The sequence below is a fragment of the Jatropha curcas genome, chromosome 7 (assembly GCF_041381405.1).
Source record: "Jatropha curcas cultivar XTBG-Jc1 chromosome 7, XTBG_Jcur_1.0, whole genome shotgun sequence".
Taxonomy (NCBI): domain Eukaryota; kingdom Viridiplantae; phylum Streptophyta; class Magnoliopsida; order Malpighiales; family Euphorbiaceae; genus Jatropha; species Jatropha curcas.
Window position 1 is genome coordinate 25,718,534 of NC_143157.1, and position 137,902 is coordinate 25,856,435.

At 34.3% G+C, this 137,902-nt stretch overlaps 16 protein-coding genes, 1 long non-coding RNA gene and 2 other non-coding genes across 38 annotated transcripts in view; 9 read left to right on the top strand and 10 right to left on the bottom strand.

Moving 5' to 3' along the window:
- The window catches only part of LOC149495067 (uncharacterized), a 2,199-nt gene extending 538 nt beyond the window's left edge, over positions 1–1,661 (bottom strand). Inside the window, exons 1-3 of one of the 2 annotated variants that reach the window (XR_016321624.1) lie at positions 1,406–1,661; positions 1,053–1,190; positions 279–361 (exon numbers count right to left, since the gene is read on the bottom strand). This is a non-coding gene — a long non-coding RNA (uncharacterized LOC149495067). Of the gene's footprint in view, positions 1–171; positions 362–1,052; positions 1,191–1,405 lie in introns of those variants that run through there. The other variant, XR_016321623.1, reaches the window with a different exon arrangement.
- Positions 1,662–6,467: 4,806 nt separating this feature from the next.
- LOC105633147 (uncharacterized) lies at positions 6,468–13,753 on the bottom strand. Of its 5 annotated transcripts, none has more exons than XR_016321695.1 (8): positions 12,770–13,753; positions 11,809–12,249; positions 11,079–11,595; positions 9,145–10,484; positions 8,447–9,018; positions 7,899–7,972; positions 7,531–7,682; positions 6,468–6,910 (listed from the first exon to the last, which is right to left on the bottom strand). XR_016321695.1 is itself a non-coding variant. In XM_012215706.4 (5 exons), the coding sequence occupies exons 1-5, from the start codon at positions 13,323–13,325 to the stop codon at positions 8,963–8,965; spliced, it is 2,910 nt and encodes a 969-aa protein (XP_012071096.1). In that variant the 5' UTR covers positions 13,326–13,753; the 3' UTR covers positions 7,420–8,962. The 5 variants fall into 5 exon arrangements, 1 of the variants encoding a protein (XP_012071096.1); XR_016321694.1 differs by having other exon boundaries at positions 6,468–7,058; XR_016321696.1 differs by having other exon boundaries at positions 6,744–7,682; positions 11,079–11,433.
- A 1,104-nt stretch (positions 13,754–14,857) lies between these two features.
- LOC105633306 (ARM repeat superfamily protein) lies at positions 14,858–35,046 on the top strand. The gene is made up of 31 exons (XM_089724349.1): positions 14,858–15,081; positions 15,509–15,631; positions 16,154–16,311; positions 17,309–17,353; positions 18,165–18,243; positions 18,345–18,418; positions 18,544–18,650; positions 19,315–19,497; positions 20,104–20,298; positions 20,446–20,659; positions 20,798–20,872; positions 20,960–21,309; positions 21,698–21,884; positions 22,018–22,270; positions 22,354–22,693; positions 23,378–23,558; positions 23,696–23,836; positions 23,935–24,196; positions 24,438–24,899; positions 25,256–25,719; positions 26,859–26,995; positions 27,078–27,259; positions 27,367–27,759; positions 28,604–28,729; positions 28,938–29,003; positions 29,093–30,945; positions 31,030–31,309; positions 31,814–32,047; positions 32,814–33,338; positions 33,493–33,625; positions 34,243–35,046. Exons 1-31 carry the CDS (start codon positions 15,013–15,015, stop codon positions 34,497–34,499), a joined length of 8,148 nt encoding a protein of 2,715 aa, XP_089580475.1. The 5' UTR covers positions 14,858–15,012; the 3' UTR covers positions 34,500–35,046.
- Positions 35,047–35,734: 688 nt separating this feature from the next.
- LOC105633148 (putative magnesium transporter NIPA2) lies at positions 35,735–40,862 on the top strand. 3 transcript variants are annotated; one of them, XM_037636716.2, is made up of 10 exons: positions 35,735–36,163; positions 36,345–36,539; positions 36,743–36,799; positions 37,321–37,411; positions 37,551–37,711; positions 38,593–38,720; positions 38,796–38,933; positions 39,448–39,540; positions 40,272–40,338; positions 40,603–40,862. In XM_037636716.2, the coding sequence occupies exons 2-10, from the start codon at positions 36,413–36,415 to the stop codon at positions 40,650–40,652; spliced, it is 912 nt and encodes a 303-aa protein (XP_037492644.1). In that variant the 5' UTR covers positions 35,735–36,163; positions 36,345–36,412; the 3' UTR covers positions 40,653–40,862. The 3 variants fall into 3 exon arrangements, with proteins under 3 accessions (XP_037492644.1, XP_089580476.1, XP_012071097.1); XM_089724350.1 differs by having other exon boundaries at positions 35,736–36,163; positions 40,610–40,862; XM_012215707.4 differs by having other exon boundaries at positions 35,740–36,163; positions 40,272–40,862.
- A 1,465-nt stretch (positions 40,863–42,327) lies between these two features.
- LOC105633149 (uncharacterized) lies at positions 42,328–47,506 on the top strand. Of its 6 annotated transcripts, none has more exons than XM_037636681.2 (3): positions 42,328–44,129; positions 45,135–45,391; positions 47,226–47,506. In XM_037636681.2, exon 1 carries the CDS (start codon positions 42,695–42,697, stop codon positions 44,039–44,041), a length of 1,347 nt encoding a protein of 448 aa, XP_037492609.1. In that variant the 5' UTR covers positions 42,328–42,694; the 3' UTR covers positions 44,042–44,129; positions 45,135–45,391; positions 47,226–47,506. The 6 variants fall into 6 exon arrangements, with proteins under 6 accessions (XP_037492609.1, XP_037492607.1, XP_037492608.1 ...); XM_037636679.2 differs by lacking the exon at positions 47,226–47,506 and adding an exon at positions 45,469–45,757; XM_037636680.2 differs by lacking the exon at positions 47,226–47,506 and adding an exon at positions 45,528–45,757.
- Positions 46,367–47,437, bottom strand: LOC105633307 (F-box/kelch-repeat protein At3g06240). The gene has a single exon (XM_012215877.4). It carries the CDS (start codon positions 47,435–47,437, stop codon positions 46,367–46,369), a length of 1,071 nt encoding a protein of 356 aa, XP_012071267.1.
- Positions 47,507–48,333: 827 nt separating the features above from the next.
- On the top strand, positions 48,334–48,417 carry TRNAL-CAA (transfer RNA leucine (anticodon CAA)). Its single transcript has one exon. It is a non-coding gene; the product is annotated as a tRNA-Leu (tRNA).
- An 815-nt stretch (positions 48,418–49,232) lies between these two features.
- On the bottom strand, positions 49,233–53,792 carry LOC105633150 (reverse transcriptase-like protein). Its single transcript, XM_012215710.4, has 12 exons — positions 53,633–53,792; positions 53,424–53,535; positions 53,219–53,282; positions 52,689–52,790; positions 52,520–52,584; positions 51,903–51,983; positions 51,492–51,571; positions 51,192–51,408; positions 50,833–50,888; positions 50,578–50,703; positions 50,204–50,387; positions 49,233–49,561 (listed from the first exon to the last, which is right to left on the bottom strand). The coding sequence occupies exons 1-12, from the start codon at positions 53,680–53,682 to the stop codon at positions 49,436–49,438; spliced, it is 1,263 nt and encodes a 420-aa protein (XP_012071100.1). The 5' UTR covers positions 53,683–53,792; the 3' UTR covers positions 49,233–49,435.
- Positions 53,793–54,370: 578 nt separating this feature from the next.
- LOC105633151 (uncharacterized) lies at positions 54,371–58,372 on the bottom strand. The gene is made up of 5 exons (XM_012215712.4): positions 58,020–58,372; positions 57,203–57,486; positions 57,051–57,105; positions 55,583–55,671; positions 54,371–54,847 (listed from the first exon to the last, which is right to left on the bottom strand). The coding sequence occupies exons 2-5, from the start codon at positions 57,461–57,463 to the stop codon at positions 54,602–54,604; spliced, it is 651 nt and encodes a 216-aa protein (XP_012071102.1). The 5' UTR covers positions 57,464–57,486; positions 58,020–58,372; the 3' UTR covers positions 54,371–54,601.
- Positions 58,373–61,031: 2,659 nt separating this feature from the next.
- Positions 61,032–73,011, top strand: BGAL9 (beta galactosidase 9). 3 transcript variants are annotated; one of them, XM_012215713.4, is made up of 19 exons: positions 61,032–61,348; positions 62,103–62,198; positions 62,312–62,424; positions 62,641–62,707; positions 63,363–63,455; positions 63,878–64,021; positions 64,264–64,352; positions 64,611–64,716; positions 65,360–65,447; positions 65,616–65,737; positions 67,304–67,507; positions 68,184–68,419; positions 68,737–68,852; positions 69,230–69,327; positions 70,166–70,276; positions 70,852–70,962; positions 71,332–71,540; positions 71,704–72,055; positions 72,712–73,011. In XM_012215713.4, the coding sequence occupies exons 1-19, from the start codon at positions 61,148–61,150 to the stop codon at positions 72,850–72,852; spliced, it is 2,697 nt and encodes an 898-aa protein (XP_012071103.1). In that variant the 5' UTR covers positions 61,032–61,147; the 3' UTR covers positions 72,853–73,011. The 3 variants fall into 3 exon arrangements, with proteins under 3 accessions (XP_012071103.1, XP_012071104.1, XP_020534473.1); XM_012215714.4 differs by having other exon boundaries at positions 61,033–61,348; positions 68,187–68,419; XM_020678814.2 differs by lacking the exons at positions 61,032–61,348; positions 62,103–62,198 and having other exon boundaries at positions 63,350–63,455.
- A 1,311-nt stretch (positions 73,012–74,322) lies between these two features.
- On the bottom strand, positions 74,323–76,768 carry LOC105633153 (RPM1-interacting protein 4). 2 transcript variants are annotated; one of them, XM_012215715.4, is made up of 4 exons: positions 76,567–76,768; positions 75,325–75,882; positions 74,746–74,937; positions 74,323–74,557 (listed from the first exon to the last, which is right to left on the bottom strand). In XM_012215715.4, the coding sequence occupies exons 1-4, from the start codon at positions 76,570–76,572 to the stop codon at positions 74,531–74,533; spliced, it is 783 nt and encodes a 260-aa protein (XP_012071105.1). In that variant the 5' UTR covers positions 76,573–76,768; the 3' UTR covers positions 74,323–74,530. The 2 variants fall into 2 exon arrangements, with proteins under 2 accessions (XP_012071105.1, XP_012071106.1); XM_012215716.4 differs by having other exon boundaries at positions 74,323–74,554; positions 76,567–76,765.
- Positions 76,769–77,158: 390 nt separating this feature from the next.
- LOC105633155 (S-adenosyl-L-methionine-dependent methyltransferases superfamily protein) lies at positions 77,159–84,598 on the bottom strand. Its single transcript, XM_012215717.4, has 16 exons — positions 84,073–84,598; positions 83,837–83,938; positions 83,683–83,749; positions 83,363–83,544; positions 82,492–82,749; positions 81,596–81,679; positions 81,447–81,494; positions 81,263–81,327; positions 81,030–81,078; positions 80,467–80,722; positions 79,834–79,955; positions 79,643–79,723; positions 79,473–79,547; positions 78,313–78,518; positions 78,063–78,213; positions 77,159–77,736 (listed from the first exon to the last, which is right to left on the bottom strand). Exons 1-16 carry the CDS (start codon positions 84,484–84,486, stop codon positions 77,539–77,541), a joined length of 2,358 nt encoding a protein of 785 aa, XP_012071107.1. The 5' UTR covers positions 84,487–84,598; the 3' UTR covers positions 77,159–77,538.
- An 8,621-nt stretch (positions 84,599–93,219) lies between these two features.
- Positions 93,220–99,820, top strand: SPS3F (sucrose phosphate synthase 3F). The gene is made up of 12 exons (XM_012215718.4): positions 93,220–93,756; positions 94,465–94,697; positions 95,261–95,324; positions 95,417–96,109; positions 96,312–96,449; positions 96,535–96,666; positions 96,751–96,927; positions 97,016–97,069; positions 97,168–97,230; positions 97,517–98,470; positions 98,558–98,685; positions 99,273–99,820. Exons 1-12 carry the CDS (start codon positions 93,475–93,477, stop codon positions 99,550–99,552), a joined length of 3,198 nt encoding a protein of 1,065 aa, XP_012071108.1. The 5' UTR covers positions 93,220–93,474; the 3' UTR covers positions 99,553–99,820.
- A 2,060-nt stretch (positions 99,821–101,880) lies between these two features.
- On the top strand, positions 101,881–107,898 carry LOC105633157 (methionine-tRNA ligase, putative / methionyl-tRNA synthetase, putative / MetRS). The gene is made up of 17 exons (XM_012215720.4): positions 101,881–102,144; positions 102,288–102,432; positions 102,670–102,823; positions 102,944–103,099; positions 103,456–103,686; positions 103,911–104,054; positions 104,310–104,400; positions 104,559–104,665; positions 104,766–104,880; positions 105,346–105,464; positions 105,546–105,611; positions 105,730–105,858; positions 105,959–106,099; positions 106,295–106,406; positions 106,581–106,810; positions 106,913–107,014; positions 107,442–107,898. Exons 1-17 carry the CDS (start codon positions 102,003–102,005, stop codon positions 107,670–107,672), a joined length of 2,415 nt encoding a protein of 804 aa, XP_012071110.2. The 5' UTR covers positions 101,881–102,002; the 3' UTR covers positions 107,673–107,898.
- A 1,432-nt stretch (positions 107,899–109,330) lies between these two features.
- On the top strand, positions 109,331–113,362 carry LOC105633158 (alkaline ceramidase). 3 transcript variants are annotated; one of them, XM_012215722.4, is made up of 3 exons: positions 109,331–109,536; positions 111,293–111,628; positions 112,502–113,362. In XM_012215722.4, the coding sequence occupies exons 2-3, from the start codon at positions 111,378–111,380 to the stop codon at positions 113,013–113,015; spliced, it is 765 nt and encodes a 254-aa protein (XP_012071112.1). In that variant the 5' UTR covers positions 109,331–109,536; positions 111,293–111,377; the 3' UTR covers positions 113,016–113,362. The 3 variants fall into 3 exon arrangements, with proteins under 3 accessions (XP_012071112.1, XP_012071113.1, XP_012071111.1); XM_012215723.4 differs by having other exon boundaries at positions 111,300–111,628; XM_012215721.4 differs by having other exon boundaries at positions 109,332–109,536; positions 111,308–111,628.
- Positions 113,363–113,988: 626 nt separating this feature from the next.
- On the bottom strand, positions 113,989–130,404 carry NOV (Histidine kinase-, DNA gyrase B-, and HSP90-like ATPase family protein). Of its 2 annotated transcripts, XR_002284267.3 has the most exons (14): positions 129,517–130,404; positions 128,312–128,649; positions 127,231–127,936; positions 126,911–127,030; positions 125,059–125,224; positions 122,257–124,007; positions 121,370–121,582; positions 118,314–120,530; positions 117,660–117,772; positions 116,949–117,351; positions 116,555–116,869; positions 115,915–116,172; positions 114,393–115,609; positions 113,989–114,306 (listed from the first exon to the last, which is right to left on the bottom strand). XR_002284267.3 is itself a non-coding variant. In XM_020678958.3 (13 exons), the coding sequence occupies exons 1-13, from the start codon at positions 130,363–130,365 to the stop codon at positions 114,527–114,529; spliced, it is 8,532 nt and encodes a 2,843-aa protein (XP_020534617.3). In that variant the 5' UTR covers positions 130,366–130,404; the 3' UTR covers positions 113,989–114,526. The 2 variants fall into 2 exon arrangements, 1 of the variants encoding a protein (XP_020534617.3); XM_020678958.3 differs by having other exon boundaries at positions 113,989–115,609.
- A 966-nt stretch (positions 130,405–131,370) lies between these two features.
- TRNAY-GUA (transfer RNA tyrosine (anticodon GUA)) lies at positions 131,371–131,463 on the bottom strand. The gene is made up of 2 exons: positions 131,427–131,463; positions 131,371–131,406 (listed from the first exon to the last, which is right to left on the bottom strand). It is a non-coding gene; the product is annotated as a tRNA-Tyr (tRNA).
- A 518-nt stretch (positions 131,464–131,981) lies between these two features.
- Positions 131,982–134,624, bottom strand: LOC105633308 (uncharacterized protein At4g04980). The gene is made up of 8 exons (XM_020678809.3): positions 134,446–134,624; positions 134,276–134,368; positions 134,062–134,188; positions 133,221–133,971; positions 132,953–133,118; positions 132,711–132,875; positions 132,473–132,625; positions 131,982–132,373 (listed from the first exon to the last, which is right to left on the bottom strand). The coding sequence occupies exons 2-8, from the start codon at positions 134,354–134,356 to the stop codon at positions 132,173–132,175; spliced, it is 1,644 nt and encodes a 547-aa protein (XP_020534468.1). The 5' UTR covers positions 134,357–134,368; positions 134,446–134,624; the 3' UTR covers positions 131,982–132,172.
- A 1,152-nt stretch (positions 134,625–135,776) lies between these two features.
- LOC105633160 (O-fucosyltransferase family protein) overlaps positions 135,777–137,902 on the top strand; it is a 6,538-nt gene continuing 4,412 nt past the window's right edge. The window contains exons 1-5 of one of the 2 annotated variants that reach the window (XM_020678823.3): positions 135,777–136,021; positions 136,123–136,282; positions 136,780–136,858; positions 136,949–137,019; positions 137,336–137,424. In XM_020678823.3, the coding sequence (XP_020534482.1) occupies positions 135,963–136,021; positions 136,123–136,282; positions 136,780–136,858; positions 136,949–137,019; positions 137,336–137,424 (458 nt within the window). In that variant the 5' untranslated portion in view covers positions 135,777–135,962. The remainder of the gene's footprint in view (positions 136,022–136,122; positions 136,283–136,779; positions 136,859–136,948; positions 137,020–137,335; positions 137,425–137,902) is intronic. The other variant, XM_012215726.4, reaches the window with a different exon arrangement.

Here is a 137,902-nt window from a genome sequence, read left to right on the forward strand (position 1 = left end):
GCGCCGATCTCCCATTTTCCCGGCCGACGGTCAAATTCCATATCATATCATATTCAGGATCCATATCACAGACCGTCCTCACAAACCCATGGTGGTCCACGTCATCCCAATTCCACACAAACAAGGCACAGTATTTCATAGCACAAGTAATCAAACAATTTTTAATATCAACGAATAGTGCATCATAATATGGCAATTCAACAAAATAATGCATGATAACATTTAGCCGTGAATGCATGAATGCAGGCGGATGATGCTAGTTATCTAACACTACTCACAGTTCTTTATTGTCCTTTAAAAGGACTGCCTTTTTAGCCACATGCTTCCAGCTTTTGTCCTCGCATTTTTGTATTTTATAAGCCTTTAAAATAAACAAGAAAATTCTAAATAAGAATTTTAATTCAAAACTTATATTTTCACATTCGTTTATTTATTTTGGCTACCGGTCATTTAATTCACTTGTATATATGCATATATATATCTAGGTTCCCTCATTTATATAAATAACTATTCTAATTTATAACCTTCAGATAAAATCTCTAATTATTCGGTGAGAAATATTATATAATGATAATTCTAATATTGTATAATATTTCTTAATACCTCAAATTTTCGTCGTCACTACTTCTTAAGAATAACTAATTTAATTCTTTATTAAGTGTTTTATTAAAAATTCGACAGCATTTCCTCTATAAACTGGACTATCCAAATTTTTTTTCAAATTTTCACAAATCCACACACACAGCCCATCCATCGGGCAAATTCATATCCACTAATCCCGTCCGCCATATCCATCATTTATTCGGTCACTTAATTCACATAATCCATTATAATTAGTTGTTCTATAACTATTTATTGTTAATAAAATTCCTAAATTTATTATTAGCTAGGAATATATTTTTTTTTTTTTGTACCAACCCTTATAGTTATAATTAATATTCATAAAATCTATTTAATAATATTTAATTTAATTTACTTAAATACTTAATTAAGTTCATTAATTAATTAATTCAGAATTATTCAAAAATTGCGGATTAAGCTTTAGAGTGTACCGATTTAAAATCAAAATTCATTTCCGTGTTCCGCACGAAGAGGAGAGCATTCTGTCCCTTGAAGTCTCGCCGGAGTCTCGCCGGCCGGTCGCCGGACCGCCGCCGCCGCCACCGTGCACGGTGGCCGGAAAATTTAACCTTCACCAAAATTGACAAACAATACATCATTTTATTCGTTTCGATGAGAGGATCACTAATATGTGTTCAAATCAAGGTGGGTCTGAACCAGTTGGCCGGAAATTGGGCGGAAAGGTTCGGTGATACCCATTTTGGGTTTTCCGATTCCGGCTATTACAGTCGACGAGGAGGCCATCAAATGAAAGAGGAAGAAGAGAGGAGTCATTGGTACTCACCTTGTGTCCAAGGCTTGCCTGAAACGGCGTGAATTGTCGGAAAAAGGTGTCCAAAACTTCAAGCTCTTCCCCTTCAAAATAGACACAATTTCAGTTCAAATCTAAGCTATAATCTTCTTCCTCACGTTGAGTAGATATTTTTAGAGTATTCATTTGCTGAATTTGGTGGCCGGAGGAAGGAGATCGAAGGAGAGGAAGGAGGAGGAGGAGGAGGAGGCCACGCTACTGGAGAAGGAGAAGGAAGAAAAGAAAAGAAAAGAAAAAGAAAGAAAAAGAAAGAAAAGTGGGCCGATCCGGTTCGATTCGAATCGGTTCGGTCTGATTCAGTGATTTGGTCTCATTTCGTTTGGTTTTTTCGAGTTTTCCAATCGATTTTCGGATCCTTCGTGTGGTTCTCGACAAATTAAATTGATTTTTAGGTCCGGTTTTATTTATTTTGATTATTTTAGTTAGGTTCTATAACATTCCTTCAATTTACTTAATGTTAATATTAATAATCATATATATATATATATATATATATACTTTTTTTTTTTTTTTTTTTTTTTTTGATAAATTTCGATAATGTGTTTTGGGCTTGAGCCCAACTTCGTAAACTTGGGCTTGAATTGAGGCTATTTTATACTTGCAGTCCACATGATTAAAATTTCTGATTTTTGATTTAATAAAAATTCAAAAGTTTCGAAAATAAGAATTCGGGGTATTACATTATGGAACAAAGATATTAATGAATATCATTATGGAATATGGATATACATTAAATAGGGATATATTAAGAAATTAGATAATAAATGATGAATTAAAAAAGAAAATAGAATTGTATTTTGGTGGAGAGACGAAAAGGGAAAGTAAACAAATATTAGATTTTATTTTATTTTACAATTGCGTCTGAATGAACAAATATTAGATTTTTATAACAATTTAATTAACACAATCAATACTTTTAATTAAGATCGCATTCTCATGCCTTAATGTCTAAGTTTTAAGGACAAATTTTGCTTACATATCTGTCTATGGATCTATTCATGTACCCAACTAATTATAATAGAGATTTTTGAAATTATTTCTGCTTTACATTTTTTTTTTTTTTGAATGCATAGTTATAAAAATCATTATTTTTTAAAAAATATATATTTTTCATTAATTTGATCCATAAATAAGCCAGTAGATGGTATTTAAATAAGTCCGTCTAAAGTTTCTAATCCAATGCTATCACTAATCTTCCATAACTATTTAATTAATTATTTTTTTTTCTCTTTTTCTAAAAAGAAGTGTCACTACTTGACAAACTCTTGTTTTTAGAGAAATTCCAACATAATATAAAATAAAATTTGTTGTTCTTAGTTAAGGGATACTTAGAAAACTCTCCGCTAGCTATTTTAAATACTATGGAGAGATAACAAATGAATAAATAACCACAAACCATAGCATTATAAGACCTTTATATATATTATCCACTTGGGCAGGTTGATGAAAGCAATCAAATTTACCAAATCAATAGTTTATACCAAGTGATTACGTGACTAATAAGATTTAAACAATGTGGCTATTAAGCTATGCAAAAAGACACACCACTTGGTTAATTAAGTTAAATTGTTGTAATTTTCTCAAATATATAAATAATAAACTCGAGTCTCTCCACCAAATGGACTTATTGCCCTTTCTAATTTAAATCTAATATTTTTTTTTTTTCTCTCAAATCTTATATCGTCTCTTATTTGCTATAGCATTAACACAATGTGGTCGGGAGATAAAGCTACCCAAAAATTTGTCTAGTAAACACGTTGTTGTGAATTACATGTTGACATGTCTTATTCATTGACATCAAAGTTAAACCCACCGACATGGCCGGCCTTTAAAGGAAGCAATGCATGTTACGAAATATCTAATGTCAACCATCTAGAAATTAGAATAGTACTCGAAATTTTAATTGTACTATAAAAAATTACGCGCTCATTCTATTTTAAGTGATTAAAAATAAATGAACAAATAAAATATCAATAATTTTTTATAAAACATCAAGAATATCTATAGAAATTATGTAGGTAAATACTGAAGAATTATATAAATAAATACGATTATCTTTAGTAAATCGATAAAACTATACGCAAATTTAATGCGTTTTTTATCGATAAAATTTAAATTATAGGCAAAATCTATCGGTAATAATTTATGAATAATCCATTGGTAATCAATCAATAATCTGTCATTAAAATTATATAATCTTTTAATTTAGAATTGAATTTTATCTATAATCTATCGGTAACTACCAATAAAATTTGTCTATCAATGAAATCTGTTGTTAAATGTTGATTTTCTTATAATCTGTTGCTAATATTCGTAGTAGATCACAACATTAATTTTATTAAAAATAGAAAATAAAAGTAAATAGGGAAAACATAAGCCTACGAGTGCCCATTACGGCATTACTTACCATTAAAAGCACACTTAACAAATTAAAAATTAGAGTTTCTTTAAGGGCTTACCATTACCAGTACAAATTCAAAGGCAATTTCTGCATTTCAACTACTTTAAAGTACCCCCAAAAAAAAAAAAAACGCTTAATTGTGACTGAATATTCAAGTGCTTGCCAAATAATATAAATTGCAGAAATTAAATAATTAGATACCACTTTGCGACCGATCTGGGACCAAATTTGGTATCCAAATACGTTCTGCAAGTCCTGTCTACCTAACCATTAATTAATCACCTTTCTTTCAAAGATTTTTGTCTTATTAATTCTTTTCAACGTAAATTAGTTGGCCTTCGTTAAAACCATAATCATGCAATATATTCCATCTGTTCTAAAATATAAGTCATTTAAGATTTTTACACGGGATTAAAAAACCAATCATTTCTCCTAAATTATAATAAATCAAGGATCAAATTACTCTTTATTTCAAAATAAAAAAAAATTATGAAGATAATTATTATATCAAATATAAATAAAGATAACAAAAAAACATCATTTGTTACTGTTTCAAATACTTAAAACGATTTGTATTATGAGACAAAAAAAAATCATCATAAACTACTTATATTTTGGTTGCATAATATTTCTACTAGTGTTTCGAGTTGAAAAAAACGGATTATAATAAAACGTTATTTCCTTTAATATTAATAAAATACTAATAAAACATATGAAAACTACTAAGATAACTAACTAATTTTTCTGAATAAGACATAAATAAAAGAATCATTTTGTGATTGATTATCAAAAATTATTTTAACTATGATAAAGTTTTATCCATTTATGCATTATATTTTTAATTACATAGTAATATATTAAAAAGGCATTTATGGGTCAGCAATACCAACTTTAAAACAAGATTAGTTTCGTACTAGAAAAATGTCAAGATAATCATTGAAACATTGAAACTAGCCATGAAGTATCCAATGTCAACCTTTTATTAAAGTAGCATACTAGCCATTCATCTAGAAATAAGAATAGTATTCAAAGTATTAAATAAAAGAAATTCAAAAAAAAAAAAATTCAAAACAATAAAAAATAAAATGAATAAATAAAGGCCTATTAGGTATCTCCACGTGTGTGAACAAAGACGAAGAATATGGTAACCCTAAAAAGTCATCTTACACTCTCACTCAAACGGCACTACTGTACTGCCACGGCGGTATTATATTTCTTCAATGGGCTTACCAATTACCAACTCAAATCCAATTTTTTATATTTCAATTACTTTATTTGACATGACATCAAATGACTGCTATATGCCTAACCATTTTGCTTTTCTTTTATATTTTTTTCAATATTTTGTCTTTTTATTTTATTTTTTCAACCACATTAATAAGTGTTTACACCTAGAAAAACAAAAGCATACAATTAAAATTTATAATAATATTTTACATAAGAGTTTAAAGAAAAATAATAAAAAAACTATATATTGTTGGTGATCTTAATTAAACTATAATACAATATGATTAAGTACAAAATATACGATTTAATAAAAAAAATTTTTATTTGGCTTCCTTAGGAGGTCACCTATTTCCCACAAGTATATCATGTTGGAAACTTCTTCGTCACTTGCAATTTGTGTTATGATAATTTTAATCATATTGAACGTTGAATTATGATAATTAGTTTGGACTTATTAAATAAAGAGATGATAATTTAATTTAATTATCTTTGCACGTCGCTCCTGATTTAGACAAGTAACTTCACCTTGACGTAATTGCTGATAAATCTTTGTTTTTTTTTCTTATTCTCTAATTTTACTTCAAATGGTGAATAATTTATGATTTATACTATTAAATTTACTTCTACAAGAAGTAGAAGCAAAACTAATTTTTTCTTTATTTTATATAAAATGAAATGTAATTTTTTCATAATTGCAAGTTTGCACTCCATTTTAATAATACTTTCCACCCAAAAGTTACGACTAACACAAGAATTTCTAATTAAATCTATGATTCGTTGTAATTAAAATTCCTTGTCTTCAAATTGATTTTTTTTTTTTTAATGTCCCTTTAATTAAAAATATTTTCTTTATATATTTGTGTTCTGGTCTACTATTAATGCCGTCTTCACATTGTCCATCAAATTCTCAGGTTATTTGCAACTCACAATTTATACTAACTAATATTTGAACTATCCATTTTCCTGAATACAATTGATTTACTCATTAAATATATTATCCAATAATTAAAAAGTGTAAATCTATATTTAATAAGTATAATTTTACCAATTAAAATGTTCACTAAATATAATTTTACAAAGTGAAGAATTTAATCGATCAAAAAATAGATTTGAAAAGAATAGATTTATATATATATATATATATATATATATATATATATATATATAGAGACAGAGAGAGGGAGAAGTATGCAATAAGATTTAAGGAAAAACAAAAAGGCGGCAAGCAATCTATACAATACACGTTTTAGATGAAAATCAAAAAATATTATTTACCAGGTGATTTACTTGAACGGTTTTACCACTTCAACCATAATATAATAATATTAAAATATATCATCATTCTCACTTGCTTCTTACCGCTGATTCATATTCTTAATTTATATTTAGGAGCCTATTATCACATCATTGCACCAAAAGAAAGTTAAACGTGTCAAGTAGAAAAATATAACACTAGTTTTCATCGAGCACATTTAACTTTGCCCGCTTGCCACCCTAAGATTATACAATTCAGACTGGCCAGCCTAAATCCTTTTAATTTTAATTTATCTACAAAGGGTTACAATCAAGTCCCCAACTCTATTCCAAGCACTAAAAAAACACACTAGGCAGAGCCTGTGTGCGAAGATCGTTAAATAGCACAGCAAGATTACGTTTTCTTAAAGCAGCTGGCTGAGCAAAGAGTAGAGAATTCTGTATTTTTCTTTTTTTTTTTTAAAAAAATAAAATAAAATGAAAATGCTTGCTCCATGCGCATCCACAATACAGAACAAAGTTCCATCATATCCATGCCCATCCTAACAAGAAACAGGGAGGAGAGAAGGGAAAGAGAAAAAAGAAAAAGAAAAATACTATATTTCCACACGTGGAAATTTAAAAAAAAAAAAAAAAAAAGTTAGAAATAAGTAAATCAGATATGTCCACAAAAGTTCAGGAGAAATTATTAGGTGCTCCTCCAGGCCGGGGCATCTAATTATTTTCTTAAGTTCAAAGCTCTGACTGGTGTTGTTTACATGCATTCAAAAACCAACAAACAAGCAAGAATGAGTAAAAACAAGTCGGAGACCGGCAGAAATATAAAATATAGTATTTGTATTTCAATCAGTGTGTTCCTAAAAGTGCAATGCAGACAGCTATAGCTGACTGGCCTGAATTTTTGCGTTAAAAACAGGGAATCATTTCCCAAACGTGGACTATGAGTCTTTGACAACCAAGCTGAAAAGAGTCGTAAAAGAAAACCCATGGCAATTATATTCAACTAAAAAGCAAAATGCAATCCAGCAAGCATAAGAATACCCAGTTACTTTGGATAAGAGACAATTGTCCAAGAAGAGAAGTTTTACCAATAGCTAACAATAAATTACCATAGGAAGTATTCATCATATTCAAAATATGTATGTCCAGAAAATAAAATATAACTAAACAATTTATCACAAAACAGAATGAACCCAACAGTTTAATCAGAGGTTACCTGTCAAAAACCAACTTTGCATTTCACCGTAATATTTAAAGTTAGCCAATCTGCTCATACTCAACATTTTGCACTTGTAAAGCTATTCATTCATCTCTGCGACATCTGGTTTCACTTGACCTCAAAAGTAGCTTCAATAACCAAGAAAATACCTTGGGGAGGAAAGAAAGGGAAAAAAAAATAAAGGGGGAAAAAGAAGAAAAAAAAAGAGAGATATGGAAAAGAGTAAGGCACAAGGCTTTATGACATAATGGCAGAAGTTACATTACTGCCAAACATATCCAACCCAATTAATTAATCAAGTCTCAAAAAGTTCCAAGATGGACCGAAAGCTAGATACATGAGCCCCCATAATACTGACTGCATACCTTTATTTGCATCAGTAAATTTCAATTGTGCAACACGGATCCTCAGAAGCTCCAGTAATAACACCATGTATGACCTGCATGTATTTGGGAGATGACAGGCCCACCACACCATCAAAGGAAAATAAAGCTGAGCCTATGATCAACCTACTACATACATTGTATGTTTTCACCTTAAAGAGTGATAAAATGAAATAAAGACTGTAAATATCGACAGTTCGACCTAAATCATACAGGGTTCAGTCAGAAAAAAAAGGGAAGGGGTGAAGAAGTTCTGTGCCCAGACTTCACTTTATCAGACACTGATGATGTGCTTATGATCTCAACCAAAAGACATTCCATGGCAACCTAACTGGCACATAACTAATAAATCAATATTTTCAAACTTATTAGCGACTTCATTAAAGATTCTAGCTTAAACAAATAAATAATGCAAATCTAGAAAAGGGAAAAAAGAAAAGGAAAAAGAAAGGCAACTCAAATGATCCTTCAAACAAACAAATTTATCAAAAAGTCTACAATGCAGCAATAGAGGTAATAGTCCAACATACATCTAGCAGAAATAGAAGCTTGCTACTAAGATTGAAAGGTTGATGAAGACAACAGCAGAACAGCTCCTGAAATATTTAATCCAGGGTCGGAACAATGCTTCAAACCCTAGTTCCAGTGTGTTACAAGAGGACCTGCAAAGATAAACAAACACAAAGTGCGCATATTTATAAGGAGCCGACTACAAGCAGGAAAATATGAGCACCAAAGAAACACTAATATGTCTTCTAAGAAAACACCCTTCATGTTGCAAAGGCCCATTCCTCAAAATTCTAAGTTCATGCATCTCGACAAACTCATAAAATATGTGCTTATCCGTTTATTCCAATAAATTAACTTCCAATAAGTTGTCCAATTCAGCATTCCTTTCAGTTCGTCTTTTCAACACTGAAACTCGAGCCCGCATCAGCTATAATGCAGCTATTTCCCTGTACTCCATTCTGGAACTAAGAGAAAGTATCATCCTCAAGCATCAACCACTCCTCTAGCTATATATTCTAGGTCCTTGCTTGACCAAATCAATCAATTTTATCCAACTGAGTTGGAATCTTATATTCATTGTGTCCAGTGAGTCCTGCGAACCACACAATGAATATTACTAAGTTAATAAATAATCAGCAACAAATGCTAAAAATTCCAATGCCAAAGTTAATAGATGTTACCAGACAAAGTCATGGGAACTTAAGTTATGGTAACAAACCTTCTTTCTTACTATCAAAATTTGACATGCGTCTGCTGCTCCTCTTGTCTTCATTATCATCCATTACCACATTTTCTTTCAGTTCCTTTAAATCACAGTCATCAAATTTTGAAGGAAACATCCTACTGTCCTGCATGTTAGTTGCATCTGTCACAATAGAATCTTGTTCCCCAATCTGATTTTCAGTTTCCTGATGTGAACTTCCATCTGTGTTTATATCCTTCATATCACTGAAGTGATACTTGCGATCTAAAGATCTTGACCTAGAACGCCTTTTCTGTTTTGATTTATTTTCCTCTGAACCTCTTGGAGATCTGCCAGGCTTGTCTTCAACAGACATTGACCGTCTTCTGTTACGATGTTTTGATTTTTCATCCCTATTTTCATCCATCCTATGACTAGAGCGGCGCTTGCCTTCTGGAGATTTTGACCTCGAGTGCCTTCTATGCTTTGATTTATTTTCACTCCCACCTCTTGGGGATGACCTGCTTCCTCTGTGACGCCTACCCTCTGCGGACATTGATCTAGACCGCTTCCTGTCTCGGTGCTTAGACTTCCTATCTCTGTTTTCATCTCCTTTTTCCCTGGAGTGGCGCCTGCCTTCAATAGATCTTGACCTGGACCTCTTTCTATCACGACGTTTCACTCTTTCCTCCCTGGTTTCGTTCACCTTCTCATTTGAGCAATGCTGTGCTTCAACAGACTTTGACCTTGATCGCCTCCTGTGTTTTCGTTCATTGTCATCTGAACTTCTTGGAGACGACTTGATTCCATTGTTCTTCTCTTCCACAGATAATGACCTAGATCTCCTTTCAGGTTGCCTTGATTTTTCATCTCGGGTTTCTTTTACTCGGTCAATGGAATCATCCACAGATTTGGACCTAGAGCGTTTTCTGTATTTTAGTTTATTATCACTGTCATTTCTTGGGGATGACCTGCTTCCTATATGATGCCTTGGTGATCTTGAACTGCCATGGGATGATTTTCTCGTTCTGGAAGGCGAACTTTCACGACGCCGTTTTGGTGAGCCTGAATCAGCTCTATAGGACTTTTTTGTTCGAGGGCTCACACTCCTACTCCTATTTCTCCGTGAAACGGAAGAATGGCGATCGTATGATCTATCCCACCTTCTAGTTCTGTCAATTTCATCCCTAATATCTCTATACATCCGCCTTTCATTATCATACCTGAAGCGATGACGAGATCTTAAAGGTGACCTGGATCTACGATCTCTATGGTGGCGAGGAGGGGGTGAGTAAGTAGGAGACCTCTGCCTTCGTCGATAATTAACCGGTGATTTTGACTTAGATCTGGATCTTGCCCGAGATGGGGATGGTGACCTTCATAGGGTAGAAAATTCATTAGTGGCAGGGAAAAGTACTTTTCCTTTCGAACATTCAATGTCAAGCAACCATCACGGAAGAGTCAAATATCCCAAATGGCAATATATTAACAATACGACAAACGAACATTCATATGATATGTGTTTTCTCAAGTAAAAATTTTACCACAATTATAGTCCTAAAACATAAAACACGAAAAAAGCATATTTGCTTCAGGTGCCCAACACATGCAGCAAACATTGGGCGCCTGCAGCAAACATCCAATTCTGTAGAAAATATATCAATCATAGCCCAGAGAAGAATTCATGCTCAAAATCTGTTAGATTCTATTTGCCAGTTAATTAAAGTGCATCTACCCCCAAATTAACAATGCACTTATTAACATAGAAACCACAATGTCTGTGATAGCAGCTTACAAATTGGAGTAATATGTGATCCAAAACATGACCGTGAAGTGAAAAGCTCACAGCTGTTGTCTACAATATTTCAACACTTCTGAGGGAAAAGCATGGCAAATAATGGAAAAGTCATAGCAAATTATGCAAATTACGCTAGCAACCTATTTGGAAAGGAATAGACATGTTAACATACCTAGACTCTTTTTTTGTTTCCTTCTCTTCTTCGACAAATCCATCAGCTTTTAACTTTTTACTGATTTCTGCAGCTCTGGCTGCAGCTAATTCTGTTGCAGACTTCATGGTTGCAGCTCGGTTAGCTGCCTGCTGTGCAGTCATAGTTTGCTGCATAAGCAATGCTTGTTGAAATTGCATCTGTTGCATGGCAACAGCTTGCTGCATCATCATTGGCAGAGAAGATGAAGCCAGTGAAGAATTCAAAGCTGATTTTTGAGGAAGCGATTTAGCCATCTCAACATTCAAGGGGCGATGTCCAACATCCATATTGTTCAATGCTAAAGCAGCAGTTGCTTCTTCAGGTTTTGAGTATTCTATGTAGGCAAAATGCTTCGAATCAGTAATGGTGCATTCAACAACTTTGCCAAAGTAGCTAAATAGTTGTTTCAGATGGTCCACTGACAGAAGTGGGCTGAGATTGCTAACTTGAAGTGTCCTCTTCAGTGCATCTTCCTTCCCAGCTTTGTCAGGTGAACCTAGCCAAAACAAAAAAGCTCAGGGGTAAGAAGTTCAAAACACTAAATGCGTGCAATATAAATTTTAAAAAGAAATATATGACAGCAAAACAAAACACATGCACGAAACTACAGAGACAAGGAAAGAAGCAATAGCATCAGGAAAGGGATTGAAAAGGGCTCCATATAGACTATTGAGTATATGCATAACTAAACGAAATCAGAAAAAGATACCAGATGAATCTTTGGCAGTTTTGGCTTGTGCTTGCACCTGAGCAGCATGGGCTTGCAAGGCTTGGGCAGCAACAATAGCTTGAGCAGCAGCCATTGCAGCTGCTGAAGGTGCCATAGGCACCTGACTAAGAGTTCCCATTGTGGTTGTTGCAGCTAATGCAGTCATTAGCAAATTGTGTGGCGGATGGTTCAGCTTGCAATCAGTTTTTGCACACCGACCATTAAGATACTCACGGCAAACTTCACCAAGAGATGCTCCAATTCCAGGCAAAATAGCACCACCGGAAGCACCAGGAACAACACCTTGAATCATTCCTAGTAATCCAGGGAATGCACCAGAAACAGAGCCTGAATAATTTGGCATGTTTGGCATGGTCTGGTTGACTAAGTTTGGAAATGTAGATGTTGGAGCCATACCCAACAGTCCTCCAGTTGAAGTGCCTGGACAACAACACTTCAATATTTAATGTTCCACCAAAGAAAATAATATTTAAGCCTATATGAAAGGATAACAAGTCTGCAACAATAAGGACAGAATGAGTGGGAAGCGAGCAATAATAAGGACAGAATGAGCCGGAAGCAAGCAACAATCTAGTTGTTTTCTTACATTCACATACCACAGATGAAAATGTTCACAGCATTTTTTTTTTTTTTTACTTTTTCAATTTCAAAAAATAACACCACACTCTACTTTGTGCATCAAACTAGACAAATAAAAACAATATGATTTCTGATATGATCCAGAAATGATGTCATTCTCAAAGTAGTGAACAGCATAAAAATTTTAAAATCACACAATAAAAAAGAACATCCAGAGTTGGTCACAATCAATCAAATATATCCATGTAAAAAATGGCTTTCACCTAACATGTCCCAACAACAAAACAACATTGCACAGAATGTGGCAAGTATAAACAATGTATCTGAAATTAAGGGGCCAATAAATTATAGTAACGAGTACCTGCACTGAAGAACACGGGGAAGGGACTACCCATGATAGGTTTACCATTACAATCAATATTTACCATGTAATTCCCTCTTTTGGGCACAACATAAGTGACTGTATAAGTCCCATCTCCCATATCCTTCACAATCCCTTCTTGCTCACTTCCCCCAACACCCACCCCAGGCGACACCTTCACCTTAATCTGCGCGCCGCCATGTGGGACCTTCCTCCCATCACCGTCCTTTGTCACCACCATGAACGTAGAAGGAGCACAAGCAGTCCCACCAGCAATTCCCGCTCCTACAGCAGTGCACTTGGCGGGGTCCACGGGTCCTATAGGCTTATTAGCCAAGTCCTCCTCTGCTTCTTCTCCATCTGAATCGGAATCTGAAGGTCTATCAGGCTTGTTAGGCACGGCTTTAAATGTAGCCTCGAATGCGGCTTTTGCAGCGGCGGCTTTCTCGGCCTCGCTCTTTAGCTTAGCCTCCTCAGCTTGCTTCATCCATATCGGCTTGGCAACGGCGTTGTTGTTGCTGTTATTGATGTTATTGATATTGCTGCGATCGGCCATTGTTATATTAAAACCCTAATTAGCAAACCCTAAAAAACTTTAAAGCTTAAAACCTCATTCAGCTAGTACTTGTTAAAACCCCTGTTTAAAAACAGATCGACGACAGCTGTATTAATTGGGTAAAGAAGGAATGCTGTAATAGAATAATCGAAACCCTAGCTAGCGAGGAACCAGGATTTTACTGTTTGGTTACCAAGAAAAAAGAACAAGGGGTTTGTAGGAACGGAACAAAGGAAAGAAGTTGGATTTCAAATTTTGTTACTCTCTCCCAGCAACCAAACGAAGCTCTGAAGCGTGACAGGAGGTGGGTGACTGCTACTCGTGGCTCGTGAGGTCTCGCGACACACGGGCGCGAAGCAAGAAGCGGCCTATTTTATGGCGGCGAGGAATTTGGTTGGACACCTTCGGTTGCAGATTAATTTTATACCAGTTTACGTATACTAACGAGGTTTATATATTTTGCGGATTTCATATTTCAATTGGAATTTAGGAATTTGATTTGATTTAGATAATTAATAAAAATAAATTATTAATGACTAGTCTCAAAAGAAAAAATTATTATAGAAAATTTAGACCAAACTAAATATAAAAGATACTTAAAATTAATAAAACTTATAAATGTGGTTTGGTTTTATTATAAATTAATTCCACCGTTCAAAATACGATATTCATTTTTTAAATAATTTTGTATAAAATTTATTTGTATAGTGAAATTCTTATTTTTAATATATTTTAATTACAAATAAATAATTCAACTGAGTTTCACATAATTATATTTTCAATAAATTTAATTAATTGATTTAATCTGGTTTTATATAGATTTGAAAACCATTGATATTATATGCAACAAAAAAAAATTTAAGACCGAGAGAGTATAAAATACAAGAATATAACGTCATCAGTTTTAATTCAAAGTATTAAAAAAATAATAATACATTTTATTTTTTTCCACAATGTTTTTCAATAATTAATAAAATTAAGATAAGGTAGCATTATGTTTTTTTGTTTCTTCTAATTCTTTAGTTCAATTTCATTGTAATTTAGATGTTGATACTTCTCATAATTTGTGGAGATAAATGATAACTATTGGGTTAAACTCAATTGAAGCATGTGGTGTTTAGGTATAAAATTTTTATTTGTTAATAATGATAAACGGGAGAACATTATTTAAATATATATTAAAAAAAAAATCAATGTCTCTCTAAACATTCTTGTGTATTTGTTCCTTTTTTCAACCCTTAAATAAAACCTTCAATTTCTTAAAAATTCTCCTCCAATTATTAATTGATGACCAATGACAATAAAAAATACTTATAACAATTTAATTCCTTAAAGCGTTCTAACCATTTCCTCAAAAAAAGAAAAAGAAAACTGGTCTAACCTCTGGCCAGGCCCAGGTCACCCCAAACCGAGCCCAATGTCATCAACTAAAGAGTAAAGAGCAAAGGCCCTCCGAAAGCCCAAATTGTGAGCCGAACCACCCGACCCATCTGGAGCGTCCTCTTTGGTCTTCATGGCGGTCCTGCTTCGCTATACTCCAGACTATAGAAACGGAGACAGGGTTTAAGCCTTTAAGGCAGACAGGGTTTTAGCGATTTTAAATTTTCCTCTCTGCAGCAGCAAAATTCCATCTCCATATCCTTCGTATGTTTATTAGTAACAACAATAACACAGAATAAGATTTCCCATGGCGACGCCGTCGCATGCCCAGGCTGTCAAGTCACTCAACAAATCGGCCGGTCGCCGCCGCTTCATTGTACGTTCTCTCTATTTCTCTCTTAAACTTTATTGAGAATTTTGTAAGCAGTTTAGATACAACAAGTGTGTACAGATGCAAACAGAGAAAGAGGAATAAGAATGACCAAAGTCCTGCAATTTGATTGATATTGATATTTTAAGTGGCCGCATAACTTAATTTCTGCCTATAGGATTTATTGCTAGCTAGTTGAACTCTATTTAACATCGCAGCAGAAGGACATAACTATTGATGTATCCAAAATTTGGTCCATATTTAAACATTATTACATGGTTTTTCAGAAGAAATTTACCAACAACTTCCTCGTTTTTTCTTTTGGCCCGTGCTTTTCTTGTTTATTATTTTTTTTTTGTTAACTGTTTGCACTATTTGTTCCTTTATTTAGTATTTGTCTGTGTTCATACTTGAATTGGTTTATTTTGTCCAGTTCAAGACCTTCTCTCAGAGAATAGAAGGAATTGAAATTGATGTCTACCGAAGCCTTGATAAATTCAAAGCTGAGCCATCTGAGGGTTCTTCTTTTTTCCGGGATTTCCTTGTGGAATGGAGGGTATGTCTTTTTCGATAATGTGTGTATTTTACTTGAATTATAGGAATCTTTTGATTGATGGAAACTGAAATTCAGGTAGTTGACACGCTATCTAATTCTACAATGATTGGTTATTGAGAGAATGGAGTTATTTTCATTCAGATTATTCTTTTGCCCTTCTTAGTCCAGTCTTGCTCTTGTAGGAAATGGTTTTCTTTCCATCAAGGTTATGTTGCAAGTTGTATTTGACAATTGGTTTACATGTTTGATTATCACCTTTTTGGAAAGTTTTTCTCACAAAAGAAACAGATGTAATGAGATTGGACAAATTAGAATGGTTGTGTTTGATGCTTTTTTTTTCTTAAACTTGTCCATATTGACATAGAATAGATTTGAAGGTGAAGTAGTGTCGTGTCCCTTTGGTGAGCCAAGACTTGAAAAATTCTGGATTGAAATTTTAAATTTCTGTTCCATTCCATGGATTTAAATATTTCTATTTTGTTTCACTATGTTTATGATGTTTATGGTATGTCCAAAATACAGGAATTGAATACTGCAGAGGACTTCATCTCGTTTTATGAGACGATGATGCCCTTGGTACAAACATTACCTTTTGTGCTACTGCACAAAGAATCAATTCTTTCAGAACTTCTTTCTAGATTACAAATGAAAGCACGATTGTCGCTTGAGCCTATTCTCAGGTACATGCTCTTTGTTCTGCTGCATTCTTATGCTTATCTTATTTGAGATAATCCTTAATAATGCCTTTGTTATCCCCCTTTTCTACTCTTTGTTTGAATAATTTGGATTCTTCAAATTTTATGATATATGATGGCATCATTTGCTTTAGAAGACAATTTCATGCCATTCAACTTTCACTAAAGTATGGATATAGATAGTGGCTATTTATTTTTGAATTATGATGACATTAATCTGGCTTGGGGATTCATGGGTTTTCAAATTATTCCCTGATGGAGATAGGAAATAATGAACACCAACATCATTGAGATAAAAGAAGAGCACAAAACTGCACTTGCTGCAAGATTGAAGTGTATTAGGTCGAAATTGGAGAACTCAAATCATAAGATACTTCCTTTTTTCTGATTGACAACTATTTGTCTTGTGGGCATTTTTTGTTGTCATATGCTCTTAAACGCTTGACCTGTTTTCCTATTTAGACCAAATGAATGCATGTACTTGCGTATTTCTTTTTACCTGAGGTATGCTAGTCATTTTGCCTTGTCTTTGCAGCAAATAAAAATGGTCCCTCCTCTATTTACTCCCTATGATATCAAGCAGGAGATTAGCTTGATTTATAATAGTGCAGAGAAAGAGAAGGACCAATTATGGATTTGGCATAAATAATATTTCTGGGCTTCCCCAAAAGTTATATTTATCTCACCATTCCATGCTGCTAGGAAAATAGATCTTTGAATTGTTTAAGAGAAACATTGTTAAATTCTTGAACATTATCATTGAACTGGTAATGTTGTGATAAGCATACATGTTTTCATATTTTTTTGAGATTGGATGGAAATGTTTCTTATTTTCTTGGGATATCTGTCTGCTTTTTTTTTTTTTTTAATTGACATCTTCTTCTGCGTCGGTGTGTCTCTTATCTGTCAATAAAATCTGTCTTTTTTACCAAAAACTACTAGTGTCAATATGCTTCTCATGCAGTTTGTTTAATTTCTACAGGTTAATTGCAGTTCTATCTAGAGATCTACTAGAGGACTTCATCTCGTGAGTTTATTATTCCTTTGGGTCATGGTCATTGATTTTTCTTTCTTTCTTTTTTCTGTAACATTTGTTTTCGATATTTTCCACGGTAAATAGATTTCCCAGTTTTTGAATACTTGTAAAACGACCTTTTATATATATATATATATATTTTTTTTTTCTGAATTAAGAAAGAAAGGGGAAAACCTAGAATGAGTTGGGGAAGTAGCTAAAGAGGATTTATTGGCTACAGATGTTTTTGTAGATATAGCCCTAAACCAGGTGCAATAGAGGAAAGGAATCCATATAGTTTACCTCAATTAGTTTTCTAGTAGGATTTATTAGTCTAATTTTTATTTCTTATGAGTTAATGCGTAGAGTAAACAGAAGTGTCTTTGGTAAATTTTCTATAAAACATGTGGAGATGCTCCTTGCATGTGAATTGTCTTCAGTTCTCAAGTGTCTGCTTGTTCAACTTTTGGATCCTTTATCTTTTCTTGAACTCTCTTTGTCTCTTCCCCCATTATCCCCTTCTCTATGCATTTGATAGTCTCAAAAGTAGAAGCTTTGTGATCCTATTCCTCGTATTTTATTTTCCTTTTTTGGGTTCTTGATCGGTCAAAAGAGGGGTTTAAAGTTTGAAAGTGTTTTCTTGATCCAATGTATTAACTTGTTATGTTTTCCATCTGCAAGGAGACTATAATGCAATTACCAGGTCTTGAAAGTTCATTGAGAATTTCCTAATATTGTTCTATGTGAACCTTTCTGTGTCGGTGTACTAATTTCTTATTTTCTGTTTCTGACATGGTTGATGTATAATTTTGGGACTTGCCAGCTTTTTGCCCAGGATTGCTGATTCACTTGTCTCTCTCCTTGAAAGTGGTGCTGACAGGGAGCCAGAGATCATCGAGCAGGTCTAAACATGGTTCCAATGAAGTTTAATCTGTGCATACCATTTTTTATAGTTCATTATGGCTTACTATTTTTATAAACTTTAATCTTGGATTATCTGCAGATTTTTACATCATGGTCTTATATTCTGATGTACTTGCAAAAATATCTCGTGAAGGATGTTGTACACGTGCTCAAGTAAGTAAACATTGTTATTTTAACTTATTGTATGTTTTATTGGATAATTTGCGTACATATATTTGTACACTTTTAATTGATGGAATTGCCTTTTCCCACTTAATGTATTTATTTATTTTTTTCAGGTTGACAATAAAATTAAGATATTATCCAAAGGGCTATGTCCAAGAATTTATGGCAGAGGCAACTTCATTTTTGCTGAGAAATGCTCCCAAGGAGCAGCTTAGAAAAGGTATTGTCATGCTGTCATTCTTGAAATTCATTGCCTGTATCTGTTTACATTGGTTTTTCTTGGCAGTTTGTGGAGCCAAATATTGCTTAATAATACATAAAAATTGTAATTTTTGCTGGTTTTAGTTATGCTGTTGCTGTTGAGCTATCTTTATAATTGTTGCGGTCTTTCTTTGGTTTCTTCTTGGGGGACAAAAGGCCTTTTTGAACTAGTAACTACTGTAACTGGGAAGTGCATATGTTTTAAGTTATTGATGCAACTACTTTAGAAACTTTATCAAGTTAAATTATTTTTTGCGTACTGTAGTCCACTAAATATAGGAGTATAGTTCTTTCTGGAAAAGTTTTTATTGTATTGTTATGGAATAGATATGTTAGTTTTTTTCAGGGGAGGCCAAGCGTTTTTCTCATTTTTTTTTCTGCATGTGATGTGACCTACTTTGTATTCATAAAAGATATGCTTATAAATGTACTACTTGAGCAAGAAAATATAGTTTATTCCTTTGTTTTTGGGTGAATGGAAGAAATATTTTGGTATTATAGTTTTTCTTTGTTAATAGTGTTGCATTTGTTGAACTCAAATTTTTGCTTGTTTTTTCTTGAGGAGTTTGGTATGAAATTTGAATTTATGCGCAAGTTAATGATGTGTGCGCTTTTAATTGCAGGCATTAGAAAGATCATGTTTGAGGTTGTGAAGAAACCATTACTTACACGAAAATCTGGAGTTAGTGCTTTACTTTATCATATTATGAGAGGGACCTCTTCAAGGTTTCATTCAAGAGCAGATCGGGTACTGCAGCTATTGACCGAAAATTCTATATTCACTATTAGTGAGAAGTTTGACCAAGGCAAGCTCTTTCTCTAGGACACTGCCTCACACTAACTATTTGCAGTTTAATATCATTTACATGCTTCCTTTCTGCTTAATGTTTACCCAATCGTTCACTACTTTCATTCTCTATTATATAACTTTCATAATTTTTTATTTCATTTTTGACAGTGTACTGGAGAAAATGTTTTCTGAATAATATTTGAGTCATTAATCATAATGGTTTAAGGAAATGTTGATTCACTTATTACCTTATTCATTTTTGGAGAAAACGTGATCAGGTGATTAGGTTTTAAAATATCTTTTCTTCTGCTGAGTCCTGCATACAGAAATAACACGATGACCTACAAAGTAGCACATAGGAATAGTGGGGAGAGCAGTTTTAGGTTGATATTCCTTTAAAATTTTTTGAATGTTTTCTTATGTCTTTTATGAGTGTCCTATGTTTAACCCTGAGAACCTGCAGTGCATAGTTGGGCTTTTGATAAATCTGTTATGGCTGGTAGTTTGCTTTGATTGATTACTCAATTCTATTTCTGGATGGATTATGCTTATCATGGAGTGGAATATTCTTTTGTGTAATTGTGTTTCTCTCTCTCTCTCTCTCTCTCTCTCTCTCTTTTAGATGTGGATTCTGTTATTGAAGTTCTAACTGCTACCTTCCGAAGATTATGCGAGGATCTGGAACCAAAGGAGTTGAATTTGATATGGAATTGCTTAGATCAGAGATTAGGTGACTATGAAAATGACCAGCATCTAAGTTGTCTTTTATCACTGCTTATTTCAGTTGTTGAGATAAATAATGGGATGAAGATTTCAGGTGAGCAACGGTAGTCTTCTTATAGTTTTATTTTCTAAGTTCTTCAGTGTGTTTGAACTTACATCTATATACCTCTCTACAAGGGTGAGGAAAAATGTATACTATCTATATCCTTTTTCATTTCCAACTTATACTGATATTGTGCAGATTACCAACAAATGATTGAACGAGTAAAGTCAATTGTTCAGAAGTTTATTGTTCCTTCTAGCATTGTGGTGGAAGAAGGCAATTCTAAAGTTGTTGATAAGGTTCTGCAATTAATGCTGTGCATTCTTGATGGGCTCAAGAGCTTAAATGATATGTCTACTATCTCTGCCTGTTCATTGCAATGGACTCCTGTGTTTCAATTGAGGAACTCAAGGTGTTGCCTCCAGTGGCATATTTTTCTTTTTCTTTTTCCTTTTTTTTTGTTTTTTTTTTTTTTTTTTTTGTTTGTTTTTGTTACCATTTCCTGTGTTTCTATCTCCTTTTTCTGACATACATGTGGTTTGGGTTTTAGTTGTTTGACTTTTATTAAGGAACTGCTGGAGAAGGATCCCTGTGTAATATATGCATTCAGAGTTAATATTTTGAGGTAATCATCATGGTTTAATTGATTTAGGGGTTTTCATGAAATGTTGTAGTTTGGGCACACAAGTTAACACTTCTATTGGATTTTCAGTGCGTTGAATGATTTAATAGAAACTTCACAAGAGGATGTTCTATGCATGCTTTTGTCCTTCTGTGAGAGACTGCAAAAGGACAGTTTAAGTTCCGGCATTTTAGATGGTACATCCGAAGAAAGTCTTTCAAAGATATGTGGTTTTCTAAAGGGGGCTATCTCCTCCTGGACTGGGGTGATCAATAACATTACTCTTGGCAATCCATCATCTACTACAATTGATAAGGACAAGTTGGCTCTGCTCTGGGGAGTCATCTGCTGTTATCCTCATATGATGGGTATCCGAGCAAAGCCATTGTTACTAATGGATTTGTTAGGTACACTTGATTGCCTCTTGATGATTGACGATGGTGAGACAATATCTCCTTTAATTCTGGGATGTAGTTTGAATTTGGACGTAATTTTACCTGTTTACCTCTGGTTGCATGTCTTCATGAATGACTTGTGATATGCAATGGCTTTAATGTTGTACTTAGATTTGATTGAGGTGGTTTTATTTTAAAGCCCTTAGAGAAGTTTCAGATTTTCTGTATATGTTGATGTTCTAGTTGTCAATTATGGTCACATTTTCATTTGTAAAGTTTAGTCTGAGAGAGGGAAGTTTGTATAATTATAACAAATTAAGCGTGCTGATGTATTGTCCTAAAGATTTGTTGAAGTGGTTTTGTATTAATAGCTTGCACGATTCTGTATATTGCTTTTATGTGAATTGTAAATAATTATTTGCTGTTCTTTCAGAAACTATTGCTGGTGTTCACAAATGTACTTGGCAAAGCCTGGTTGGAGCTGCTTTAAGTTCCTGTTGCAAAACTGGCAAAATTTCTGGTTTTGAAGAAACTAGCAAAATTTTGTGTCTTGCAAAAAAATGCAAATCGTCATTGCATGTATTAACTGCTGTTGCTGATTATCTGGACTATGTGCATGGGTAAGTTGATAATTTGCTGGTGTTTATGTATTAAGCCTGTTTTTTCTTTTTTTTAGTGCTAACTACATGTTGATCGTATGTTTTGATTGGAAACTTTGTGCTTGCTGTAACTCTGCTACCACTAATCTGATAGGCCTAAATTGGAGTCTGACAATTGCCATATAACATATCATCCTGAGTTTGAAATAAAGAAGGCTGTTGATGCATTAGACATGTTTGCTGATAATTTGTGCAACTCAGACAAGGGAATTCGTGTTGCAACCCTAAGAATTCTGTGCCACTATGAATATCAGGAATGTGAAATATCAGTGAAGGATCAGCAACCTGAGAAGAGAATGAAAACAGAAGTTCCTCAGACTAATTCTGCAGACAGTCATGGTATTAATGTATGTATATCTATGCTGTCATGATTCCTTCCATTTGACACTTATTCTAATTAAGTAATGATGGATTTCCCTTTGAATGCCAGGTTCTTCAGCTCCTCCTCTTGATTGAAGCAACTCCTCTTTCAATTTCTAGTAGCAGGAAAGTTATCCTATTAATCTCTAAAATACAGATGGCTCTCTCTGCTGGAAGGATATCTGAAACTTATATACCCATCATTTTGAGTGGAATGATTGGCATCTTCCATAACCGTTTTAGTTATCTATGGAATCCGGCATCTGAGTGCCTTGCAGTTCTGATTGGGGAACATGTTACTCTTGTATGGGACAAATTTATTTGCTACTTTGAGAAATGCCTATCTGCATTTCAGTCATCGCATGATAAACTGGATGGACAAAGTACTGATTTTCCTTACAACTCTAATGGTAAGTGATAGAATTTCCATGCTGTTCTGATTGGGGACAATGTTACTCTTGCATGCTTTTTTTGTCTCCTTCATTGTCACATGACATTACAGTGCATTTGGATAGATGAATGTTTGAAATGATGGACTTGGATTTGTATTTCAAGTGAAAAGTTATAAAAATTAACGCTGTGTTCAATTCGAATCCACCTTCATTTCAAATAAGCATATAGGTTATTTGCAATGTTACTTTATGATGATTTGACATCATGTTAATTTCTATAATTTTTCACATGAAACGAGCATATACCTAAATGAAAATTAGGCTGTTTAACTGGTCAGTTCTATTTGTTATGTTCTAGATCGAGTCTCCATTCTGTTGCTGAAGATAAATAAGATTAGAACGTCTTGTTCTTGTATACCTCATTTTTGTGCAGCCAGCTTGGTCGTTTTCATTTTATTGCAAATTTTCTTGTCGCTTGAAATAAGCTTCCACCCAAACGAACCCTTACATATTATGTTCTCTAGATTGAGCGTCCATCTTCTTTGTGAATGTAAAAAAGATTAGAATATATAGGTTCTTGTGTACCTCATATGTGTGAAGCCTGCTTGTTCTGTTTTCAATTTATTTTAATTTTTCCTTTTTTGATTGAGATGGAAAGGAAGGTTGTCTGGACGTTAACTTCACTCTGATTTTGGTGTTCAGACTTGGTTGAGCGTTTTATTTCTTTTGCTGTTCCTGCATCTGATAGCACTCCACAGGCAACTATTCTATCCTCATTGCTGCAGTCTTTACAAAAAATTCCATCTGTTGCTGAATCTCGTTCTCGACAAATTGTACCACTGTTCTTGAAGTTTTTGGGTTACAACAATAATGATCTTCAAAGGTAGCTCTGCCTTGTTCTCCTGCTGATAGGCTCTCTCTCCTTCCTGTCTCTTTTTCTTTCAGCGGTTTGGACAATTTCTTGTGAAAGCTTTACCACATAGTGTGCAGTCAATTTATGTTTTTAAGTTGGGATTGCAGTGTTGGATCATTCAATACAGATGCTTGCAAAGGCAAGGAGTGGAGGGGTGTCCTCAAGGAATGGTTAAACTTGTTTAAACTTATGCGGAATCCTAAGGCCTTTTATCGGGGTCAGTTTTTAAAAGACGTTCTGCTAATCAGGTTAGGAAATGCATTACTATATACGTCGATGTTTTATGGTGTTATGTTTCAGATCTTCTAAAACTACTTGGTGATTTAACTCCAACTGTTTTTACTAGACTTATGGATGAAGCTGATGCTGAAATACAGATGAGGGTTCTTGACTGCCTCTTAACATGGAAAGATGACGTTTTGCTCCCATATGAGCAGCATCTTAGAAACTTAATAATCTCAAAAAATTTGAGAGAGGAATTAACGACGTGGAGTTTGAGCAGAGAATCTTATCTCATTGAAGAAGGTCATAGAGCTAATCTTGTGCCTTTAATAATTCTTGTTCTAATGCCGAAAGTGAGAAAACCAAAGACGCTTGCCTCTCGAAAGGTATGCCCGATACGTACATTTCTTTTATATGTCTTCCTATCTTATTGACTACCGTACTCTCTCATCTCTCTATAACAGAGATGGTATTACAAAAATTTAGAGAACTGTTGATAGAAAATGGCAAAAGGTTTCCTTTGAGCCAAAACCATAATAAGAAAAAGAATTTTGTTTTATATATATATATATATATATATATTTTCTGTCATCTTATGTGTTAATGTCATAATACTTCTTTTGTTAGCATACAAGCGCGCACCATCGAAAGGCAGTTCTTCGATTCATAGCTCAACTTGATGTGAATGAGATACCTCTTTTCTTTGCACTGTTAATAAAGCCTTTACATATTATATCAAAGGAAGCTGATGGTATCACTAGTATGTTTTGGACCTTACCTGGAAGTTCTACCAATATAATTCAACCATTGAAACTCTTGAAGTACTTCACCTTGGAAAATATAATGGAACTCCCTTGGAAGAAGAGATTTGGTTTTCTGCATGTCATTGAAGATATTCTTGGAGTTTTTGATGAATCACATATCAGACCTTTCCTGGATCTGTTAATGGGATGTGTTGTTCGAGTGTTGGGATTTTGTACTTCAAGTCTTAATGTTGCAAAGGGATCTGGATCTTCTGTAACTGAAAGTGATTGTAATGCTATCTTTGAATTGCATGAAGAAGACACTGCTGCAGTTAATCATGCACTGGTAATGTTTAAATATGCTGAATATACTGAATCTTGCTAGCGTCAAAATCATTTTTGTTATTGCTGGTTCACATCAGCAGTTTCTTCATTTAGCCTTGTAACGTAAATTAACTAAATAGTTATTGTGTGTTTATAATGAATGCTGACTGGGGAGGACAAATTTTTCTTTAATCATTCTGTTCTCTCTATCCCTATTTGAAAATGTGTCTTGATGAGATTTTTGTCACTGCGGTTTTACCTGCAGTCTGGTTGCTCATTGAGAAGCAAATTCTCTGTCATTCATGAGGTGACAATGGTCATTCTTGGCATTAAGTTGGATTTACAAAATATTTCTAATGAAAATTATTGCCTTTTCAGACTGGCACATCTCTGAAGCAGTTCAAGGATCTTAGGTCTTTGTGTCTGAAAATTGTTTCTGTTGTTCTCAATAAGTATGATGATCATGACTTTGGTAGCGAGTTCTGGGACATGCTCTTCACATCAGTAAAACCTTTAATTGACAGTTTTAAGCAGGAGGGTTCTAGCAGTGAGAAGCCAAGTTCACTTTTCTCATGCTTTTTGGCTATGAGTAGCAGTTTCCACCTCCTACCGCTCTTGTCTAGGGAAAAGAATCTTGTTCCTGATATTTTCTCAATTCTAACTGTCCCTACTGCTTCTGAGGCTATCAAATCTTGTGTTCTTAAGTTCACTGAGAACCTGCTGAATCTTGATGAAGAATTGGATGACGAAGACACTGTGGCCAAGAAACTTCTACTTCCAAACGTTGACAAACTTATCACCAGCTTGCACTTTCTTTTCCAAGGTGATGGTGCAAGCAAAAGGTATTAATGGTTCACTTCAATACTATTAATTTGTATTTTTCATTGTGCCTGAAATAACATATGCTAAGGTAACAGATCCATCTGTCTGGTTTAGTCTAGTGCCTGACATAACATATACTTCTGCTATTTCACCTGTGTACCTGGTTTAATGTTCTTCTATCGTTGAGAAAGAGCAATGACAATTTACTAGGTGGGTAGCTTATTTCCTTAAAAAATAATGCAGTGAACATTCTCCATGAATATGACATGGGCTTGTGTACTCGATTGATTGTGAATATTACCCTTGTTTTACTGGTGCTTGCCCTTCCTTTTTGTGTTTGTTTAATGTTCCTAGTGAGGTTTACGAGGAGGTTGTAGAATGTGATTGACTTTCTCCAGTTGGGACTTTGGGAGCGACTATTTGTGAGAGGAATCAGTCAGTCAGTTGAGATATAGTTCTGAGCCTGTGTTCTGAGAGAAGTTCAGTTCTAGCTACTTTATGTCAGAAGGCAATGCTTTTAGGGAAATGGTTAGGTTGGTTTCTGTTTGATGTGCCTAGCTAGCCCTGGCCTAACCCTAACCCTAATTTGTTTGCATACTAAATAAGATACTGAAAAGAGAGAAAATTGAAATATAAAATACAAGAAATAGAAAAAACAAAGAGGCTGATTTTCTGGTCATACAACTAGGAAATAGACTAGTAGTGAACAGGTATATTACTTGAGAACTCTGATTCTGAACTGATGTTGCACTACCCTATATAAGTTATAACATCCTATGAGAATTAGGCGGTAACCACAATACAACAAAAAGAAAAAAACAACTTTTTGCAGGTGGTGAGGAGGCTAGTACTAACATCCCTGGAGGTTTGTGTATTTGGTATTAGAAGAGACAAATTTCATTCCTGTTTCTCACTCTTCTGCATACTAACACAAACCGCTTGTGCTAGCTGCTTCTGGCGACTAGATCTTGCTTCTTTTTTTTTCCTTTTCTTTTTTGAATATGACATTCTTGTTTTGGTGGGCTTTAAATAGTAACACAACTGGTCCATGCCTCAGTTGAATATTTCATTGTAGTTGCTAACAATATGGTCTTATATTATGAGTTTTACATGTTAGTTTAAAAAATTGTTAAACTCTCTTTTACCTCTGTTGTACTAGGAAGTTGGCCAAAAATCCTGGAGAGACGCATATTAGAATTTTCAAATTGTTGTCAAAGTATATACAAGATAAGGTACAATCAAGGAAATTTTTGGATGTCTTGCTTCCATTGCTAGCAACTAGACAAAAAGAATCTGGTGAGAATATTTCCCAAAATTTGGTATGTATGCTGTTTAACTTCTATCTCAGTATGTGATTAAGTTTTATTTGTCTCTGCAGGTGTCTGTGGTGAATGCTTGCAAATCATTCGAGATATTATACCAGTATTAGGAAATGAGCGTACAAAAAATGTTCTTAATGCTATCTCTCCACTTCTTATTTCTGTTGAATTGGATGTGCGGTTGAATATCTGTGATCTTCTTGATGCTCTTGCAAAAACTGATCCTTCTGTGCTCTTTGTGGTAAGGCTTGCTATTTTCTGAATTTCCTAACTGATATTGATTTTGAATCGAGTCATTATTGAAATTTTGTCACTTGACAATGCTTATTAATGTTGACTTATATCCAGGCAAAACTCATCCATGAATTGAACGCAACATCAGCTATAGAAATGGGTGGCCTTGATTATGACAGCATCCTCAGTGCTTACGAAAAGATAGATGTGGGTTTATTCTATACTATCGAAGAAGATCATGCATTAGCTGTCTTGTCGCATTGTGTGTATGATATGTCATCAGAAGAATTAATTTTAAGGCAAAGTGCGTATAGGTCGTTGCTTTCTTTTGTCGAATTTTGCGCTTTAATTCTTGGTGGAGAGGATAAGAGCCATGATGGTACCTATGAAGTGATTGCAACAAATAGCAAATATTCTTGGACAAAAACTAGTGTTCTACGCATAATAAACAAGTTTCTTTTGAAGCACATTGGGAACACAATGAAGGATAGAAGTTCGGTTAGGAAGGTACTAACGTAACCCCTCATGTATTATATAGTTTTCATTATATTCTTTTGGCATTATATCAGTCAAATAGTTTATGTAGATTGAGCTATACTAAAGCTTGGAGATTCTGGTGTAATACCATTGATAACCTTGTTTGAAGTAAATATTTTACTTCACCCTCAAAAAAGTGTCTAGTTTTCTAATGCTTATTTTTTACTGTGGTAACTGCATTGACTACCACTTACAGCTTTTGCCAAATTTTTTATTGTTGACTAGTTTTATGTCTAAAGTGAGGTGTACGGAGACCATAGAAAATTGCCACCGCCACTTATGTAGACCCCCATATGCCCTTGTTTGTAAGTGTGGTACTTTGGTAATGGAGGTTGCTAAACAGGGGAGAAGTTTGACCTAGAACCACATGGAGGGAAGTTGTCACAAAGGATCTTCAGTATTTGAATATTACTGAGAATAAAGTTATGAACAGAGCATAATGGGAACAAGCTCATGCTAATGAGTTTAAGGCTTAGTTGTTGTTGTTGTCTGTCTTATGTTTTGTTTATTTACTAATATAGCAAATGATTTACATTTCTTTTCTTTTCTTTTCCAATTTTTTCTATTCACAGAAGGTATTTCAAAATTTTCCAATTCTATACTGTGCTTTAATTGCTTAATTGACACAGTAGATATGGAAACAAAGGATTCGTGTAGTCAACCCCAACTAATGTGAGATTAAGGATTAGTTGTTGTTTGGAATGAAAACATTAGAAGATGGATAAGACATTAGATTTGGACAATGTTTTGCGCAGAGGGAGTAAGTACTCCCTAGCATTGGCATGATTTTTGTAATTGATTTACATGGTTTCAGGAATGGATCGAGTTACTACGAAATATGGTGTGGAAACTTCCTGCGGTGGAAAATCTAAATTCCTTCAAAGTGCTGTGCTCTGAGGATGCTGAGCAAGATTTTTTCAACAATATTATTCATTTGCAGGTCCAATTTTGTGCTTAATTTCAAGTTTTCTTATAAGAAAATTTTTTTACCATTGTTTAAGCTTTCATGTCCTGTACAAACTGGTTGGCTAATGAAATTATTTCCATTTCCTATCGCTCGCAAAAGAGCTTGGGCAGTATTCTTGACAACATGCATTTTCTGTTTCTTCTTATTTGAGAGACCCTTACTGTTTCTTTTGTTATTGCAGAAGCATAGGAGGGCTAGGGCACTTTTACGCTTTAGTAACATTATCAGTAAAATTAACTTCTCGGAGGTCATTATTCTTTCCTTTTATTATGTGAAAGTTTTTCTCTTTTAACTGTCATTCTGCTTGAAACTCAATGTAGTACTATTAATTTTCAGGACATTATGAATAGAGTGTTTGTTCCACTCTTTTTCAATATGTTGTTAGATGTACAAGGTGGAAAGGGAGAACACATTAGAACTGCATGCATTGAAGCTCTTGCTTCAATTGCTGCTCAGTTGGAATGGAAGTCATATTATGCATTATTGAACAGATGTTTCCAGGAGATGAAGGTGAACCAGGACAAGCAGAAGTTTTTATTGCGGCTGATTTGCTCTATATTGGACCAGTTCCATTTTTCTCAAAAATTTTCCAATCAAGTAAAGAAAGACTCTTTAGACAGCGTTGCTGATAGCATTGAGACAGTTCCTTTAGCTACTTTGCACAAATGTGGCAGTAATTCTTCTGCTACATTGGTTAAATGCAGTAGTTCTGTTATAGCCAGTGATGTACAGGCATGCCTTCAAAAAACTGTGCTCCCTAAGATGCAAAAATTACTGGATAATGATGCTGTTAAGGCCAATGTTAACGTCAATGTGGCTATACTGAAAGTGTTGAAGTTGCTTCCTGCAGACATGATGGACTCGCAACTTCCAAGTATCATTCATCGCATTGCAAACCATTTAAAGAACCGCATGGAAAGCATCCGTGATGAAGCTCGGCTTGCTTTGGCTGCTTGTTTAAAGGAGCTCGGTCTGGAATATTTGCAGTTTGTTGTTGGGGTTTTGCGAGCTACCTTGAAGCGGGGATTTGAGCTCCATGTGTTGGGATATAGTCTCAATTTTATTTTGTCGAAGCTTCTTTCATATCACATTAATGGGAAGTTGGATTATTGTGTGGAAGATCTCCTTTCTGTGGTAGAGAATGATATTCTTGGGGATGTTGCTGAGGAAAAAGAAGTTGAAAAGATTGCTTCTAAAATGAAAGAAACTAGGAAGGTGAAGTCCTTTGAAACCTTGAAAATAATTGCTCAAAACATAACATTCAAAAGTCACGGCTTGAAACTTCTATCTCCAGTTAAAGCTCATATGCAGAAACATCTGACTCCTAAACTGAAAACCAAATTGGAAAGCATGTTGAATCACATAGCGGCTGGTATTGAGTGTAATCCATCTGTTGATCAAACTGATCTATTTATTTTTATATATGGATTTATCGAGGATGGGATCAATGAGGAGAATGGTCGGGTTACAAATGCTTCTAGTTTTGACTTGATGCCTCGCTCTAGACATGGTGTGAATGATAAAGCAGTTTCTGCTGGTGGAGTTATTGGAACTAAATCAGGATGCTCGCATCTCATTGCAGTGTTTGCTCTGGAGTTATTATATAACCGAATGAAGAGTGTAAAATTGGATAAAAGTGATGAAGAACTTCTGTCAATGTTGGATCCCTTTGTTAAACTGCTTGGCAACTGCTTAAGTTCTAGGTACGAAGATATTTTATCTGCATCCCTTAGATGTCTTACGCCATTGGTAAGGCTTCCCCTGCCTTCCCTTGCATCTCAGGCTGATAAAATAAAGGTGACGCTGTTGGGTATCGCCCAAAGTTCTGTAAATGCCAACAATTCTCTGATGCAATCATGTCTAAAAATGTTAACTGTACTCATGCGGAGTACAAAAATTACCCTTTCGTCTGATCAACTGCATCTGCTAATTCAGTTTCCACTGTTTGTTGATCTGGAGAGGAATCCCTCTTTCACTGCCCTCTCAGTTTTAAAAGCAGTAGTTAATCGGAAGCTGGTTGTTCCTGAGATATATGATCTTATGATTCGCATTGCAGAACTGATGGTTACAAGTCAAGTGGATCCAATTCGTAAGAAATGCAGTCAGATTTTATTGCAATTCTTGCTAGATTATCATCTTTCAGGAACATATTTGCAACAACATTTAGATTTTCTGCTCAGGAATTTGAGGTATGTCCATCAGTTGAACACATTTTTGTTTATTATATGTGTCTACATATATGTATATGGCGTACTGACTTGCTATTCTTGCAGTTATGAGTATTCAACTGGAAGAGAAGCTGTACTCGAAATGATCCACGCTATAATTATCAAATTTCCTAGGAACTTTCTGGAGAAACAAGCACAAACAATATTTATCCATTTGGTGCAATCTTTGGTCAATGACAGTGATACTAAAGTCCGTTCAATGACTGGTACAGTTTTAAAGCTTCTGATTGGCCGTGTAAGTCCTCATACACTAGATTCCATGCTCGACTTTAGTCTATCCTGGTATGTGGATGAAAAGCGGCGACTCCAGAGTATTGGTGCACAGGTAAAATTTCTGATACATGTAATAAATGGTAAATTGTGGTAAGATTAGATCTGGTTTCAAGAACTCTACCAACAGCATATTTGTATGCATAAAAATAAGGGTACGATTTTCAGATGCGAGTTTATAGGGACACATATCTGTTGTTTTCATGCTACATTCTCCAAGTGTTTCGTCTGCAAGAAGGCTATTGATATATAACAGCCAGTCAATAGCCTTCTATGGTGTGAGGGGTTCTGGGAAGATGGCAAGATGCATCTGATATAATGGTGTGCGTCGTAGTATACCGGCTTGCATGATGCATTCTTGAGTATAATGGGATAAGGAGATGTTGTTGCATGGGCTTAATCAGATCATTTTTTAATGTCTCGTGTTGCACTGTTACTGTCCAAAATTTGCAATTTATAATCTATATGGGCTTGAACTGATGGAAACATTTCCCTTTAAGTTCAGATTTTTTCTCTTGCTACATCCATTTTCAAATGGCCTCCTATTTTGTATGTGCAGGTCATGGGATTACTGGTAGAGGTCTTGAATAAAAGCTTTCAAAAGCATATTAGCAGTATATTGCCTGTGAGTAAAACTATTTTGCAGGCTGCTGCCGATGTAGTTGCTGATGGTCCATTCCTAGATCTTTCTGATGATTCTGTTCCCCTCTGGAAAGAGGCATATTATTCATTAGTTTTGTTGGAGAAGATTCTACATCATTTTCCAGATCTCAGCTTTGAAAATCGTTTCGAGGTATGGGTAACCGCAGATACTACAGTGAAATATACTGTGCTTCAAATGTCGTAATTAATTATATATTAAGTTGCATATTCATTTTATGGATAAACGGTATTGTTGTTTGGGGCAAAAATTTAGAAAAATAGGCTCAAGAATAAAGGTGTCAATGAGATTTATTGAGGCCTATAAAGGGTCATTATAGATTGTCAATTGGAGCTTTGAGGATAGTGTCTGTTGAAATTAATTTAACACTCATCATTAACTTAAGGTTGAATATCCTGATTTCACATTCAGTACATTGCTTTGGCAGAAGTGCATAATTTTATGTTTATACGCCTATATCTAGTTTTCCATTGTTCTTGGCATTGTAGTCCATTACATGCCAGCAACTTCTATTTTCTTAGGTAAATTATCTTTCCGGGGTCAATTAGAAAAAGTAATTCGGGGATTCACCTGTTACCAATTGGTAAATGTATGATTATAGAGGACTAGTTTTATTCTCAAAATCATTTGTCCATGAAGGTTGCATTCTTGAATTGTAATTTGATTCACATTTATTTATGGCATTATTGTTGATATCATCTGTCCACATTACAATAAAATCTTCTACAACGCCATGTTGCTGTCAATTGGTTTGAATTGTGAATTTATTCTTTACGGATTTTCTGCTCTTTTGTGGTCCGTGGCTTTACATTTACCTCGACCCTTCCAGTTCCACGCCACTTCAATTATATGCTAACTTCTTTCCGTCTCTCTCCCTTCTTTCTCTTTTGTTTCACAGGATATATGGGAAGCTGTATGCAAATTGCTCTTACATCCACACCTATGGTTACGCAACATATCTAGTCGCCTTGTGGCTTTTTACTTTGCTGCTGCAACTGAGGCCAGAAGAGACAGTCATGAAAAATCATTTGGAACTTTTTTCCTTATGAAGCCACATAGGCTTTTTATGATAGCTGTTTCTCTCTGCTGCCAACTGAAAACACAAGCCATTGATGATACTACAGATAACCTGATTACACAGAATATTGTCTTTACAATTTGTGCTATCCATTCTTTGATGGGAAAAGCGGAATGTGCAGATCCATTTGTGTTCTGGTCTACACTTGAACAGCAGGAACAGCGCCTATTTCTTGAAGCCTTTCGGTTACTGGATTCAAGGAAAGCAAAGGACATCTTCTTAAATGTTATCTCTGGTGTTCGTGGTGGAGATGATGGAGAGCAGTCTGAAAATCTCCAATATTTGCTCATCTCTAATTTAATTAAAAAAATGGGTAAAATTGCTCTTCAAATGGAAGCTATTCAGGTTAGTTGGAGATGGTGTTGCATCTGAATTAATAAGCTTGGTGAAGATATCTGTGAATTTTCTTTTGGTTTTCCTTCTATAACTTGAAATTAGAGGATTTTTTTTCCCCTGCTCAAGTAATTATTATTGTCTAATGTTGAATGGTTGCATGCAGATGAAAATCGTCTTCAATAGCTTTGGAAAGATTTCTTTGCAAATCCACCAGGATGAGTTGCAACATTACGCATTTGACATATTGCTGCCTTTGTATAAAGTTTGTGAAGGATTTGCTGGGAAGGTCATCCCTGGTCAGTTTATTCTTCCTCTCTTTAGTCCCCTATGTAATTCCATCTCTAAGTATGGGGATGACTAATTCCGCTTTTGATTTGTTTCCATGCTTTTCGGCTAATTCTTTATTGGCTTCAATTCATTTGACACATAGAAAAAAGGAAGTATTGTGTCCGAGAAATCATTTTGAGATCTGGAGTTGGTATATTTCCTCGTGTCCTTTCTCTTTTCGATACATGACTCCTCTTTTTTATAGTACTACCATACATCATGTTTTTGTCCAGAAATGCTCATATAAACATTAGGCTCTTTAGCCGAGTTTAGTAGCATTTAAGCAATTGGGGATTTCCCACATCAAGAACCAATAGATTGCATTCTCAAAAATGTTTAGGTTCTCATTCATATTTATACTGTCATCATTATTGCTGTTGTAATAATTATTACTTTGAAAACATGGAAGTTGAAGTCTGAAAGATAGTTTATAACTTAGTCACTCTTTTTTTCAGGGTGGCTGGTTCTGTTTTCGTTATTCATTTGATGGTTACGTTGTATTATATATCTCCTAGTATATATCAAATGAATTTTGCTTTTCACATACAATTCGCTGCTGACATGAACTTGTTGCCATGTCTTTCAGATGATGTGAAGCAACTAGCACAAGACGTACGCGAAAATATGCGGAATGCTTTAGGCATCCAAAATTTTGTACAGCTTTATAGTGAGATAAGGAAAGGTATTAAGGTAAAGAGGGACAAGCGGAAACAAGAAGAAAAGGTCATGGCTGTCGTCAACCCAATGCGAAATGCTAAGAGGAAGCTACGGATGGCAGAAAAGCATCGTGCCCACAAGAAAAGGAAGATAATGACGATGAAAATGGCCAGATGGATGCATTGAAAACTGAAGAATGTTTATTCACATGTCAATTGATCTGCTGGACCACAAAGAACAGAACCCAGCTTCTTCTGCTTTGGCTATATCACTATACCCATTGGCCGGGGGACTTCATTTTTGAGAAGTCCTTCCCATTTTACGAGTTCCCGTTGCTAGTGATCATCTAGAAGAAGCGTTTTGAAGTTTGTTGCTCATGAGGTTGGTGGTGGAAACGGAAGACTGTGGAAGCATAAAATTTGGACCGCGTCCTTTGGAAATTGGCTAGCTCCAAAGCCCTTTCTGACCCCTTTCTTTCGAGAATTTGTACAATAGGCTTTAGTTTGAAGAATATGTTAGGCTTGTATCCCTTATCAAGTTCAAATCTAATCAATTTTGCCCCTTCCTCGCCCCTCTCAAAACTATTTGTGGGGTATCAGGCGTAAAAATTTGGACAGAAGCTGATTTGTTGCATTACAAGCCTCCAAAAAGGGGGCATTATTTACGTGTACGAAACAGAGCCAGATGAAATTAGTGATCAAATTACGAAATGAGCCCAGGTCTTTTTAGTCCAGGAATTGGGTATTTGTCATTTTATTGTTGTCAGTATATTATTTAAAAATTTCTTCTTTTTATCCATTAAAATTAAATATATTCATAATTTTATACTGATATATATATATATTTAATAATATTGGAGAAAAAAAGTATTCTTTCTCTTTTCGGAAAGAAAAAGAATTAATAATTTATGATCATAGTATATTGTTATTATTTGTTTTTATAGAAACAGAAAATATCTATAGTTTAGTCTGAGAATCGAGGCACGTATTATTATGAATCGCCATCTCTACGACAAGTCATTAGGGTGGTCAAAAAGAGCAAATCTCGGCGTGGGTCCCACAATCTGAACTCTTTCAGTTTGCCGCCACTCGTGAAGCTGCCAATCAAGGTAAGGTTCACCGTCAAATCAGATTAGAAAGAGACGGCTTATATCAGGAAATAAATTTCTTTGAAAAATTAATAAATATAAAAATTGTATCAAAATTGTTAATGTGATCTTTTTAATAAATGAGTGTGCCTTGAAAATAATAAATTTAAGGATGAGGAGACCGACCATATAAAACATGTTAATTCATAAATCTCTCGCACGCTCATAATTAATTAGCAAGTAATTTATGTAAGAAAGATATTATTTATATATATATATATTCTGAGGGGTGAAAATTATTCAGTTTAAATGAATTACTAAACCAAATTCATGACTCTTTTAGTTAAATTCAATTAAAATTTTTTCTAACAAATTTGGATTGGTCTCTTCGTTCCAAAATTGTTGGGTGTTTTGAACTATTTTCTCTATTAGTTTCTCTTGCACTTTCTGTAACAGACTGACCGTTGCTGCTTCTTCAACCTTTTCTTCTCTTTCTATGCCTCTTCACAATCCTTCCATAATATAACATATAACGCTTGCATTACTTAATTGTTGTTTCTTTCCTTCTCTGGAGAGAAATTAAGCCCTCCTCCAAACCCAAAATAAACCAAAAAAAAAAAAAAAGATAAAGTGTACGTAAAAGTTTCTCTTTACACGTCTCGGATCATTCTCAGATAACAAAATCACCATCAGGCCATCCATTTCTTGGCATTATGGAGGTGGGTCTTTAACCCCATTCCCATCTGCAGTGTGCCAAGAGAAGGTGGGTTTCTCTCCATTGCTAAAATATGGTCTTAAATGAAATTTTAATTATTATTATTATTATTATTATTATTATTATTATTATTATTTTATGTTTGTTTTATAGGCTTTATCATGTTAATGAGTTTATGGTTTTGATTTTTTTTTTTTAAATTTTAATTGTATTTTATGGGTTGTTGTAGGAGTTGGGATTGGAGATCTTGGCCCTGCAAATTTGGAAATTGTGCTCCAGTTCTTATTTTTTTCATCGATGGGGGTATCAAAAGACAACTTTCATGGACTTGTTTTGGCCATTTCATCGAGCATTTTTATTGGTTCTAGCTTTATCATAAAAAAGAAAGGTCTCAAAAAGGCTGGTGCTCATGGAACCAGAGCAGGTTCAATTCCTTTGTATTACTGCCAATTTTTGTTTTCTTTACACAGTAACACATATCTAATACTGTACAGGTACATAATTTTGTTAAACTTTTTGAGCTTTGTGCATGGATTTTAATAGTAGTATCGAAATTTTTGTAGAGTTCTTGCAGTGTTTCTTGGTTAAGTTTATTTTGTTTTCAAGTAATTGGTTATATGTGATCAGGTATGGGCGGGCATTCATACTTACGTGAACCCTGGTGGTGGGCTGGGATGATATCTAGTAAGTTCAACATTATGTTTTCCTTTTAATTTGCCTTTGAGTTTGACTTTGTTAGCTGAGAGACAACTCCAGCACCGCTGAGTCAAAGCTTATTGGTAATTTTCTTTAATTTTTAATTTGTGTATAACCCAATGAAAACATCTCATGCACATTTGCATATATGCAGACAATATGTGGATGAAATTATTCTTTCATGAACACTGAAATTCAGTATGGTTGGTATGGGTGACTGGAAAAAGATCATGAGCATTGCCTAGCTATTTTTCTCTCAAGTCTAAATGTAACATACCCACCTCCAAAGAACACTTGCGACCTTAGTAATATGTTTTTTTAAGAATTTAAAATTTCCAAATTTGTGGCAAGAAGCTTCTAAGTGGTGCATGCTAAATTGATCAATTTGATTAAGGATTCTAACCTATTGCTATTATCTACTGATCTGTATAGACCAGCTTTTTTCCTCAATTTACTTATAGCATTGTAATAATTCTTTAATTATGTCACATTTATATGTGTTTTTGTAGTGATTGCTGGGGAAGCAGCTAATTTTGCTGCTTATGCATTTGCACCTGCGATTCTAGTCACACCCTTGGGAGCTTTGAGTATTATTTTCAGGTGAGATGCATCTTTATACGGCAGCAGCACATCAATGGGTGTTCTTACCTTTTCCTCTTTCATTTCATGTCCATCCAGGGGTAAGGTGCAAGTCTATGGATGAATGCTATGTATTTCTGATTAAATCATTATTCTGCAGTGCTGTGCTAGCCCATTTTATTCTGAAGGAGAAACTGCATACTGTTGGTGTGCTTGGATGTGTTCTTTGTGTAGTGGGATCTACAACCATTGTTTTGCATGCTCCACAAGAGAGAGCCATTGAATCTGTTAAGCAAGTATGGTACCTTGCTACAGAGCCAGGTATTTGCGAAGTTATACTGCAGTTGCTTACTTTTAATACTTTCAGACTTATGCTCAGTTTTTTTCACATATTATAAGAACAAAAAGAAAACCCTGCATGACTTATTGCCATACTCCATGCTCATGGTTTCTGGGTACGTAGTTGTGTAATGGGGAGCATGAAACTCTTCCAAGTGTACTTTCTATTCGAATTTTTGCCTCTTAATGAAGAATTAATAGATTCTATGTTTGCTATTCTGTATTCTAGAAAATTATACAGGAAATCCATTTGACATTATACTATAGACAGAAATGGACCAATGATCTTCAATTCAGACAGAAACCTAATCAATGATCTTCCTTGATAATTGAAAAAAAGAGAGGTGTAACATTGTTTATTTTGTTACTGCTGAAGCTCTTCTTTGTGTGGTGAAAAATGTTGAACATAGTCAGCTTTATTTGAATGGATGGAGATTATTATGCAGATAAAGGTGGATGACATTTAAACAAATACTCTCTCATTGTTGGCACGTGCATAGAGAAGCCAAAGCCATCAGTTAGATTAGATGCAAATTATAAGTTTTGCCAGTTAGAGACCCTGCTGTGATCTTATTGGGAGATGTCGAATGAAGTCTCTGAAACTTAAATGTCATTCTAGAGAAAGGCATTAGTGGTATAGTGTGTATTTCAATCCATTCCACAAGGAGCATGGTTTGGAAACTTCTGTCCTGTTTTTTTCCTTTTTCTCGTTGATAACATAATTACTTCTATATTTGATAAGTTGACTGGATTTGTTATTTCATAAGTTTCATGCAATATAAACAAGGATTTTGACATAACAAAATTTATGAATCCTATAAGTCATATCAAACTAAGATGATTTTTTTTTTTTTTTTAAACAGGTTTCCTTGTCTATACTGTCATAGTACTGATTGCAGTTGCTGTACTCATTTTTCGCTATGTACCACTCTACGGACAAACCCATATGATAGTTTATGTTGGAATTTGCTCTCTTACTGGCTCCCTTACGGTCTGTTATATTTCTTTGAAGGTTGTTAAGATTATGAAATTTCTGTGATGTTACTAACGTTTTGAATTTATGCAGGTCATGAGCGTGAAAGCAGTGGGAATTGCTTTAAAGCTGACTTTTTCTGGATCAAATCAATTTATCTACTTTCAGACATGGCTTTTCACTATTATAGTGGTGGTTTTTTGTCTTTTGCAGGTGAACTATTTGAACAAGGTAATTTAGAGACTCCTTATTTTAATATAAGATTGAAATGAACTATGAAGGTGCCGAATGATATATGCTGCAAGTGTCTGGCTGCTAGAACCTTATACTGGCAATTGTACATGTTTGCACACATAAATATTCTCTCTTATAATTCTGTTTTTTGACATTTTATATATCTTGTTCACCTGATAACATTTTGTCCAGCATCTTTTTCTGCTGAAACAATCATATGACTTCCGCTTGTCAGAAAGTAAAGATTGTTCTTAAACAATCCTTTTGTGCTAACTTGCATTCGATTTTTGGAAGCATGTCTTTTTGTTTCATTTGATGGTTATTAAACTCTTCTGTTCATTTTCTACCTGTTTGGACATAGTTTATACTCCCACGCAAATAACTGCTGAAATTATCCAATTGCTTTAGTGGACACCTTTTAGTCAAATTTTCACCATTTAACTTGGTTAAGCAAACATATTCCACCTCTGTCAGGCAAATGCTTAACCTACATCTGAATGTATCTTTACAGGCACTGGACAACTTCAAGACAGCTGTCGTTTCTCCAGTTTATTATGTCATGTTCACAACATTCACCATAATTGCCAGCATGATCATGTTTAAGGTAATATTTTATTTGTCTTCCAGATATTACATGTGGGGCTCTGAGATTTTAGAACTTGCATGCATATCTCTTTATGATGCGCATAAGTAAGATTCACTACAACATTTAGAATGGATTAAAAATTTGGGGTTTCAGGGAATATTGCTTTCAAATTTAGTATTATGAGCACAAAGGATGAGAATTACAAAGCCTTTGGGATGCAAAATCTAGACCTAGGGAAGTAGACAAAATAGTAATGGCATGGCAGTAATGTAGTTCCACAGTGTTTTCCCTATATACAGTCTTCTTGAATTTTGAGGTATTGGTTTAGAAGGATAGCAAATAGCCTATACATGTTTAAGACAGAGGTTTACTGTCATGTCGATTCGTGCCTCAATGACCCAAAAACATGTTGCACCTGCTTTGAAGAGTGAAAAGGATCCTCTTATGAGGATGAAGCAGGCTTGACACTTTTTAAAACCGTACAGCTCCCTTATACAAAATGTCTTTGATTATATTACACTATATTCTATCACAGCTCACCATACATAGCCTTGCTGTCTTTGGCTCAAAAGTGATTTATTCTGTCGTGACACTATACTCGGAAAGCACTATGTTGCTTTCTTGCTTATAATTGACTACAATATACTGCTTGGTTATGATAATACTACACAGGAGTCAATGAAATTTCACTGGATTTCGAGGGTTATCTAATAATCAGATGTTTTTACCCTTTTTTGTGTCTGGTGCAGGAGTGGGACTCACAAGACGCATCACAGATTGCAACAGAGTTGTGTGGTTTTGTCACAATCTTATCAGGTACATTTCTCCTTCATAGAACTAAGGATATGGGAGATAGTCCAAGTCCATCAGAAGAACCCAATGCTTTAACGAACACAAATACCTCAACTGTGGAATCTCCAGTTTTTACAAACACGAATTCCCATGTGATCTTCAATTCTCGGTAGCAACATCTATCAAAAGCTTTTAAGCAATGGGATGGACAATTTTCAGTTTTATGGTCTATGGTCTCAAGAGATTCTACTTTCAAAAATGTGAAGATCCTTTTTCCTTTTATGCAAGGATACAGAGGAAACATTTTAGTAGCTGCTAGATATGTGCTTGACAATTAGAAAACTGGAGGCATATGAAGGTAGACAAATATTTCATGACATGAAAGATATGGAGACATGCTGATGATGATATGCGTAGGGATTCTGATTCTACTTAGTGACAGCTTTTCCTTTTTGCTATTTCTTTTGGTAGTATGTGAATATGTTGGGGAAAGATGATTAGAGGTTTTTAAAATTAGTACAGATTAGTTGATATTTGAATCTGAAGAATGCACCTCTCACTCACTGTTTTTATTTTGCAATTTTCAGTGCAAAAAATAGCATAAAATTTTAGGTTTAGGGAATGGGAATCCTACTTGGAAATAATGTCCATTAGTCATGAAAGCTAATAATGATAAAATAAAAATGCTTCATGCATGGCTTGGGATATGAAAAATTTACTATGAAATAATGAAAACTCATTCCTTTACTACATATAGATTTTCTCACCTTCAATTAGTATTTGCTCTTAAAACTATGATTTTAAACATATAAGTACATAATTATCTTAATCTTAGTCCTTACATGATGGAAAATTTTCCTCCCATCAGGATATAATTCAATGTATAATCTAATTTATGTTCATCAGCAGCTCACTGAGCCTCTCTAAAAACCATCCCCAATAACATTCATCCTGACAGTTTTCTATTTTCTTCATTCTCTCTCCATTTTTACTCTGTAATAGAAATTCAGAAAATTTAAGATTTGCACTTCAATTCAAAGTTATTTTATTCCATTGTTTCTTCTGTAAGCAAATTTTGATAATCTAAAGACATGCATACTTAAAGCATTGTCACTTCGTGTCGAGGCTCGTACCCGATAAAAGTGAAACCACTAGAGGGTGAGACAAAATGGCAATGGTTTTCTCTTTAATCAGAAGTCTAAAATTTGAATCTAAGAAGTACCTTTAAAACTTGATAAGAAGCCTTCTACCCACTTCGTAGGCTTTATTGACGTAAGGTCTTCAGATACTGTATGGTTTCTACCGAAAATAATTTATTATTATTAATCTATTTGGAATACCGAATGATTTCCACTAAAAAAATATTATTATTAATATAAGGTAATTTTCCAACAGAAATTGATTACCATGTCTATTAACATAAGATTATACAATCATTCAAAACAAAAGAGCTTATTTAATTTCTCCTAGATAAGGACAGTAACAAAGTTAAGTCTGGAATCTTCCATGGACTTTAAAAGACTGGGGAGAGAGGTTATGAAGAATATTAATTTATTATAGTGTCTTTTTCTAAATTAATATTGCTATTGTATATGTATATGTATAAATTTTTAAACTTACAATCAAAGCTAAATTTATAGGAGGATGGAAACCATGACTCTCCATTAAAAAGAAATAACAAAACCATATTTCCTTTAAAAAAGAAAAGTAGGACAAGCTATTCAGGAAAATACTCTATTAATTCCTTTAAAAAACCTATCAAAACGACAGGTCGATATTTTTATGGCATTGGGCTTGTTTTGATATTGGGTTGGGTAGATTGTCATGTTTGGCCTTGCCGTGGGCTTTCTAATCAAATTTGGGGAACGACATGACTGATAAGTCATTCATTCACTTGAGACAATGAAATTACCGAACGACAAAAGTGACTGGCCAACGACAGCCCGCTGAGAAAAAAAACATTTCATTGTCCAATTATCACACAGTTTAATTTTTAATCGAAAGTGGGAAAAAAAAAAAAAAGCTACTGTTTGAGTGTAGGGAAGAGAGAAAATTCACTTTCATTTCAAAAGTAGTAAAACCAGATCACTTTCCCATAGATTCCCTGACTTTCTATCTAAATTTTCTCGAGAAAATCCCTCCACCATTATGCTTTGAGGAAACATCTCAGTCCCACGCAATAATTCTAAGTCACTTCAGGGTGAGTAATTTCTCTCTATTTTTGCTCATTTCGTTGGTTTCCTCATCTGTGTAGGTCTTGATTGAGCTTTTTGTTCTATGTAACAAAAATTAGTACTTTATGATGTTAGAGTTTCAAATGTTGAAGAATTAAGTGTTAGGGCTAGTGTTTGTGACATTGGTATCGATATTTTGTTGTGTGATGATGCCTCCAAGAAGAAAGAAATGGACAGAAGCAGAAGAAAAAACCCTAATCGAAAAATACGGAGAAATGGTCTCTAATGGGACCCTTGTAAAAATGAAAACTAGAGAAAAGAAATATAAACCAATTGCTTTGTATGTGAATTATGTGCATCATGTTCGGGATCCTATCGCCTATCCCTGGCAGTGGACATGGAAAGATGTGTCTACTAAAGTACAAAACATGAGACACCAATACTTGCTTGTTAAGCAAAAGATCAAGAAGCCGGAGCTCTCTGCTGTAGAAAATTCAGGTGGTGGTGGAGAATGTGGTAATGGGGATGAGTTTGACTGGGTAGAAGGGCTTACGCATTGGTCAAATTTTTTGCTATACAAGGAGGTCTTTGGTGATGTGCCTATTGCATATAGTGCTAATGGTAGTAATGGAAGTGATTTAACAGGAGTCTTGAATGAGGAGAGGGAAAATGGTGGGGGTTTGTTGGGGGCTGGTAGAGGAATGGAGCTTGTGGAGTTTGGACAAATGGGTAATTCAGCAGATGGGGATTTTGCTGGAATTGATGGTGGTGAGAATGGAATGCTGGGTTTAGGCTTTGATTATGAAGGAGAAGAGGCAGAAGAAAATTATAATAGTAATGATCGAGTACGAGAGGAAGGGGAGGATGGCTTCATGTATGAAGAAGTGGAAGCAAATGTGTCTAATTTGAAGAAGAAGAAGAGGAAGGTGTTGAAAGGATTGGAGAAGAGGGTATTTGGGTTCCTCTCAAACCAAATGGGACAGTTAAGAGACATGGAGGCTCGGTTTGAGCAACATGAAGCAGGGAGAGAGCGAGAGAGGCAGAGCAGGGAGAATATTCGAATTGAAAGGGAGCAGGAATGGGAAAGGAAGCTGGAAGAGAGGGAAAAAGAGAGGGAAGAAAGGGAAAAAGGTAGAGAAAAATTGAGGTGGCAAAGATATCAAGAATGGAGAGCCATGGAAAAGGAGAGTGAAGAGAGGGAAAGAAGGAGAAGAGAGGATGAGTTGATTCAAGAGAAAGAATGGGAGGAGAGGATGAACAGGAGGAGGTCAGAATGGAAGAAGAGGATTGATGGAATGTTAAATCAACACCGAGCAGAAATGGGGCAGATTCAGACCCGAATTCTTCATGAGCAACAAAACCTTACAAGCCAATTGCTTGGAATTGTTTCACAGTGGACTGGTCATCCAACTGGACTCTCTGATCATACCGGTGCTAGCAACCATTATCTTTCACAAATGATGCAGAATTTGCACCATGTGAATGGTATGGTGCATGAGGATACCAGGGTTGATGGAGATACTCAAGATGATCAATTTATTGTTGATGGATGATGCCTTATCTCAACCCCATAATCTTCTCGGCAAGCTTAAATAACAAGGAAATATAGTTCCTTGTTTCTGTTGGTGACAAGGTGTAAAGGTCAGAGCACTATTAATTGCATTTTATCATGTATTCTTGATTACATATGCTTGTATATCTATCTGTTCAGTGCGAATTTTAGTCAATAAGGAAGATATTTATTGGTTTAAATTTTTCTTGTAACTATATTTGTTAAATATAAATCAACTCTTTCTGGATCTAACTGTATCTCTTTCCTCTTTCTCTATTCCTCTTGTATTATTTACTTTGTTATTTATGTAGTGAAGGACCATAACAGACAAGTGAGTATGAAACTTTAAAGAGATGGAAAGTAGAGTTCAAACATGTGTATTGAGAAGTCAATATGGATAGTAGACTACTGGATATGTGTTTAATAAGTTTGTTCATGCCTGGAAAATGAATTCCTATCTTGAAAAAAAGAAGTCATTTTCTTTGACAATGGTTTAATTTTCAGTTGACCGTTTTAAACTTTTCTTTTGATCCATTTTCCTAAAGTACCTAGATAGCTGGATGCATTATCTGAGAAAACATTTTCCTGTGAGACAAACTGAACCTTAATACCCGAGTAATTGAGGGGATTTGTAATACGCAAGAGTACCAAGAGAACTAAAATTCTGTGTTACAATGGTAATACCATCTGCTTCATATGTATGTCAATAGAGAAGCCAATAGGACAATTGCTAGTCAATGTTTCTCAATGACATCCCAAGGGTATTTTAGTGAGATGGATTGATAATATAACTTTATCTGAAATTTGCGGATAAAAAAATCTTATTTGTGATATTAAAATTTTAATTCTCTATTTTTTGTCCATTCAAAAAGTTTTACCCCTATTATACTGTATAATAATGCAAAGCGTACCGTTCTTTGATATATTATTATTGACTGCAAGTGGAGAGACTCAAATTTACATCCATTCATAAGTGAGAGATGTTCAATTATGTGGAGACCTATGAGCCTCTTATCATTCTACTGCAACATGATGACTGACATAAACAAACTTTTCAGCCATTCTAACTCTCTCTTTGTTTGGGTCAATCTCAGTATGATTCCCTCTCCTTCGCCCTGACCCTGAGCTTAGACAAACTTGAAGATTCTTCTTCATGTTTTTGTTAGGAATCTCTTGAGAAATTCGGGCTCACCCATGCCCTCACCTCCCAACAGGCAAACTAGAAATCTTCTTTTCAGTTTCATATGCATGCAAGTGATTCCATGAGAAAATGCAAAGGTGCGACATTTCAGATGAAGAATAGAAGATTATGTGGAACGGCGTCGAAAATTTGCATGGAGACTTTAATCAGGTACCTTCTATTACTGTTGCCATTGAGTTTGATTTATGATAACATAACGTGCCTTTATCATTTTTCTTTTCCTATAGAATTTTCCTGTTTGGCTTAGCTTTTTGTTGTTTCTGCTTGCGAATATAATGGAATAAAGACCAAATGGTTGGGGCAATAAGTTGTAGCAGAACTTGAGAAGGAAGAAACAATTTCAGGTATAGCATAACTTGGGATGTCGGAAACAATGTTCTTCTAACCTGTTTCCAGATAAAAGCTGTCCCTCATGGGTTTTCTTTCAACATTAATTTCATACTTTTCCTGTTTGCAATAGCAGCATTGCTTTTCTGGATTAATAAAAACAGTTTTGATGTGAGCTTTATTTGGAAATATGTTGTAGACATCAGTAAAATGCAAAACTGTTGTCAGCTGCAATAAACTAATATTTCTACATTTGCTTGGATAGGTTTAAGCCAAAAAATATTGAAAACTTGTGATCAGATCTGGAACAGTCAGGAAAACATGTATTATAACCTACAAAATTACCAAATTAGGATGTTCTGGATGCATTGCAAGGAGCTTTCTCTCTTAGTTGCATTTGGGATTCTTGAATTGTTTGCATTTCACCTTGCTGTCAGACATGTCATGTCTCAATTTCTAAAGATTTTTTTTTTTTTTCTTGAAGAGTTCAATAGTGAAAAACCTATCACTCTGGATAAATTAATAAGCTTTGCAGAAATAATAAATTCGAAAATAAGACCTTTGAATCATTATTTTTAGAATTCTCTTTAGAATTGTGAGTTTCTGCGTGTAATAAAAAATAAAAAAGCTTCTATTATTTCAAAATCATGTTATTCCTGCTGGTTTTATATGTACAGTACAAGCAAAACAAAAGCATTACAGTACAAGCAAAACAAAAGCATTACAAAGCTTCTTGTAAGAGGTTCATCTAACACAACCAACAAAGATACAAATTACAAAACGTTCTTGTGTAATCTCTTAATTGTAGGGTGAAACTAAACTTTCAATATATAATTCTGATTTAGAATCCATATAATTTTGCACTTTAAAATGCTTAAATTTCCTGTCTTTTGGATTGTACAAGTATATTTCCCAGCCATCAGAATCCATAACAACTTCTTCATTCTTTGCCAAGCATAAAGGTATATTGGAGTAGCCACCAAACCCGTAATGAGGAAAACTAAACAGTCTAGTCCAAGATGCTTCTGTAGCATTCACATTCAACATCAAAGCCTCAAAACAAATTTCTGTATGTTCAACAAATATACATAAACAATTTCCTGAAATTCCCAAACTTAAATCGTGTGAATTGACATCATATGGTAATGTCATGACCTCCTTGAACTTCTCCTCAACTATATCAAAAGCAACAACAAAAAAAACTTCGTTGTTGCCACTTTCTTTTATTTCTAGCCAATATAGAGCTCCATTCCAATAAAGTCCTGATCTTCCACAAAATTGAGGAGCTAAATCAGTGTCTTCAATTCTTCTCCAAATTCCAGTTTTTAATGTATAAAGTTCAAAAATAGTTTCTTTAGAATCATTAGAAGTAAAATGGCTAGCAAATAACACTACATAATCATCAGTAGAGAAATTATACCCTAGACCGTGGAGATACATACCATAGCGAGCACCATCAGGTTTTGGCAATTCCTTATATTTTCCGGTAGTCGGATTCCATAAGAACATGCTTCCATATGCATCAAGTAAACAAACCAGGCCATTACAAGATCCTAAAATTCCAACATAAAAATCATTAGGAGGACCTTTCACTATCGCAGGATAGCGAAGTTCTATTACTGCATTACTGATATCACCATTACATGGTTCTTCGAAGTCTACAGATTGAGGCGGCCAAGTTGAGAGGAGGACTCTGTAGCAGTTAACATTGTTATTGTTCTCCATTGCTCTTTTCAGTTGGAGCTTGGCGAATTCAGGATCAGAGATTATAAATTGCCATGTTTTGCATACGCATTTGAATCGTATCAGAGGCTTGACAGGTAACCTTGAGAGTATTTCTACAATGAGTTCCTGAGGTAACTTGGGCATGACTGATCTTTCAGCTTGATTTGTTTCTTAGTTTCTGTTAATGCTCTTCAAGGAAATTTAAATGATTAATCGTCGTCTTCATCTTCATCTTTTGTATTAATACTTAGTCAAACGTCAATCTTTCTCATTCAAAGTGAACCAGTCAATCATTTGAGACAATATCCAATTGATCCCTGAATTTGAACTTTATTCTGATTTGCCCCCTAACATAAAATCTGATTGACCTGTACACACGTTTCCTTTGAAACTTATCTTTACATCAATTAGTAGGTCATCGCTTTGCAAATTTTCAACCATCAAACTACGATTAAATTACGTTCTGTTTTATATAAAATGTGAAATGGACATATCTACAATTGTCTTTGTATATACTGCAACAATAATTAAATCTTAATGCTATATTAATTGGAGTTCATTATATGAATCATTTTCGTTCTATTGATTATTAGATATTAAAGCATTTTGTAGGAAAAAAGAAAGTATAAATTGCATTTATACCCACCTCATTTTCTTATCTTTGGACCAAGATTTTTATATTATTTTTATTTTTAATAATCTAAACGGCACTCACAGTGTTATATGAAATTATATATATTTACTAATCCAGTGCACTATTTATTCTAGTGGCTTGCAAACAAGAACAATTAAATTTTTTACTTTCTTGCAGCCAAACAATCGTGATGGTTCAAATGACAAAATGGTTCCTTCAATCAAACATACCTAAGATGTAAATAAAAATAGAGTGCAAATATAAAGATTACATTGGCACTTCTACAAGTATTTTCCTCGTAAGTATAGTACTTTAAGAAATATGAATAAGCGTTTAAGGAGTTGGCAAATAAACAAAAATATATAAAACAAGTGATATAAAATTGTAACAAACTATTTTTCAACAGGTCAGGATGGCCGAGTGGTCTAAGGCGCCAGACTCAAGTTCTGGTCCTCGAAAGAGGGCGTGGGTTCAAATCCCACTTCTGACAATTTATTTTCATATTTTTTCTCCATATCTTTAAATGGTTATTAGTTGGATTTCAATTGTGAATATTCATTTATGATTACTTCTTTTATGATGAAAATCCATTACAAAGTACTAATGATGTTTTAACTAAGTAATTAGATTCAAACTTGAAAATTAACACCCTAAAATTAACTTTGCATATCAATGAATCATAGCTTATAAAGTAATGGCATTTTCTTATTTTTAATTAATACCTTTCTAGTAATTATACAAAAGAAAGCTTATTTTGTTGCAAGATTTATGTTATAATGTTGCCTTAAAACGTATTTTTCTTAAGACTTTGTAATTACACTTATTAGTGAGGTAATAATAATTTAAAAAATAGGCCAAAAAATCATACTTATTTGTGTATACCCATTATAATACCCACTGATAATATTTTATAAATCTATAGTTACAATATCCTAATGTTTATTTTGGAGTTTTAATTTTACTATCTAATATATAAATGGGCTTTCAGCAGCACAAGGTGCAAGACAATTGCTACTTTAACCTGCAATGAAGTACATTAACCGAGCTGCCTTTTTGCTGTAACCTCACATGCTTACATATGTTTTTAGTAGATTAACGATCAGTTAAATTAACTTATCAAGCTAAAAACAATCGTCACAAGAACCATTACATTGAAAATTAATAAACAAAAAAAAAAAGAGGACAATTCTAGTGCACAAAGCATCCCACATATAGTCTTTGGGGAGGATTCATATATGCAATCTCCCCCTACTTTTAGAGAGAGGCTGTTTCCGTGGCTCGAATCTATGACTTACAGATCACAAGTTGAGTAACTACTATTTGAAAATTGATTGACAACCATAAGAAAATTGTGCTGCAAAAAATATCATTCCGGCACATCATCGATGAGACAAGACGACTATTATTTGGAAGAAAGAATGTATTCAAAAATATATACAATATAGACCAAATGCTGAAAAATCTGGGAATTTATAGTACCCTGTGATAATCTAAAGTTAGAGCAGTAGTCACACTTTTGGAGCACTGTCTGAATGCAGTTGTAGGCGCATTTGTTCCATAAGTAGCTTTTCAATTGCATCCACAAAGCTCAACAAGTTAAGCCGCATGTGTATGTCCAAGGAATTAACCACTTCCTAACCAGAAGAGAAAAACCAAACGGAAAATGAAAATCAAATACATGGATAGCGGATTATCAGTTGTACCTTGCTTGGAGCATTTTGCCAGAAGCTCAATTGAACCTACAATTCTTTGGGAATAAAACAACAGGCATGCATACATCATCCTTAACCATTTTTCTCTTACTGTGAAATCAATTTATTTTATTTGCCAATCTATGGTCGAAGAAAATCATCCATCAGGGGACATAAGGTAGTTCTCAAGATAGTATGTATGTATGTACGTGGAGGGTACTAGAGTTTTAGAGCATTAACAAAATTTGCCTTTATGATTAAAACTTGAAAAACTCGCTATGTTACTTGGAAATTGGTATTATTCAAAAAATTGTGAATTGTATAATTTATATATATATATATATATATATATATATTATAAAATATATTTTTTGAAGGCAATATGCAGGCTTTTATCAAAGTCAATCTTGCATTTTTTTTAATTGTGCTTGTGCCATCTTGAGTTCTTAAATTAGAAAAATAAAAGAAGAATTGTTATCATATATGAATGGAACTTATTTGGCAACTAGGAAATTCTACTGGAGGTACCATGATGCTTCAACTTGTGAGAATATTACAATTTATCCAAAAGCAAAAATTACGCACCTCAACCTTGCAAAGAAAGCTTAATGAAATCTCTTTTGAATGGTTATCTGAGCTTTTGAGGGACATCAGCTTTAGCGGAGATTTTGATAAGGGCCAACCTTGACATAACATTATAAATGCATCAACTCCGCCAACCAAATGAGCTACAACAATCTCATCTCTATCCAAGTACTCGAATGAGTGCCTGCATTAGGAGCTAAGTTATTCTAAAATCCACAAAAGCTTTAAGAAAATAGAGAGCTACTCCAAAGGATCATGATGTTATTCACTAAGATTATCATATATCTGCATCAATCTATTCATATCACCATAGGTTTGTGTCAATTTCAGAACCATAACACTAGAAAACTTTACCTTGAATATAGTAGCCTTACCTTGATTTATTTGCATTCTTCACCACTAATCGTCTCAAGGTGCACTGAATGATTCTATCTTGCACTTTTCTTACAAACCATTCCAATGAGGACCTGGTTTCCACAAACGACGAATGTGAAAATTGCCTACAACACAGCAAAACAGTATTTTCCAATGAAACTAAAGCAATGGATTTGGGGAAGCATTAATGCTGATACACCATATCGTTAAGGCAAGATGGATAATTATCCCGCTCACATAATTATGAAACAAACCTGAAAGATTTTGCAGCATCAATGATATCACCTATGAATACATCATTTGGAAACATCTGAATAAAACTGACGAGAGTCAGAAAAATATCCCAGGATCCATCAAATAGCAATAAATAGGAAGGACAATATCAGATGGCACGCATACAGAAGGAGAATTACAAAACTCCTCCATCTGCAATCTAACATTATGTAATGTTTTCAATTACAAACTGCGTTTAACCATATAATACTGTAGGAAACCATTGAGGTCAGCCATCCTATTTTTTTTATTTTCCTTTCTCCTTCCTTTTGCTTTCATCAGTAGCAAAATGAATGAGGAGAATACTGAATATCATTTTAGGAGAAGTAAGTATCCACACCTCAACATTCTTGAGCTCCATAGTACCATTAACTACTTCAATCAGCAAGTCATGATTTACTTCAGATGGCTCAGCAGTGACTTCAATCTTCTGTTGGCACAATAACTCTTCTAATTTTGGAAGATAGGTCCGCAATGACAATCTAATACTGGTTCCATCAAAGTCTATGACTTTTAGTCCTGACATAGTATCTTCAATTTGTTCTATAGTATCAAGCCTGATAACAATGATAAACAAACATGTAAAAGAGTCGTGCAAAATATATTAGCTATAAAAATAAGTACAGAATCAGTTGGTTGCCTTTTGAAAGTAGAATCAAAATCTTGTAAATTCTTCAAAATTACTTTGCTTTCCTCAATCTGATTATGAAGTTCCAAAATCTGCAAGGTTGGTGAACATACCCATAAACTTGTATTTGAACAGCAACAAAGTGAAACAATTTCAGAAATTGACCAAACAATCAGTAAGTAAGTAAGCAGAATTGCCATTAGCTCTACAAACTCAAGGTCGATAAGGATTGCAATACATTTGGATATGTACACCAAACATGTACACATATATGTAAGTACATCTGTATATTATCACACATCACAACATCAAGGTGGTAACATTACATAAATGTTATGAGTCTGCCCACACAATTTTAAATTCTAACATTACACTGGGTGCAAATAATAATGACAGTAAATTGAAGGGTCATTATAATAATACCTCAAACTCATATTCTCCAAGTTTATTTGTTGAATTTGATATATCTTCTCCGCAAGCATGCTCTTTTTCTTTCTCCATATCCTTACAAAAGATACAGAAAATGGGATGTGAGGGACTAAAGAAGTTCTTATATATTGAGGAAAATTTATACAAAACACAGATTGCAATGAACAGAAGGTCAGATTCTAATGCATTTCTGATTCTTGGTTCTAAATGTTGGATTCAAATTAAAAGCTCAAAGTAACAAACTTCAAGCACATAACTAACACCTCAACATGTTCTTCTATAAAGCATGTGGAAGTGATGGTATAATAAATCATGGACGGAATCAATACTTGAAGTGCTCCTAGGGAAACAAGCTGAGCTTCATGCAATAGTTTATATTGTCGTCCAGTTATTATATCTGAAGAAATAAGAGTGACACAGAATTTGAGGGGAATCAAAAAGGTTAGTGGAAGTTCTTGTCAAAAGTTGCTTTCTCTATTCAATTGGAATATTGATAAAGTTTCACTAATCTAGTATTAAGAGTTACAATCATAATTATGTCAACAAAATGATGTTACTGCTAAAGAATCTTTCTTGAAAACACTAGCATTTCCATTGATTAGCTAACCAACCTGTAATGCTGCAAAATCTAACGAACACTTCAATAATTCAATATCATTCTCCAATTGAACAGAATCTGGAAACATAAAATGACCTTAGTTCAGCAAAAACATGCATACCTCCATAAATGTGTCTGCTTGCTAAATGTTAAAAGTCAGAATAACGATTATAAATTTTGACCTTCCATATGGTTTCTTGTTAGAACCTCAATTTCACTGGATATCTTAGCACTCTCAGCCTCTGCTGTGTTGAGTTCCTCTTTCAAATGCTCTACAAATGCATCTGCATCAACACATGCCCTAATCTAAAATCAGAACAGGAAATAGATTCTCACATTCTAACATAAAATTTCAGGTTCGCAAATATAAATATTCTAAACTCACAATTATTAAATCTCCAAAAAGAGAAAATAAATTTCAAAACAGGCTGCAAGAACTCCATTTTGCCATTAAAAATCCTCTTAAAGACATGCGAAAGCTACTAAATCAATAAGAATAAACTAAACACAACCTATGATAATATAGATTTAGTGCTGCCTGTAATACCCAAAATTTATATAAATTGAAAGAACTCTTACAAAATTTATAAGCATCACTTACCTTTGAATTTTGAACAGGCATCCAAATTTTTTAAAAATGAGAAATATTAAAAGGGTTAAACTGCAATGAAGGAAAACAAAGGAGGAAATAAAAAGAGAAATACAAACTTACCCAGATCTTCAATTCCTAAGAAACTGAAGTCAGAGCACTCAGACACAATTTGTTGCACTTTACTCTGCATAAAAAATAAAAATAAAAATTCTGCCAGTTATAGTTAAAAAAGATATGCAAGTAAACAGCGAACTGTGGTGCAAAAGAAAATTAAAAATTAAAAAAGAAAAGAGCAGGAAACAATGGAAAGGATTCAAAAGCTGACCTCGAGCTGAAGAGCACAGTCTTTTAATAGTTGGTTAGAATCTGAAGAGGAAATTTCACAGACGATATCTTCATTGCAATTACTGTGAATTTCTTCGAGCTCTCTGATCCCACTGAAATTAAAGCGCGCAAACAAAAAATAAAAACTTAAAAAAGTAAATTGTATTGAAACAGAAATGGAAATATTTGTATATAGAAGGGGAAAGAAACCTGCGAAGAGAATCAAGATCAATTGATTCTGATGAAGAAATGGTTTCCATATCTCTCTCTCTTTCTCGGAATCTGATCTCCCGCTCAAGCTACACGATGCAGGGACGCAGGAGCGCAGTGTATTTGCTTTGTATGGAAAACGTTTGAAACAAAATTTAAAAATCGGGATGAAATTGAAATTGAAAATGGACGTGGGCTCAATGGGCTTGGCGGTTTGGGTTTAGGTATTTGGTCCAAAATTGCCACTGAAAAATGGTAAAAAATAAAGGATCCTGTGGCACTGTTATTGTTATTGTTTTTGGCTTTTAAATTTTGTTTTTTCAAATGTAAAGAAAGATGATTTATTATTAAACTCTATAGAAATTTGTTATTTTGGTGCCTTAAAATAGTGAAATTGGTTTTCACGGAAAGAAAAAATAAAAATTACTTCTTCAAGTACTTTTTTTAATTTTTATTTTTTATAAAATTTGATTTTAAACTGACACGCAACCATAGAAAGTAAAAAGTTTTTTATCCTCCTAGCAAAATGAATTTCCTGAGAATCAGCAAATTGAACTTTCAGACAATCAAACTTATGTTGATTTTTATATTATAAGAAAAACCATATGCTTTAAATAAGACTCCCATTTGAGCTATAATCCGTGTTGAATAAAAGTATAAAATGAAAATTCAAATTCAACATGATCTCAAATACAAGTTAACCAATTATTAGAACCAACATATTCAACTACAAAGGAGTAAACCAATTGATTGCATTATATACAAAATAATAATAATAATAATAATAAACAAATCAAAATTGAGTACATCATCTTAAATCAGCCAGTCAATAAGGTTAGTTATTCTTTCCCCCACCCCCCAAAATCAAAAGTTGTTCTCATTGTCCCTCCCTAGACAGTCATCAACCCAATTGAAGATTTTTATCAGTCAGCCTGGCTAATTTGTCGCCTAGTTTCACCAATCATAAATTCATTCAATTGTGGTAGGAAGGTAAACCCTAAAGATGGATCGCTTTCCGACCTTCTGCCTGCAGGTTGGGCATTTGCTGCGTAATGATTTTAGCGATCTGAGGAGGCATTCCTTGCAGAATATGTGACCACACTTTGTTGATGTTGGTTCAATTAAAGGGCCTATGCATATAGGGCAACTGAAGATAGATTCTTCAGGCACCGGAACAGACTGGGACGATTCTTGAACCGTGGACACATTCTTTGCCTGCAAATGAAACTTCACAGAAGTTAAAAACATTGAAATGAAACAAAAGCTTATTAGGAGTTGCGGAAACAAGTAACTACTATAACCATAGCAAATGACCCAATAAGAAGAGGAACTTTACAAAGAGGTTCCTAGCTTGAAATATGGAAGCAGAACTACATAATTGCACAAAAGCTTTATACTGTACCAAAAAATAATAATGATAAACAGAGTACTAATGGTGCCTATGGAAAAAGTGGGAAAAAAAAAATACAGCTAAAGGCTCCAATAATAGTTGCATGATTTAACATATTTGTACAGTTTTTGAAATCTTGAGAGTAATCCCACAAAATATCTAAATATTGTACCTGGTTTACATCATTCTTTTCAACAGATTTATACAAATAGGTGACTGATGACAGGTCCAACCACTTAAGTCAAAACATTAATAGCACATGACATGGGAGCTAAAGGAAATTTTGAAAAAGAAATTAACAGCAGTTAAAAGAAATACAAGCAGCAAAACAGTAAAGAGAAGAAGTATCACCAACTACTACAAAAAACTGAAGATAACCAACCAGTGATAACCAAAAATATATCAGAAAACTCGACAACTTATGTGCAGAACGAAAATTTAAAAGCTTCCTAACAGAGAAGAGATGTCAGGACATAACCAGAAATAAAAGGAAAAAAGAAAACGAAGATCAAGCAAGAACACACCATCATCATCATCTTAAAAAAGTTTGCTAAAAATACCTTCTTCCTGTTACTTGTTCCTGGTTTCAAGCAAGGCTGGCTGTCATCTGGAATTCTTCTTTTGCAATTATTGCATAAAGTGGTGGCATCTGTCAATTCCCAATGGAAGCACAGGCATAAGTTACTGCTAAACTACTAGGAAACTAAATATACTAGCCCTCCACCAATTCCAAATCAAAGAAAAGGATAGATAGGATGATGTTTTGTTGCAAAAGGACAACCAGAGAATAACAGGAATGTGAATTGTTTGAAAGGATAAGGAAATAATGTGACTCCAAGGAACACACAAAATATTGCTTCAATTATTACGTTAACGGCAACTATTTTTTATATTTAATCCATGTTTATAAATCACAGCATATTTAATATTAAAATGAATAACAAAAGTATAACCCAAAACAAAACCTAAAAAGATTATGATACAGATGTTAATAAGGATCAGAAGTGAAGAAAAGGTAACAAAGTACCATTGAAACAAAATTTTAATGGCTAGAAGCAGGTTTGCTGCCATTCATGTTCCCTCATATAGCAATTGGCCCTTTTTGCCCTGAATAATGAAGCATGCAGAGGTAATACTATCACTCTGTCCAGAACCAGTTTAACAATGAAATAAATCAATACAATTTACCCCATGCTCACAAACCAAACCACAATGGCAATTGACTGGGTTGGTCATTAAAAAAAAAATATAAATGAAAGTCTCTATGTTACTCTTGATTAAACAATTATAAAGGATTAAAAAAAAAAAAAAGGATTTTAAAGCAGCTTGAATTCAGGGATGAAGCTGCTCATTGGAAGAGGGGGGCAATCCCCCCTCCTCTTAGGAGGAAAAAGAAAATTTTGATTATATTTTCACAGTTCAAACCCTAGTTTCTCCACTTTTGCCAAAGTACACCAACCACTTTGTCCCCATTCACTTATGTGTTATAGAGTCCCCCCCCCCCCCCCCCCTTTTCTATTTACATTCTAGCTTCGTCACTGCTTCAAGTACAGCACAAAGAAATGGTAAATTACACCTGGTGGCATGAGTTGGTTGTTTAAAACTAATTTTACACAAATTCCAGGTTTAAATTTTTTTTTTTTCACACGAATTATTTTTTCCTCCAAACAAATGAATCGGATAACATAAATTCCAATTTCAGTTCTTTAGGACTTTTACCAGGATATGCTTCCATTCAGTACACAAGGGGCAAAACTTTAACATGAAATCACAAGTAAGATTATTTTGAGCAGTTAAGCCATTGCATCTTTGTGAATGGCAGTGGTGGTACCGATGGTTGAAGCTTGAAAGCTTCTGCACATACTATTTGCAGCAAGACCATTGATCAGAGCATAGCATAACCTGTTGTTGCTTTACTTAAAACTCATAAGATCAACTTTCAGGGGTTGTTTCATATAGGTAAAATTCAAATCCACATATGATCAGACAAACATGCAAACATAATAAGAGAACAAGAAGGCCCATTACCAGCGCATCCCCTGAGAATTCCATGAGGACTGTTTCTTTCAGAATTTTGCCTGGCCTACCAACAGATAAAACAATAGAAGAGAATAAGTTGAAAAAAAAAAAAAAAAACTAGGCTGATACAAGAATATACAATAATTAACACAATAACATACTTCAGCAAATGCCCTTGGGGAGATTATAGTAACTTCATCATCCAGGACCTCAACAACATTTGTAGTTTGATGTCCATGAGCTTGAGCTTGAGCTTGAACTTGAACTTGTTGAGAATGAGTATAACTGGATAAACCAAGAGATAAATCAAGAGCACTCATTTGAGGAGGGAGTGGATAGTTAAGATCTATGTCTAGATTCAACCCTCTGCTTTGAGCGTTTGTCAAGTTCCCTTCCAAACAGTTGAGTGCCCACGAATCCATGTTAGCATCAAACGCTAACAAACCTATATACCCAGAAAAAAGAACATGTTATTGTGTTACTTTTGAATAAAACCAACATGTCAGTCAAAATCAATAAATCAAGGTTCAAGACGGAAGCTTTCTGTGAATTGGGATTGAGCCTATACAAATCAAATAATATAATCAACAGAAACATAAATTCATTAACAAATAGTACAATTTCACTCCTGAGACCAAATAATTATTACTTATTTATATCTATTTCATCCTTTCTCATCCAAACAAATACATACCAAGGAATCAAAAGAGTTTTATCTCCTTGAAATTGGATCGAAATCTAGGAGAGATAATATGGGGAATAAATTTACTAGGGATTTCTGAGGAAGAAATTCAAATTTCAAAGACTGTAGTTTTATAAACAAAACCGACATCATAAATTAACCAATCCATGATCTTTCAAAAGCCATCAAACAGAAACATATGCCACTCGCTAGGTAAAAACACACCCGAAAATTATTAAAACAAATATATAAAAGATGGATCCCCAATTTGATCAAGAATCGCCAACAGAACGCACCTGTGCAGAGAATCAAGACGGTGTTTTGCAGCGTGAGAAAAGAAACAGATCGGTGGCCGCGATATATAGAAGAACGACGAAGGAAAGGTTAGTGAAAAAGGCAAGAATAAGATTTTATTGTTGTTAATGGAATTGACGAGGCAGTTCTGGGTTTCCATTTTTATTCAATGAATTTTTTAATTGTCCTTTTATTTTGGAAACCAAATCACTTTTAAAATCAGCCACTGGCCCCTACTTTTTAGTTTCGGTTTTAATGTCTTCTTCCATTCTTTTCTTCGTTCATGATTGTGCCGCCAATTTTGATTGCCTTTGCTAAGGCTTGCCGTTTCCTTATAAACTTCTCTGCAGTCTGCTTTGTCTCTTTCAGGCTTTGACCCCTCTTTGTCTTCCGACCAACGACACGGTGTCGTTTGATATCTAAGTTTAACGACTTTGGGGAAGTCAGCGTTCATATTGAGGGAGAAGAATATTGAAATGAATTTATGTCAGATATATTTAATCTAAAAATATTTATTTATAGATAATTTTGGATTTCCTTTATGTTCGTAAAATTAAAGATTCAAATAATTTTCATTTACATAAAACATGAAAACTTACAACTTGTTTGATTGGATGTAAAATATGGAGCATAACGAGTGAAAATTTTTTAGATTTTGCAAAATACCTTATTTTGGGAAAGTAAATTTGTGAGTGGATGTAAAATATTCTTATTTTACTCCATTCAATTTATAGTCTGTTTGGTAAGATTAATTATTTTGATAATTATTAGCTGTTTTAACAACAGTTAGCTGTTTGAGTGTTTTTTCATAAAACGATAAAAGTTAAACCCCATATGAATTAACTTTTCACAAAATATTAATTTAATCTCTAAAAGCTAATATAAACATTATATTGCTAAACATTTTTTTAAATAATATTTAGCATTTTAACATAAACTATTTAAAAAATCGTTACCGTAATACACCATTGCTCTCCGAAATGAGAGGGAAAATAAGATAGCGAGAGTGCAGACAAAGTAAAATAAATTTATTTTACTCTCTCCCTCTTATTTCCCATCAATCTAAACAAAGAGTATAAACTGAAGAGGTAAAGTGAATAATATGTCGTGCTCTCTTGTTTTACATTCTCCCTTGTTTTACACCCTTCCTTTATCCAAACAAAACATTAGGATCAGATTTGTTATTAATGACCGTACCCACGAACCAAATCAATTAAAATATTTTTTTTATACTTTATTTTCTTTCTTGGTATATGGTCAAAATACACTTTTTTTAATAAAAAATTATTTTTTTATTGATTTGGTTTGCAATTGAACTCATACATCAAATTTACGTAAGTCAATCTCAAGACTTATATATATCTATAAATTAATTCCGTAATTTTATTCCATTTTAAAATTTTGTTATTATTAATATCCCATTTTACAAAATTGAGAATAATTGCAGCATAAGATAAAACATGTTTTCAGAACATTTTTTTTCTAAATCAATATTCAACTACTTTAATTATATTCAATTAAGTATAATTTAAATTTTTATTTCTTCTTTTTTATAAATATAAGAGGAAAATAAAACTTTCTATACCATCTAAGATAAATTATCCACTATAAATCATGAAATAATGGATGGTGTGATTTTAGCCTTGTTTGGCAAAATTAGTTGTTTAAAATAGCTTTTTTAGTAAGTATTTAAATAAAATTAGCTATTAATAGTTGTTAATTGTTCCAATATGTGAAAATTAACTCTTTTTTTAGTAAGTATTTGACAAAATTAGTTGTTAATATTAAATAAAGAGTAACTTTCCGTAATTTGTCAAATTATAAAAATCAGTAAACATTATAAATAATAGAAGTAGCGACACACTACTAATTTCATTTTAAAATATAATTAAATCGTTTAAAATTTTTGCATTGAGATTAAGAAATGAATTAATTTCCTAAATTATAATAAAACAAAGAATAATTTGTAAATTAGTCGTTTCATTTCAAAACATACGTCATTTTAAAGTAACTATTTTATTATAAAATATAAGTTGTTTGAATATTTTAAGGTGTAATAAATAATTATTTAAAATTTACCATTATTTATATTTAATATAATATAATGATGTAAAATATGAGTAATAATGTGAGATAAAGGATAATTTGTTTGAATTATCTTTAGTTTTTTATAATTTAGGATATTAATTACTTCAATTAATTATGTTGCTCCTTGATTTAGAGTAAATTTCTTTTGTTTTTGTTAAGAAATCAGCGAATCAGATTACTCGTTGCTCATACCATTGCTAGAATGACTATTTCTGTGCCTAATTTCCAAATGGGGTATATACTCCTAATATAATAACGTTTTATTCTCCGATTCTAATAATATGAGCTATTCTGTTTTGCTTTAAAAAAAAAAAAATTACAATGAATTTTGCATATTTATGGTAATAAAAAATGGATAAAATTTACATCGTTTTAATGCACAGTGTTTGACAACTCATTATTCTCCTTTTTTTTTAATATATATTTTTGAATCTTTATCTTTTAAAAATGTGAAAATAAATTTTTATTTTGTTATAATAAAATTATAAAAAATTAAAGTATTGTCTTAATTTAAGCTTAAATAACTTAATTATAATGCCTGTTAGGCTGTTATATCAATAACAAGCCCAGTAATTGTGAGAACACTAACAAGCATTACAATTATTATTACAAAAAGTTTTGAAAAACAAGGAATTTACATAAATAAGCTCAGTAAGAATAATGTCAATCGTTATGATTAATTTATTATTAATTATTTCAAATAAACAAAATTACGACTCATGGTAATTTTAATTATTCAATTGCTTGATCCCCTAAATTTATTACTCCAAAACGAAATTGCAAAAATATATAGAATTAATTTAAAAACTTGTAATTATGCCCTTCGGTTTTGGCGGGTAATGATAAAATAAAACCCGGTTTTCGGACCCGTATAAAAAAAATCTCTTCAACCCGATAGACAACCTGTCATTATCCAAAAAACCATCGTTTTGATCGGCAGTTGGTTGCTTCTGCGTCTCGCCTTACTTTATTATGACTCATTCGGTCTTTGCCGATTATTTGCTATTTTTCAGTCTCTGCTTTTCTTCTGGTAAACACAAAAATGGTAGCAAGAGGAAGAGGAGAAGCTGTGCTTCAATGTCTGTCTTTACCTCTAATAATTATTCATATTCAGTTGTTCTTAGTATCCGCCAACTTCTTCAAACCGTTCAACGTTAGCTATGATCATCGCTCACTGATCATCGATGGTCATCGTCGGATGCTCATTTCTGGCGGAATTCACTATCCTCGCGCCACTCCCGAGGTGCTTAATTTCGTATTCTACTTTTTTTTTTGTCACTGCTTGGTCGCTGATAATGATGTTTAGTAGGAGAAAACTGAATTTCGTTTTTTTAAATTAAGTATTAGATAATTTATTTTTTATTCTTACGGTTGTGCTTGTTGCTCATAGTCTATCGAAGATCAGAAGAATTGTAGAAATTGTTGCTGTTTGTTGAAGTTTTAGGACTTCAAAAAAAGGAGAAAGCATTTCTATGTTTTTTTTTTTTTCACTCTGGCTGAATTTCGATTCTGCAAGTAATGCTTCTTTAGTTTTCTGTTACTGGCCCTGATTTTTCATTCTTATATTTGGTTTATGGTTATTCTGTGATAGGATGTGTGCTTGTTTCACTTTTGGAGCCTAATTACTGGAATGAGGGTGTGTGATAACTGTAGAAAAGTTATGTAAATACTGAACCAATTTTGTTTTATAGTGATATGCCTGCTGACCTAATTATTTGGATGAAGAGATCATTTAAGTTAGTCTGGGGAATGCAGTAGTCATCTATGGTTAGACCTTACAAGGTCAAGGTGGATGGTGATTTAGCCAACCTTCATTACGAATCTGATGCGTTTGTTTATTTTTGTAGTTTCTGTGTGCGGTATATCTTTTGCTAACAGCGTCTCTTTCTGGCAATATGCGTTAGTCTATTTGTTCATCTGTAGCGGCAATTTTATTTTTCATGATTGGTTTTCAGATGACAAGGTTTTCACGTCTTACATATTTCATGTAATTTCAGATGTGGCCTGATCTGATTGCAAAGAGCAAGGAAGGTGGTGTAGATGTGATTCAGACTTATGTGTTTTGGAATGGACATGAGCCAGCTAGAGGACAGGTGCAATTAATTTTAGTTCAGCTAGTTTTTGATCGTGGCCTATCATGGTGGCTTTTCTAATTTCACTTGTTATTGTTTCACTAAAACACTGTACATTACTTTATTGCTTTCAGTATATCTTTGAAGGAAGATATGATATTGTCAAGTTTGTGAAGCTTGTGGGAGCTAGTGGACTCTATCTCCATCTTCGTATAGGTCCTTATGTTTGTGCAGAATGGAATTTTGGGTCTCATCTTCTCTTTCCTTTATATTTTGGAAGTTTTTATTTTTATTAAAAATCCATCTAGAGAATGATTTTTAGTCTTTTTTCTTCCTTGTAATTAATCATTCACTGTTTCTGGCATTTGCTTGATGCTTTGCATTAGGACATATTTGCTAATCTTGTATTAAAAACCCAAATTTCTTTCATAATTTTTCTTATTTTGGTTGACAATGATTGCAGGGGCTTCCCAGTGTGGTTGCGTGATATCCCTGGCATAGTTTTTCGAACAGATAATGCTCCTTTTAAGGTATCATCGGCCTATGAGTTGATTACAGTTGCATATTTGGGTAATGCATATTTAACAATCTGTTTGAATTTGACTGCCACTTTAAAGTTGATTGTACCACCTTATGCTAGAATGTAGAATTGAAAAAAAAAAAAGAAAAATAAAATTCAAATCATTCTATTGAGGCTAGGAAACCTTCCATCTTATCTTTGATTTTCTCTCTCCATCTTTCCCTGTGTGTCAACACTGTGCCTTTTAGCTTTGACCTTATTTTATACATCTATTAGCTTGGAAGATAATGATCATGCCTTGGACTCTTTGCAATAAGTAATCTAATTTCCCTCCTTCCTTCTCTCCCTCCCCTCTACCATACTCCTTTGTGGCATCTAGTGTCCTGGTCAAGCAATCATTCCTATCATTTGTCTTCATCTTTTTTTTTTTTTATTTCTTGTACCTTCTATTTTGCCCTCTGGAAATTGATCTCTTGTTTTCCTTTGTACTATTACAATATTTTCTGCAAAGCTTCATTGTCATTGTCAGGATCTATTATAACTACCTGATGCTGACAAGTAAATTTGTGGAATTTGAGAAGAAAAAGATGGCGAGTCTGTTGAAATTGATTCAAAAGTCTCATAAAGAGTATTGTTACTTTTTTTATGATAGTCAATGTCTGCAGGAGGAGATGCAACGGTTTGTTAAGAAGATTGTAGATCTAATGCGAGACGAAAAGCTATTATCTTGGCAAGGTGGTCCAGTTATCATGATGCAGGTTGTAAGACAATTTTAATTTCCAATTTGTGCATAACAGCTATTTATTATTTTCTGTAAGGCTGAGTTATTTGTGAGATCGATGGCTTATTTTTGGTTTCAATATGCAAGGAGATCGAATTAGAATCTCATTCTGTTTGATTTGATTCTGACACTTCTTGTGTCTTATGGAGATGGTGATACATCATATGAGAAAGGGGAATCACTCAAAATTTGGACATTTTATTTGGCAATCTTCTTCTCATTTCTTTGGGAATCGCCTGACATGATTTGGAGATGAGATTTTGAGCCATTATTTTCAGCCACTTGTGATTTTTTTGTAGTAAAACGAACCCAAGCTACTGTCCAACCAGTTCATATAGTCACTAGAATGAAAATTTTCCATTGGAAAATAGGATGTAACTATAAATAAATTTTTGACAGATTGAAAATGAATATGGAAACATTGAACACTCAATTGGGCCTGGGGGAAAAGAATATGTTAAGTGGGCTGCCAAGATGGCTCTAGGGCTTGGTGCAGGGGTTCCATGGGTAATGTGCAGGCAGACTGATGCTCCTGAAAACATTGTAAGGTCTTCACCTTCTATACATGATGTCTTTTAAGTTTCGTAAACTATGTTATTTTGCATTCAAAATTTTGCTCAGCCTTCTATATTGACAATATTGAAAATATGACAGGAATTTACAATTATATTTTGCCAAACAAATTTCTGATTTATTTGTTTTAGTAATGGTAGTGTCAATTGCAATGTAATTAGTTCTGAATTGATGAATCATTATTCCTTTGATATTTTGGTTAATTTTTGCAGATAGATGCATGCAATGAATACTATTGTGATGGTTATAAGCCAAATTCCCCAAAGAAACCAATAATTTGGACAGAGGATTGGGATGGATGGTATGACAATTCCTTGTGATCTACATATTCAATTGAGCAAATTCTATGGTTTTTTCTTCCCTTGTCAGGGTTCCACATTGTGGGTGTATTTTGCCCAAGACATTTAGGATATAGTGCCTTCATTTCCTGACTCTTTAAGGCATGCTAATTTAAGCATGTTTTTAATGCTTCATTTCTAAACTTGCGTTTATCTGTCTTAATGATGCTGCTGCAAGTATTTGAGCAGGATTTTCCTCATTTTAAGTTGGCTTTTTGAAGGTATGCGAGTTGGGGTGGAAACTTGCCTCATAGGCCAGTTGAAGACCTAGCCTTTGCAGTTGCACGATTTTTTGAACGGGGAGGGAGTTTCCAGAATTACTATATGGTATAATAGAGAAGTGAATGCTATTTTAATTTATCAAAACATACACGGGAAAGTATTATTCTTGCAAAAAGTTATGAGGATGTACCATCTTGTGTGCTTTGTTGGGTCTGTCAGTTACATGGTTTAAAATTCCAGTTCACTTCACTTGTTAGTAATGGACCACTTAATTTAGGGCCAAATGATATCCCTTCGTGGTACATGTGGGAAAATATTAGACTTGCAGTTTTTTTGGTTATGAGTTGCATATTCAGTATTTCCCTTCAATTTCTTTGTTACAATTGCTAAGTTTCATTTTGCAGCAAAACAAATTTGGTGTTACTCCTTGTAACAGGAGGCAGACAAACTTTTATTATTTCCATGGATTTAATCAAGGAAGCTAATGAACTATCTGAAATGGAGTGGCTCTTTACAACCATAGCCCCATAATGGTTGCATTTATAAGGCCTCTCTATGATCTAGGATTCACTTCTTAACAATTATTGTTAAGTAAGATGCAAAATTAAATGAGCAACAAATAATTTCATAGTTTCTTCAATAATAAATCTCTTTATCCTTTGCGGAAATATATCATTTTCATTCAGTAAAGACCATTGATGTCTACAAGCAATATTTTGACAAGCATACTGCATGTTGCAACTTGCAGTATTTTGGTGGAACAAACTTTGGTCGAACTGCTGGTGGCCCATTTTATATAACTAGTTATGACTATGATGCTCCAATTGATGAATATGGTAGGTGTAAATTGGATTTAGAAAAAACAATTTTCCTTATCTTGAAACAACTTTCAATTCAGGCATAAGTTGCTTATATATGTTTGCCAAATTTAAGCATCAGATAGAAGCCCAAATTGAAGATTCTGCTCCTCATTCTATACTCTCTCTGTGTCTCTTCCCATTTAGGACTGTTGAGTCAGCCAAAATGGGGGCATTTGAAGGAACTGCATGCTGCTATAAAGCTTTGTGAACCAGCTCTAGTTGCTGCAGATTCACCTCAGTACATAAAATTGGGACCTAAGCAAGAGGTTTGTTCTGTGTTTTCTTAGCTTTTCTGACATGAGTGCTTTTAAGTTTAATGTTTCCCTGAGCTTCATGTATCAAAAGAGATGTTAATTTCTTTGCTTCCTGGACCGCTTCATTTTGCAATCTATGTTTTGTGAGGCTGTTATTTCCAATATAAACTGACTAAAAATATTTTGATCAGGATTTGGCCTTGTACTTCTCAACTGCCTTAATATGAAAGCATTATTTTCTTCGTAAAAATTATTATATTCTTTACCATTATAGCAGAATAGACCTTGCTGAAATGCTTCCTCTTCCTGATTCAAAGAAAATGGAGAGATTCCTCATTTTCATTTTCAAAAAGTTATTCCTTTTTCCTGTTCTTCACATTACTGTAGTTTTTGATTGGCTATCTCATTTTCTTAGAAGTGTTTAGCTGAATGTAAGAGAAAAAAAATTTTCTACAGCACTGTTAGGATAAAAAGTTGGTTGGGGAAATAAAGGGAGGAGGAATAAAATGAGAAAACAAATGTGATAGTGTTGTTTGGAAGGTGGTGGAAGTTTGTGTGAGAAAAATATTGAAATTATTATGATATACACCCTTCCCTCTCTTATTGAAGTATGAAAATAGATGACAACTATCACTATGTTTGGAAGAACAATTAAATAAGCCTTTTTATTCATCTTTACCCTCAAATTTGAAGAGAAACATTGTCTTTGGGCCCAGGAGATTATTCTACTGTTCATTGCCTACCCCCCCCAAGTTTTCTACACCATTCCCAAATGGTAGAATCACAATCTCCAATACACCTTTCATCACCCTGGTTTTCTTTCATTTCTGCCTCTAAATCACATTGATCTTGTTTGCATTGAGATAAAATATGGGATTCTACTTTGTGGTAAATTGAATGTTTCCTAGTGGAAGTTATTTGTGCTGTCAATTTATCTGTGTGATATCGCTTATGTAAATCGCTAAAGTTTTGAAGCTAAGTCAGAGAGAGCAGCATGGCTGGGATAATCACCTTCACTTTTACTAAATGTACTCTAATGTGAAAATGCCTTATGTAAGCAATAATTGAAATTGTCAAGGGATATACATCATTAGTAAACACTTTCTGTAAGTGGATTTTATTTATTTATTTTTTTAAAAGTAGATTCCAGGGTTTTCCTATATCTTGGAAAGGTCTATTCAAGTCACCTTTATTGTAACAAAGTTTAAAGGGTAGCAGTTGATTGTCAAAAATGAGGACATAATTATAACCATCTAATAAGTGGGAAATGAGTTAATATATTGACTCTCCAGAAATGACCAACTTGAAATATTTGGAAACTAATAATACTACTGTATCTGATATCTTTCTCCATTTAACAAAATTGCACTGACTAGTTGGAGCACGAAGTTCTAGACAAATACACTGCTAGGCAAATATTACCAGAATCATCTTTTGTTCTGGTTGGATGGATCTTTGTCCCTTTTCTGCAAGTGAATTGTTGTCTATTGTGCTTCGTACTTTTTATTCTCCTTATGCTCTTTTCTGGCTTATATTGAAGCTTTTTTTTTTTTTTTTTTCTTGTGTCACTACTTTCAGGCACATTTGTACCATACAAATGCTCACACTGAAGACCTGAACTTAACTCAGCATGGAAGTCAAAGCATTTGCTCTGCATTTCTTGCGAATATTGATGAGCATAGAACAGTCACAGTGAGATTCTTTGGTCAATCATATACTTTACCACCGTGGTCAGTGAGCATATTGCCAGATTGCAGGAATGTCATCTTCAACACTGCCAAGGTAAGGTCTTTTCCAACATTCATAAAATTGGGCACTTATCTGACACTAGGAATAATTTTCCCCCCTTTATTTTCTTTTGATACTTGAGGCCTGAAAATTTTAATATAAGGTCCGTTATGAAGTTATACACCTTTATTTGTCATGAGGTAGTTTAGATCTGTCTTCAACTAAACTGTTGTATTAAGTAAAGGTGCAGAATATCTGGATATCATATCTGGGATAATTCTGAAGAATGTATCTCTCTCTTAACTGATCTGGTCTGCATGGTTGATGGGATGAAATGCCATACTGTTCTAGATGTTCTTCACAATTTTCTTGGAAAGTGTAGCAAAGTGAAGACAGTTTTGAATTCTTTCTCAAGGTGGTTGTTTAGCTATCTAGGGTGTTTCAGATTTTTATTATATGCTACTAGGAATGCAGTCATCTACACATGATGAGACATAAATTCATTTCCATTTGCCAAAGTCTTTCTCTATCTGTTGCTCTTCCTATTTGTGGATTATAGTAATGATAAAAGACGATCCATTTCTAAATATTCAAATGATGAAGATTGTATGGACAAGCTACAACTTCTTAGTTTTCAGTCTATGATGAGATTTAGCTGTTTTTTCTTTTTGTTCCTGGAGTTTAGCTTGTATCCCTTATTGTTACTATTCCATATCTTTCCCCATAAAAGCAGGTAGCAGCACAAACTTCTATCAAATCTGTAGAGCTTGCTTTGCCTTATTTTCCAGATATTTCTACATCCAAGCAAATCTTGGCTAAGAAGGAACAGTCCCTTACGACAACATCCTGGATGACTATAAAAGAGCCAATCAGCATTTGGAGTGAGAACAATTTTACAGTGCAAGGCATATTGGAGCATTTGAACGTGACAAAGGACCATTCTGACTACCTATGGTATTTCACCAGGTACTTGTCTAGTCTTGGATATGGCTGCAAACTACAAAAGCATTCAACTCTGTAAGAAATTTCTTTATAATGGATATCCACTTAAGCTTTTTTTTTCTTTAAAAATTTTGATAGAATGCTATAGGCCCAGTATATTCCAACTCTCAAAAACTTTTACGTTGGCTAGGATTATCCTCAATGCTAAAAAGGCAGGGTTTATTTCTGTCACGAACTTTATGTTGAACCACATCATTGGAAAAAAGTTAGATAATTACTATGTTTGCTGATTTAGTTTCTATATGCACTGACGCCTAATTAAATTCACTTTTGAAATGTAGAATATATGTTTCTGATGATGACATTGCACTTTGGGAGGAAAATAAAGTTCTTCCTTCAGTTACAATAGATAGCATGCGTGATGTGTTACGTGTATTCATTAATGGCCAGCTTACAGGTAATTTATCAAATTCTTCTTCTTCATTGGTTTGGGATGGGGGCTAATGGTCATGAAACTCTACAGTGCACCTATGAAATTGCTTTCATTTGTACAAACATGATTTGATATACCTGGAACACATCCTAGATGTTCTAATTGTCTGGGCCACAATATTTCTGCTACTTAAGAGATCCTCTTAGCCCTTAGAAAATACTTATGCAGCTCTTATGAAAGTTGTGCTGGCCCATTTTTTTTTTCTCCCCTAAAGCAAAATATCTTTCTACTTTTAAATACTAGGTACTTCTAACTAATACTTGCTGCCTTGTTTTAAAAATCTCACTATCCTATATATTGTCTTTGATGTCTATGCTGCTGCTATTCTGTTCAAAATAAAGGCAGTGTGGTCGGTCATTGGGTCAAGGTGGTGCAACCAGTTCAATTTCAGAAAGGATATAATGATCTAGTGTTGGTGTCCCAGACAGTGGGTTTGCAGGTAAAGTTTGGTATTCTTGTCAAAATTTGAATATATTCTGATGTTAGTACTTGTTTCCCAGCTGCTATGTAGCTGACTGTCAAGTTGTCTTATTGGCATGTCCCATTGGCTTAGATTGGCAAAATTACGTAGGACAATAATAAAATATATTTCACATGGAAAGAGGATTCTGGAAAGGGAGTGATGGGCCTCAAAAAAGAAGATAAATTATATGTTTGTCTCCTCCTCTCTCTCTTTCTCATTGCAGGCGGCTCTTGATATGATATAGGAAATGGAGCTAACTTCTGTTGGAATGGTGTTTGTGCGACAATAGGATTATCTGTGGCTGTTAGCAACCTTCTATAAATTGCATTACTATGCTTCCCTGCTACCACAGCCAAACCCAAAAAATTGGGAAATCTTCTTAATTTGCCATATATTCACATTTTTGCTATTCTAACCATTTTTGTTTCTTTGTTATATCTATCTGCTAGCCATATATAAAATTTCTATATGCTAACCAATCTGTAAATTTCTTTTAACCTTGGTTGCCAAGTAAAAGCTAAGGAGAGCTGGAGTACGTATTTCTGGTTGCAACTGGCAGTTCTAAGGTTGCAGATTCATGAATATGATGAACCCTTGTAGTCCTGATTCTGCATGATTTGGCCAGATTCTTCCCTTTCATTACTGGTCAAATGTGTCCTAGGCAGTGATGTTAGATCTTGTGTCAGTAATTGGTTATTGGCAGGCTAATTCATTATATTTTGTGGCATTTTATTTAATTCTAGTTATCCATTTTTATGTATTATCATGTACCTGAATGAATCTTAACTACTGATTATTTATGCCAATGATGCAGAATTATGGTGCCTTCTTAGAGCGGGATGGAGCAGGCTTTATAGGACAAATTAAGCTTACTGGATTCAAGGATGGAGATATAGACCTCTCAAAATTATTGTGGACCTACCAGGTATGTAATCAACAGTTTAAGCTGGTTTCCTTGGTTTCATTTTTTGGCGCCTAAAGTCATGGAGTGAGCAGTCTCTCTTTCTCATGTTTGGTGAAGTGTCAGTTGTTGAACTTGCAACTAGTTCTTGAACAACATTTTCCAAGACCAAATTCGTTGAATTCTCATGTCTGCACATGTTCAGCGTCTCTTATAAAAGAAATCTACGTATGAAGGCATCTAAATTTAGAACAAAGCAAAGAAAGCAATCTATGATCTAACCGCTGGATCTTGGATCCTGGATGCATCTGATCTACTGAATTAGGACATGTTATATTGTGGGAAACTATATACTATAGATTTCTATCTATTTCTATTGTTAATCTTTAAGTTTTGAGTCTAATGGTGTTCACCTATACAATGGTATAGAAGGGGCGGGGTGATCTAACATATTAGAACTCCATAAAACACGGCTGCTACTTTGAGTTCTATTTCTTCTCTATGATTTAGTACCAAGATTTGATCATGTTATTGTGAGAGTGCTATTTACTCTTTTCTCTTTCTACAATTAAAGAATTGGGTGGATTCTTTTTTTTCAGGTGGGACTTCAGGGTGAGTTCCTCCAAATCTATACAGCTGAAGATAATGAAAAGGCAAAATGGACTGAATTGACTCTTAATGATATTCCATCGACATTTGCCTGGTACAAGGTAAATCTCATTTTTCCTGGATTTAAAACTGCATGAGCCCATTGTGCAGAATTTTGATGTGGTTTTTTATGCAGTGATTTGACTTATAAAATCTCACTTATGCCAATCACTAGTTTTATCTTTTTATTATCATAATCTTATCAAATCTTCTACTTTGTCTTTACTGTCTCAAATTTTCTCTTGTGCTTCTTGTTATTTTGAATAACAAGAACGTTCTCCTGGCCGCCTAGTTAGGTTCCTTGGCCTCAAGTAGATCCTGGCATTTATTTTTTAAATTTTTTATTGTGATCATCAGTTTTTGAAAATTCCCATAACCTCTTTCATGTTTCATTCATTCCTGAAATGACCTTATTTTCCTAATTCATGCAGACGTACTTTGATGCACCAGCTGGATCTGACCCAGTTGCTCTTGATTTAGGAAGCATGGGAAAGGGCCAGGCTTGGGTAAATGGCCATCACATAGGAAGATACTGGACTCTGGTTGCTCCACAAGAGGGATGCTCAATAAATTGCAATTATCAGGGAGCCTACAGTTCTGGAAAGTGTAGAACAAATTGTGGGAAGCCTACTCAAACCTGGTATACTTCCATTAAAATGCTCATGTCTGCATGTGCACACATCTCTATCTTATGGCTTATTGCTGCTTCTTTTACATGGATTAGGAGTCTACTTGATCCATAACGTAACAATCATTGTGAAAATCAGAGGCCTAATGCCACTAGTTGCCATGTCAATGTCCAGGTACCACATCCCACGGTCATGGTTACGGGCATCAAATAATTTACTTGTCATCTTCGAGGAGACAGGAGGGAATCCATTTGAGACTTCAGTAAAGTTGCGTTCAGCCAGTGTGATCTGTGCTCAAGTGTCAGAAACCCACTATCCACCTATCAAGAATAGATTCCATCATCCAGGTTTTGTTAATGGAGCTATTTCAATTGAAGATATGACACCAGAAATGCAGTTACAGTGTCAAGAAGGGTATGTAATTTCCTCAATAGAATTTGCTAGCTATGGAACTCCCCGAGGCGGCTGCCAGAAGTTTTCTAGAGGCAATTGCCATTCACCCAATTCATTGTCTGTGGTGTCCAAGGTATGTGTAATAACAAAACTTCTGCTAGGTCCCCTTCCAACCCCCCAAACAAACCAAAACCCAAAAAGAAAAAAAAAAAAAAATACCAACAGGTTACAGGTTCTGAGGATGAACGTTAATATTTGAAGTTGAAGGAATATCGCAGCCACTGAAATAGTGATGCATGAATTGGAACCTTTCATATAATGATTGTGCATAGATGCTATTGACATATAGAAAATCATGTGAAGCAGTTGGAAATAGACTACATAATGGGGCCTTCAGATGAACAGAAAAACTTTCTATCACCTATATGGTGCTATTTTGAAATTCAGTGGCAGACTATGGTTCAGTTTGTTTCTGACACATCTTAATGTTTTTAGTTTCGAGGTATGCAGTGGATCTTTTAAGTTTTAGGTTAGGAGGCCTAGCTTGTCACTCAAAGTATGGCATCTCTAGCTAGCTTATCACAAGTTCTCGGAGACACAACAAACATTGTGAGTTGTGTTTCCCAGTGCTCTTGCAAAGGAAGGATTCTACACTGATAATACTATAGATTGAGAGGCAATTCTTGCTGAGGCTTTATGTTGCCTCTCTGTTCTGAATTGAAGAAAGTGTGTGTACAAGGGTGGTTTTGCTAAGCAGATCATGACTTGTATCTTTATTCTATTCTGCAGGCTTGTCTAGGAAGAAACAAATGCAGTGTTTCAATATCAAATGCTGTATTTGACAGTGATCCCTGCCGTGGCATTGTGAAGACCTTGGCTGTCGAGGCAAGATGTGTCTTATCATCCAATGTCGGTCTCTCTCAATTTTGACGTCAGAAGCGTCTGTTGCAATTGATATCCAAATTGTGTAGGTGTTGTCTCAGTATCTTATAGTTGTTGGATGTAACACCTATATCCATATAATATGTATTTATGTATTATCATACTATATATATATATACACAGACAATGTGGACATGTTTAAAATAAGTCTCTCTTGTGCATGTAGATATATATTATATACATCTCATATTTACCAGGACTACTACATCAGATATTATGGTGAAAACACCAATTGAAGTTGGGTTTTACTTGTTTCACATTTGAAACATAAACCAGAATTAGATTCATGAGGTTAGAATGAGAGAATTTTTGAATGTACGAGAATTTTTTTTTTTTTTTTTTTTTTTTTTTTTTTTTTTTTTTTTTTTTTTTTTTTAAGTTCAAAGAGGGATAAAAGGCCAAATCACACAACAACAACCTGAGGCATGAAAGTCCTAACTGTATCAGCCATAACCCAAATAGTATGAAGGATCTCATGGTAACAAATCTGCCATACTATTTGCTTCTCTATGCACCTTATGAATTGCCACCAACCAAGCTCTTTGAAGCAATTCCCTGGTTGATGCATAAATTGACTTGAAATTTTTCTTGATTAATTACACGAAAAAGTTGCTCTTAGGACTGATAAAGTGTTTTTTTTTTCCCATGAAGTAATTAAAACGCACTTAAACTTAAACCAACATATGAAGATATGCTTATTCTGGTGTCAGAAGATTTTGTGAAAAAATATTAAAAAAGAACCCAAAAGGTGAATTAATTGTCATTTTTGAAATTTATTGCGGCTGATTTTATTTTTTTATTGTTTACGAATACCTCTTTAGCCTGTTTATAAACGGAAAATATCATTAGAGCCAAGTTTAGTTGGTAATCCTTTTAACCTCCACGTCAGATCGTTTACGATAACCTCTTTTTAACGTTAGAAAGAGTTTACGTTGCCTTTCCTGTTTTAACTCGTTCGCACGTCGCACGACACGAGCGATCGTTCGACGACCGGATGAAAAGTACCAACTGCGTCATTTTGTTTATCCTTTTAAGCTCCACGTCAGGTCGTTTATAATAAGCTTTTTTTAAGGTTAGAAGAGTCAAAACCGTTAAACCTGTGTCCATGTCTAGTTTTATCTTCTTTTTTACATTCCTTAATCTAAATGCTAGTAGTTTCTTTCTGCAATTTCTCTTTGGCTGCACAGTCTATGGCTTCTGCAATTGCACTAGCTAAAGATTTCTTGAACTGGAATGAAATTGGAAGTATAAAAAATTACTTGTAACAATTTAGATAGTAGGTTCTAACTTCGAAGGATCATCTTTTCTTTGTTAGATCATAGAAAATCAAACATGTCACAAGCTTCCACTCGCAGGTTTAGTCTAGCAGTATTTGTATATCAGACAGCGTAAGATCTTTTAACCAAAAAGAAAAGTTAATGAGAAATTCTTCTTAGACTGATGTTTTAGGCCTGTTAATAATTGTGAACTCTCTTATTTCATTGACGCTATGGAACAAAAAATAGTGCATGGTACATTATAGATATAAGAGAAAGGGAAAACAGTGAAACTGAAAGCGGATGATGATGATTATTCCCTCAACCACATCACCAGAAAACTGAAAACTGAAAGCCAAACTATATGTATTGTATTGTGTACTCCTATTCGAACATATCACCGGAAAAAATCACCATGGAAAGCAGCAGCAGCTCTGCTAGAATGAAAGATGCACAGTTAAGAAGATAAGCAATCAATCACAATAATAGTTAGCAGATAACAGGTTTTGTGAATTTACAACAGAAGCCTTTTAATCTTGATTTCAAGTTCTGTGTGTTTGTGTCAGTCCGACAATTGCAGTAACTCTATGCAAACTGTAACTCTTTGTTGGAATAACTAACATACCTTGGATTTTTCTTTGCCATACTTCTTCTGTCCATTAGAATGAGAACGTTCAGTTGGTAGGACTGGCACCTTGGCTGCCCCACCCTGTCTCTCTTGGCGCACTCTGTTGAAAATATGAGTGTACCCATCAGCTGATGCAGGGTTAGTCTCATCCCAATCCCCGAATTTCGGAACAGCAGCACTGCCATCCGGCTGCAACATCAGAATGGCATCATCGTCTTAGATACTGCATTGGTTTAGTAGAGACAAATGCACCTTGCAAAGGAAAAAAAATATTGGAAAAAGTACTCGGAAGTTGTTTCCTGATTCATCACATAGTAGAGCTTTCTGTAAAGTTCTCTGCACTTAGAATGGCAAATACTAACTAATAACAACCATGTAAAAGAGTGGCAACAAAGAGGCTACCTAAAGGTCTTGACCTTTTCTTTTCTTTTACTCTTAAGCAATCAATTATTAGCTAAATTATTTCACCTTTTGCAGTCCTCTTGGACGACTTTTTACTGATATGGGAAAATGCAGAAACTGATAAGCTGCTAATGGGAAGCTAAAAATGTGATAACAAGATAGAACTAAAATTACAGTATCATCAGCTTGAGTGGCTGATCTCAATCGGGACGTTCCAGGAGTCATGGGAGCTTGGCCGTGGGTGCCATCGGATGAACCATTTCTTTCCCATGACAGTGAAGACAGTCCATTACCTTTCCCTCCAACCTTTGTCCGGTTGGGTGAATGTTCAATGCTGAGGTCAGAGACTGCACTCCTCTGCATACCCCTTTTATGGTGATTAAGTGAGTCTACAGCCACTCTCCGAGCACCAGTATCACGGCGACCACCTCTTTTATGATCATGCTTTTGCTTTAATGGTTTTGGACTATCTCTGTGGCCAGCATCATTGGCATTGAAACTATGGTGCAATGAAGAATCAGTTGACCTCAAATCAGTCCCTTCTTGCCCCATTTGGAAGGAAGAGGCTTGAATTGGAGGCTTCTTGGTATTGAAACTATCAGAGTTTTCTTGAGACTCAATTCGATTCATTTTTCCTTGGCTCCTACCCTTCCTTGCCTTCTCAAAATAGACTGTGTACGGCACATTCTCTTCATTTTCCCAGTTGCCAAACTTGGGCACAGTTGTGCTTTGCTGTAAGGAAAAAGGACCAGATGACAAGTTGATTAAGACATATAAAATGAGCAGCTCAAGCTCTACCTTTTGCAACTTTCACTATTAAAACTTTATTAAAGAAAGAAGCATGAAATTCTCCAACAGCTTTTTTTATTCATATCTTTTCACCTTTAACAACTTAATTCTTCCATTTTTTTTCACACACTCATCCTCAAAATACAAATTTCCTACACAGGCCATTGTATCAAGAATAATGTTTGTCAAGACAAAACCATCTCATTACAGAAATCTGGAAAACCAGATCCAGCTTACTTTATCAAAAGAATATGCTATTACTTTTTTATTTACAGAAGGTGTGTGTACTGTGTACAATCTGCACCTTTAATGAAACTATTCCAAGAAATCAAATTTTCCTGAACCAACCATTAGTATTTTGTCTTTGATTCTGAAAATTATTATACTCAACATCTATGAATTATCATAATACTTGTGAAACCATATACCCAGTACAGATCAAACTCAAGAAACAACTCAAGAGAACCCAGATATTACAATTTGCTAAAAAAGAAAAGGAAAAAACAAACATAAAAGGGTTTCAATTTATCTTACAATTCAATGAGTATATAAAAAAAAACCATGATATAATTCTGTACTGCTTAAAAAAGAAAGATCAAGAAAAAAAAAAGGAAACAAAAAACTCACTGCCATTTATCTTCAAAGCAGATATGAGCTTGTTCTGGACAAATGCATAACGAAAAGAGTTGTGATTTTATGTTTCTATTTTTTTTTTTTCTTTTTTTTCCTTTTTAACTTTAACAATCCGGCAAACAAAAGTATATTTGAAAAGTTCTTTCACAAAGGCCAAGAAAGAAGAATACTTCCAAAATGCTTCAACAAGAAAATTTGGAAATAGTTTCAAGAAGAAAAAGAAGTATAGAAAACAGACCATAAACAGTTGACTTACATCATTGACTTGACTAATTGGCGAGTGGTAATTCTTGACCCCATTTCTTTCTTCTACTTTTTTCCTCTATTTTCCTGGAAAGCTAGTGCTGAATTATTTTCTTGTTAATTTAATTTAAGATAACACATAATTATAATTAGTTTTATGTAATTGTGCGGTCCTAGAAAGGGGTGAGGACCTCATACACCAAAGAATTTCAAAATCGCTATTTTGCTTGCAATTAACTTCGATTTTCAGGACGAGTCATCATCAATAAGTACAAACAAGATCCAAATTCTCATGTCAATTGATGCTTCTCAATAAGGGAATTACCTGTCTGCCACCAAGACCTGATAAAAAATTGTACTTCTTTAAAATCCTCTCGAAGCAAAATTATCAATGAGGACAACAGTAAAATACAAAAGAAAAATACACAGCTAATAAGTTTACAGATAGAACTTGGGCACAAGCAACGAGCATATCAATACTTCTCAACACATTCTGATAATTCCAAGAACAAGCAGATAAAAATCCGACTTCGATCCAATTCACATCCTCTTTGTACTTTGTTTGCATCCAGCAATTGAACCAACAGTCGAGAGTAATTACCGCGTGGCCTTGTTACCAGCACACAAAAACCTTGGTTTGTCTTCACTCTTCACATTCATCTTTTAGATACATCGTCCATGATTTCACAAGCCAACAAAAATTTCAACTTGGGAAATTGCCTTTTATTTCAAACGTTTGATCTTCTTTGCAGTATCTACAATGTTTTCGCTTATCTCTGGGTGATTGAGTTTCAATAGTTTCTCAAGCTGGAGAGCAGCCTCAGGAAAGGAATCCTCCTTCATGCGAAGTTCTGAACAAAGACCAAAAAGAACTATATTGACGTCTTCCTCAAGCTGAAGGCAGAAGAGTTGGCTGAAGACCTAACGAATAATATAGAAAGAATTAGAAACAAGCAGATTCCTTAAAGGAGTGCATCTAATTGTAGTTTGTAATCATGTATGGCAAAATCTGAGGATAGCAGTTGAGGATTGTTTCCTTAAAACACAATAAGATCAGTCATTTAATTTTATATAATCTTATATCTACTGCATTCCCCTCCTTTAGAATGTCATTCGCTGTTTCAGACATTAATGAGAACAAATAAGGCATATAGCCAATGAAAAATTCAAGAAAATTCCTCGCGTAAAAAAAGTGGAGATATGCTATAACGAATAAGTGTTGAAAAAAAAAAGTTCTCTGTTCTTACCGTTTTCATTCTTGAAATAACCATATCTTTAATCGCTGAGGACCGCGATACCAAATTAACTACAAAGAGACCATGCTGAGAAAGAGAATCTTTTACAGTCAGAAGAAAAGACTCCTCCACAAAATCTGCAGCTGGGCAGGTCATTCCAGAGCTGTACAGACAAAATACAAATAATGAAATTTATTAAATCATGCTTTCTGATAATTTGATACTCAGATTCTGTTGCATGAAATATAATATCTGCATGTACCTCGAGTCTGAAGAGTCCACATCAATAATAAGTATATCAACCCCACAACTCATTCCGCCCTCTGCATGAGACATAAAGCAACTTCCATTTGAAGATGGCTGTGAACTTCCAGAAGCATCCTTGTCTGATTGAAAGACAGGCAGTCCATCACCTGTTCCAAAGTGTTTAACCTCTCTAACAAACTTAATCCCATCAGCAATGTGCACCTGCAATTTCAAATAAGAATTGTAAAATACAAAATGATAGATAAAAATATCTACAATCATTTGCGATGTACATGCTACTAATTCTGATGGATGCAAAATGCAAGTGCAAGCAAACATGCAGAACCATGGAGAACAAAAAAAAAAAAAAAAAAAAAAAAAAAAAAAAAAAAAAAAAAAAAAAAAGATCACTACCCATTAGATTAAGCTCAGGTGCTTAAGGATAGAGCGGATTTCAAGCCTTTGTTTGGACAGGAGTATTTCTTTTTTTTTTTTTTTTAAAGGAAGGAAAATAACCATGGAAAATATCTAAGGAATGTTTTCTCTTATTTGAGAAAGGGAGGAAAAATATTGAAGTAATATTTCACTAATTTTCCATCCGGGCCCACATGTTTTGAATCTCTCCAATTTAGAAAGAAAATAATGGAGGAACTTGAAAATTTCACTTATTTTTATTAAATTACAGGAATAGCCCAAACTAACTAGAATCATATTTTATTGTTTAAAAATAAATAAAAGCATAATTATCAATTTCCAATAACAACATTTTCTTTCATCTAAAATTTTACCCTTTCCAAACAAAGGAATATATATTTATTTTCTTTCTTTCTGTATATCCAAAAATAAATGCAGAAAATAACTATGGAAAAAAATTGACAATTTCTCATTATTTTCTTTCCTCTCCTTTCCAAACAAAATGTAAGTACAGTTTTACCAAGTAGAATAAAAAACGTTGAGAATTATCCTAAAATGCATGAGGATAGCAAAGTGAAGGTCAGAGGAAGAAAGTTTAAGAATAATGGCAAAGGAGTCTCTTATAATTGAAAAGTATATGAGACATTCTGGACTAAACACTAACACTTGATGCAAGTGCTAACTATTTCTAAGCAAAGATAGAACTTCCAAAATATAATTGATAAGAATGAAAAGGCAAAAGTGTAATTTATAGCAAATTACCTTCAAATGTTTATCTTCAGTTAAACCAAAGTAGCCCCTGGCAAGATCAAGTATCATATGATCTAACTCCACCACCTATGGATTGAACAATTATCAAATTAACCCCCTAATTAATCAAGGAATAAAAGATATTTTTTCCCTTTCGGAATGTTATCAAAGGTTATGGTTACCTCAATATGCAAAAATGGCATACATCTGTGGAGAAACATTGGAAGTAGACCAGCTCCAAGACCTATTACAACTGCATTAGCCTGAAAAAAAAACTAAAATTCAGCAATCTCAAGACCTATCATGATATTCTAGGCCAGGATAAATTCACTTGGCATGCAGAAAAAACTACAAAAGCATTAGTAACGGTTACCATATTCCCAGCTGATGCCACGCTTTCTAAATAAGAAGAAATCAACATGAAGCCAGAAATAATACCCGTATGATAAGAACTAGCCAAATAATCATGATAAACCTTCAGTCGGTTGCTTGATTCTACAATAATGAGAACAAAATAATAAAAAAAATAAACAAGAAGCCAGCTTATAAGTAACAAAATGTGAAGCAATTTATCTGGGCAATGAAATACAAGAGCAATATCCCTAAAAGATTATGGATACATTTGAACCACTACTGCTAAGTTCAAATCAAAACATCAGGAAAACAACATATAGAATTAAAAAATGAAGTCAATGGAATGTCAATTTCTCTCATTAGAATCTGACAGTAACAGCATCTGCCAACTAGTTAGCAACCAAATTTCCAATGAATCCAATAAAATGAAAGGAAAAAAATGCTATAAATACAAATTTTTTTATTGCAAGATTTTCTGTTGAAATTATATATTATTTTGACCAGCCAAATATTGAAATTGAATTAATTAAAAAACAAACAGGCAAATAAGCCAAAAGACAACAAAAATAGTCAAATATAAATTGATGCAAACAAGTTGAGCAACATCATCAAGCATGGTAATTCATGGAAAAAACATCAAATACATGTGTACCATCATTTCGTTTATGATTTCCTCTTCTCTTGGATTTGGAAGATGAAGTAGTTTTCTTTCTGTCTATTTCAGTGATTTTAGGGGAATATTCACCCCCTTTAAGAAGAGCTTCAGACTGCACCAAGCCCTCAGTTCGTTGGAAGACAAGGCGACGGAATATCAAATCTTTAGATGGCAAAAAGCGACTAATATCACCATCAACATTTTCATAAACCACATCTTCAACAATTATTGGACCAGTTAATGAAGATGTAACCTACCAAATGCCAGCAACAACTGAGATGGATAAGAATCAATTGGGCATGTTTTGGCAATTCAAACATCAACAGCGGTTAACCATTTATTAATACTTTAACAAAATGGCAAAACGAGACATCTATGAAGCAGAGTTGAATTCAAGTGGTGTAAAGAAAAAAAGTTCTTTTATATTCACATTACTTCCAGTTGTTTTCCACCTTTTCCTAGAGAGAAGCTAAAAGCAACAAAAAGATAACAAACTTCACCAGGTAACCACATTCTCATGACTAAAGAGAATCAAATAGCATCACAAGAGAGTGTTGAACCTTGTGCACAATACTTCGTTGTTTGATTCCATCATTCGCCATCATGAAACTGTAGAAATAAAGTCCCATTAAACCAAAAATTAGGATGTGAATCAAAGAAAAACCTTAGTTTAGTATAATAATGAATTGACAATGCATTTCATTTTATAAACAAGATGAGTAACTTCAATGCATCTTGTCTAAGATGTCACAGTAGCAAAATTATCAAAGAGTGAATAATATTAATAACATACGGTATTTGTGCTCCATTGTCATCTTTTCCAGGTGCCAACTGTTTAACCAGAGGAGATAAATCCTTCTGAAAGATTACCAAGCATTAGATATCACTACCAAAAAATAGTCACAATAAGAGATAGTTGCCAATTGTCACCTCAGAGAGAGATGACTTTTTAATGAGAGAACTGGATGAAATATTACCTGAATGTCATCCATGCTAGTATTAATGTGGCTGCTGTCCAGTAAAACCTTCATTAAGCATATAAATTGATTAGACGATGCAATTCAATAACAATTCAGGAACATAGATATCCCAGACAGAAAAAAACTTGTTATTGAAAGAAAAGTACCATAATCAAACGAGCTGCTTTTGAGCTTTCAACCACCATCCACTGACCTTCTTCTGAAGAGAACAGCCATTCATGAGCTCGAGTCTGAAACAACATAATTTTAATCCTACTGCATCCTATGTTAAAAAATTTCATGCACATGTTAAAGCAAAAGGAGAAAAATAACACAACAAAAGGAGATCAGATGAACAATGCAAATTAATATGTGGAATCACAATTCTATGTCAGTGAAACAATGTAACTATGTGTTTCTCCCATTACATTTAACCTTTATGATCTAATTTGGTTGACCCATCATGTTTTAACAGAAAAGTTTCACCCATTGTTTAAAACAGTTCCCATTTTGTTTGTTCATATGGTGAGCCACGTAGCAAGAATAGATGGCAAAGGGAATATGCAAAAGTAAATTGGGGATGTGAGTAGCAGTTTCAATTCAAAAAATGGAAAATTATGACTCCAGAGAGCATTATAACTTAAAAAATTAAGAGACAAATTCAACCTCTTTGTATTTTGGGCAAGAATAGGCAAGGGGATATTTCATCCTTTTCAGCATGAAGATTGAACAGGAAGTCAAGGAAAAATAGTTCCCAAAATTTGACAACTCGACAACTAGAATAAAAGCATTATGTGAAATAATGGTTGAAAATAAGTTGAAGATGGTCAGGACTTGAGCTCAAGTACCACCTTTCATTGTGAGCTATTATTACAGAAGCCGTAATGGATCATCAAATTCAAACCTATCACAGTACTAGGTAACCATGTCCTTACTGTCACTTTCATTTTAATTTTCATAAACAGGTTGTCAAGAAACAAACCATTAATTTTAGACAAATAAACCAGTAAAAGGTTTTCCCATGCACTGAATCTGAACCAAAAAAAAAAAATACTATCCATACCTTAGGCACAATGAAAACACCACAATGATATGAAAATGAGACAGAAAGATCCCTGGCATCAAGAAGTACAGCTCTGTAAGTGAAACAAGAACCTCCTAGCCCACCTAAAGTGAGTTGAAATCGACGTCCTGGGCTAAGCTTTGTTAAGTCCCCTTTAGCTCCTAGTTGCAGATCTTCAAGAGAGTATAATATGTCAGAACTGGCATATTCTCTCCGAATCCGGTTTTCATTTTCAAGAGCTTCATGCAGACCAGCAGCCTAAAAATATATACACCAAGTTCTGTCATGCATTCATCAGACTTCTATGCCGAGGTTCACATAAAAGTTAAGGCTAGTTTCATTTGGCAATTAAAATACACGTAATCTATTTGTTGAAGGCAAATCTCATATAGCCAAAGGCTTGGAATGCCATGTAAATTGCATTGACAATCAATATTTTAACATTAGACTCTAATTGCTTAATGATAATAATTAAGAACAATCCATTACAAGTTAACAATTGTATCTAAAAATATTTCACTAAAAACATTTTTTTTTCCTATCAATGCATTAAAATATTAACCTAGAATTGTCGCTCAGTTAGCAACGCAGGCTGGGCATGTGGAAAGAGCTATTGGTTTTGATCCCCACTAAAAGCACCTGCAGGGAGAGGCGAAGAGCCTAAATGTGATTAAAATCCGAACTGGATTAGGCGGTCTTTGGTAATAGGGTCTGGGATACCGATGGTTTGCAGAAAAAAAAAAAATATATTAAAGATGGAGGGAATGTATAATCTTTTTACACTATGCCATGAACGTTGTGTATGCCCCTAAATTGATTGCTAAAGAAACATCTTATCTATAAGAATAGAGGAGGAAACAAGTAATACTACCTGATTTCCGCTGGAATCAAGAAAACAGTGATTAACCGATGTTGTTATCTGGTGCAAATCAGTAGAAATCTCTTTCTCAGCAACCACCATAAAGGTACGAAGGCTAGGCTTGGTAGATGGTTTATGAGGGACAGCACCAACTTTCATTTTCCAGCCAAACCGAAACTTAGAGAAAAGTAAACCTGAACAGAGTAATTAGAAAAATTTCAACATTAAAGATCTTAGCATAAACAGATAACTTGAAGTCGAAATATGCTTGAAGAGACTATCAAATAAAAAGCAAAACGTGCACATAGTCTGGGACTTAAAACAAATAGTACCCAGAACATGAGATTCCGCCAGTGTAAGACAAATAAACTTCCCTCCAGATTTCAGAACTCTTTGCACCTACAATAATCAACAGATAAAATCTTTCTCCAAAACCAATCAAACTACACTATTAAACACAAAACCCAAAACAAGATGCCAAGCAACCTCTGTCAAATATTGGCTACCCAACATAGGCCCAAGCTCTGGCTCCATCAAAGCATCCAATCCACCTTTATCAACAACAGCATCAAATGTCTCATCGGCAAACTGGTAAACACGGTAACAGTCAGTAAAACAATAATAAGATTAAGACAGATAACGAGAATGAAATTTAAAGTATGTGAAGATGTTTCGAGAAGTTATGAAAATACACAGAAATAGTAAACATTTCCCTAACGGACCTGCATGGCAGTCATGTCCATTACGCGCCACCGCATCCCAGGCCGTTCTCTAACATTCCTCCTAAGCATATCGGAAATCACAACTTTCGAGAAATCAATATTAGTAATATCTTTAACTCCGGCGTCGTATAAATGCTCCGATAATCTCGAATTGCCGCAACCAGGCACAAGAAGTTGCAGCGAAGAAGTAGGAGGAATAGAATCATTGTCTGCAGAAGATGGAGCTCCGTCGAGGAGGAGGGAGAGGAGAGGTTGTCGGAGCTCAGTCCACTCAGCGTACCACTCGAATGAATCATCGCTGCCGCGAATAGTGAAAAACTTGTCCCAATTTTCCTTGCTAGTGAAGTCCCCTAGAGTGTTTAGAAGCTCATCGGAGGAGGATGATTGCAGTGGTTTTTTGTCTCTCTTTCCCATTTTCGGTTTAGTTAAGTCTGGTTTTTCTGATGAGCTTCCTTGTTAGGGTTTAAGCCAGTGCCCTTAGCTTTCAACGGCGATTGAATGAATCCTTTGCCATGTCGTCCAATCTATTAACGATGAGGATAGAAAGCGTGCCGTTCTGTCGTACGATCACGTGGGATACACTAGCTTATGGCTGTTAACTGATAATGCTGATTATTTTTAACAAAATTTTAGTAGGTTGAACAAAATTATTTTCATAACTTATTATTTTTTAAGGTAAATATATTACAATTTTATTTTAATATGTTATATAAATAAAAATACTAAATATAATTTTAATAATAACATCTCACAGAGATTTACTATTTTAAATATTTTTAAATAAATTATCATATAAAAGTATTAATTCAAAAAAATATATATAATGTAAATAGTGGTTATTTTTGTAAGATTAATAAATTCTATACATTGTTCAAATATAAATCATATAGCAAGGAACTGTTTAGACTTTTATTATTAAAATCTTTACCTATATAAATTACGTGAATCAAATGTCTGTTGAATTGTTACATTATTACTGCTACATTATTATTAAAATAAAAAGAATAAAAAAAATATTAATTCTTTTTCCGAGATAATCCACTTAAAAAGGGAGGTCCATAACATAGTTTTTTCAGTGCAATAAAGTTACATAGTGTCTATTTTTCGTTAATAAAGGGGTATTTCCATGGATTTGCCTTGGTATCGTGTTCATACCGTCGTATTGAATGATCCGGTCGTTTGCTGTCAGTCCATATAACGCATCCAGCCTTGGTTGCTGGTTGGGCCGGTTCGATGGCTCTATATGAATTAGCATTTCGCGAATGAAAAATTTCTAGAATGCATAAAAAATAATAGTTTTGGTTGTATTAAAAATGATAAAACCAAATATTAAATTATATTTGGTAAATCAAACCAAACCGAGTACATAATTGACCGAATAAAATAGATTTAGTTTGATTTATTTTTTGGAAAAAAATTGCATTTATGTTCCCTTTTCTTTGCTCAGCTAAATTGATATTTTCTGCTAAAGAGACATGAAAAGCTATTTCTGAGAAACAAGGAAATGTCCTTGGGTGCACGTAAACTAGACTTTACAACCCACAAAAGGATTCTCCTTTTGCACTCAATAGCTAAAATAACATTAGAATAAATGAGATTGGAAAAACTGCTATTTAGATGAGAAACATATACAATGCATGTCATGTGGAAGATGAGGAGATAACTTTAGAATAATTCAGTTAGAAGACCATTTCATACCAAGAAATGAGTGATGAAAGATCTGAAATCGAAATAAAAACTAAAAGCTCTTTGTTTTTCTTTCACAGATAGTCACCGGTTTCTCTTTTTTATTTATTTTTTTAATAATTAGTATCTTTTGAGATAGATTTAAGTTATTATTGTTACTGTTATGATAATTTTAATCTATATCTTACGTCTGTATATAATTTTTTTTTAATGCAATGTCTTTTAAAAGAAAATGAGATGAGCAATAGAAGCTAAAATGACTGAAAATGACCTATCTAGATTTGCACTCAGCAATCTTAATAAGTTTTTGTTGGATGCAAAGGGCACCACTATCACCATCACCATCACCAATTCACCATCATTATGTGTTCAAGCAATCACAAATAAAATAATTGCATGCAACTCCTAACAAAATTATAACTTGGAAAGCTACTTGTGTGAAAAAGATTTCATCTATTTAAGCCAAATTTATATATATATATATATATATATATGTGTGTGTATTTATATGTCAATAGATAAAGCTTGATTGATTGTGGTTGCCACTAGGTGGGATGATGGTTCTGCTACCACATACTTTTGCATCAATGAAGTTTGCAGGGAAAAAGGTTATAAAATATTCTTTCAATTATTTTTACAGCATGCTATATCTAGAGATGGCCATATTACGGTTCCGGGAACCGGAACCGTCGGTTCGAACCGGTCCGGAACCGTAACCGGAACCGGTGAGAACCGGAACCGGGCCGAACCGGAATCGGAACCGGAAAATTTCGGTTCGGTTCCGGTTCCAAATTTTCTGGAACCGGAACCGGCGGTTCCAGAGAACCGGTCGGAACCGGACTGGAACCGCAGGTTCTCTGGCCGGTTAGAACCGCCGGTTCGAACCGGCGGTTCTAGCCAAACTGTCAGGTTTTTTTTTTTTTAAATTTTGTTGTGAAATTTGTTTAAGTTTTTAAAAGAATAAATTTAATTGAAATATTTTTTTAATTTTTTAGGTGTATCTTTTAATTTTTTATGTTCAAATTTTTTTTTTTTAAACCGGTCTTCAAAATTTAAAATTATGTTCAAACTTTTTTAAACAAAAAATAAATTCAGTTGAAAATTTTTTTTAAAAAAAATAATTATGTTCAAGTCTTTAAAAAAAATAAATTTAATTGAAGTATTTTTTAATTTTTTAGGTGTATTTTTTAATTTTTTATGTTCAAATAATTTTTTTTTTTTAAACCGGTCTTCAAAATTTAAAATTTAAAATTATGCGATTCGCCGGAAAACCGATCGGAACCGTCGGTTTTATAACCGGATCGGAACCGGAACCGGACGGTTCCAAACCGGAACCGGAACCGGACCTTTTCGGTTCGGTTCCGGTTCCAGTTTTTCCGGAACCGTAACCGCCGGTTCCGAAACCGGAACCTCCGGTTCCGGAACCGTGGCCAAGCCTAGCTATATCCACTCTATTAATACATTATTTTTCTCAATTTGTTAAATAATATTATTTTTAAAAAAAAATTTAATACAAAAATTTGAAGACACTGTCAATTTGTGGCCCACTCTGGGTTTATTTGCTGATGTAATTTGAGAGGTTTGTATTTCCTGTAAATCGAGAGAGAGAGAGAGAGAGAGAGAGAGTGAGAAGCTAAAGTATTTATTTTCCTGTTGAAATGTGAAAGTGACTGAGAGGGAACATTGAACATGGCAAGTACACTGCAAATATAAATTAACAGAGTGAATTCAGAATTCAGCTTAGACTCCATAGCTAAATAATGATAAACATGATTCTAGTAGGAGTTTAAAGCTATGTTTGGGGAGAGGGAGGAAGTAGAATAGAGTGTAAAATGACACTATTCAATAAATTCTCACCTCATATTTTACATTCACCCATATTTTACGTATATCTAGGCATGGCCAAACTACGGTTCCGGGAACCGGAACCGTCGGTTTGAACCGGCCCGAAACCGTAACCGGAACCGGTGAGAACCGGAATCGGAACTGGAAAAATCCGGTTCGGTTCTGGTTCCTGCAAATGAGGAACCAGAACCGGCGGTTCCAGAGAACCGGTCGGAACCTGACTGGAACCGCCGGTTCTCCGGCCGGTTAAAACCGGTTCGAACCGGCGGTTCTAGCCGTTGTAACTGTCAGATTTTTGATTTTTTTTTTTTGTTGTGAAATGTCTTAATTACCCCTCCCAACAACTATAAACTGCTATATAACGGCTAGTTTTAAGGGTATTTTTGGAAAAATGAATTTTTGGATTTATTATAAATACCTCATTTTATTTACAAATTCATTACAAAAAAATCTCAACTCTCTCTAATTACTCTCTCTACAATATACTACACTCTCTACTTACTCTCTCTACAATATACTACACTCTACTCTATATTATTCATTTATTCTTCTCTACTCTACAATATCTCTTATTAAGTAATTATTCTCTCTAATTTTTTTTATTCAATTTTTCAAATTATATTTTATTATCATATAATGGCAAGTGGAGGAAACTCAAATTCGGGTAAGGGCAAGGGAAAAATTGGAGAATCATCTATCCCTACAAACGACATCTATGATATGATTCCCGACCAATTTAATTTTGAAGGTTTTCCAAATGAAAATTTGGATATTCCAACTCAAGAATCCGAATTTAATGAGCAATTTCAAGAAGATGAAGAGCAAGAGCAAGAGCAAAGAGCAAAAATTGTTACAAGAGCAAGACAAAGTTCTGACATATTCTCCATTCATTTCACAAAAAAATTCAAAGGTGAGAAAATGTACGATGTAATTTGCAATTATTGTGGAAAATCTTATAAATTTAAACAAGCGAGCGGCTATGGATCATTTTGGAAGCATTTGGAGGCAAAACATCCAACAAAAATCGGAGTTGATCGGTCTCAACAACAAATTTCCGGGTACGCTTCTAACCTTTCTTTATTTAAATATTCTGAAAAAATACAAAAAGAAGAATTAGCAAAAATGATTTCTATGGAACATTTATCTTTTAGTTTTGGTGAAAAATTAGGTTTTAATAATTATTGTCAAAAAGTTTTAAATCCTTGTGCTAAAAGAGTACCAAGAAATACTGTAAAACGAACTATTATTTCTTTATATAACAAAGGAAAAAAAGAGTTAGAACTTTTATTTTCTCAATTGAAAATTCGTGTTTCAATTGGTTGTGATGTTTGGAGTGATCATTGGCAAATGCATTCTTATATGGGTATTACATGTCATTGGATTGATGATGATTGAAAAATTCAAAAAAGAATTATTGGTTTTCGTGTTTTTGATGATAAACATACTGCAAATAATATTTATAGAGTAATTGTTTCAATTTTTTCTATTTCATTTGATAATGCTTCTGCGAATACTAGATCAATTATTGAACTTAAAAAAATTTGTGAACCAAATATTGGTGGTAAATTTTTTTCATATAAGATGTGCATGCCATGTTTTAAATTTATGTGTACAAGATGGTTTGAAAATTCTTGATTCTTTTATTTCTCCAATTAAAAAAGCTATTTCATATTTATGGATACATTCCCAAGTGATGAAAAGTTGGGTTAAATTTTGTAAAGAAAATAATAAAAGACCAAAACGTTTTCCAAGGGATGTCCCAACTCGTTGGAATTCAACATATGAATTACTAAACGAGTCTTTTTCTTATAAAGAATTATTATGTTTTTTTGTTACTAATAATATTGAGGATATTAATTTATATCCACAAAATTGGGAGATTTGTGCAAAAATTTTAGATATTTTAAAAATTTTTAATGATGCTACCTATAAATTTAGTGGGGTTTATTATCCCACATCTAATTTATTTTTACCTATGTGTATTAATATTGTTACTGCACTACAAGAATTTCAAAATGATGATTTATTAAAAGATTGTATTTTTTCAATGAAAAAAAAATGGTTATCTTATTTTAAAAATATACCACCTCTTTATCTTGTTGCTATTGTATTTGATCCTAGATGTAGAATGGATGTTTTATGTGATTATTTGACTATTTATTATGACGTATTAAATCTTGATGTAGAAGATAATGTTAATATAAATGTACTAGTGCATGAAGTTAAACAAAATATTATACAATTATATAATGAATTTGTTCAAGTTTCTAGTTCATCTACTTCTATTTCTACTTCTTCTCAATCAATATTCCACAATTTTCAACACAAAGGGTAAGTGGTATTGATGTTGCTCAACAAGTTTTATTGCAAAGACAAAAAAGAACAAGGGAATCCAGTTCTATTTATGAATTTGACAATTATCTAACAACTTCTTTTGAGTTTGGTGATAATTATGTAGATGCAGATTTTTCAATTTTAGATTGGTGGAGTCGTCACGCAAATACTTTTCCAATTCTTTCTTTACTTGCAAAACAAATTTTAGCAGCTCCGGTCTCCACTGTTGCGGTTGAACAAGCTTTTAGTCAAGGAGGTAACATACTTGATGAAACACGATCTCGTATGACACCCGATTCATTAGAAGCACAAACGTGCGTGGATGATTGGACCAAAGTCGAACTAAGAGCCCAAGAAAATCTAAAAGAAAATGAAGATTTATTTGATTTATACGATGGGTCCTCAACGGGAACATCAACCGGTGGTGCAAATAGCGATTAAGGTAAAAGGGGTGAAATTGATATAAGGTAAGTAAGAACTACGTGGGCTTTGATTCCTCTAAACCCCAAGAGGATACGTAGGCAGCTTAATTTTTTTTTAACAAAAAAAAAAAATTAAGTTCAAGCCCATTTTTTTTTTTTAAATTTTGTTCAAACTTTAAAAAAAAAAAATTCAGTTCAAAAATTTTTTTAAAAAAATCATTATGTTCAACACTCAACAATTCAAGTCTTTAAAAAAATAAATTTAATTGAAGTATTTTTTAATTTTTTAGGTGTATTTTTTAATTTTTTATGTTCAAATAATTTTTTTTTTAAACCGATCTTCAAAATTTAAAATTTTTTAGGTGTATTTTTTAATTTTTTATGTTCAAATAATTTTTTTTTTAACCGGTCTTCATATTTTAAAATTTTTTAACTGTATTTTTCAATTTTTTATGTTCACATAAAATTTTTTTTAAACCGGTATCCAAAATTTAAAATTTAAAATTATGCGATTCGCCGGAAAACCGATCGGAACAGTCGATTTTGTAATCGGATCGGAACCGAAACCGGAACCGGAACCGGACGGTTCAGAATTGAAACCGGAACCGGACCATTTCGGTTCGGTTCCGGTTCCGGTTCCAGCTTTTCTGAAACTGGAACCGCCGGTTCCGGAACCGTGGCCGGTACATCCAAACAAAGCATAAATATCCAAGAAATCACTCCATATACAGTGAAGTTCAAAAATTAAAATTTTCATTAAGTTGATAGACTATTTAAACAATGACATGTTAGGAAAAAAATAAAGAATAACTTATATATATATATATATATATTTTTAAAACATAGTGTTATGAATCAAAGTGATATCGTGTTAAGAATTTGGGCATACTAACAAATTAATCAAATTCAATTGGTTGGTTTATCCTCTCAATTATATATCATTCACTTAATGTAGATTTATCCAATATGGGATTACCTGTGTATCTTTACGCATTGCATTAATTTAACTATATCCTTTTTCAATTAAAGTCAATTATGTCGTGTTCTGTTTATCTAGTAAAGTCAATTAATACAAGAAGGGTGCTAAATCCGTATTCTATGCAAAAACCTCAATTTCAAGAAAGTCAATATATAGAATTTGGAATTTTGCTAGACCGGTAAACAAATTTCCAATAAAATGAAGGGTGTTTGAGATAAGTGCAATATTTCAAATTGTGCGCTGTCATTTGGAGAGGAGAATTATAAAAATCGTATAAAAAAAAGTATGCCCATAAAAAAATTTTATTGTGCTTTTTTTTAATCAAAATGAAGAGAAAAATGGATAACTTGCTCCGAAAATCTAGCCCCGTTCAATGCATTTTTTATACTTTATCTGACATTATATTGATATTTCTGAATTAATGTAATAAAGAAAGCTATTTTAAAGAGGTAATATGAATTTTATACTTTTTTTTATCAAATTTAGTAAATTTATCTAAATAAATTAGTTGTCTGAATTAATGTAATAAAGAAAGCTATTATAAAGAGGTAATATGAATTTTTATATTTTTTTATCAAATTTAGTAAATTTATCTAAATAAATTAGTTGTCTCCTCGTGCTGCGGATGTCATATAATATTTAAAATTAAAAATTATATTTTGTTATAATTAATAATTATTTTCAAAAATTTAAATATCCAATTCATTATACTGACTAATGTCCAAAAAATAAAATAAAATATTTTTTTCCATATTCAGGCGAAAGAATCAATATATTGACATGTACACATATAAATCAAGTTTATAATTAAGCTTAAAATTTGAAATTTTTATAAATATTTTTATTAGATTTTACAATAATCTTTTTAAATATTAGTTATTGAATTCATTTTGAATAAATAATATAAAATCCAAACATAAATATAATAAATATTAAAATTTTTTTAATAAAAATTTCATCGAAGTTTGCTCTGATTTGGAATAGGTTGAACAGTACTATCGTATCCCTCCACAAATCACAAAATCATACCTTAGTCAATCATCGAAAATTGAATACACTTTGTAATTTTATCACCATTACCACATTGTTCAAGCGCACATTAATATAATGCTATGAAAAATAGTTTTATATTGTTTGCAAGAATTTTTTTTTTTGGTTGAAAGCATGATTTGATTTTCTTTTAAGGTTTCATTTATATTGAAATAGATATCTATATAAAAAATTCTATAACAGTGAAAAAAGAAAATGAAGAGATTAAATATTAATTATTTTAGAAAAGAAAGTAAAAATTTTTAAAAATATCAATGATATTATTAATTTAATTAATTATTTAAAAAATAAAAATATTATTAATGATATAATTAAATTTCCTATTAATTATATCAAATATATAAAAGTTATTTCCAACTTAATAGATTAACTTTTTGCCACGTAAATTTTTTTCCTTAGTTTTTATATATTTATATAAATATAAAGAGAACTCTAATTAAAAAACTCGTCAAAATAAATGAATAGGAGGGAATATGAAATAAAAAAAGTTTTTTATTTTATTAACATTATTTTTATTTTTTTTACGAATTCAATGTATTTAAAATAAATTTTTTATAATTTGTAAATTAAATTTATAATTAAAAAAATGGTAAAAAAATAGTACGGCATGGCAAACCTAAAATATAAATAGGAAAAGGAAAAAGGCAGAGAAAAAAAAACGTTAAGCTCGCATTGGGAAGCGGACAAGCCTTGAAAAAGATGACGACCCAATAACCCGATTATCTCCTCCACACCTTACTTTACAAGTGTGCAATACTCACATTACCATTTGCTTACACGTGTCTTACGTCTACTATACCCCACCTCCAGATTTCTCTCCGAGTTCTGTTCTCTATTCTTTTTCTCCTCCTTTTCGCTCTGTTCAAAATTCATGAGACTCTTACCAGAACTTTTTTTAATGCACGCAAATCCCAAGCAAACCCAGAGTTCGTTTCTTCTCAATAAGGAAAGTTAAAGTTTATTTGTATGCTACGTTCACGACATGAGTTATAGGAAAACAGAGCATCGCTTACCGATACAAAGAACCTACTGAATTTAGCATTGTAAACTATTTTAACGTTTGAGACTGGTTTTTCTTGTTCTATAATGGCCGGAAATGAGTGGATAAATGGGTATTTGGAGGCCATATTGGATAGTGGAGCGGGTGCTATTGAAGAACAAAAACCGACTCCAGCTGTGAATCCAGGAGAGCAAGGACATTTTAATCCAACCAAGTATTTTGTGGAGGAGGTGGTTACCGGAGTCGATGAGACTGATTTGCATAGGACTTGGATTAAGGTGGTTGCCACCCGCAACACCCGCGAGCGCAGCTCTAGGCTGGAAAACATGTGCTGGCGTATTTGGCACCTTACTCGCAAGAAGAAACAGGTTACTACTATATTTGTGTTTTTGTATGTTTGTAGGTTTAGAGAGAATCAACGTTGGCTAATTCTGCTTGTATATATAGTGTTATTTGTTTTATGGACTAATGGGTTACTGTAATAATGCGTCATAAGTTTAGAGGTAAGTGAATTCAAATCTATTGCTGCTAATGGTAGAAAAGAATGCTCTCGGTCTTCGGGATTTTATCAAAATTTTGATAAATTTCTGTGGTGAAGAGATTATATATATATATATATATATATATATATATATATATATGTTAGATTACTATTAGTCTGAATTATGTCCTGTTTTAGTGGGTGTCAATGTCAATTGATCATGCAAAAGACATTTTACAGGACAGGTAAATTCATAATAAATAGTTTCATTTTGAAATTGTTTGTATAATCTCTGTAATAATTTGTACACGAGTAAGAGCAATTATGTATATGAATGTGAATGTGAATGTGATGAAATATCTACACCCACCGTGTATTTGACCAAATGCTTGTGAGCACTTGTTGCTGTGGTGTACTGGTGTAAAATTTTAGAAAGTAATTTTGCATTCTTCCTCCTATTATGTATAGGAGCATATGACCCTCTTGCTCTTGACCTTTGTTGCCATGCCATTAAGTTAAGGTCATCTTTTTTTTTTCTTTTCAATTACTAATGTAATTGCCAACATTAAAAATTTTATTCTTATGATCTGAATAGTTGGAATGGGAAGGACAACAAAGGTTGGCAAGTCGAAGATTGGAAAGAGAACAAGGACGCAGGGATGTAACTGAAGACATGTCTGAGGACTTGTCAGAAGGAGAGAAAGGGGATATTGTGGCAGAGCTGCTGCCACATGAGACCACAGTGAAAAAATTTCAGAGGAACTTTTCCAACTTGGAAATTTGGTCTGATGATAAAAAGGAAAATAAACTCTACATTGTTCTTATCAGGTTCAATAAGTTCCTGCGCCTATTATTCACATTGGAGACTTGTCTATAATCTCAAGCTGAACAACTGTGTAATGAATATGACATTTTATTTTAATATATCTCATATAAAGTCTTTAAGGTTGCATTTGGATGGGACTTCAAGGAGCAATTACTTTAGAATATCAATAGAAAGCAATACCATGTTTCACTTTTTTCCCCCTTTTATTCTCTAATCAGTGCTCGCTCCATATATGGTGGAGCTGAGAGAAGGGAGAATTTTATCTGTGTACCTCATAGTAAAATTTAAACTATAATTAGGATTATGCACTCTAGACGTTTTGATCTGTAAAATGGCATGTGTTGATGATCAGATTCTTTTTCCTAATTCCCAATTGTGGCATGATTATGTAAGTAATACACAATTTAATTTTTTTAATTGCCTGTTTAACTTGTCATTGTCATTTAGGTAACTAGAAATTTAGACTACCTTGATACTTTTCCGGTTTATAACTTTCAACTTTATATTAAGTTGAGAAATGAGAAACCAAATTATTCATTCTTGCAATCTTATCCTTTTCCACCAGTTTACATGGTCTAGTTCGTGGAGAGAATATGGAGCTTGGTCGCGATTCCGACACTGGTGGACAGGTAAATGTTGTAGTCTAATATCATTTTATTGTTACCAATGCATCTTCTATGATTTCATTCTGTGTCTTAGGCTCATATAAATAATTTACCAGGTCAAATATGTGGTAGAACTTGCTCGAGCACTCGCTAGAATGCCTGGGGTATACAGGGTGGATCTTTTTACTCGCCAAATTTCTTGTCCTGAAGTTGACTGGAGCTATGGTGAGCCAACGGAGATGCTAACTGCAGGACCTGAAGATGATGGTGAAGCCGGAGAGAGTAGTGGCGCGTATATCGTTAGGATTCCCTTTGGTCCACGTGATAAGTACCTAAGGAAAGAATTACTTTGGCCCTATGTTCAAGAATTTGTGGACGGAGCTCTTGCTCACATTCTTAACATGTCAAAAGTTTTGGGTGAACAAATTGGAGAGGGAGGCCCTATATGGCCGTATGTAATTCATGGTCATTATGCTGATGCAGGGGATAGTGCTGCGCTTTTATCAGGTGCTTTAAATGTGCCAATGGTATTAACAGGACACTCGCTTGGAAGAAACAAGCTCGAACAGCTTCTTAAGCAAGGACGACAATCAAAGGAGGACATCAATTCAACATATAAAATAATGAGGAGAATAGAGGGAGAAGAGCTTGCACTTGATGCTGCAGAACTTGTGATCACAAGTACCAAACAAGAAATTGAAGAGCAATGGGGACTTTATGATGGGTTTGATGTCAAGCTTGAGAAAGTTTTGCGTGCTCGTGCTAGACGTGGGGTCAATTGCCATGGCCGTCACATGCCAAGGATGGTGGTAAGATAGTAGCATTTTTCTTTTCATTTTCTAGCTTTGACATTTTAGTAATTGCTTCCTACCATGTTCGTATGCGACTAAGCATAAAAGAATATGGGAAAGAATGTAAAACTTACATGAAAAAGATGTGACCTAGCATTATTGAAATGGAATGATTCATGTGGACCTTCTAATTAAATAATGAAGCATAGTTCTTTTACAGGTTATTCCTCCTGGTATGGACTTCAGCAATGTTGTGGTTCAGGAAGATGCCCCTGATGTTGATGGGGAACTTGCATCGCTTATTGGTGGTAGTACTGATGGGTCTTCCCCAAAAGCAATCCCAGCTATATGGTCTGATGTGAGTGTCGCATTTTTGTCTCCGTTGTTATTCCACTCGATTAGAAATATAACTATTTCTGGTTCATCCCAACCTCATTTGGCAGGTCATGCGGTTCCTTACTAATCCCCATAAGCCAATGATTTTGGCCCTGTCAAGGCCTGACCCAAAGAAGAATATTACCACTCTATTGAAAGCCTTTGGAGAGTGTCGTCCATTGAGGGAGCTCGCCAATCTTGTAAGTATTTTGTCTTCGTATAACAGTTAAGTTGATCCGATTATTGATACAGTACAGTGAAGAAACTAATATGCTATAATGCAGACACTGATAATGGGGAACAGGGATGACATAGATGAAATGTCTGGTGGAAATGCAAATGTCCTTGTAACTGTCTTGAAAATGATTGACAAGTATGATCTTTACGGGCTTGTGGCCTACCCAAAACATCACAAGCAATATGAAGTTCCAGACATATATCGGCTGGCTGCAAAAACGAAGGTTCATTTGCAATGGGTGTTTTCTTTTTTTGGAATATATTGGTGTGGTTTTTAGGTTGACGATGATTAAGTGGTTGGATATTTGTCAGGGAGTCTTCATAAATCCAGCATTGGTTGAGCCTTTTGGGCTTACTTTGATTGAGGTTGGTTTGTTTCAATTAATTAAAGTGTTTCATCGTTCCCATCATCCTTTGCTCATAAAAAATGATGTTTTGATCTATGCTGGTTTCAAAAAATGCAGGCTGCAGCTCATGGGCTCCCGATGGTGGCAACTAAAAATGGTGGACCGGTGGACATCCATCATGTAAGGATGATCCAATCTCATTAACTACGATATAATGTATCTGCTTCTTTCAATGATTTCAATTAAATTTGTGTCCTGACACGTCTATTCAAATAAGAGCCGGAGGAAAATAAACAAACTCTAAATGTACAGCAATCAATTGGTTAATTAGAAAGTTGGAAATGATAAATTTCTTTCCCCTATCCTACAGTTCTCTTAGCAATCATTTGGAAGTAACGAACATTAATTTGATTATTGCAAATATAACCTTTTATTGCTTTTTTTTTTTCGGCCCTTGGATTGGCAGGCCCTGAACAATGGCCTACTAGTGGATCCTCATGATCAGCGAGATATTGCTGATGCATTGCTCAAGTTGGTGTCAGAGAAGAACTTATGGCATGACTGCAGAAAGAATGGTTGGAAGAATATACACCTTTTTTCATGGCCGGAGCACTGCCGTACTTACTTGACTAGAGTAGCAGCATGTCGAATGAGGCACCCACAATGGCAAACTGACACCCCAGGAGATGATGGGGCTGCTGAAGAGTCATCCCTAAATGATTCCCTAAAGGATGTGCAAGATATGTCCCTTAGGCTCTCAATTGATGGAGATAAATCTTCATTAAATGAATCTTTGGACTGCTCAGCTGCAGCTGCAGGTGACCCTGAGCTGCAAGATCAAGTGAAACAGGTTTTAAGCAGGATAAAGAAACCAGAATCTGGCCCAAAAGTTGCTGAAGGTGGAAAGATTGAGACTACACCGAGTAAATATCCCATGTTGAGGAGGAGACGTAGATTGATTGTCATAGCCCTTGATTGCTATGGCACTGAAGGGGCTCCAGAAAAGAAGATGATTCAAATTGTGCAAGATGTAATTAAGGCTGTTAGGTCAGACTCACTATTTGCAAGAGTATCAGGTCTTGCTTTATCTACAGCTATGCCGATATCAGAAACAGTAGAATTCTTGACATCTGCAAGGATACAAGTAAATGATTTTGATGCATTGATTTGTAGCAGTGGAAGTGAAGTATATTATCCTGGAGCTTATACTGAGGAAAATGGAAAACTTTTACCAGATCCAGATTATGCATCCCATATAGACTATCGATGGGGTGGGGAAGGTCTAAAAAGAACTATCTGGAAGCTAATGAACATGACTGAAGGTGGAGAAAAATCAAAGGAATCATCCAGCCCCATCCAGGAAGATACAAAATCAAGCAACGCCCATTGCATTGCATACCATATAAATGATAGTAGGAAGGTAAATGAAGATATTTAATGCAACAATTGAAAGTTCGTAAAGCAGTCAGTTTTTACACATGATTTTCATACTGTTATGCTTTTATAGGTAATGAAAGTGCATGAACTGAGGCAGAAGCTTAGGATGCGAGGTCTCCGTTGCCATCCAATGTATTGCAGGAATTCAACAAGGATGCAGATCATTCCTCTCCTGGCATCTCGAGCACAGGCACTTAGGTACTATCTCAATTGAAATTAGGAGTCTACTGTCATCCTTCAATAACCACTGTGGTATATCTTTGGATGGAGTCCATTTTAATTATAATATTTAAACAATTAATTGTCACTTTAGCTTAAAGTAAAAGCCTTTAAGGACTCCCTTCCTATGCTCTTAAATTAGAAAATAAAATTTCGCAACAAATGACCCATTTTGTGACTGCACAATTTACCAGTGAACACAAAGGCTTGGTCTATTTTATTCGATGCAATTTGGACTTGTAGTTGACTTTGGTCCATTAGTTATTTACTTCCAAATTATGCACAGCGAGTAATTTCAGATAATCTTTTGGTATTAAATTTAATAATGTGTCTTCCTTAACCATCTGGTTCCTTCTGGTTGATATGGTGGTGTCCTTCCAAGGTCTAATGGTCTAACAGCAGTATAACTATTTTAAAACGAATTCATATAAATTGATTGATTGACCATCTTGCTGTTTAACCAAATCACTTGATTACCAGCTCTTATGTGGACCTTACAGCACAATGAGATGATTTTAACCAGTTAAGAACACTTATTTCTGTTTTCATTTCCTTCTCGTTGTCAGATACCTTTTCGTGCGTTGGAGATTGAATGTTGCAAACATGTATGTAATTCTTGGCGAAACTGGAGACAGTGACCTTGAGGAAATGATACCTGGGGCTCATAAGACTATTATTATGAAAAATGTGGTGACAGAAGGTTCTGCAGCACTGCTAAGATCCATGGACATGAAAGATGACTATGTTCCCAGAGATAGTCCCTTGGTTGCCTACTTGAGTGGAGATGCATCAGCAAATGACATCGCGGATGCTTTGAAGCAAGTATCAAAAGCATCTGGAATGTAAACTGGGTAAATATATATTTGTTTCAATACGAAAGTTATTCTATTCCTTTTTGTTGTTATAAGTAAATAGGATTCCTCATCCATTTTCTGATGTGGGTTTTTGACACAATTTAGTATATAGATGATAATTCCCACAACAGGAAGAGGCTTGAAGAAAATTTGTTCTGTAATAAGACTAACTACCATAGTCCTCTATTTATCTCTACATGAGATCTTTCTTCAACTGCATTTTGAGAAATAAAAATCAAGAATTCATTTCTTACTTGGTATTCTGGGCCCATTCATTAGGAAAATACAGTCTTACAGTGTATATCATGCTATTTCAAGCAGCAGGTTTTAGGCCAATAGAAGTTAAATCTTCTATAATCTATATAGAATAATAGAACTTCGAGTTTGGTATTTCATCATTGTACACTAACAGGTGTGACGTCGACAAGCATTTTGGTTAGTGTTTTTGTTGCTTTGATTTGTTTATCCAATCTTTAATTGAAAACCAGAAAGATAAATCCATGAAATAGATTAATGGAAAGCAAAATGAAAGCACTTACATAACTAAAGTTAGAATTTGACTCACTTGGCTCTATCAAAATTAAGGAATCAGCACTTGCGTGTTGTCTCTAAGCTTTATGTGCAGTTCAAGCACGTATATTTGGTCGTTGAAGCCGTCCACGGTGGATTCAGGAGTCGCAGGCACCGCGCACCGCTGGATTCTTAAACAGTGAAATAAAAAAAATGCTATGGTGACGTAGCAGTAGTTTAATCGGTTAACGACTGCCCGAGCGAGCTTTGTTACAGATCGCTTGGGTTTAAACATAAAATAAGTAGAACATTTTTAATTAACCAAATTGAAAAAAAAGTATAAAATAATTTAATAATTTCAATAATTGACTAACCTAATTGGGGAAGGAATAAATTTATTTCTAATTCATTAATCACAATTTTAAATTTTTCTTTCTAATAACTTTCTAAATGTTATGATAACAAAAATTTAATCTTTTATTATAAAATAATCAAAATTATTTCTTAATACAGTATCAATTGCTTATTAAAAATTTAAATATTGAGATTATATTCACATAACAAACAATAGACGTGACATGTTTATATAAATAATGAAAGTTCCAAATTCATTTATCATTTCTAATTTTATTATTTTTTTCATGTGAAATGTCTATGGAGAATTCCATATATCATTATCTCATTAAAGAAATTTTTTATCTTTCTTTGCTATTGCTTTATGAAACCAAAATTGCAATATTGCAACTTTGGTGAAACAGTTTGGATTTTTATGTTCAAAATATATAGAAAAAAAATTGCAATATGTATCTTCACTTATTGCAATTTTGGTGAATGATATCTTAATTTAAGTATGTGTTCATAAATTAATTGTAAAGAATTATTAAATTTGTCCTTAATAAAATAATGATACATGGATTTTTCCATGGACATCTCACATGAACGAGTGATGAGATTAGAATAATAAATAAATTCGGAATTTTCAATGTTTATACAAACACGATATGTTTATTGTTTGTTAATGATTATATTCTCAATATTTATTTTTTAAATAAGCAATTGATATTGTATTGAGAAATAGTCTTAATTATTTTATAAATAGAGGATTTATTTTTTTTATCACAGTATATAATTTTTTTTGAAAAGAAAGATAAATAAATAAATTTTAGAAGTCAATGAATTAGAACTTTTTATACTTTTTTTTATTTGATTAATTAAAAATGTTCGACTGCTTATATGTTTAATAAGAAATACAAGCATAGTTAAATTAAATCATCATCTAATTGAGGAAAATAAATTAATTACATTTATATGTTTCAAAATTATTTGAAAAGGTATGATAATTAATATTATAAGTTGAAATTAATAATTAAAGAGATTTCCGATCCATTTGGTATATAAATATTTTACCTGAAAAAATATTTTGAATAGAATAAATATTTTTTATTGAAATTGCTAATTAATTTGATAAATTAAACAAAACACTATTATCTTGTGTATTTTTCATTAATTACTAATCGATACGAGTTACTTTATTGAATTAGTAATTTTAATGCAACACTATTTATATAAATATTAAATTTATAAATAATTTCAATTTTGCATTAGACTTATAAATAGTTTTTACATCATTATTATTTTTGTCAAAATTTCAATTTCTTCACCATCGAATAATTAATACTGTTGGGAAAAAACAAAAGAAAGGGAGGAAAAGTCATAACACTGTCCCAAAAGCGCGTGGAGTACTTAATAAAACGGACACATGCTCGTAATTTATAGCCAAAATGGTGGGTATTTAATCACCCATTTGCATTACCCTACGAAGCCTAGAATCAAAGCGCCTCTCTTCGACAGTTCGTCGTCTCTAAAGTAGATTCTGCAACAACACAAAGCAAAACAGCGTACAATTTGGTCTCTGCACTTCTAACCGGAATCATGGGGGACCTCTCGTCGAACAATACCACCGGAGAGGTTCGGACAGCGCCGAAGGTCCCGATCGCCGGCAAGAGAAACATACTCATCACTAGTGCCTTGCCTTATGTCAATAACGTTCCTCACCTTGGCAATATCATTGGCTGTATTGCTCGCTCCTTCTATAAATTATTGAATATTTTGCTTCTAGTTAGATTTTTTTTAAGCTACAAGTTTAAGTGTGGTTAACTGGATATGCAAGTAATTGATAAGTGTTCTAATTTTGGCTTATTTATTTGGTTTTTTTAGGTGTATTGAGCGCTGATGTTTTTGCTCGATATTGTCGTCTTCGAGGATACAATGCCATATACGTATGTGGAACTGATGAGTATGGAACAGCAACTGAGACAAAGGCAATGGAGGAGAATTGTACACCTAAAGAAATTTGTGACAAGTAACATTTTTCACTAGTCTTTATGTTAAATTTGAATATAATTTAATTTTCATTTTCAAGATTTATGATTTCTTGAAGCTGTCCTATTAATCATGATTTTCATTTATTATGTAAAAATTAAAATTTAATGTTATTGCAAGGGTTTTGAAGGGGTTTGTTTATCTGATGCTTGTTTTGATTTTTTCATTTATTGAGCCAAATATTTTGAATTTTAACTTCTTCTCCATGGCATTCTAGGTACCATGCAATTCACAAGGAAGTATATAAGTGGTTTAATATTAGTTTTGATGAATTTGGACGTACTTCGACTCCACAGCAGACAGAAGTTTGCCAAACAATTTTTAAAAAGTTGTTGGAGAATAATTGGCTTTCTGAAAACACAATGCAGCAGGTATGGGGTCGTATTTTGCCTTGTTTAATGATGTTATATGGGCCCTTTCCTCTATATATGTGTAATTGTTTAGTTGAATGTTCACCATCATCTGTGTTACTAACTCTTACCTTGATCCAGCTTTACTGTGATACATGCAAAAGGTTCTTAGCTGATCGGCTTGTAGAGGGTACTTGTCCTACTGAAGGGTGCAATTATGATTCTGCACGAGGAGATCAATGTGAAAAGTGTGGAAAGCTGTTGAATCCAACAGAATTAAAAGATCCTAAATGCAAGGTATGCAAAGAGATTGTTCCTTTTTTTTTTTTTTTGTCATACCTATCAGTTTGTAGCAATGCCATCTATGATTTTAGTAGGTTGGGCTTGCATAGCATAACTAAATTCTAGAGCCATGAGCCTAAATATCTTAAACCCTTCTTTGCTTCCCATTATTTTTATGCATTGATAAATCCCCTACAGGAAAGGGGAACTATTTGGTATGTGAATAAGCGTATTGATGCCTTACAATTGTATAGATAACTTTAATTCATAAGCTGAAATTTAGACTACAGACAAACCTAAATATTATCCCATGTAGCAATAATTGCAAGATGTGATGATTTTACTTGACATTTATCTGAATACCTGAACAGGTCTGTCGAAACACTCCACGCATTCGTGATACAAATCATTTGTTTCTCGAGCTTCCTCTGCTAAAGGATAAATTGGTACAATATATTGAGAACATGTCCGTAGCTGGATCCTGGACTCAGAATGCTATTCAGGCTACAAATGCATGGTTGAAAGAAGGACTAAAGTCACGATGTATTACTAGGGATCTGAAATGGGGAGTTCCAGTTCCACATGAGAAATTTAAGGACAAGGTAGAAATATATTTAGTATGTTGTCATCATGTCGGTTTGAAGTCCTTATAGTCTTAAATGGTTATGTGAACCATGTTGGTCCAATCCATGTCTTTCTTTCTTCTTCTTCTTCATATATATATATATATATATATGTATGTGTGTGTGTGTGAGTTTGTGCATGTGTGTGTGTGTTGCATTTTCACCAACTTTATTGATTATAACTTCGATTTACATTTTGATAGGTTTTCTATGTATGGTTTGATGCACCTATTGGATATGTCTCGATCACGAAGTGTTACACTCCTGACTGGGAGAAGTGGTGGAAGAATCCTGAAAACGTGGAGCTGTATCAATTCATGGGGAAGGATAACGTACCATTCCACACTGTAAGTGTACTGTTATCCATGTTTTCATTGATGACATTTGATATGGAGATAAAAATGTTAAATGCAGACTTATAAATCTTGTTTAATATCTGTGCAAATATTTCATGTCCCAACTAAGGTGCTCTTTTGGCTTAATCATACATTACTTTCCTAATCCCATACATAAACCCTGCTTGGTGGATTGCCAAGGGGTTGTTTGACAGGTCTGTAAGCTGACCATACCTTGATTTCTTCACATGTAATCTTTTTCTTCAGGTGATGTTTCCATCTACTCTTCTTGGAACTGGTGAAAATTGGACCTTGATGAAGACCATAAGTGTTACGGAATACTTAAACTATGAAGCAGGTTAGTTAATCATGTGATATTGATTTCTCCGATGCAATAATTGGTAAATTACTCAAATGGAAAAAAAATTATGAGGATAACCTTCAAAGATCAAGAAGATATGAGCAAGCTAATGTTTTCCCTTTGATATCTTAAACTTTTTTAATTTGTTATTGCAGGGAAGTTTTCCAAGAGCAAAGGCATAGGAGTTTTTGGTAATGACGCAAAAGATACAAACATTCCTGTAGAAGTGTGGAGATATTATTTATTAACTAACAGGCCAGAGGTAATCACGTCCTTTCCAACACAATTTTCTCTGTAGTTAGATATTCTTCCCCGTTTTTGCATTATGTAAAATGCTAATTGGTGGCGCTTGTGTGATTCAGGCATCTGACACACTATTTACGTGGTCCGATTTGCAAGCAAAACTTAACAGTGAGTTGCTCAATAATTTGGGCAACTTTATCAATCGGGTTTTGAGTTTTATTGCTAAACCTTCAGGTACATAAGCTGCGCTTGAGTTCAGTTTTAGATTTCTGAAATTACTTGTTAATAAGCCAGCTTTTAGTGGATGGGAGTTGCAGGTGTCTGTCCATAACAGGGCTTGGCATTTTGAATATATTACTCTAGTTCTTTTTTTTTTTTTTTTCATCATTTTTGTTCCCTTTGTCTTTTCCTAAGTTTGTTTAATTCTGAAAATTTCCTCTTTTTTCATTCTACTTCAACTGTGCCATCCATATTTCATTTTTCTTTAATCATCTTCTCTCTAAAAGGATAGACTTGGTGCATGATTTTTCATGCGTTTTTCCTTCATTCACTTGTAAAGTTCTTTATAGAGTTTGTAGCACCAATAATCATTCTGATGCACCTCTCAGTGTACAACTTCTAGGATTGACTTGCTGCCGCTATTTGTGTCTTAAGGAAAACTGGAATGACCAAATCTTCACTGACAATTTTAATCTACAGGCACAGGATATGGATCCATCATTCCAGAATCTCCAAATGCTGACTCACATCCCCTGACAAAGAAATTGGCTCAAGAAGTTGGTAAATATGTGGAGCAATATGTTGAAGCTATGGAGAAGGTGTTAATGATTTGCTATTTACTGCTGTTGCATAGTGCAGACATCCTGAATCTTCTAATGCTCTTTGTTGCATTTTTCCAGGTTAAATTAAAGCAAGGACTGAAAACTGCAATGAGCATTTCTAGCGAAGGGAATGCATATTTGCAAGTAAGCTTGAAACGCTGACAATTACTTAGATCCATAAGCTTCATTACTCGTGCGCCTTGTTATGGTTCTGCTGTTTTGACATGGCTCCAAAACCAATTTCTGTTGCATTTTCTTGTAGGAAAGCCAATTCTGGAAGCTTTACAAAGAAGACCAGCCTTCATGTAACATAGTTATGAGGACCTCTGTAGGACTTGTGTATCTTCTTGCATGTTTATTAGAACCTTTCATCCCATCTTTCTCTCTTGAGGTAATTAGTTGCCCTGGAGATCCATGAGTGGTTGTCCTGGAAATTTTATCAGATGTTAATTTGAGCTGATACATTTTTTCTTTTAAAATTTTTATACAAGGTTTTCAAGCAGCTTAATTTGTCTCCTGAACAAGCTTCACTTTCTGATGAAAAAGGAGATATTGATAAGGCAAAGAGACCTTGGGAGTTTGTACCTCCCAATCATAAAATTGGACCACCAGAGCCATTGTTCAAAGAATTGGTATGCCCTCTTATACCTCATCTGCAGATCTGCATTATTGCATGCCTGCATTTGGATTTTTGTTTTTTTTGGGGGTAGGCGGGTTTGCTTGGGAATGTGCAGGTCTTTGTTGGTGATGTGGGAGCAGGTGTAAGAAATGGTGTCTAATACTTTTACCTTCGTTTATGATATTAAATTAAGTTCATTGACATGTAGAAAGATGAAGAAGTAGATTTCTTCAGGAAGAAATTCGCTGGAAGTCAAGCTGAGAGGGCAGAAGCTGAAGCAGCAAAGGTTGCTGAGCAACTGAAGAAGACAAAAGTTTCAGGTAATAAATATTTTTGTCTTTTCCTCTCTTAATCAAACCATGTTATTCTCTATCCCAGAAGCAATTGCTAATTTCTGCTGGATTGCTTTTTATCACTGTATATAATAGTAGTTGATGCCGATTGGTTTCTAATAGTTGCTTTGCATGACTTTTTTTGTCTTAATGGATAAACAGACAGTGGAAAGAAGCAACAGACTAAAAAACCAGCTGCCCAAGCCAAATCAAAGAGCACTGTCGAACCAGAAATTTCGATCACAAGACTTGATATTCGTGTTGGTCTAATTACGAAAGCTCAGAAACATCCTGATGCTGATTCTCTCTATGTAGAAGAAATTGATCTGGGAGGAGAGACTAGAACAGTCGTTAGTGGACTTGTCAAGTATATACCTCTAGAAGAGATGCAGGTATTTGTTATCTGTTTTTGTAGTTCGTAATACTATGATGCCTTTTTTTCACTCAGGAAGTGCCTTTCTTCGCCTTTTTTTATGTTTACGATTGCTTTGTAGAATCGGAAGGTCTGTGTTCTTTGCAACTTAAAGCCAGCAACCATGAGGGGTATTAAGTCACAAGCTATGGTTCTTGCCGCTTCCAACAGTGACCACACCAAGGTAACCTGGCATCAATCGTATTTGCATCTTATGCACTTTTTTCTTAATCTGTTTTCTAAGTGTCAAATCTTTCTGAACTTTCTAATAGATTTCTAATTGTCACTCTGAATATAGCCTGTTAGAGTATCTCTGTTAACTAGTAATTTAGTTAATCGATCAATAATGGGATTCGTTGCTAGAAGAAAGGTTCTGTGACATGAACGCCCAGCCAATATGTTTGTGGAATATAGTGTTGTAGCTGATGGTAATAAACCTGTTTATCAAGCATGTATTGGTCAATCTGTGCTGGGTGTCTATGAAAAATTAAATTTTAGCATAAACATTTTCTTTTGATGTGCGGATTTGGATGTTGACATGACAAGTTAGATCTAGGTGCTAGAATCATGTAACTGCTCATAATTTTTAGTAACTCCATTTTTTTTTTCAGGTGGAGTTGGTCGAACCACCTGCATCTGCTGCTGTTGGAGAGAGAGTTACATTCCCTGGGTTTGAAGGTGAGCCCGATGATGTCCTAAACCCTAAGAAGAAGGTTTGGGAGACGCTGCAAGTGGATCTCCAAACTAACGCGGATCTAGTAGCGTGCTATAAGGATACTCCATTAACCACATCTGCTGGAGTATGCAAGGTTGCATCCATTGGAAGTGGTTCAATCAGGTAGGTAGATACCTTAAAAGTATTGACGAGTCAGAAAACCCCAGATTTTGTCTCGCTTTTTTTTTTTTTTTTAAGTTTGCCATAGCATTTTCAATTTCTTGTAAAAATGACTTTTTCCTTGTAATGTACTGTGTAAAATGCTACATGTATTGCTACGTTTATAATGGTTGAGTTGGATTCTCAATTGGCAGCTCGCAAGAATAAAAAAAAAAAAATCTGAATTACTGGTATTATAATGTTTAAAACTTCAATTAGATGATGCATATTGAAAATCTTCAAATTTGAGTTTTGAACTGTGAAACCTGATCTTACAAGCAGATTTAATATAAAAACTAAAAACCATTATAAATCTGATTAGTAGGCATCAACATTTCCAATCAACTGCATAGAATCCCTGTCTCTGTATATTGCTTCTGTTTGTTTATATGTATAGGTTTGCTCCTTTCCTAGTATGATTATAATTTAAGACAGTTTTGTGAATATATAGACCAAAAAGAGGATTAGCATTTCGGTAAATGATGTTTAGTTTATTGGCTAGGAAATGGAAATCCAAGGAGGAAAATGAAAGAAATTTTGTGATATTGATTGCAAATGAAAATTTGGAGCTCGATGAAATTGATAATCCAGCTCCAATTAGCATTCCAACTGTAAAAATCTAGACACTCATTGGCCATTGCACTCAATATGCCTTGAATTATAATCATTCAATTTATATTAATAGTAATGACACATGATTTGAATTTTTTTTTTTTTTTTAATTCAGTGAGAGGTCCAACAAGTGGAAATGACTTGAGTCACTAAATTTATGAAAGCTATTATACTAAATATAAGATTAACTGGGTCACACCTATCTGTAATATTTAAAGAAATTTAATTTTAATGTGCGTTAATTAAAAAGAATTATTTTGATGAAATATGTACATTTTCACGGTATCAACTTGCCTTTTAATTGATTTTAAAATATAAAATAATAAGTACTCTAGATTTTCTATACAAAATCATATATTATACTTTTCTTTAGAATAAGCCATCCTAAATAACAGGTAAAATTCTCACAAAGAACCAAAACTGATCTAAGAGAAGTATGATCTACTTTTGATCAACAATGCAGTCTCAAACCAAAATTAAGATCGTGGTACAAAACAATTTAATTAAATTATTGTTTTCACAAATTACTCATGAGATAAAAAAATAATTTAATTAAATTATTGTTTGATTTTACTATAATTTAATAAATTAATTATTTTATTAATCATGGTACAAAACTTAAATGATTTATATTTTGAGAGAAATGGGAATTCGTATTAATTAAAATCCTTATTACTACAAACATAGTTTAATTATTAACGGTGTTTAGAAGTTGACAAACTGAAAATGCAACGTTGTTCTCTTAATATTTTAACCAATTAATAAAATAGTCGACGGTTACTAAAACAAATGTTAAAAGATCAGAATTCAGAACCGTATATTTCACGCGACTGCAAAGGCGCTATAAAAGCATATCCCAGAAATATTAAAAGCGGCATTAATCAACTTGTACGAAAACAATCTCAACAATGCACTAATTTAATCCAACGGACTAAATCTTCTACACGCTCTTCTTAATCTATCACGTGTCAGCCATAAAAGCCTGTAGCCACGCGCTGACTTGTATACAGGCCAGCCCTAAATTGTTCCCCCCACTCACAAATCCTCTGCAACTGCAAGTGTTATTTCCTTTTCTTTTTTAGCATTTTCCGTTTTCCTAATATTATTTTCCTTCAGGAGAGAGAAACCCAGGCGAAGAGGAAAACTAGAGAGAGAATATAAATATTCGTTAAAAGAGTATGACTATTACACCTTTTGCAATTTGGATCTGCCTCTGAAAGGTTAGTTTCTTTCTTCTCTAAATCATTTTGTTATTATTTATTTTCTTTTGTACACGAATTGAGGAATTGTTGATGCGAGTAATAGCTTAGCAAGTATCTGTTTCTGCTCGGTCGTATTGTGAAGTAACGTGATGATGAAGATGATAGTTAACGACGTCGTACGCAGATTTGGAAGTGCATTGATTTGCGTTGAGAGATGAATGTTATAGAGGTGTAGTTGCTGGTCAATGGCTAATGCTTATTGACTTTGTGCGGTCCTAATACTGGTGATTAGGTCAAATGCGAACTGAAAATCTGAAAATAGGAATTTATTAGTCTTGATAACTGTCAATGGCTTTTGTTATTTAAATCTGCTTCAAAATGTTTGCCAATTTGGTATGCTGTGAATGTGATTCTTTTGGTGTTGTTTAGTTTATGTTTTTAAGTGTTTCTTTTTCTGGAGTAGAGTTGATTTCATATGGTTGAAATAAAAATCTTAAATTGATGAGAAGATAATGAATGTAGCATTGGTAAGATATCTATTCTTGTGTTAAATTTGCTCCAAAATTCAAATTTTCCTTTCTTGATTTTTTTTTTCTACTTCTAGTTTTGATAACACTAATGATTGTCGGACAAGAAGCTTGGATTTTGATATATTAGACATTTAGACCCTAAGATTCAATGGCATGTGTCTTGATGTGCATGTTTTTACTTGTTATCTACACTAGTTCCGAGAACCCATTTGGCGTCCAATTACCTTTAAAGAAAAAAAGTGTGTGACATAATAAAAAAAATAGTAGTAAAAAGGTGAGATTTTCCCCATTATTATCTGCTTTTCTCACCATCTATTATATATATTCATATTTTCATTCTTACAAGAGGAGGCAAATGAATTCGAGGGACTTGTTTGAGCTGTTTTTTTTTTTTTTTTTCTGTTTCAAATTCTGAGTTGTATTTAGGTTGCTATGCCTCATTTACCATGTTTCTACTTGTTTGCCTTTTGTAAAAACTACCATGTAACATTGATTCTGTAGCCAAAACAGTGTACTAATCAATGCATCACCTACAGACAAATCATTCCTGAACATCATAATGATCATTTGATTGCAATTTAATTACAAATAGTTTATTTCTAACTTGTTCAAATGGAAACCTGCCTTCCATTTAACCCTTGCCTTCTTTCATATCATGCTTTTCCCAAGGAGCATTGTGGAGATTTACGGTGGAAAAGGAGTATATTGGAGCAGGTTAACAAGGTTTAAATGTGAGAAAGTACAAAGTGCTCGTTTCTAAGTATGCTTTTCTCAGGGGCTATGTCTATCGAAGCACATTATAGAGGAATTTTGGAATTCAACATATCGTGTTTCCTTTTAAGTTAGTTTTGGGTCCTCGTACGTATTTGATTATTGGTGCTTAATGTTGTTTACTTTTATATAGGCACTTTATACTCTCTTGAAATATTGTATTTTCAATTCTTTTGATTGATTTACAAGGCAACTTATTTTTCATTTTCATTTTTTATGTAAATGTCTTGAGAAGTTGAGTTCATGAAATGTATACATTATTATGTGCAATTGTTATGACTATGTGAGGCTTATAAATATCTTTCATAGTTTCCAAAAGGTTTCTGGCATTCGTTCATTAGAGTCGTGTTCAGTGTATGACTCAAATTAATTCTCACTTTTGCTGATAGTTATAACACTAATTTTAGTTTACAAAGTAGTGCTGGTCGTCAGTTTTTCTTTCCAATGAAGGTTTATCATCTCATCTATTGCAGTGCATAGTATTGCAGGTTATAACCTCAGCAATATCATAGCAGAAGGTGCTTCTTGAGTTGTTATTCGTTTTGGGCACACATATAGATGGCAGAAGGACTATCAAGCTTTTGGGGTCCTGTAACAACTGCAGAATGGTGTGAGAAAAATTATGTCTATTCTCCTTATATTGCAGAGTTTTTCAATACGATATCTAACGTCCCAAGCATTCTTTTGGCATTTATTGGCCTGATAAATGCTCTGAGACAACGGTTTGAGAAGAGGTTTAGCATACTTCACATATCTAATATGATACTTGCCATTGGAAGCATGCTTTACCACTCCTCACTACAACGCGTGTAAGTGTTCTTCTGTCTTCTTCAATAATCAATATGCTTCATTTCTTTTCATTGCTTCACTAGTTATTTGGACCAATGAATTAAAATTCCTTTAAAATTAGAACTATTTAGTAGATATATACTTTGAATGTGATTTATATCTTTTTTAATCTGGTGAACTTTATAATTTTCTTGCTTAAGAAGTTAAAACTTCCATTTAGTCTGTAGGAAGGAATTTTATGCATTCCTTTGGCGGCTTCATTGGGATAGGAACATCTAAGAGATCTGCATTTTGAATTCAAATGAAGCGAAAGTGTAAGAGATGCCTCTAGGTTACATATCCTGCTAAAAATTTGATTCTAGGTTTATATATGACAGCCTTAAATCTTGTTGACTGTCTGGACCTTTCAGATACAGTGCATAAGTAAATGCGTATAGACAACATGGTATTTGCATGAATAAAGACGTCATAAATTTCTCCCTCTCAGGCAATGGAGAATTGAGGAGTATCTGAGCTACCTCTCTTGATTTTACCCTTGGAAATAAATTTCCATTATTTTAGGTATTTAACTACATTTTTGGTAGAACTATGAATTCCCTATTTGTTAATGAAGTGATATATACTCTTTGAGATTCTTCAATTGGTGAATGAAAATCAGAGGAGAATAGAAGAATATCAATAAAAGGGTTTCAGTGGAGTGATGATTGAATGACTTCTGTTGGCCTTATATTTGTTGAAGAATCTCTCAAACTTATGTGCTAATATATCTGTATTTCTGCCCGTGGCAAACACACGTCTTCTCTGATTATATAAAACTGTGCGGCACTATTTGTTTTGTTGTCATTGGCATTTACATTATGTTGATTTAAGGTGGGTATACGACCTATTCTCAGGCAACAACAAGGTGATGAAACCCCAATGGTGTGGGAAATGCTTTTGTATCTCTATATTCTTTATTCACCAGATTGGCACTATAGGAGTACAATGCCCACCTTCCTGTTTCTCTATGGTGCTGCATTTGCTGTCTTCCATGCATTGGTTCGTTTTGGAATTGGTTTTAAGGTGCACTATGCAATACTTTGTCTTCTCTGCACACCTCGGATGTACAAATACTACATCTACACTGAGAATGGGTCTGCAAAGCGGCTTGCAAAATTATTCGTGGCTACCATATTCTTGGGGACTATTTGTTGGCTGTTTGATCGCATTTTCTGCAATAAAATTTCTAAGTGGCACTTCAACCCGCAAGGACATGCTTTGTGGCATGTTTTGATGGGCTTCAATTCATATTATGCAAACACATTCCTGATGTTTTGTCGTGCTCAGCAATTAGGATGGAATCCTAAAGTCGTTCACTTCCTGGGGTGGCTCCCATATATTAAGGTTCAAAAACCAAAGACCCAGTGAGAAATGCAGGGAAGCAAGTGGCGTCCGTTTGACACTCTTAAATTTGGAGGTAGATATATGGTTTTGCCCGATGAACAAACAATAGAAGTCAAATTTTTCCTTATCTTCTTTGAAGTGGATGTAAATGATAGTTGAATATTGCAATCGGCAGTTGCATTTTGGTTAATTGAAGTTGTATAACAAGTGGTTTTGCTTAGAAAGATGTATGGTCAGTGTACCATATATTATTTCCAGATTAAATAGGTCCTTGATTCTTCTGCAAATCTGAACATGTAAATTCATCTTGTTGTTACCTACGCATTTTTAGATTTCTTAAATACAAGAGTTCTATTACAAGGTTCTGCTCACTATATTTGACCGTGGTCAACATTAGAACAGGAATTCAGCCACCTATGCAGATCTGTGAATCAATCTTAAGACCAATTTATATTCATTTGTAACTTACCTGTTCTGTAATTGAGTTATTTTTACTTGCTAGTGTCAAAGAGTTGTTCGAATGGACGCAATGCATATTGAACGTAAAAAAGCTATTAGACTATTTCTCAATTGGACTAGTCTGTAAATCACAATGCACAAAGTTACAACTGTTACAAATCTTGATCATTTTGCAGAAGGCATTAATTTCACTCTAGTTACCATTGTTGCCTTATATTATTTATTACTAAGCACAAGATTAAAATTAGTGACATTTGCTAAAACATAAAGAAAGTCACAAGTCATTAATTTTCAACAACTTCCACATTGGCAATAATAAATTTATTAAGTCTATATTGGAGTTATTATAACTTTTACTATGTATTGAAACATAACTGCATTAAAATTTACTAGTAAATTCATTGACTGCATGAACTAAAGGTTGTTAAATAGATTAAAAAAAAAAAAAAAAGTGACTAAATTATTAAACACGTTTGAGTTTGAATTCAAACGAAATTAGCAATAGCAAGGAGGGTCAGCCATAAACCCTGAAACAAGATTAGTCTCAAACTCACTCGGAGGAAAACAGATTATTATATAAAATTTTATCGGGCACTGCAAATGTCTGTTGTTCTTAATCAATGAACTAAAGTAATGTGAAAAGTATTTACAAGCTGTCAAGTTTTGAAACATTAATCTATACAGAATACTAAAATAACCTTTCAATGATTAAAACTTTTACCAAGATTTTTTAATCCCGGTCTGCAGCTTGAAAAGACTCTGCCAAGAAGTAGTAGCCAAATTTCCTCCGGGGAAAATCTTTGATAATTCCTCGGCGTGACTTTTGTCTTTAGTAAATTGTCAATAGCAAAACTCTCTGCACAGGGGAAGGAGACAAATTGGACCTTCTCCAGAAAGCATTCTAAATCTGAGCAAAATTATACAACAGGCAGACTTGACTACCTCTTAAGTCCATGAGAATGAAATCAAATCGATTTGATCAATAGGCAAGGGCAAGCAAGCATGCACTTTGTGTTGGAAGTTGCGAATACAGAAAATATTAGGGCCTGTTAGAAGACAACAGTTGATTCTGTCTGCTACTTTTGCATCAAAAGAGCCAATCGCAACTTGCCTGCCTGACATTGTTTTACAGGATTTTGGAATATTGTGACTCTTGCCGTATTATTATGTTGAAGAACAACATGAGCAATGCTAAAAGAATCGCCTTTTTCAACTGCAAATTGCCATTCTCTTACTGTTATTTCAAACCAGTCCTTCCTTGTAGATCTTGTTGCTTTTACTTCAAAGTACTCTCTACCATTTCCATTCTCTTCCATAACTATATCATAGGGTAACCCAGTTTCATTGTCTTCATTAACCCACTTCACAACTCGCTCACCGAATTTTTCAGTCAAATATTTGAAAGCCACACGTTCTCCTAGTCTTCCAGTCAGCTGTATCTGTTTAGCATCGACCTTCCTTGTGTTCAACTTCTCTCTCTGTGCAAATCTAGATTTAACTACTTCATGGCCATCTGAAACAAGAGGCAAGTCAACAGTGTCAGCAGCAATATCCATGTTTAGAGTCTGACTGGAAGCATGAACAAAATGATGGTCCATATTTTCAGACTCTGGTGAAATTGATAGTTGTACGTTCTCTTCAATAGTCCAATCAGTATCTATCTCAATTGGCTCTGACGTAGCTGTTTCTATCTCAATGTCCTGTGAATCATCCTCATCATCCATTCCTGAACCGTTAAGTTGTGTTACTAGAGCCTGGGTATTAAAATCGTTTGCACGAGCATAATCAGTAACTGGTGCAGTTCTCCAGTCCCCAAATGGCCAATTTGAGCTGGTTCCCATTTTCCTCTTGAACTTTGAGCTTTTTTGCTCATTTGCTGCTGATCCAACGCCTAAATTAAATGATTTATCATCCTTTGGCAAAGGAGAAATCGATGAGAGTGACCAAGTAGGTTCATCATCAGGAAGCTTTGGCACCTTTTGGCTATTCACAATAAATAACTCTGTTTGGTCCTCAGAGGCACCAGATTCCATAACAGTTGTAATAAGGAGGAGGAAATTTGCCAAGGATCTATCTGAAGCACCATCAAAGAACAAACGAGAAAGCTCCAAAAATACATCATTTATATCTGATTGTGAAGCTGTGTAAAAGGTATTACCCTGCAAAAGAAATTAAACGGGATATAATTATGCCGGTCAAGACAATTTGCACACATCAGAGTTCATTGCTATCATAGATCGCCATCAAGATCAATTTACCAAATTCTCAATAAAAGATATGTTCATGGAATCCCATTGGCAGGATTTTATTAAGTATAATACTTCTATAGTGCACACATTTCCTACATTCTCAAGGCCGTCATAAATGAGAAAATAATAGTTGTTCCAAACGCCAGTAAGTTTGCAGGCATTAAAAGATAACTATAGTGAGAAATGAAACAAGAATAAGAGATTTTATTCAATACCTGCAGAAGACAGCTACATTCATATCGCTTATTAGATGAACTGCCAATGCCTTTTATTGCATTCCTGTAGAATAATTTCTCAACAACAGTCACCTTCAACTGCTTTATATCATGGAATCCAGACTGCTTAAGTTGCAAATATTTATCAGGGTGTATGCTATACATATAGCGTTGAGCATAAGGAAGAGCCCAATTAATCAATGAAGCTTTGAAGCTAGAGTCTGCTGGACCATAGTATATAGCTTCTCTAGTTATGATCTGCATGAAGGAACATGATATAAGATTATAAAGAGAATGATGCTTCCCTAGTTATGATCTGCATGAAGGAATATGATATAAGATTATAAAGAGAATGATGAAGAATGAAAGAAAAAGAAATAAGAAAGATTTTTGGATTTAAAATGCATAGCAACATGCCCTTGAATTTCTTTCCCCTAGTTTTTCAGTATGGAGGTGTCATGAGTTAGATTTCATGACCTACACTAAGCATGCCTCCTTTATGGTCTAATCCTAGAATTATCTGTGCTGACTAGCGGAGAAAAGAGGAAAATATCTGTGTTATGGTCTAATCCTAGAATTGGACCCTGACCAACTAGAGAAGGGAAGGGGGTGTGCAGTTATTCAAAGGCAGGGTGCCTACCTTTGAGAGAGCAGGAATCCCTAATTTATGCATGATGTCTGAGATGTCAGTTTGAAGCTTCTTTTCCTCATCATTAAGATTGACGAAATGCAGGGAGTCAATGTTGTCCAGATCCTCAAATATGCCCTTCAAATTCCTATCATCACACCAGCACACCAAACCAAATGAAGAGTGTAGCGACACCCACTTATCTTGCACAGTGGGAAGTACTGTGTATTCCACTTTCAGAAGACGTTCTTTCATGTGGATGATATCATCAGAGCTCAGTAATCCAGATTTCAGCCCATCAGCCCACTTAAAGAAAATTTGTGAAACCTAAGACAAATTGAAAGGATTAGATTGCAGCAGAACTTCTTGACCTCAGATTCTAAATACTATAAAGTTAGTTACTTACTGCGCTAGCAACTTGTGAAGGCAAAGCAACAGCTGATAACTGGAGCAAAATATCAAAATAACTATGGCAAGATGGGGTCTCATATACACCACACTCTTTAACAAAAAAGTCATGCAGTCCAGCATAAACACTGCACAATGTCTTGCTTAAGGGCCATCGAGGGCCACGTGTTGAGCCACATTGAGGATTAATACCTTTCATGTGGTCAACCAAGCCAGTTGGATCATGCCAATGAACTTCTTCAGAAGACAAGAATATACCAGACACCATATCCTCATGCCTTAAACCAGATTCAAATGGAATGAAAATGAATGGTACTGAATGGAGTGCCTCAAAAATTTTATTCTTCGAAACAGCCATTTCCGCCCAAATAAATGTGTAAAATCTGGACATTTGTGCTACACTGCACAAACACAACCAAAAAAAAAAAAAGAAAAAAGAAGCCTAATGAAATGCAAATAAGAGAATTATAGCCATATAACAATAACTAGAAGTTGACATGAATATTGGCAATAAAATAAAGATATTGAAGGAATAAAGCAGAATGGCTAGAAAAATCATGCATTTAAATTTAAGATAGCATCCTCAGGTACCATGACAAGAATCAGAAATAAATGATATACACATTTTAACAATGTTAATTTTCATGATTTTCAGCTTCATAATAATCATGATTACCTCCTCTAAGTCATAACAGAAGTGTAGTAATACCTGGCTTTGAAAGAGGTCTCTGATTCTCTCCATATTCTCAATATTTCCAGAGCATCATCAAGAGTAACCTTAGTCTTAAAGCCAATATCACTCAGTAACTTTGTGCTTCTCACCTGTTCCAAAAAAAATATACCAAAACAGATCATGTCAAGAAGACAACCAGATGTTATCATAGAATATCCAGGTATTCATTGTTAAACATTTGTATCTTCTAATGTCCACAGCAGACGGGTCATGATGTCCAACTTATCTGTTATTCAGATCTACTACATGTACAAGCTTCTTTGAATATACAAGCAGCCATGCCAACCCACCCATCCCCAATCAAACCGTAGAAAGGGAATATGCAAGAGATTGATAATTGCAGAGGCTTGAAGCACATAAACTACCTAATTTCAAATGGCATAATCATAGAATAAAATTTTACTTTGACATCATTATATGAGAATTCATTTAATGATTGAGGTGATTAAAGCCTTTCATATATTGTTCTGATCCTCACAACCAACAACTATATAGTTCCGTGGAAGAGGGATAATCAAATGAGAACTGGTTATCTTAGTTCTCATTCTCACACATACAATACAAACTGGCACGCTTCAAGTGTAATAAATTCTAAATCATAAATTAACTTGGTGTGAATATCATACTGACCTTGGGAAGAGCATATGGTGCTGAAGCACCTAGGATACTGCGTATTGCATCACAATCATAGAACAAACTTTTAGGGTAGTGAAGTTCATTGTCCATGCTTGATGCTATCCATGGAACATCATGGATGCTGCTTAAGAAGGAAGACTTGAAGGTTCTGCCACCAGCACTAGATTTTAAATTGCAGTGACCTGTAGTTTTGTCACTAAAGTCATCATCCCACATTTTGTCAAGTACCTCCAAAAGATACATACATCGTTCCCTATCACTTGTCTTGGACAATAGAGACAACATCTGCATCAACTCGAAGGATTCCCAATCACTGGCTAGTGATCCAGGGGAACTGAGCTCTTTATCCCATGTTATATCATTCAAAACAGTATGACATAAATCAGAAATACATTTTTCAATTTGAACAACCTGCACAAAGTCTGTGACACCAATTTCCTGGAAAAAACTTCTCCACATCATCAACGCATTTGAGAGCGAATCATTTATTGGATGCTTTAAATAGGTTATGTCAACCTCATGCCATTTCATATCCAAAGCATTAATCAATTTACTTATATTGATAAGACTTCCAAATTCTTTACTAAAATGAATGGATGTCTCAGCAGGCCTTCTATATCCAAGATTTGTCAATATATAAGCTTTATTTCGCAACTCAGAGATAATGTGCATCCTTTCAACACAACAATGAGGACAGCTGGATCGTAGGTGGATCATCACAAAGCAGAGGTAATCCGTCATTAACCCTCTGTCTCTATTAGTGATTCTGTCATCAGATATAGCTGGTAAAATGTGAATCTTGACAATTTCATGTGCAGACAGCTGCTGGACACCAATCTTCTGAAGCATCCTAGCACTATTGTCTACTGAAGTACCATCAACAGCTGATGCAGAAAAGAGTCCAGAGTTTACGGTCCTAAGTTTGGCATATAATTGTGGAAAAGCATCAAGTTCCTGTGCATCATCAAGACCAGCACGGAAAATATTAGAATGTAACCAAATTGTACCCTTATCCACTGAGCTGTAAGTACCATCTGAAAGAGGAATAAATGGGATATGTCGAAGGTTATCAATAAGATCAGTTGGCCCAGAAGAATGGGAAAGCATGGTGTAAAGAGCATTTAGGAAAGATGATAGCCAACTAAGACTCATCAACTTTAGGCCACTTTCTGTACGACATAAACAGGTCATAAATTTTATAAGAATTTCAGGTCCATAGTCTGCAATACCTAATGCCTTTGCAAGTGAATCGGACAAAACTATATTCTTATCTAGGAATCCCAGACCCAGGTGTTCTTGAAGCAAGCTATCAGGTAGAAGATTACGGGCCTGTTCATTCCAACCTCTCAGAACACTGCATGGAGGAACCATTTTACAACTATCCCCTTCCAGAAAGAGACAGCTGGTCCTTCGTAATTCTAAAGCAATTGCCTTAGGGAGCCCAGAAAAAAAACCATGCACCTCACCAACAAGCGGAACAAAGCTCATATAAGCTGCCACAGCTTTTCCTGGATTCTCCCTGAAACAAGAAAGAGTACAAAATGATCTCTCTGCCCTGACAAACAAACCCGGAAACTTTGTCAACAGCCACTCGTTCCAGGGATCATTCTTATCTACTTCTTCTCTAGATGAAGGAAGAACAAAGTCGCCCTGGAGAATAAATTTTAGACCATAAGTCCTTAGAGGAAGAAAAGAAAAAACAGGCTGTTGGTCCAAACATGGATGGTAATCCCCATTATCCAGTTCCTCCAGTGTAAATGCAATTGCAATTTCAGTTGTCTGAACGGTAGGACGACTGGCATGTGCTTGCAACTTCTGAGATGCAACAAGCCAACTCATTTTATCTCTTCCACATGAGACCTTTACAATTCCATCTGGCAAAATTTCTTTTCTCATCACAAGGAGTGAATTATTGAGTGTGTTCAGAAACATGATACATTGAAGCTTATGAAGAAAGAGTAGCAAAGAGGGATGAAGATCTGAGAACATTCTCATGGCAGTTTTTTCTGATAATTTTGACCGGAAGGGAAGAGCAATACAAGTGTTCCAACAATTCTTATCCGTTTGACCAGTCTCTCTAGACAACAACCTGCTAAACAAGCCAACATTGCAAGGAGGTACAACTGTGGGCAAAACAAAACCAATCTGACCCTCACTTATGTCAAACTTAATATGAAAACCGTTGGAGTGAATCTCTGGAGCATCAGTTACCTGTGAAAGGACCAAAAAACATTGATGGGAAAAAGGAATTATAGAAGCGAAAGCAGATTCATATACTCCATGCTTTCTCAACTTATGATCCAAATAAGTATAAAGTTAAAAACGTAATTTTATAATTTTCAATTCTTATGCAACCCATGATAGTTAAATTACCATACTTCACTAAGATTTCAATTCTCTAGTAAAAGAATTCTAGCCAATGATTTGATTCTACATGAGAAATTACAATTACCTGAAAAGCATATAGAATCACAGGGGCTTCCATGCATTTTTGTCAATCAACTCTTACATAGTATTTTAAGATGTTATGTGATCTTAGAGCTATTTTACATTTTTAAATAAAAGAAAATGTCAAACATTTTTAAACACGAATGTTAAATGACTGCCAACTGCAGATGCAAATATATAGCTATGTCTGAGTGCTTTATGGGCATTGTGACATTAGAATTCTTGTCAAGTTGGAATTCAGAACTTACGTCTGTCTTTAGATACAGCTAAGACAAAAAATATTCCCTAGAGGTTTATTGGTTTTCCTTGGAAATGGAATGGGAATAGAAATGGGCACCTAAATTTCCAAGAATCCTGTTCCAATTAATTTTTGCAATAACTAAATATAGCTTAATGATTGTTTCAAAAACCATACTTGACAGAATTTCCTTGCATTAGACAGTTAAAGACCAAATTGATCGAAGACACAATTTACCCACTACATAAACTAATTTGATTCATTTATATGGTTCTCCATTGGGAATTTTGGTCCTTTCCAGAAGGAGGTTTTTGAAGGCCTCACAGTAAGTGTTTCGGGTTTGTGGGCAAGTGGGGAAACATACCCGGAAGACTGATTTGAAGCCGATCCCTTTCTTTCCAATGTATCCAGTGCCAGATCCTTTCTTAGTTGAATTTCCAACATCGCAAAGAGCTCTGACATTCTGAGAAGAGAATCCCCGCTCATTATTTAAAACAACAATACCTGATTCTTGAAGAATGAATGTTAGAGTTGGCTCCACACTTTCTGGATAGACATTATCATCAGCATTTTGGACCTGAAACAACAATTCAAATTGGATAAAGATCATAGCATCTGATAACACTGTAACCTCCAAATACAAATAATGCCTGGAAAACAAACGAACAACTGATGAATAATTGGTTCTTTTCCCCAGTAACTGAAACTGCAATTGATATAATCCGAGCTGGTAGTTACCAGCTATGAAGCACACATAATTTTAACTTCCACCCGGGCACTATCATCGTAACTATGAAATTTGTTTGGAAAACATTGCACGATTTATGAGTGTCTTTACTGATAAGTTTATCAGGACAGATTAAAAATCCAGATCCAAATGCAGAGAGAAAAAGAGAACTGTGTCATTAACAGTGTAAATGAAAGATCTTCAAGCTTCTAAAATCAGTGCAGCAGATAAAGAGGCAGATGATAAGATATTAGGGAAAAATAAATTATGAACCATATCTGATCAGTAAAATTGAATTTTCATCTAACAAGAATGTGAAATATACTGGCCTCATATATTGTTCAGGCAGTGGGTTCACTGATGCTATACAAGGGCCAATTCAGCTGTCACCAACTCACTTATAGTGAAACACAAAATTAAAAAGGAAAAGGGTTTTATGATGCAATAATTTAGTAAAGAATTACATCAAGCTCCCGTGCAGAATAACAGAATGGACAGAAAGGAAAGGAAGACAGCCCACTTACCAGCTCAAGAAGAAAATGAGAATCCTCAGAGTATAATTCCTGAGAAAGACAATGAAGTGCTCTGCCTAAGCGAGCATGTTGCTTTCTCAATATGTTGCTCTCTGTGCATGAAAGATTTGGATCCAAACCAAATTCATCTCTCCTGATAGATTCAATTACCAGGGCTGCCTCTGTCTGTTTGTTAAGCTCAGATGATTCTTCTGTGCAACCATTGCTAATTCCATCACTAGAAACTATTGCATGCTGCATTGTGAGACTTGTTTCATTTTTGTCTTTATTATGTGCATCTTCATTGTGAGCAATTTTTAACTCAATACCACAAGTATACACATCCACTGCATTTTGCAAATACCTTGAGCCTGTGCTTAACACAGACCCAGAAGGTTCCAAGTGTGCTGGCTCAGAAGATGTGGATATGTCAGCAGCATTATTTAAACAAAATTTGTGGTAATCATCAATCCACTCCACTATGCCAATGGATAATCCTATTTCATGCAGCATGATACGTTCTTTTTGGTTGCATTCACATAAAATGGCAGAAGGGGCATCTTTAGTTACAGATTGCATCCCAGAAAGTAACACACCTGCTGCAAAACCACAAAATTCTGAAGGGAGATAACCAAGACAATCGAGTATAAATCTTGAAGCAGCAGGAACCGTCTGATTCATTTGGATCAAATTTTTATGCAATTCACCACTTAAATTATTAGCAATCCCATCTACCAGTTTTCCCGGCAATGAACAATTATTATTGTCCTGGACTTCCACATTTTCCAAATGATTCTTCAAAATTGCATCAAATGCATGGCGAGCATAACATTTTAGAAGGGATGAAGGCACATGCTTTTCCCCCCCAGCCAGTGATAACAGGGATAACAGTTGAACTGCTGTTTGGAAAGATGATCTCTGAAGTGCAGCTTCTAAGAATGAATCTGCATTAGCAGACTGATCAATTCGAATCACCTTACCATCCTTTGAAACCAAACATAACAACTCTTGGGTATTCACTTCACTCAAGAGCCATCCCACAAGGGGACCGAGAGAGGGAGCAAATATGAGGTCCCAATGTGACCATAAGCTTAAATCAGATAGCATTGGTGCTCCAAGCAAAACTTCAATAGCATTCTTAGAGGTAGCAGACTCAAATGATGTCATTTTCTGGACACTGTCAGTTTTCATTGAAGTGCTTTCCACTACATGTTCTTCATTTGGGTCCCCAATGTGATTATTTCCTAGCAACGTTGCAGAAAACACAACACAGTTTGAGATCACATTACTCTTATAATTGCCCACATCACGTAAAAAGTCTTCCATTGAGCCATTTTCCATAATTTTAAAACTAAGAAGAGGAAATTGCTTTACAAGCAAAGCAGAAATCATCTGTTTGGAAATAGTTTCACCCTGCCACAAACTATTTGAAGCCTGCGATACTAATACAATCAACTCATGCTGGAGCAGGGAAGCCTCCAAAGGTGACTTTTCACATATGTTACCGACTAAGAGCTTCTGTATTTCACTAGGTAACAAAGAGGCATGTTTCTCTAGGAAAGTGAAAAAATCCCCATGACCCAGGGTCTTGAACTCCCCAATACCAAATTGGTCAACCAGCCAGAACTCGCAACTGCATAGCTTCTTCAAGGAAATAAATTTGTCCTCAAGAAGTGATTTTCCATTATGCTCAAAACTGTGATCAAGCTCGTAATACCTATTAATTTTTCTGAGAATTTCTTCAACTGTAACACCTGCTAGACCTATTAGTCAGTGAATGATAGATTGTTTCACAGCAAATTGTACACAAGAAAACAAGAATCTTGGAAAGAAACCATCACCACACTTACACAAAAGTTTCTTCATGATCTATTGACAAAAAAATTCATTTAGAAAAGAATAAATTTTGAATCAATCACACAGCATGGATCACTAAATCCTAATACCAAACCTTGTCCGTTCAAAAGCAGCCCGCGCAGTCTAGAACCATATCAAAGGGAATTAGCCTCTAAAAGAAAATGAGGGTGGTTCCTAAGCTTTTGACCCACCAAAACACTTGCAGTATGCTCTTCAGGGTAATACATAAAATGCAAACTGAGTGTCTTCTTGCTATATTCTGACAATAGCTAAGGTTTAACAATCAAGTCGTGGCTTTAGGTGAAGCGTGATAGTAAAAACTAGTCGCTCCCAAACGGCCAAATGATTTCACTTAGATCCCTCAAAAAAAAAAATTCTCACCCCCTTCACAAACTTATGCTACTTATAAAGAAAAACAAATAGTACAGGAAATACTGTAAAAGCAACCTTGAGTAAAAGTAATGTATTCCCGTAATGTGAATAAAGCTCCTTCATAAGTTCCCAATCCCTTTCCGGTCTTTCAGACCACCAATTCCCCAATAAATAAAACAACCAAAGCCATCCCAACAGTTCCTCTCTTAGGTGGATAAGACACAGAGGTCTCTAGCCCCAACAAGTCATGCCATTACCCATTCCCTGCCCAACCACCACCACCACCACCCCCCCCCCCCAAAAAAAAAAAAAAAAAAAAACCCAAAAAAAAAAAAGAAAAAAAGAAAAGGACAACAACAGCCCAAACGAAGAAGTTTAAGAAGTCTGTTGACCAACTATTCTTTCTGCTATTTCATTTAAGTTTTCCACCAAAACTTCCCTAGATGCCGCTCTATAGTTATGATTGAACATAAAACTTATGTGATGAAGGCAACTACCACAGAAGCACCAATAGAGAAAGAAAAGCAAAACACAAATAAATGCAACTATAAAGCAGTAATTGCTTTTGCGAAAAGCATTACTCACTGTGTGTTTGCTCCGGACTATGGTCAGGGATGACTAGTGTGTGTTTTTCGTCCAGTTCAACCTCAATGCTTTCATATTCAGAAAGAGTGTTGGGAAGTTCGTGTTGGGTTAAAGCTTGGAAAGTATCATAGACGCTATCCAGTATTCCATATTTGATAGATGTCACCTGTAACATTCATGGAGAAACTTCATTCACAATTATAAATCTCAAATAGACATATCTAAGCAAATGAAAATTGGAAAAGTCAAACCCCCAAAAGATATGCAGCAACAAAGATGTTCAGCATCAAAAGCATAACTCTTACAGTCTCACTATTTGGAAATAATAAATAAATTAATTACTGTCAAGATATCAACCCTAGCAAAGGTTAAAGGACCATAAATTATCATATAACAAAAAAAGAAGAAACATCTAGCAATAGAAGCAAGTCTAATATGTCACATATTTGAAAAAGATCAAGAATTGATAACTACTGGTAAAATGAGGCACTGTGGAGCTGAAATTTGATTAAAGCACAAGTCCAGGATAAACAAAAGTGAAGGCAATAACAACGTATATCAAATAAAAGAAAATGTATGAAGCCTCTATCAGCAAATAAGCAGTACTTTCCAATATTTATCTTTTAGACAGACACAAATTTACTAAAAGATATCTTGAAAATTTCATTGCCAATTTCCATATTTTCTTACAAGAATACAACAATTAGTGTATAAGATTTAGGTTGAAAGAGAAAAAAGAAAGGCAGGGACAACAAATGAAATGCATGGCTGTGGTAAGACATTTTGGACATTAGGTAAAAGAAAGACACCCATCGCACATGGATATACTCTCCGTCTTAATTGGCAGGTTGCTGCGAATCATCAATTGGTTACTGTGGAAACAAAATTCTAACACCTCAAATGGAGTATGAATCCAAATTATTTTCTATTGATTACTTTTCCCATAACACATCAAGTAAAATATAATTTCAATCTTCAAAAATTAGTTCCACTAGGATATCTTCACCGATAGTGCTACATTGTTCAGTAAAATCTTCAGGTCTTTTTCTTGTAGCCAACCAAAACCCCATATTAACATGTCCAACATGCTAGCATAGGATTACTAAATGCTTTGGTAGTTTGGTTGGAAGGAGAGACATTCAGAAGGAAAGATAGGCTATAGAGTAAAGGAAGCATGAACAATTATTCATGCTCCTCATTGTATTGATACAAGGGCCAGTTGGACAGAAACTCATGTAATTGTGGTTTCATGTTTTAAGTAAAACTGAAAATATAAATCTTCTCTCTCCAATCCCTCCAATTTGGATTTGGATGCAAACAATCTTCTTTCATCTTTCCTACTAAGAGGTCCCCCAAGCAAACAAAGAGCGGTCTTCCCTCTGATCTCTACTCTTCTGTTTCCTTTCTTCCCCTTTTTCATCTGGACAAAGGGGATAAGTTACCAGGCCAATCAAGCACGAGCAGATTGGACAAGATTTAAGGCATATTTAACACCTACTTAACCAAGTCAATCAAACAATCACACTAATCACTTATTCTACAGGTGTCAGGCATATGTCAATCTGTTCCAATAATCAGTAATACAAAAGAACCAAAGAAGTGATTAGCAATTCCAAAGAAGTCAATCAAGAAGCAATGGCACAAGTACGTCAATCAAAAATTACTTCTAGAGTTGGGATGTATAGGAAAAGATGCGAGGCTAAAGTGGAAACATACCCATACAAGTCAGCATTTCAATTTAGCCAGTAAAATAATAGGAGGAAAAAAATATATATTAGTGGTAGTAGTATCTTCATTATGAAAACAGTATGCACGTTACTATAATAATTAAATCCACCACAATTTTACTTACTGCAATATTGATTAATCCAATACATGGGTAAGAATAAAATATCCTTTTGATTTTTTTCCTTTTTCCAGCAGCCTTCTTAGTATCGCCGGGTTTATAAAACTTGAGCATTCTCTCGAAAACCTACAAGCACAAAAGGAGAGCAGGTGAGGAACATATTCATATTCCAATAACAAATAAATAAAAATAAATAAATCCTGTAATGTACCATCCAGATAAGCTATCACTATCTGGAAATGGAATACTTATTATTGCTGATATAACTCATACAAAGTCAAACAAACAGGCAAACATTCCCTGTGTCCTTGCCATTTTCAAATTACCTCAGGAACAGTACACTCCTTGCATGTGTCCTTCCAGGTTGTGATAAACATTCTCATGGAGTTATCAGATAATATAAAATCAGATTCATTATTCTCCAGAGTCTTATCACCATTTTCAATTGGATGAATACAGTGTTTCCCTGTGTCTCCTTTAAGCAATTTGGAGGGTGCAGAGGCATTGCCACTTAGAGCTTCAATTTTTCTTTTCATTTTTAGTGACCCATTATTCTTTTTGAGCCTTGAGCCGCAACTAACAGGAGAAGATTGCCCACCTGCCTCACTTTTCAAACCTAGCCGCGACATTTCTTCAGTTGCAGATGGATAAGGACAGCTACTCACCCTATCAGTACTACAAAAATTTTGTAATGATAAGTGGCTCCCCTCATCACTGCTGGTCGTTTTATCTTCATTTTTACTATCATCACTTTGTCCTTCCTCATCCTCTGAGTCCAATGAATCAAATCTTATGTGCTTTCCACGGAAATCCTTGTGCACTGAGGCAAAAGATTCAATACGCTCAGATATGGCAGAAAAACGTTCATCCAGATCCTTTTTCTGTGAGGTAAAAAGAGGACGTTGCCGGCGTTTATTACAAGATCCCTTTGCTAACATCTTGGCTTCAGATTTTCTATTAATTATCTTTAGACATTTCTTTAGAGTTGTATATTTGGATCTCCTGGCTTCCCTGATAAAAGAAATATGCATTCTGCACCAATAGAAGATAGCCAAAAAAAAAAAAAAAGAAATTAGATGTCACCAAAATAATCAGAAGGATAACTGTACATAGACGAGGAAATATTTCCTCAAATCAAAATACAACCAAATGCACTTCCAGTAGTAACAAAATGGAAAACTCCAAATTCATGCTGACAAACTCTAATGTAAGATTAAGAAAGCAATAAAACTTTTATCATCACAGGGTCCTCAAAAAATGCAACAAAACTTGATTGCATAAATTAAAAAAAGAACTTGCGAAAAAAACAATTATTGGATACATAATACCAAAGAAAATATTCAGTAAATAGAATGCATCATTAGAAAGAGAAACAGTGTAAATTGATCATAATTCATCAGCACACACCCTAAGCCTTGAATACGCACTCCAAGATTTTCCTTTCCCTTGACGGATCGCTTCTTCGCAGTGAATTGAAGAAAATCATCAATATTAATTTCATGGTCTTTAGAACTACTCATATATTCATGAAGAGTCAGAATAATCTCTTCAGTAGTTATCTTGAATACTTCGGTTGCATTAGGATTCACTAGAAAATAATGCAAGATTAGTGGATGCCGCAGCAAAGGGCCCAACCCCAGTTCTTCAAATTGCTCAATACCCTCATGCTCACATATTGCCACCTCCAAATCATACAATGATGTAATTCTCCGGACCGCGACAAAGCAATGAATAAATGCATTAATCTGAAATGCCAAAGGCAAAAGGCAAGTTAGTAATTGGAACATGTTCAGAAAACTTCAGAAGTTAGATACATCAATTTGTTCGTAAGAATATAGAGAACAGAAAAGATCATATAATAAACCATGGCATTGACAAGAAGAAAATGAAAAGTCAGCTCAACCAAGTCAAATAAGCTTACAAATCAGTGAAATCTTTAAAGAAAGGTCATGTGGCCACAAAGTTTTTCACATTTTGTATAAAAACAAAATAAACTGCAAAATCCTGAATGACTCAATCCACCATTTTAAGCAAATAGATTCCTTCCTCTCTCCCTCCCTTTGTTGTTCGCGTAATTCATACTTCGTTCATATTGTTTTCAAACAAGAAAAACAACCAAGCCCAACCAAACCCAAACATGAAAGCAAGAGATGAAGCTCTAACTTTGTAATTTTCCTTCTTTTGTGAATATTCTAATAAAACACAGGCCAGAATTCAAAGAAAAAAGATATCCAAAACAGAATGGGAAAAAAGAAATTCACATCGCAGAACTTAAGAGCTGCAAAGCCTTAACCATAATGCATTTCTCTGCTACCCTAATTCAGACTCTCGGCAGCGCAATTGAACAAACATTCATTTTCACTTTCTAAATGGCTATGCTCTTGCTCATTCAATAGAACAGCGGATGGACATTGCAGCTTTTTTTTTTTTTTTTTTTTAAATAATCATAAAAACAGTTAAAAATCATAGCAAATTACTCACGAACAAAACAAAAAAAATTAAAACGCTTCTCTCCTCAAATTACATTCATTAAGTGATTATAAACAGAATAAATATCCTTTCTTTTTCTTAAAGGGAAAACTTTGAAAAATAGCGATGTTGCTTAAAACTACCTTCCCTTCAACGAGTATAAGCCGGTGAAGCGATGGAACTTCCTGCATATGAATGCCCAATGAGCCCCACGACTCAACCTGCAACGTTAAAAGGGCCGCCTGCGACACTTTCCATGTTTCAACAGACTCGCTGGCAGCAAGAAAATCCTGCCAGGCCTTTTCCACTGCTTGATCAACTCTTTCAAGTTCTTTCTTTTTATGCTGTTGTTTAAACTGTTTTGGAATATGACGAGGCATATGTTGAAAACGTTGTTTTTGTTCAAGCATTTTCATATTTTTAGGAGGCAAGTTTTCAATTTCTTGAGGTTGTTTTTGTTGCTTTTGAGCAAAATCTTCCTGTTCCTTCCCCACTGAATCATCAACTCCATCAGCATGTTCTTTCTCCTTAGGATTTTGAGAAGTAGAATTTTGAATTGAGGAACTGGGGATTTGGGAGAGAGAAGCTTGTTGATGTTGCTGCTGAGCTGAGGTAGAAGGTTGTAGATATTGCTGCTGAGGAAAGGTAGAAGGTTGCAGGTGTTGTTGAGCTAAACCATTGGGGAATTGCTGAGGAAGAGTGATAAAAGAATTTTGGAATGGGAAGTTAGGGTTTTGGAAGACAGGGAAGTAGTTATTGAGGTTTTGCTGGGGAGAGAAGCCTTGAAGCAGAGCGTTGGCCAGGTTTTGGTGATAAAAGTTTGCATTTGGAGGGGCAAAATTGTGGTCTACATATTGAGGAGGTGGCTGTTGTGGCGGTTGTTGGCCACCGGGTAGACGGCCAGGCTCTCTTTTGCCGTAGCCGTAGCCGTAGCCGTAGCCGTAGCCGCCGCCTCCGCCTCCTGGACGGAAGAGAGGACGGTGCCCTTGCATTGGAGGCAAGAAAAGAAAACGATGTGACTGTAAGGAAAAGGCATAACGGACGGCGCTTTTGAGTATTTATACGGTTAAGTTTAGATTAGGGATTTTCACTAAGGTGGCGGGGAGTGGGGCCAAGCCTCAGACGAATGCAGTACATATTCTATACGACACGTCGTTTTAAATGGAACTCTGTTAGGCTTTTAAGCCGACATTCTCATTTCCTGTTATTATTCTTTGAACCAAGTCGTTTATGCAACAGCATTTATCGTCAATTTTGGCAATTTTAAAGTAAGTCTAGATACATTATTCCAGACAACAGCCAGCTTCTGTGACAGATTCTTGTAAGATAAGTATTACATTCCCTGTCAAATCGGTTCTACAACACTAGAAATTGTTACTGTTAACGGAAGAACTTCAGATACTGCTCATAATTTGGAATGTAAATACAAATATAAAAAGAATAGTTAGAGTAAATATTTAAATACGTAAATTAAGGGGACAAAGTGATGAATGTATGTTACATTTTACCAATGATCAGAGTTCAATCCCAGCCAAGCTAAGCTAGCGACTGTCAACTTGTTAGGAATTTAAAAAAAATAAATATTAGTCATCAATTTTAAAAAATTTAACTTTACACTTTAAAAAAAGGAAATTTATCCTCAAAACAAGAAAATGAAAATGTGAAAACATTATTATGACAGACAGTAAAAATTAGAAATCTTGAGTAAGCATAAACAGGTGAATATTAACTGATAACTATCCAAAGAACATCCTTTAGATCAGGTGGAAAGAATAAAGGTAAGTGACAGGATTCAATAAAATTCTTACTTCCACGACTTGGATTATAAAATCTATAAGTTTTCTCCGCAGTGGAAAATGGATATGCTAATTGAGATTACCAAGAAAATGAACAATGAATACAAAAGGCTATGCCTGAATGATTTTGATTTTTTAGACCCGGCACAGCAGTGTAAATATATATATAAAAGAAAAAGTTGGTATAAAATTCCAAAAATATCCGACCTGCCGGATTCGAACCAGCGACCTAAGGATCAGCTGTGTGCTTAACTCGACTACAGTCCTCCGCTCTACCAACTGAGCTAAGGTCGGATTACGAGTGTATTCTCTCTATAAAATATAAAATGAAATATTGCAATCTACAATATTAAAATAGTCTCCTTGCAATATGTAAATATGAATGAGTACGAACGAATTGAAACACGGATAGGAGAAAACTACTATTAATGAGAAGTATAAATGAAGTGAGCTAAACACAATTGAAAGTGAAAAAATGAAAAATAAAATAAAAATTTTTTAAGCAATTGGGATTTAAAATGAAATATTATAGGTCGTGACACGTTTTCTTATTCTTTTTTTTTTTTCACTACATTAATAGTTTATTTGATTTCAATCGAAATTGAAATGGTAATGAAAAGAAATATTAAAGTCTAAAAATCTTAATGCCAGTTTATCTTTAAAAAAAAAAAAAAAAAAAAAAAACTAAATACAATTCATTGATTAATTAACAGTAATTTTTGAAATATATATATATATATATATATATATTTATCATTTTAATATGAAATTAAAGTTATTAAAATGTAAGAAAATATCTGAAAAAAAGTTACTTGTAAACCAAAAAGAAATTATAATCCGAGAACCGCACCCTATTTCCAATTTCAGAACTAATTAAACAGGATATTATAAGGACCTCCATTCTGAACAATAATTAGGTAATAAGGTTAGTGGCTAATTTGGTCCTGGTGGCAGTTTTCTTGATATTCTGTACATTTCTTTATTAGAAAAGAACATAGTTAAGTTACTGGTTTTGGGAATGAACTAAGATTTCCTCTGCCAATTCTTTTGCTAACTTATCAAATCTATCATCTAGTCCACCTGCAAAGCTATAGGCTTGAAATGCGAACTGAAAAACCCTCCACAGCATTTTAACGCTTTCTTTCATTTTCTGATCAATTCTTCTTGTCTCTCCGATCCCTTTTGCTTCTGCTTCTCTTCTCTCCTGGAAGAGAAGCAACACTTGTACTATAAGAATCAAGTAATCAACTATACTGAACGGTTTATACAGTTCCCTCTTCATTGAAAATGTAACTGAGCTTACCTTTAGTGCTGATTCCATGAAGTCAGAGGAAAGATCCACCATTGATTCTTTTACCCTTGTAATCATAAGGAAGTCGAAAATAATATCATGGTTCTTGAAATTTTTGGATTCCTCATCCTTATTCCGTTCAATTGCATCCATTTCTTCTCTGACCTTGATGATTGAGACAAATAAGTATTTGTTAAGATATGTTGTGAAGAGGAGTGAAATGCTTATTCAAATTTGGACCTAAATTTACCTTTCTGAAATAGCACTCGAACTTATCTATTAGCTTTACCAAGGGAGGCACTATCTCCCAGTTCTTCAATGTAGTGACCATGGTGTCTAATTTTGAGTACAGTGTAGCAGCTGTTCTTAATGTTTCTAGTTTCTTTGTGGGAAAACCTTCAAACTTCACTAGCACCTGCAACTCAGAGACTTGATGATTGATCTTCATGGTCAAGACTAGAGTAAACTGAATAAGCTGCATGCTCTACTTACCTGCGATTCATCAATTAAGACTGCAAGGATGGATTCGACGTTGTTTCGAAACTTGAGCAGCTTTACCATGTCGTTCGTTTGAAAAGAATTGATGGCTACCTTCAACTCGAGGATTGGTTTTGCATACTTCTGAATATCTTCTTCAATTTGTTGAAAGTATGTTGATCTAAACTATAAGAAAGGGAAAGAAAGAAAATCATTATTATCAGTTAATGTGCAGTTTATTGCAGAATATTTTCCCAGGGTTGAAGTATAAATGGAAGCAAACCTCTTCGTCAATTCTGCTAGCGAAGCAGCAAATCCTTCCTTTCCACCACTAGAACCTCCAAGCTGTGTCTTTCGCTTATTAGCTGATTTAACAGGCAAGTTAGATCCTTCCATCTTGTCCTTGAGTTTCCTAAACAGACTGGGCATCTGGGTGGATCTCTTCAATTTCGAAGTGCCTTTTCTTTGAAACAGGGATTTACCAGCACCAGGAGGAGGTGGTGGATGCGCTGCAGGACCCTTTTTGAGAGGCATTGCAGTTGGTTTTGATCCTTTTGCAGACATGAGAGGTGGCGGCGGCGGTAGTGGTGGTTTTGGTTGAACCAACTTCGCTGGAACATTGGTTGGTGATGGATCTTTTTCATCTGTACGGAAGATTTGTGTGTTTTTACTTGTCCTGGGATCATATTCAATTATGCCAGTTTCTGTTCCCATCTCTTCTTTACTCTGCGGCTTCAGATTCTTCATAGTTTCATTCTTTTCTTCCAAGGGGTCAGAGTTTTGACAAACCTGAACTCCAGAGGACACAGGAGCAGGCGGAGTCTTGGAAAGATTTGGAGATGCAACTCCACTAAAAGAATCATTTCTAGGAACAGGAGAAATAGCTTTCTCACTTTGCCTGGAACAGAACTCTGTTTCTGTTGATTTAACAGTTGGTTGAACATAATCTTCTTTTAACACTTCATCTTCCAGCAAATCAAATAGTTCTGTTGCTGCCTTAATCACATAATCCAGTGTTGCAAACATTATATCAACTTCAAGAAAGTGAACATTTATAGTAAGCTTCAATTAACAGAGAGGAATGAATTGGATAAATTAGAGCTTTAGAGAAAGATATTTCTTACCAATTTGCTCCACATTGGTACTTTCTAATTTGTCAATTTTATCATATCCATATTTGGCCATCCACCCGGGACTTAGTCTCCATTTCTCTCTGATAGATTTCAATTCCTCGAAGAAATACTTCACTTTCTGAAAGACATCATATGGCAATTACTGACGATCATATAAACAAGCTTCATTCGCTAATAATCAAAAAATTGACAGGTGAAAGTGAACCTTATCTACAGTGAACTCTTTCATATCTGAAGTGGGTATGTTTGGCAAGGCTTCTGGGTACAACTTGTGGAGGTCCTCCATCCCAGTTATTAACTGCAAGAAAATTGAAGTCAAAATTTCTGGAAAACACCAGCCATGGACAAAACTTCATGGGAGTTCTGTTCTGATACCTGTCAAGCCAAAGAAGAAGTGACTTTGGCTTTTCACTTGTGTGACAAGATGAGTAAGGTCAGCGATGAAGCAAGGCCAAGATAACTAGCTAACTTGCTATTCGTTGTCTCTGTCATATGCAGAGGCTATGTGAAAGGAAAGGTGCAAATATAGAAATGTCGAGTTTGGAAAGAAAAAGAAGGCAAGGCGTAGGAGTTAAGTAAGAGAGAGTTGTCAATGACTTTTTTTTTTGAAAATACTTTTTATTTCTGTTCATCTTTCCATTCATATATCAAACCAATAAAATTAAAAATTTTTTAAAAAATATTATTATTTTATTTTCATTTTTTAAGAAAAATTTTTAATTTCATCGTTTTGGTTCATAAATACTATCATGAATCATTTAGATAAATTTTTCCCAACATTAATATTTTGAATCAAAATAACACGCATAACAATTAATTAGATTTGCGTAAAAGTCAAGTGATGATAGTGATATGATATGACATATTCAAGATTGAAATTTCACATTACATTTGGTCAAATGAATAAACAATTTACTTAATGTACATTTCGTCTAATTTATTGTTATTTTCTTTTTTTTATTTTTAATAAAAAAAATTTTAAAAATTATTTTTGACAAAAGGTTTTTTTAATCAATTTTATTCAACTGATCATTTTAATAGAACCTAATTTATTTAATTCTAAAATAGGTCAAAAAAATATGAGTTTTTTTTTTTTTAAGTATTTCCATTCCTATTAATAATTTGATGAAAGATTAATACATTGTTAATTTACATAAAAATGGACTGTTGTTAATTGAAATTGAGTGTATACTTATTTTCTTTTGAAAAATTTTCTATTATTTTTTGTAATAGTGACTAATAACATTAAGGGTAAAAAATTCACGCTTAAAAAGCATAAAATAAAAAATATAAGAAAATTTTTTTGTAAATTAATTTTTTATTGTTCATAGAATTTTAATAGTCCACTTTTATATGTGCATTATGTATTTCTTATTTAATAATTAACAAAAAATTTTACTACCCAAAAATAATTCTAAGAGAAAGATGATTTTTATTTTGGAATAAAAGAAATATTTTTATTAGTAAATTAAAAATTTTAATTTAAAAAAAAATTGATATTATAATTTACAACTAAATAATAAAAAATAACTGATTTGAAAAGCATGTTTGAAAGGTACGTAAAAAACAAACCAAGACCAATGTTTAACTCTTTTTCTCTGTTTATTATTTTTAAGAAAGAAAAAATGCGTATGAATAATATGATCCTGACCCGACAGCCCAAAACACCCACCGCCAAACCCGAACCCCAAGTCCCAATCATCACACGCTCAATTCTCGAATTTACTGAGAAGCTAGCACTAATAAAACTCAGTACTGCGACTGTTTAGTGTTTCTTTGACATTCTGACATTTTGATTACGATACAGAAATAAATAAAAAAACATTTCCGCGGTGAAATTCATCAGCCAATAATAATATTATAGATCTCCAATTTCTACTTTGCTCCAGAAAATGAGAAGGTACGAAACATTTTCCCGGAAAATCTCTCTTTCCGATGGAAACAAACGGAGGTTTATCATTTCTTTTATTTTTTTCTTGAATTCTTACTTTTATTTTTGTTACATTCTTTGGTTGTATTGACGATATTGTTCGTTTACGCGTTTGCTAAAAGGCCAGGGCACCACAGGCTGCATCCGAAGCAAGGAGTAGGAGGCGTGAAGGGAATGCTCGCGAAGCTATCGCTTGTTGTCATTGTTCTCTTGATCTGTACGCTGTCCATGCTGTTCTCGTCTACGATTAATGGAAGCAGCGGATCTACTGGTCCATCGGAGGTTAGTTTGAGCTGGATTTGGAAGTTAGTTGTGATTGCTTTTAAATTTTATGTTACGGTTTGGTGCATAAGAATGTAGGAAAGTTGTCTTGGAATTTATGGAGAATCTCAAGTAGTATGGTTATGGAAAATTGACTTGCAGCTAAATAGAATGGTAGTACTTGCTAGATCATGTTAGATCAAATTCTGAACGGATTTGTCTTTGATTGCTTCTATGATATTGCAGACTAATTATGAAAGAATTACTGTATATAGGACTTAGTGTATTTCCTACTTGCCTTTCTATATAGATAACTAGGTGATGCTTGTATTAATTGTGAGTTACATTTATGTAAGGTAATTTGTTTAAATGCAATTTACTATAGTGTTTATGCATATAGATATTATGTTACTGCTTAGTTGATCTAGCCTTTTCATTGCCTGTGCCTTTGGTTTGGTTGCTTACTAGTTTCATAATTCTCCAATCTGAATATTCATTCTTCTGCCTTGTTCAAGTAGATTAATGTTGAAGAACTTTGGGAAAATGCTAATTCAGGTGGCTGGAGGCCATCATCAGCACCAAGATCTGATTGGCCTCGTATGTAGTCCCTGTTTTCTCAAAGATAGACTTTAGATATTGGAGAACTCATGATTGCATAATTTATGTTTTGTTCTATTTTTGCGGCAGCTCCTCCGAAAGAGACCAATGGGTATCTGCGTGTTCGCTGTAATGGTGGTTTGAATCAGCAACGAAGTGCGGTTTGTATTCTATTCTTAAAACCTGCTTTGTATTTCCACATTCTCCCCTTATAGCTTTCTCTTGCAAAATTTTATTTGGTGCAAACATGGACACATTTCCTCTGTTTTTTCCAGTATGTCAGTCAGCAAAATTTTGAAGCCAAATACATTCATTTATTCTGATAAATGAAGATTTAAAGAGTCCTGCAGTGCTTTTACCACCATACTAGATTGAGTCAAGATAAATGTGGCCAAGTTCAGGAGGGTGTCATAATGATTACTATTTTCAATGGATTTACTTGAAAATAATTAATATACAATACTTTCGATGTTACAGATTTGTAACGCTGTCCTTGCTGCTAGAATCATGAATGCAACACTTGTGTTGCCGGAGTTGGATGCTAACTCTTTCTGGCATGATGACAGGTTCCTGTTTCTAGCGTGTGAATTCTTCAAATTTCTGATTTATGTTTATCTGTTAATGAAGTATTTTAGCACTTCTTTTTTCCTACTAAATATGTTAAGTGAAATCATTAATTGAGAATTTTTTTTATGGGACCTGGTAGACATTAGTGAATTTAGATAATTGTTTTATTGCAAATTCCTAGTTATTGTACTGAATAGTTAAGATTCTTCTTTTCTATATGATGACTGGATAAGGTAGCATTTGGAGGACATTATCTTTTCCTTGGTTTTTTCTTTCAGCATTATACTAAACAGAATGTGACTGGGATGATAAACCATCATATTACATAGTGGTGATAGAAGTTTATTTAGAGCTAGTGATTGCAATTTTTTCTTTATTTGCAGAACTTGTGTGAGAACGTTAAAATTGTCTGTTCCATTCTTCATTGGAGTAGGATTTGAATACCACCTTTTTTCTGCAAGACTCCATTAAATTCAT

Coding starts and splice junctions, on each gene's coding strand:
- LOC105633147 (XM_012215706.4), bottom strand. CDS start 13,325: ATGGCCGATCGCAGCAATATCAATAACATCAATAACAGCAACAACAAC. Junction 12,250..12,769: donor CCCCGTGTTCTTCAGTGCAG/GTACTCGTTACT, acceptor GTTGTTGTCCAG/GCACTTCAACTGGAGGACTG. Junction 10,485..11,078: donor GAAACAAAAAAAGAGTCTAG/GTATGTTAACAT, acceptor TACCCTATGAAG/GTCACCATCCCCATCTCGGG.
- LOC105633306 (XM_089724349.1), top strand. CDS start 15,013: ATGGCGACGCCGTCGCATGCCCAGGCTGTCAAGTCACTCAACAAATCG. Junction 15,082..15,508: donor CCGGTCGCCGCCGCTTCATT/GTACGTTCTCTC, acceptor TATTTTGTCCAG/TTCAAGACCTTCTCTCAGAG. Junction 21,885..22,017: donor TATCTGGACTATGTGCATGG/GTAAGTTGATAA, acceptor CTAATCTGATAG/GCCTAAATTGGAGTCTGACA.
- LOC105633148 (XM_012215707.4), top strand. CDS start 36,413: ATGGGGGTATCAAAAGACAACTTTCATGGACTTGTTTTGGCCATTTCA. Junction 36,800..37,320: donor GTGGGCTGGGATGATATCTA/GTAAGTTCAACA, acceptor GTGTTTTTGTAG/TGATTGCTGGGGAAGCAGCT. Junction 39,541..40,271: donor CCAGCATGATCATGTTTAAG/GTAATATTTTAT, acceptor TGTCTGGTGCAG/GAGTGGGACTCACAAGACGC.
- LOC105633149 (XM_037636681.2), top strand. CDS start 42,695: ATGATGCCTCCAAGAAGAAAGAAATGGACAGAAGCAGAAGAAAAAACC.
- LOC105633307 (XM_012215877.4), bottom strand. CDS start 47,437: ATGCCCAAGTTACCTCAGGAACTCATTGTAGAAATACTCTCAAGGTTA.
- LOC105633150 (XM_012215710.4), bottom strand. CDS start 53,682: ATGGAAACCATTTCTTCATCAGAATCAATTGATCTTGATTCTCTTCGC. Junction 51,984..52,519: donor TAGATTTTGCAGCATTACAG/GTTGGTTAGCTA, acceptor ATCTTTTGTAAG/GATATGGAGAAAGAAAAAGA. Junction 51,572..51,902: donor TTGGAGAATATGAGTTTGAG/GTATTATTATAA, acceptor CCAACCTTGCAG/ATTTTGGAACTTCATAATCA.
- LOC105633151 (XM_012215712.4), bottom strand. CDS start 57,463: ATGGATTCGTGGGCACTCAACTGTTTGGAAGGGAACTTGACAAACGCT. Junction 57,106..57,202: donor CCCCAAGGGCATTTGCTGAA/GTATGTTATTGT, acceptor ATCTGTTGGTAG/GCCAGGCAAAATTCTGAAAG. Junction 55,672..57,050: donor AATTCTCAGGGGATGCGCTG/GTAATGGGCCTT, acceptor GGGAATTGACAG/ATGCCACCACTTTATGCAAT.
- BGAL9 (XM_012215713.4), top strand. CDS start 61,148: ATGGTAGCAAGAGGAAGAGGAGAAGCTGTGCTTCAATGTCTGTCTTTA. Junction 62,425..62,640: donor TGTGCAGAATGGAATTTTGG/GTCTCATCTTCT, acceptor CAATGATTGCAG/GGGCTTCCCAGTGTGGTTGC. Junction 71,541..71,703: donor GGGAAGCCTACTCAAACCTG/GTATACTTCCAT, acceptor GTCAATGTCCAG/GTACCACATCCCACGGTCAT.
- LOC105633153 (XM_012215715.4), bottom strand. Junction 74,938..75,324: donor CCACTCAAGCTGATGATACT/GTAATTTTAGTT, acceptor CTGATGTTGCAG/CCGGATGGCAGTGCTGCTGT. Junction 74,558..74,745: donor ATGGCAAAGAAAAATCCAAG/GTATGTTAGTTA, acceptor CTTTCATTCTAG/CAGAGCTGCTGCTGCTTTCC.
- LOC105633155 (XM_012215717.4), bottom strand. CDS start 84,486: ATGGGAAAGAGAGACAAAAAACCACTGCAATCATCCTCCTCCGATGAG. Junction 83,750..83,836: donor GTAGCCAATATTTGACAGAG/GTTGCTTGGCAT, acceptor TGATTATTGTAG/GTGCAAAGAGTTCTGAAATC. Junction 83,545..83,682: donor GGCGGAATCTCATGTTCTGG/GTACTATTTGTT, acceptor TACTCTGTTCAG/GTTTACTTTTCTCTAAGTTT.
- SPS3F (XM_012215718.4), top strand. CDS start 93,475: ATGGCCGGAAATGAGTGGATAAATGGGTATTTGGAGGCCATATTGGAT. Junction 97,070..97,167: donor TTGGGCTTACTTTGATTGAG/GTTGGTTTGTTT, acceptor CAAAAAATGCAG/GCTGCAGCTCATGGGCTCCC. Junction 98,686..99,272: donor TCTCGAGCACAGGCACTTAG/GTACTATCTCAA, acceptor TCTCGTTGTCAG/ATACCTTTTCGTGCGTTGGA.
- LOC105633157 (XM_012215720.4), top strand. CDS start 102,003: ATGGGGGACCTCTCGTCGAACAATACCACCGGAGAGGTTCGGACAGCG. Junction 102,145..102,287: donor CCTTGGCAATATCATTGGCT/GTATTGCTCGCT, acceptor TGGTTTTTTTAG/GTGTATTGAGCGCTGATGTT. Junction 106,811..106,912: donor TACCTCTAGAAGAGATGCAG/GTATTTGTTATC, acceptor ATTGCTTTGTAG/AATCGGAAGGTCTGTGTTCT.
- LOC105633158 (XM_012215722.4), top strand. CDS start 111,378: ATGGCAGAAGGACTATCAAGCTTTTGGGGTCCTGTAACAACTGCAGAA. Junction 111,629..112,501: donor CACTCCTCACTACAACGCGT/GTAAGTGTTCTT, acceptor ACCTATTCTCAG/GCAACAACAAGGTGATGAAA.
- NOV (XM_020678958.3), bottom strand. CDS start 130,365: ATGCAAGGGCACCGTCCTCTCTTCCGTCCAGGAGGCGGAGGCGGCGGC. Junction 125,225..126,910: donor TTGGATTAATCAATATTGCA/GTAAGTAAAATT, acceptor TGAATGTTACAG/GTGACATCTATCAAATATGG. Junction 115,610..115,914: donor AATGTAGCTGTCTTCTGCAG/GTATTGAATAAA, acceptor TTTCTTTTGCAG/GGTAATACCTTTTACACAGC.
- LOC105633308 (XM_020678809.3), bottom strand. CDS start 134,356: ATGGAGGACCTCCACAAGTTGTACCCAGAAGCCTTGCCAAACATACCC. Junction 133,972..134,061: donor TACCAATGTGGAGCAAATTG/GTAAGAAATATC, acceptor ACTTTCTTGAAG/TTGATATAATGTTTGCAACA. Junction 132,626..132,710: donor TCGAGTGCTATTTCAGAAAG/GTAAATTTAGGT, acceptor TCAATCATCAAG/GTCAGAGAAGAAATGGATGC.